The sequence below is a fragment of the Emydura macquarii genome, unplaced genomic scaffold (assembly GCF_026122565.2).
Source record: "Emydura macquarii macquarii isolate MOO-44397 ecotype Brisbane River unplaced genomic scaffold, CSIRO-AGI_Emac_v2 contig_1876, whole genome shotgun sequence".
Classification (NCBI taxonomy): domain Eukaryota; kingdom Metazoa; phylum Chordata; order Testudines; family Chelidae; genus Emydura; species Emydura macquarii.
Genome location: NW_027132013.1, coordinates 11,271,093 through 11,415,271, shown reverse-complemented (window position 1 = coordinate 11,415,271; position 144,179 = coordinate 11,271,093). Strand labels below are relative to the sequence as shown.

Sequence of the window (144,179 nt, the reverse complement as noted above, 5' to 3'; positions counted from 1 at the left end):
AGAATTCTAACTCCATGGCTCTGAACAGAGTACAGATCATAAAAAACACAAATACCCTGAAGACAGTGCCCCTCACTTTAGCACACCCTTCCGCGGGGAGTCCTCAAGAGGCTTTTTGCATTCAGGTAAGTAGGGTCTTCCCTGCCACCTCAGGCTTCTGAAGCAGCTTCCCTCATCATGAGCTGGTGAAATCAGCCAGAGCCACTAAAAAAATCAGGTCTTGCACTCTGTAACAGTCCAGTCCCTCTGTCAGATAACTCCCACATCTACTGCTTCAGTCGATCGCAGTCCCTTACCACACAACGCTTCTCCTGGAGAGCAGCCAGCCTATTGTTTGGAGCAGTTCTTTTTCAGTGGGAGAACACGTCAGCCAATGACCCCCTATTGCTATAGCCCTTTGCCACCAGCCTTTGGACTTCCACTCCACTGTGGAGGTAACAGGACAACAGAGAAGATAGAGAGCCCCTCATCCAAAATGGAGTCTGAGGAAGATACATATAACGCAAAAAGGGGCCTCACCACTAGTCCACACCTTCCTACTGGTCATGGAAGAGCAGGATCTCTGTCTCTAGCCCCTCCAGCCAATAGTCATAGTCCTCTGGCCACATCAATTATAGTCTTCCCCTGCCAGGGTGATCCACCAACAAAATAATTTAAAGCCCTTATGTCAGGTCCCTCACCCTGCTTCTGGACCTAGTGGTTCTTACACACTTTGTTTCAGGGCTTCATAATCTCTCTAGCTTCCCTAGCACTATAATCTCCCCCAAAAAAAAAAAAAACAATCCTTTTTTCAAGGCAAGTACTTGCATTTCTCCCCCTTAGAGGCCTGCAACAATACCAAATGAAAATATTAACTTAAACCACTAATGTCCTCCTCAGGCAGGAACTTTCATTCCTCTTTAATTTCCCCTGGCTCTATTCCTCAGTTGACTATCTCCCTAGAGGTCCAAATTCTGTCCCCTTTATCAGGGCTCGCCTCTAGAGCCTGTGCTACATACTAGTAGTTTTTCTCTGTCTTTCATGGCCTCTTGCCAAAGTTTTCAACCCAGAAGAGAATCTCAAAGCTAACTCTCCCTAGGAAACTTCATTTTACCCCCCCTCTACAAGTTTCTCCATGCACTACTGTAAAAAGGACTGCAATAACCTTTTCCCCTCTCCCTAAAATACTGCCTTCTGTTACAGATTTCCTCTCTATATAGTAACCACCCACCTGGGACTCATCTTAAATTGGGCCTGGCCTTCCCTCCAGGTGCAAGTAGGTGCCCTAATTGAGCTTGCCAATTCCAGTGAACTCTTTCAGTGCTTGTGTGGGGCACACACCCCATCACAAGCCCCCCATATCAAACAGAATTCATAAGTTGTACATGCAGAGTCCCAAAATTTCACAGCCAGTCCCTATGATCTAGGTCTATATGTTTCCACAGGTTTGAGCAGACTCAGAATGAGCTGAGTGCTTGGACAGTTGATAAGTTTTGGGCCTTCTCTCCTGACAGACCCAATTCCTGAGTTCTTACAGTCCGGATCAGCCAGGCTTTCAGCATCCACACTCAGGGCCTGAGCTGGCATTCAGAAATGACCACATCTTATTATTTACATTTGTGCAAAGTGGATGTAAAATGCTCCCATATCAGAATGACTTTTCATGGGTATAAGTGACTCTGCAAAGCAGCTGAAGACTCCACATGATGCAAAAGCAGCAGAAAGTCAGGCTCTCAGGTTTTCAAGATTATGGTGCCCTGTGGCTGTCTAGACATTTTCCATAATATGCGATTCACAAATCTAATGATCTCTTAGATGTTCTCCAGCATCCTTGTGATGTGACTATGGGGGCAATATGACATGAAAATAGCAAAGAGTTTGTAAGGTTGGACATATATGTACAATATATGTATTTTTGGTCTGCTGTTCATCTAAAGTTTAATTGTAAGTTTGCTGGCAGTATCACAAGCAATATCTTGCCTTGACTTTTCTGGTTACAGGGGCATTCTTGTCCTGTTATTTTACCTGGAGTCTACAAATCATGGTTATGTCTGTCTGCCGATTGCTGCGAAGTGTAATAATGTGAATAGCTTGTATTTTTTATATGGGAATCTTCTTTAGCTGTAGCAGTATTGGGGCTTATGACATACAGGTGACAGATATTGCAACCCCATGCAATATCTTTGGGGACCACATTGTATTAAGTTTATGAAGCACTGTGGACCAGGGATTGTATGCAACTCCATAGGGGAGGGTTACTATAGCTCCTCCAGGAACCAAAATCAGTGAGGGGTGATTAAGGTGAATTACTTAGGTTGTAAACACATCCAGAGAGGTACCAACCAAGAGACAAAGAAAGGGCTTTTGGCATAAAAAGGCTACATTTAAATTGACTCGGCCTTCTTTCTGGTCCAGCAAGTGGACAGGACCTTCTGTGGAAGGGTTGGGAAGACTTTGGCCTAATAGGGCCCCATACAACTGATGGGTGACCCCTGCTATGTTTAGTGTGTGTTTAAATGGGTTTGTTGTTTTTATTATGTTTTCCCTGTAATGCTTTTACCAGAAGAATAAATGGCCTTGCTTAGAAAGAGCTATGTGGTAACTTGTAGCTGCTGGCAATGCACTGCTCTCAGTCCGTGGGGAGACACAGCAACACACTGGCGCTGGCCATCAGACAGTCTGGCTTGCTAGGGATATCATAGTGTAAGGCAGGGAGCTGTGCAGTCTTGAAACCTCCAAGTCAGAAGGAAGCGGGACAAGGATCCCTGCCCATAGACAGGGGATGGTTGGAAACCTAAGACCAGACTGGAAACTCTTGGACTGGACCAGGAAGTGGGGGGACACAGGCAGTTACCCTGAAACCATGACAACACCATTGAGCAGTTCTGATTCCATCCAACAGAGGACAGGGATAACAAATACTGTGGCCATTAAGTACAGAAAAGGACTTTCTTTCTACACTGTTTTGCAGGATGTGATCATGGGTTTGAGGTGCTTTATATACTCTATAGTGAGCATTAAAAAAGGTATTAGGAATAGCTATTTTATATTAAATGTTGACAGGGGAGAGATCCAAATAAAGGATAGAATGAACCCCAATATCTTAACTCTGGATTTACAAACATCATCTCTATTGTAAAAAACCCAGATAATTTCTGTATATGAAATTACAGAGGGGAAAAGAGGTCCATTAAAACACTCTAGAATCCAAGCTACCAAAAAAAAAAAAAATCCAAGAAAGAGAGAGGGTTTTATTTTAAATGAAGATTTTATTAAAATGTTGTCAGTTAAATAAAAAGAGACAATAAGTTAACCGTGCAGACAATAACTTTATATGCTCATGTAGAGGGCAGATATCATATGACACGAGAGGGAGTGGCATAGGATACATAGAATTCCCATATATACCTGAATCAGGGAGCACACTTGCTATAGAAGCTGGAGACTTTGATTCACAACTGAATTAATTTCCTTTTGATCGTAGCAAGGAAAGGAAGCAAAGTAGGAAAAGCATAATTTAGATATTCACAGAATAGGCTCTTCCCTTCGGAGTCATATGCTGATTCTCTCATCTGGTGCGTGGTATTTTTACTGTTAAGGAGAGAGAGACAATATTTAGTTTGCAATGCTATCTTATTGTGTGAACATTGGTTTCTGTGAACTGACCATGCTCGGTTTTACACTCAGGACATTTGTGCATCTCTCTACATTAGCTGATAGGTAGTCCCCCAAGCTGATGCACAAATCTGGCATGCAGAATTAGCATACTTTCCTCTCCATACATGTCCATAACTACCATTAACGTGAATGGATGTTACATAGGGACAGCAGAAATCCAAACCTTAGGCCTGGTCCACACTTGCAGCGCAATTCGGCGGCAGTTGATGGGAGATACGCAAGCTACGTAGAGTAGCTTGCATATCTCCCATCTACTTCCTAAATTCTAATTAGTGCGGCGTCCCCACTATGCTGCGCCGATGGGAAATGCCCTCCCGTCAACGCAGCGTTACTCTTTTTGCGGGGCTGGATTGATTGAGTCGACTTCTGGATCGATTGAGTAGGTCTCCACTGCTGCTCAATCGATCCCGAAGAATCGATCCAGTGGTGCCGACAGTGCCACCATCAGTGAAGACATACCCCGAGTGAGTAGTTAAGTGGTACTAAGAAAATGTTTTTTTGGGGGAATGAATTCAAGATTTTTACCTGGGGAGGGGGGGAGGGGGGGACGACGACGAATTATTGGTCAGAAATATTGCCAGTTATTATGTGACTTCTTTCCCAAGTCATCTGCCTCTCTCTGATTTTATCTGGTCCCTCTGAATTGTCTGCTTGTGAGCTGCAGGCATTACAGAGAAGCCACATTTTTATACATAATAATATGATTTATCTTTTGTAATAAAATATATAAGACAAACTGCATTGTTGCTGCTGTTATTTAACGTATATTTTTGATCCATGAGCCTCTCAGCTGGGCTAAATCATTTAAATACAATCTTCATTAGGAGGGCTACAGTCTTAAGGGGATATCTTCAAGAGCACTCTCCATTGTCCTAACTCTACTCCCACTGAGGTCAATGAAGCGAGTTTTACCAACTGATTCCAATGGGAGCAGAGTTAGGCCAACACCTAGTGCTTTTGAAAATCCTGCCCTTAGACAATATATTAGGCAAACTTGATCCAAATTTTACTTAAAAATCATCTGTGATCTTTTGTGGCAAAGTTCAGAGGATCATACTCCAGTGGGCACAAGTTTTATTCAGCTCATAAAAAAAGATTTGCAATTGCATATATCTGAGAGATGATTCAAACTGTAGAGTCTGGGAACCACACCACATTGATGACCTTGTTAATGTTAGTGCATGTGCCCCATCTACTGAGATTAGTTACAGAATCATAACAAGACTGATCTGTTATATCAGCAAAGCAAGATGAGGGATGATGGTAAAGCTAAAACACTTTTGATTTTACATTGTTTGCATCTGATTCTCTGTCATTTTTCCTGGGCTAGGGCTTAGACCTACCAGAGGTGTAGGAGGCCTTGAAGCCAGTGGCTGCACCAGTGCGACCACGGACAAACTCCACAAGCATAGTTTTACCAGAAGATGTTACAGTTGGGGGTCTCTTTGTCCCACAAGTCTTGTTCAGTAGAACCTCAGAAAACTGGCTGACCCCATCATAAATTTTAACATAGTCAGTGTTACAGGCTGTGGAGGACTGCAGATCAAAGGCATCAAACTGCAGAGAAATCTGAAATGGAAGAGGAAACAAACCTTTTTATACTCAGACTGATTCATTTTAGGCAGATTCCTTTAGAACTGAATGAGTCTAAACTAGATATGAGCTAGGATTGGAACTATTTATTCAGCCTCTCCTCCCATGTACTGAACTTTCAGGGTTCAGATAAAATGGAATCTGAATGTGGATGGCTCCTTCCATTGGTTTTGCAAAAGTAAGGTCCAACCACTGAAGTTTTCCAGAATTATAACTACTCCCATCTTTTCCCATCCTTAGTTTAAGCATGTGAATATGAATATTAGAAATTAGAGACGGAAAATGCCTATTATGTTAGCTGCATATACCAAGAAAGGAACTTAATTTGAAATCCGTATCATGTCTTTATCTGGCAACTGGAGTGTAGTAAGCAAAGCAAAATGCATAACCAGACAGACATCAATTCACTTATATGTAAAAGCTATCAGATCCCTGTAATTACCTGTTTCGATGGGATTCGGATGAGCCAAAAACAGGTGGCATTGCCTGTGTATTTTGACGGGTAGTTGTCAGAGCTCAGTGACCCAGATGGTCTATCAAGGATGGTGCTGCAGCGATCTGACAGAAAAACAATGTTCCAGAATCAGATTTAGAGACCCTTTTACATTCAAGTCAGGTACAGTTGTGCTCTGTTTCGAATGAAATGTTCTCCATATTCTCATCTGCCAACATTAATTTCAAGGTCTCTGCAAATCTGTGATCGTTAATATTCAGTTCACTAAATGAAGAAATGTGTAATTCTAATTTTCAGATCATTCATAAATGTCTATATTGAAATGGAAGGTACAGTAGCACAAGGGAAAAGCATCAGCTTTTATAGATAAAGTCCAGAACAGAACAAAGGGCCATAAGTTTAAGGGTTTTTTTTGTATATGTCAGAAGAATGTGAGAAGATTTAATTTTGCTGATAGAGTGACAAATAGGCTGAATGAGTTTCCAAGCTATATTAGTATAGTTAAACAAAAATGAGATGACATTATAGTATTTAAGTTAAAGGAGTATTAATCAGTTTTGTGCTTGGAAGAAGTCAACAGACTTTCCTCTTGTCAGGAGGAAATTTTCTATTCATCGTGGCTTTCCCCTTATATTTAGTTTTTTGTATTTTCCATGGGAGGGATTTTGCCTTCTCTGGTACAAAAAGTTAAAATTAAAGAGTTAAGTATTAAAGATTTTTAAAATGTTATTTAAAACTTAAGTGTTTAAAAATATGTAGGTTAGAGATGGATGAGTTGTCAGTACATTTTTCCAGAATTGAGAGGCTGATGGCTGGTTCTGGTCCTATTCAACGCTGACATTACCTAGGTCTGTAGTCACGGACTAGTGTGATACCAGACTCTTTGAGGTTCTTTTTTTTAGTTGTTTTTTGAGTTCTACGGAATCCAAATGACTAAAAGAAAGCACACAATGGAAAGACTAAGGGTATGTCTACAGTGCCAGCTCCTTGGGGATCAGTGCAGCAGGATCGATTGAGCAGACCATGGAGACCCACTTCATCGATCCCGGAAGTGCTCTACGGTTGACACCATTAATCCATCTCCCCGAAAGAAGTAAGGCTGCATCAACCAGAGGGTGTCTTCCGTCGATGCAGTGCAGTGAAGATGCCGCAGTATGGCAACGTAAGTAAGTCAAAAGGAAATACACAAGCTACATTATGTAGCTCGCATACCTCCCATTGACCACTGGCAGCAGTGTAGACCAGACCTAAGTGGGCCAAATTCAGTGCACTTCCATGGAATTGCACCTGCTTACACCAGGGTTGAACTGGTCCAACAGAGTTGGAAACAAATCATGTACTGTGTAATCTAGATGTGTCGCAATCTTCATCTTTGGTTTCCAGGGTTCATCCTCTGCATGCCAGGTGTTCTTAGTGTGTCCAACCACCGGTTTAGTGTAGCAGTTTCAGGATGTTCCAGATGCAGTATCTCTCTGCAGGGCTCTCCTAATACCTCTGTGAAGGCTTTGAATAGAAGATGAGAGGATGGATAGGAAGCACTTACTGCAGTTATAGAGCTTGTTGATTTTGGCCACATCCAAGTTACTCAGTCCATATCTCTGTCCAACCGGTACAGATGCATCAGGAATTGGTACAATAGTTGCTTTCCCAGGGGTGTTAGAGAAAGTGTTTCTGCAGAAACAGGAAGAATCGTGTTTTCTAAATCAAATTACTTTTTACAGTATTTAATTGTGTAATCCGTATGATGTACAGGGGTAATAATGCCTGTACTTAAATTACTCCCATCCCACATAACAACTGTACAATTCTTCTCACCAATCATTTCATATGGAACAGTAATGCATACTGCATACGTGGTATTCTTTGCATGTTCTGCTAGTGTGAAATTCATCCCTATGTAAAGGACCAGCACAAGCTTGGCCTATGCACCACTTGAGGCACACTTAAGCCTTATGGTTATAATGGGCCAAATTCATGGAGTTACCTTGAGGATGAATTTGGGCCAATAATAATACTTTAAAGTACCCTTTAGCTTAAGTAATACATAGGTTTTGCTGAAGGAAAATAGTTTCCATTGTGTGTGGGGGGAGGGATGGGGGGAAGGGATGGAGGAGAAATCATTATGATATTTCTCTTAGTCTTAAAGTTTATTTTACAAAATCTAAATTTGAGGCCAAATTTGGGCAGACAGTGGCTTTTTAGACTACCTGCAGAAATGATGTGTCCCTTTAAGGCCACCATACTGGACCTGGAGAACCCCAGTACTGCTGAGGGTTTAACACAGAGACCAATTCGAAGTCGATGTCCTGATTTTCAAAGCCTTGCATGGAACTGGTCCTAGATATCTGGGAAGCTGCACTTCCCTCCATGATCATGATCTCCCATGAGATCTGTGTTCCATGGGAACAACAAAAATAAAAGGAAAGGATAGAGGATCATGACCATGGAAGAGAGAAGCTTCACAGGAGCCACTCTTAAGACTATGGAACACACAACCACATGATATTAGAATGACCACTAACATCATCACATGGAGAGCTAAATGTAAAACCCACCTTTTCAGTCAAACTTTCCATTGCTCTTGGAGGTTCACATAAAACAAACTAATCACCCCCACCTTCCCTGAAAAAGCCCTCTAAGTCTGCCTCTTGGTGGCTGGGAAGGAATAGAGAAAGAGAGCACTGTTGTCATATTTAACTTGTTGGTGGTGCTCAGATACTCTGGGGAGTATCTGTAGAGATAGTCTAGTGCACATGGTATTGGAGTGCAGTGAAGACGTGTGTAGTACTGCTAATAACAGAGCATTAGCCCCCTACCTATGTGTGTGCCTGGAGTCACTTTCACAACACACTGCACTCACCAATAGATAGTATATACACCTATCTATAGTTGAGGCTTAGTAATCAATGTCCGCAGCTGTCCATCCCTTTTCGCTCAGCGACGAGTGAGGAGCTGTACTCTGAAGCTGCTGCCTTGAGACTTTCCGATATAAGATCAAACAACAGTGCTGGCAAAAAAATATTTTGTATAAATTTGATCTGGATGTCATGTAAGGAGTGCAAATCCTTACCTCACTTTCAAATGACTTTTTAATGGGGGAGATAAAGGAGAATAAACTTATCTTGCAGAAAGGATCTGTTTGAATTGAATCTCAACCATTCATATTTTCCTCAGGAAAAATTTAAAGCCCATAATTATGAAGAGTAATTATGTCTCCTAAGTTTCAACAAAAGATTTGAGCTCTATGTGCCTTCAAGAAAAGAAATCCCAGATTCCAACTTACGTGCCATAATGCATCACTGAGGAATAGTCGTATTGAAGGCCCAGATTGTTGGAGTTATCAGATTTCTTAAAGTTGCCTTTATTAGCTGTAATATACAATATCATATTTAGAAGATGTATCAATTTCTACCTCTTTTCCAGGAACAAGGAGCAGCTAGGAACAATAAGACATTAATTAAACCAATATCTGTGCTGAAGAAGAGTTCAAGTGTACGTACCTGAACTAATGTACTCCCACATGATCTTTACATGACTGTCTCTGTCACTTCGAGCATGTTCATGTAGAAAGCCCAGCGCATGGTTCAGCTCATGCTGAATTATTCCTTTCCACATGCAGCCTCGCTTCATCACAGACACAATCTGGCCACCTCCAACTTTTCCATAGTGGGACCAGCAACTGAGAATGACATTAAACACCAAAAGAGAGGAAGAGCCATATAAAGTTTGATATCAACCAGCCTTGGGGACTATACAGAGAATTTCCAAACACAATTGTATTAAAGGAGTCAATTGCCACACTCTTCCGTCTACTGTGATATTAGGGGCACAGAGTAGGGTGAAACTCACCCTGTGCAGAGGGCCAGTGCAAGACCAAGGCAACACTGAAGCGCTACATAAGTGTGCAGAGGCCTCTGTGTTCTGGCCTCGTGCACAGGGTGAATTTCACTCACTGGTCCTGAGAAACATTAATTTTCTAAAACTACTGTAAAGTTTATCTTGGGGCTTCTTTTAGAGAAGGAGCAAACTTGAAGGCACTTTGAATCACAGGGATACTGGACAGTCCTCCCCTAGGCTGGATTTTTGGCCTTGACAACCTACTATCCCCCTGACTCAGAGGACCAATTCTTCCATACTGTATTAGAATTGATACTTTCTGATACAAATTTAGAATCGTGACAGCTTGCCATGTATTGTGCTGAAGCATGTGTTCCAATGCCCAGGCACAGCAGCGTGAGTTGGGGTTGCAGTTTCAAACTTAATGCTCCTTTTCCTGGTTTTGTGAATTGTTTTAAGTCAACATTTGGTGAACTCCTGATGTTGCACCTTGTTGCTTAACACTGAACATGATACTTCGCACACTCAAATGGCATGAAGTTTCTCAAATAAATCCAGTTCACTTTCCTCTCCGAATACTCTCAAGATTAAAGAAGCAAAGACATGAAAAGTGGGATAGAATAAAGCTTTTAATAAAAGTCAGCGCCAGAGGAACTTACCCTTTACCTGACTTAATATTTAGATAGTCAGATTCCGTTGTGCGATTCACAAAAGCAATACAAGTTAGAGTTTCAAACTCTGCCATGGCTTCTCTAATCCACCGTATGTTCGCTTCATCTGGGGAAAAAAGGGTTAAATTACATGTTACACAAGAACAATTGTTTGACGCATAAAAGTTAATGTATGCTCAAAATAGGGTTTATGAGGGGATATAAGTGGCAGATCAGTCTTATGCTAGCCATCTGCACAGGACTGAATTTCACCCTACCTGCTACAATGGCCTAGTGCAAAGCCCTTCTCTGTATTCAGAACTTGGCCTGAGAAGAGTTTGGACAGCAGGCTGGTTTCTGAGTTTCTTGTCTTAGATTAAGGGGGTGGGGGTTGATTCATCTGGGGGTGGTCTAGCTGCTGTCTATTATGGGCAACAATTCTGCTACGCAGTGTGTGAGTCAAAACATAATGAATGCATGCATCCAATGTCTTAGAAAGTGACATATAATAATACCTCATTATAGAGAAGTGTCAGTACAGTCTACAAGAGAATAGAATATCCAGCAGGATGGGAGCAATCACCTTGAGACGATTTGCTGCCTTTTCCCACTTACATCATTGTAATGTACAGCTTGTCTATGTATGTGTGTCATAAGTGAATTAGTGGCATGCGTTGCATCAAATATTTGTCTATGGCTAAGTTTGCATTTGGAAGTCAATTAAAATTTCAATGACAATTAACCAAAAAAAATTATTATAGAAATTCAAATCACCATAATCAGGGGAGAAGACGTAGGGGACACGGACTCTGCCATCGCTGGACTGGGGCCAAAGACATGAGTTATCTGAACAGCCAATAGCGCTTCGGCTCCTTGTCATAACAATGTCACCTTCACGCAAATGCTGGGTGCTACCTGTGCAGAGAGAAAGAGAGGAATGTAATATGGAAACACGAGAGGATTGTTTGCGTTGATAGGAAGTTCTGGCTCAGGTAGGGGTTAGGTAGGGAGGGGTGATGGGAACTGACAGAGGCTTATGCTACCTTAAAAATATTGGAATATTCAAAAGAGAGCAAAAAGGAAGTAGGAATGGTCTCGGATGCAGGAATGGATAGAGAGAAGCGTGTATGGAGAGGGATACATGAGAGACATTGAGAGACTATTTCTATGTGCTAGGGTAAAGTCATTTAAAGAAACTGCTAGAGGGGAAAACGGGAGGAAACAGAGAACAGAGGGAGAAGCAAGCTAGCAGAATAGGTCCAAAAAGATCTAGAAGACTCAAAAAAGGAGTTAGAATGGGGTCAGAGTGGGTCAGATCAGCCACCAAATATCCCATCTACGAGCACATATTCTGAGGCCTTATCGGGACTACTCAAAAGGTGTTTGCATTCCAGACATTTAAATAATGTGACTTAAAAATATTCAAAGATCTTTTTCTAAATCCACAGAAGTACAAAGACATCCAAAATTACAGCTAACGCCATTATTAGCCTGCCTCCATAGTTCAGATGTCACTAGAATATGTATAATCTTCAATACCAGTTGTGTCTGGATTGGGAATGTCTTTGCAGATTTAAAGACCAATTAGAAAAAAGTTGTCTATGTGGCTTGTCTCTAAGTTTGTCTAGAGTGTTTCATGTTCAAAAGACTGGAGAAATATTCTGGCCAATTGCTATAACAGGCAGCAGAGAAAAGAGACTCTGAAAACACACAAGATACTTATGTAGCTTTGAAGTCATTACCTGCATTAGCTTTCAAAATTTTGTTAAAAACAATGTCTTCCTGTGTGTCTGTCTCTGTAGTCAGCTCAGCTTCTGCACAGAAATGCAAAGGGGTCAGTTTGTCCTTCTCAACTCATATACAAGTCCTGATCTTCACACTCGTGTTACTCCATTGATTTCATTGGATGCACTCCTGATTTACACCCAGCATGTGAAATCAGAACTAGGCCCATAATGAGCTGGCTTGGCATAAAGCCACATATTTATTTTGCTCAGAAGTGCAAAATCTTGAAACCCCACAAGGGCTGTGATTAGTTTATGGTTAACACAATCTCATGAATAAATCTCTATTTTTTTACCACTACCCTTTAAGGACTAGATCTTTGGCTCTCCTGAGTCTGGTTTGCACCGCTCAGGCCAAATGGATTGACATGACTGGAGGTTACGCAAACATAGGGAGAACAGAATAGACCCATGTCCTCTTACTTAATGCATAATTAAAAGCCATCATAAAAATTCCTATTACAGGCAATGAATTCCAAAGAAACTTTGGATCTGATTCTCCACTCTCTTACTCCAGTTTTATACCAGTGTAATTCCACTGAAATCAAATTCAACTTTAGTAAAGTTCAGTCAATTCTGATCCATTGAACCTGAAAGTTCTGTACAAATTCTGAAGAATTCTTCAGTGGCAATACATTTTAAGGATGGCTTGAACGGGTTCAGAAACATATGAAAAAATCACTAAACATTGGGGTACCTAGTCAAAGTCAAGTGCCTAACTCATTTAGGGGCTTTTGAAAATCCCACTAGCCACCTATTTGCATCTTTAGGCACCTAAACACCTTTGTAAATCTGGCCCTAGATCTTGAACTCCTGACCAAGTGCCAGATTGCTTCCTCTAGTCTTATCATAAACAGAGCCCTGGCAGAGCAGGTCTGGGGCATTCAAAGGGTGCAGAGCCCTCTGCCAAGGCTTTTAGCTACCTGCCTCCATTGCACAATGGGGCTGCCATGGTTCCGCTGCCAGCTGAGAGGAGGAACACAGTGTGAACAGTAGAAAATACGGAAGAGTGGTCAAGATTTTACACTAAAATGTATCTATTGTATAGAGACCTTTTGTTTAAATGTGGCAAACATACATTTGAAACTTGGATATCTAAACAAGTTGACCACATTTTGTATTTGTACCCCTGTGTTGGCATTTCAATGCCAATGTTAGGTGCCTACATGCTGAACTGAGTTTGAAGTCCTATTTAGGTGTCCTGGCTTGAAAATTAGATACACAGGACACAGCTTTTACATGGCATTAGTGGGTACCTTTTTTCGTAGCCTTATTGAGCTTGGGATAGATAGATGGAAAACTAGATCTTATTTTGTATTGTTTCATTTTTAAATTGTTTACATTGCTTGGCCTGTAAAATGCTAGTAAAGCCAAGCCCTTCATTTTCTGTCTACACAGCGGAGTTGTAGCCTGTAGAAGGAACCAAGGGTGTTAAATCTTCCTGAGTTCTTACTCAGGGGTCTGGAGAATGGGGAGTATGATAATAGAGCATGTAGTTCCAAATCAGTTCCAACCTTGCTGCATTTCCTTCCTTGGGATTTGCATTGCCTTATCTTATCTCTATATTTTTAGCATGAGTGAATTTATAAGAGACAGACATATTAACCATGAGAGGACTGGAAGTTACTGGGCCCATGTTTTTACATCGTTTACCTTGAGTGGACTGTGAAATGTCACTAGAAGGGGTCACTTCACTCATCATAGGATAACCAGTAAAATCTACAAGAGGAAACATGGATGTTAAGGCTTTAGCAAGGTAAACTGCCAAATCCCTATAACTTCACCCCTGAGCTGAAGGCCTTCATGACACTTCAGAGGGGCACTTGCTATGTGCTTGTCTGTCTATGTTTTTATGCTGTGTTCATCATCATCACTGTCATATCTGAGTGCCTTTTGGGAGAAGAAGGTGGTGCACCACTCAGGACAAGCACGAAGCCTTGACTGATGCTTGTTTGGTGTTCACTGGTAAGCTCCATCCCTCCCAGACATGCTTCCATCTGGGACTGTTCGTACAATCTGACCTCAGACTCCCAAAGGTTACCAGCCAAGGGTTGCTTGCCCCCTGAATGTGTGTGCTGAGTAGAAGGAAAGATTCCTTGCATCCTCTTTCTCATTTCCAAGCTGCCATAATTTGGCCTTAAAGTATGAGGGTGTCTGCAGGTAGGAAGTCCCAGAATGCATCTGCCACATGCCTGATTGCATGGTCTTTGGGTATCAGGGATGGCCCAGAATGATGCAGTCCAAAGTTTCCTTAGTGACACCATAAATACCAGAAGATTTCACAGAAGAGATAAAATTTGCAACAAAGGTCAATTAAAACTTCTTCTATGCATTGTGAAATTCAGTCACACCACAATATTTGTATCAATGACCCTCTGCAGCTGTGAGATCCAATGGTTGACTATTGTCTAATCAATGGAGTGTGTCCCCCAGTTGGCTCCAAATTTACTGACCTCTACTTATACTGAATGTCCCTTTGTTCTCACATTATGAAACAGGGAACAAAGGGGGGAATGGTCAGTTTTCCTTAACCATTTAATAGTTCTGAATATCTCAGGCAAATCCCTTTTAACGCTTCTTCCTTTGGGATAAATCATCACAGCCTTTGCAATTTCTCATTGCACTTATGTCCCACTTAGATTTCTAATTATTTCCATTGCACTTTTCTAGAGCTTTTCAATAGCTTCCCTCTACTTCTTGTAATGAAACAATTAAAACTGAATGCCCTAGATGAGCCTTTATGGTTGCTTGTTTTATGTCTCTGAATGGTCCAGTGGTTAGGGCCTAGGATTTGGGAGACCTGGGTTCCATTCCCTTCTCTGCTACAGGCTTCCTGTGTGACCTCGGTCAAGTCCCTTAGCCTCTCTGTGGCTCAATTCCCTACTTCCTTACCTCACAGGATTGCTGTGTGGATGAATACATTTAGAAAAAGATTGTGAAGCGCTTTGAGATCTATTGATGAAAAGTGCTTGCTCTCTCTCTCTCTCTCTGTATATACACACACACACACAAACTGTACAACATTACCCATTTGCAACTGCCTCCACTCTACCTCTACTAAAAGTTTTGCCTTCATCTCCTCTCCCAGGACTTTTGCAATTCATTTCTTTATGGCCTCTCTACCTTTCAACTCTCCAGCCTTCAGCATGTCCAGTTTGCTGCTGTCTGCCTTCAGACCTGTACAATAATATGCATATATATCCATATGGACACATAATCCTCAAACAACTGCTGGCTCACCACCCATTCCAGGATCTAGTGTGAAATTGCCTTTTGTTTATAAAACTTAGGACTTTCTCTAGTTGATATCAGCTCTCTATTTCTCTTCCACTCACCTATTCGTGCAGCATTGACCTTCTTTCTTAAAATTCCCCTGATCTATATTCATTCTTCTGTGCAGCTCCTGCCACCTGAACAGTGCTACTGTATCTCCTTGCCTTTGTGACTCTCTCTTTTCACATTTCAACTGAAAACATCTTTACTCCTTTGCCTGTACCTCTTAATTTCTCATTCCTTCTGCTGTTACTTATTATTTAACTCAGCAAAGTGTTTTGAGGAATGTACAGTTTGTAAGAACAATGCTTTACAGAATAAAGTTTTATTGTTCTCTGACTGTTCATTTGTGTCTCTATGAAATAGATGGGAAATTGAGCAGAAAGCCAAAATCTCACTGAAAACCAAATAAGTGCAATTTAGTGGCACATTTATTCTTGGATAAGGAACTTACCAAGAGGAGGAACCTCAGCTGGCATAAGCGGGTGTAACTCTGTTGACTTCAATGAGGCTACACCAAATTACACCAGTTGAGGATCTGGCTACAAGATTCTTGTTTAATACAGTCTTATTCTGGTAAGTAGTCAGCAATGGCTTTACATTTTTGTATTTAAATTATTGTATAAATCCTACTTACTTGCACCAGCATACCCATTGTGCTCCTGCAAGAACAATACACTTAAGTTTTCACTTTTGCATGAGAATCAAAAATCCAACACCAACAATAAATTAAGAGAAAATGGAAGAAGTAATCTCATAGACATACAAAAACAACATTACAAATGAATACATTTCTTTTAAAAACACAGCTGGGAAATATGAAAAAGACAACTCAGCCATCAGATAAGCAGAGATCAGATACAAGAAACAGAAAGTTTGTGTGGAATCGCTCTCACCTGAATAGGGAAGCCGAGAGTTGAATAAAGGAAAGGTGCGATAAAGACTAGGAGCATCTTCAGGTCCATTCTCAAGTTCTGACAGTTTATCTGTGACTCTTACTATCTCCCCCAGCTCGGGAGCACTGCTGCTAGATATACTAGTGGAGCCTGCTCTACCAGGGCTGCAAAACTAGACAGCCAATGAGACACTCAGAAAACAGCAAACAGACAATTTTTTTTGTAGCCGGAGAGGTCAACTCACCCCTAATCATGTTCCAACGCTCTTCTATTGGCTGCCAGTTACAGCTATCTCTGTCTCTCACTTCCTGTGTGCCTCCAAACCTTCCCCTGTGTTGCCTTCAGACCCTCATTCATGCTGCTCCCAATGCTTGGAGCAGACCCCTCTATTGGTACCATGTGCCTTCTCTCTCATCTCATTAAACCCTTCCTCAAAACTCACTCCTTCTGTGAAGCCTTCTATGTGGATGTCGCCAGTGATGTCTCTGCATCTAAAACAGCTGTCCCATGTATGGTATTTTTTGGAGTTTAGATGGTAAGTTATTAGGGGTAGGGATTCTGTCTTCCTTTGTGTTAGGTGAAGCATCATGTACCTCCACGGTGCTCCCTGTCCAGTTATTTTGGAGCATGTAACTAATCACGGCTTAGAGGGGACATGTCCCTATCTCCTTTCTTCCTACCTATTTAGCCTACTAACCAAATCTCTTACCTCTCCTGCTTACTGACTTATAAATAGAATCTTTTGCTTCTTACCGTCTCAGCGTTTTCTGTCTTTTCTGGACCTCCAAAGCTTCTTTCTTAGTTGTCAGCCTTCCAGTGATTACGTGCCCCAGGAAGCTTTGTGGCCATCAGTCAGAGAAGAGAGGAAGATGCAACAGCAGGGAAAACATTTACTCAAAGCATTGTTCCAACTGTGACTAACAGGGGCGATACCTCATAGATCTCACTGAAGGCTGGTGGAAGGAAGTGGATATAGGAGGGTTGGGTGCAGAGATGGCAAGAGTAGCTGGTGGTAGAGGATGAAACACAGCTAAGGCTGGAAAGAAATACCAAAAAGAGAACTCACCATTCAGCAAGAGAATTGTAACCTGTTCAACTAATCAAACATTACCCAGTGACTGAGTTGCTGCAGAGCTGTGCTCTCTATGATCTATGGCTATTTCATGCGTGCAAGTGTCCATTTTCCCTGCATATGACCATCACCATAGAGAAGGAAAACAAAGATACATCAAAAGAGAGAAAACAAAGAGGAACAACATACATTCTCTTTAGATTGTGACAAATGGTTGGACAACCTCAGGGTAAATGTAAAAACCGAAACACAGCAGCCTACATTCTCCTTCATGTCTTATCACGTCAGGAGATCTGAAAGTGCTTTACAATAATCTTGACATTAGAAGCAATTCCATTCTAGTGAGTTGGATAGCTCAAGGGAGCAGTAATGGCCTACACAACTTTTCACCCACAGGTCATTAGTTGAAACACAGACCAGGTACACAGTGGTAGTGAAATGCAACATGAAACAGCTATATATGAAATGAGGTGCTGGGTGTCAGTCGCTAGTGCTTAATAATGGACAAAAGTCCACACCATCACAATGAGAGACCATGGACTGAGTGGGCTATGGAGATGAATTCCGCCCCCCCTTAGCCCTGTAGGAGGCAGTGTAAGGAAAGCTTACCTGTGCTGTCTCTGTTCTGTGGGTAAACAGAGGTCGCTACACAGTGTTATAGAACAATGTGAGATGACTGGTTGGGCTACATCCCCTTCAAGCACTTTAGCAAGAAAGAGATGTTCCAATTTACTTTCCAGTGTCTGATGTATTTCAGGGTCCAATGCTACCCTGTAAAGAACTGGGATCAGGCTAGGCACTTCAGTAGGGTAGTCCCTACTTCAAAGTGTAAAGGCAAATTGACAGTGTGTATAATACATGAGGAGAATTCACTGGGGCTTAGCTGGAGAAACTTAACTAGAATCTAAAACTCACAGAAAAGTTAGAGATAGAAAAGACCTATTACATCTTTCAGTCCACCACCCAGGGTCAGTTCACTGTTGTTCCCGTACAAGGGAGGGAGGGGAAAGGAAACTGTGCTACAGGAGAATATATGCCATTATGAAAGAGTTTGCCCTGGTGCTCTGCCCCCATTTTCTATTTCTTAGTTTCATCCCACTAATTCCAGCTACTGTACAGCCCCAGGTATCACACTGAATGATACCTATCTCTCTTTGGTATTTATACTGTTCAGATACTATTAATAGAATGATAGAAGTGTAGGACTGGAAGGGATCTTGAGAGGTCTTCTATTTCAGTCCCCTGCACTCAGCATCCCCCCACCCCCCACTTAGTCATTTCTGAGCCAGCCTAGACATATTTAGATCCTTTGGCCTTGCCTATAATTCACTTCCTTCTGGATCTTGGCTCATTTTGTTGCCTTCCAAATTGTCAATAACTTTTTGGAAATGCAGTGCCCAGAAAGGAATGCAGTGAGATAAATTCATCCAAGGTCTATCTTGGCTTTTGCTGGTGAAGACCATTTCTGAGGACCCAAGCAGCTTCTGAGGGGATCACAAGTAGCCAACACAAACTCTAAACTCTTGTATAGACTAGGATTTAAAGATATGATGTTAGCATGTGTTAGCTAATCTGGTCTGCCTAGCACATTTGAAAAGTCTATGTAGACAAGGCAGTGTGTATTATAAGGTGTGCTATACTGGTCTTGTTAAAGTTCCTCCCTACACTTTCACTCAGCCATTTTAACACATATTAAAAGCAGCCTGCACTGTCTACACTAGACTTTTCAGAGGTGTTAGCTAATACATACTAATATCACATCTTTAAATGCTCATCTAGGATCTCAGCTGAGGAAGGTTGTGAATATGACAGCAGAGGGTGCACTGAGTCAGCAAATTACTGCACCACCTCCACCAGCAGGGATCCCACACAGCCTCTGGTGTACCATAAAGCTGCCCTCCCAAAGCAGTGTCTCTGAGGAAGGACAGCGGTGGAGGCATCACCCTGTGGATGAATCAACTTGAGGTGCAGCATGCCAGGCTGAGAAGTTGCAATTACTAAGGGAATGATATTTCAGACCTGGTTGCACCAAAAACGTACAGAGAGGGACTATTCCCCTCCCCACTTAGAGATGCGAAGACTCTGGTTATGCAGATCCCAAATTGCACTGGTCTTTTCACAGCCATATTGCATTGCAAAGTTCACACTTATTTTCTGCCTACTCTCCCCCTTTGAGTCTACATCAGCAGTTCATGCTCCTTGGGTTCCTCTCTGCCACTGAAGATCTTGGTTTTAGCCTGCTTTTCCTCAGGTGGATTAGCTTCATTTCCCCATATTGAGTCTTATGTTATTTCGTGCCCATTTTTCCAATTTCTTTAGGCCTTCTTGGATTCTCCTTCTCACCTCTCTGGTGCTCACAGCTCTTCCCTGTTTAGTATTGTCTATATAATTCATTTATTCACATGGTCATATCATTAACGACCATCCATAACCCTGATTCCTGGCACCAATGGGACACCTCTCCCATACCTGGTACCCTGCCCTTTATCATGATCTTTCATTTACAGTTTCTTAGCTAGTTTTCCCACCCATATGACAGTGGCAGTGAACTAAATCATGTAACCTGGTGCTAAGGAGAGTGGGGTGGGAATGGTTTTCCTGTCTTAGGAAAAAAAATTTAAAAATTAAAAAAGTTGTTCATTCTGCACTGAGACAAAGCCAAGACTGTTCAATTTTTTTTTTACAGACATCAGAGAGAGAGACACCACCATGTCAATGGCTATTGGCCATTCTGTGGTGCTGCTCTCTCAGTTTCTCCTGTTGGAGCTGTTTCCCTGTATACATAATCAACTGTTCATTGGGCCAGAGAGAGTGATTTTGTAGCCCCGTGGTTAGGGCACTCATCAAGCCTGCTGGAGGGGCAGGCTCCAGTGCCTCCTCTGCTTGATTCAGAGCAGGGATCTGAACCTGAGTCTCCTATATCCACTGGGTTATTCAGGGGCCTGTCACCTTTTGAGCAGAAGTCCAACCTGGACCCAAAAAACAGTCCCAATGAAAGTTGCATTGAAACCGACCCTCTCCCATGAAAAGTTTCAATTTTATCAACCCCCTCATCCCCCAAAGAAAACACTTGGTAAAAATTCCCCAAACCAGCTGTAGGGCTAAGCCCTGCCAAGGAGACATGAGGAGGTAATGAACTTCTAATTGTCTTGATCTTTTCCTGAAAGAAAGGCCAAATTCCTCACCGATATCAGGAGAAGTCATCTGATGTGTCTGCAGCCCTTAGGAGAAAAAAGATCAATCAAAGGTTTTAAACAATGTATTTGGCCCTCAGGACAATGCTGAGTTTAGCTGTCTGCAAAGGAATCCATGTGACAGGCTAAACTGAGAGTGGCTAGAGTAGGTGCCTGAGGTTGTGTTTGGTTTCCTGGCCTCCTAATGGAGACCTGTCATCATATCACACTGCTAGTCCTACCACGTGTATAATAGCAGGGAGATCTCTCATCTGCACCTTCCTGCTGACATTTCATTCAATGCCACCCAGTTACCCTGCATGCTCTCCTTTTCCTGGAACATGGGTTTCTCCGTCCTGGCTGGTATGAGTGCACTGATTGTATCAGAGATACTAACCACACTGACAGTTCTTTTTATTTCTTCAGGATGAGGGCTGAAAGACGGCTACATGCTTGCTCTCTAGGGAAGGAGCATCAGAGCTGGTTGCGTGTGTCCTGAGTTAACTGCACCAGCCACTGGCATTAGTATACAAAGACCTTCACAACCTAGCCCCTAGGCATCTGAATGAAGGTTGGATTTGAGGCCCAGCTACAGTCAGGCCTGTGCTAGGGAGTGCTTTCTTGGTTGGAGGTCTGCAGCTGTGGCACTCTTCTCCCTTAGCATGAGGGGAACAAACTAGATGACTTCTCAAGGTCCTTTCAAGCCCTACATTTCTATGATATCTATGAAGCAGAACCTTCATGTACATGCTAAGGCAGGATTAAGTATATGTAGAGACTTAAACCATCCCTGTCTAACCTGTTCTTGAAACCTCCAATGGAAGTGATTACACAACTTCCCTTGGTAACCTATTTAAGTGCTAACTGTCCTTATAAGTAGAAAGATATTCCCTAATATCTAACTTAAAAATCCCTTACTGCTACTAAGCCGATTACTTCTTGTCCTACCCAGACTAGACATGGACAACAATTGGTAACTGTCGTCTTTATAACAACATTTTACATATTGGAAGACTGTTATCAAGTTTCCCCTCAGTCTTCTCTTCTCTAGAGTAAACTTGCCCAGGTCTTTCAATCTTTCCTCATAGGTCAGGTTTTCTAAACCTCTTAGCATTTTTGTTGCTGCCTTTCTGGAATCTCTCCAGTTTGTCCACATCTTTCTTAATGTGTGGTGCCCCAAACCAGACACAGTACTATTGCTTAGGCTTTACCGGTGCTGAGTAGAGAGGAACAATTATCTCCCATGTCTTACATATGACTCTCTTATTAGTACCTCTGAGAGTTACATTTACCTTTTTCTCATCTGCATCACATTGCTGACACCTATTCAATTTGTGATCCACTCTAGCCCCCACAACCTTTTCTGAAGCACTGCTGCTTAGCCAGTTATTCCCATTTTGTAGTTGTACATTTTATTTTTCCTTCTTAAGTGTAGCACTTGGCACTTTTCTTTACTGAATTTCATCCCATTGTTTTCTGACCAATATTTCAATTTATCAAGATCATTTTGAATGCTAATCTTGTCATCTAAAGTGCTTGCAACCCCTCCCAGCTTCGTGTCATCTGTAAATTTTATGAGTGTACTTTGCACTACATCATCCATGTCATTAATGAAAATATTGAATAGTAACAGACTCAAGAGAGACTCCCGTAGGATCCCACATGCTACAGCCTTCCAGTTTGACAATGAACCATTGATAACTACTCTTGGGTACAGTTTTTCAGCAAGTTGTGCACCCACCTTATAGTAATTTCAATGTATTTTCTGAGTTTGCTTATGAGAATGTCATGTGGGACTGTATCAAAAGCAGTGCTAAAGTTAAGATATATCATGTCTATTGATTCCCACCACCCATCCACTTGGATGTTTAACCTGTCAAAGAAGGAAATAAGATTGATTTGGCAGAATTTCTTCTTGACAAATCCGTATTGGCTATTGTTTATCACTTTATTATACTCTAGGTGCTTGCAAATTGATTGTTCAATCATTTGTTCCTGTATCTTTCCAGGTATGGTAATTAGGCAGACTAGTCTATAATTTTCTGGGTCCTCCTTATTTCCTTTTTAAAGATCGATTCTATGTTTGCCCTTCTCCAGTACTCGGGGACCTCACCCACCCTTCATGAGTTCTCAAATAAAATCACTAATGATTCCAAGATTGCTTCTTCTAATTCTATGAGTATTCTAGTGGAATTTCATCAGATCCTGTTGACTTGAATACATTTAATTTATCTAAATGGGCCTTGACCTGTTCTTTGTTGACCTATTCTGGCCAGTGTTCCTTTCCCCTTGTTGTTTGAATTAATTGTGTTAAACATATGGTCACAATTAACCTTTTTAGTGAAGACTAAAGCAAAAAAGGCATTAAACACTTCAGCTTTCTCTGTATCATAACTTATTTGCTCTTCTTTCACATTAAGTAATAGACTTATATTTTCTTTCATCTTTCTCTTGCTTCTAATCATAGAATCATGCAATCACAGGACTGGAAGGGACCTTGAGAGGTCTTCTAGTCCAGTCCCCCGCACTCAAGGCAGGACTAAAGACCATCCCAGACTGGTGTTTGTCTAACCTGCTCTTAAAAATCTCCAGTGATGGAGATTCCACAACCTCTGTAGGCAATTTATTTCAGTGCTTAACCACTCTGACAATTTGGAATTTTTTCCTAATGTTCAACCTAAAACTGCCCTTGCTGCAATTTAAGCCCATTACTTTTTGTCCTATCCTCAGAGTTTAAAGACTACAATTTTTCTCCCTTTTATCGCAACCTTTTATGTACTTGAAAACTGTTATGTTCCCCCTCAGTCTTCTCTTCTCCAGACTAAACAAAGCCATGTTTTTCAATCTTCCCTCATAGGTCATGTTTCCTAAACCTTTAATCATTTTTGTTGTTCTTCTCTGGACTTTCTCCAGTTTGTCCACATCTTTCCTGAAATGTGGAATCCAGAACTGGACACAATACTCTAGTTGAGGACTAATCAGCGTGGAGTAGAGCAGAAGAATTACTTCTCGTGTCTTGCTTACAACACACCTGCTAATACATCCCAGAATTATAGTTGCTTTTTTTGTAACAGTGTGACACTGTTGACTTATATTGACCTTGTGATCCACTATAATCCCCAGATCCCTTTCCACAGTACCCTTTCCTAGGCAGTCATTTCCCATTTTGTATGTGTGCAGCTGATTGTTCCTTCTTAAGTGGAGTACTTTGCATTTTTCTGTATCGAATGTCATCCTATTTACTTCAGACCATTTCTCCAGTTTGTCTAGATCATTTTCAGTTTTAATCCTATCCTCCAAAGCACTTGCATCCCCTCCCAGCTTGGTTTTATCCATAAACTTTATACTCTCTATGCCAGTATGAATTTATATAATCTCTTTGTGATTCTAAAAACTCCCCTGTGCTAGTTGGCACACGTTTGTTATGACATATACCAAAAAGATGGCATGAGATATATAACTGGAAAATTAATAAGTCACTGATCATTAATATTTTTGCATGACGTATGTATGGTAAATCTATGAAGGACTTTATAGATACATGCTGGAAATATGTTCTTAAAATATATTTGGCAAGCAGTGCCTAAGCCCCGCCTATTTCAGACAAAGGAATGTGGTTTCAACTGTTTGGATGTGTTTCTGATGTAAAGTAAGCAAGCTGTGACCAAAGACAAAGAAAAGCATATGTATATGGAAGATAAACAAAGCCTTCAGAAGAGGAAGTGAGGAAAGATGGCCACTTAACACTCTCCATGGTGGATGGAGATTGCACCCCCTGGAAGCCTTCCTGATTCCTGCCTCTTGAAGCAGGGTCAATGAACTTTGGGAAGATATAAGTAGAAAGGAAAAAACATTTTGGCATCCTTCACCTGAGGAGACATAGGAACCAAGCACTGTGAGCTCTGTGCAGGGTCCTGGCTGGCCAGCAGGGCCCCCACATGGTGGGGGGGGGAAAGGGTACACTTTACTGGGGCCTGGCCCAGGCTACAAGCCCCATTACCATGAGAAAAACATTTTTCATGGCTCATGAGATTGTATGTATGGTATGAGGGATTGTGGTATGTGTGTGGGAGGGGGCCCGTGTTACAAGTTTGTACTGGGCCCAAAAACATTATGCTTTGGCCCTGCTGGCCAGAGAGTCTGGTCAACCATCTGGATAAGAGATGTGGTATGAAACACTTCTTTGAACAAGAGACTCAAGTTTGTTAAATTAGATTTTAGTCTTAGAAGTGTATTTTTACTTTTGTTTTCTTGTAACCCTTTCTATCTTTATTCCTTATACTTGGTACCACTCATATCTTTAAGGAAGCAATGAACTTAATAAGTTCTGTAAATGTTCAGTGAGAGAGAGGGCTGGACACTACAGGGCAGATGCTCTGGGGGAAATTCAGAGCTGTGAGGGTGTTGGGGGTCAAACAGCAATTGGTAGTGGAAGCCAGGGTGTTACCCGCGTGTTTGTAAGCTGGCTGTTGGTATCAAGGCTGTGAGCCACATCAGCAGAGCATTTAAAGCATCCAGAGTTGCAGGGCAGGTGGTGACACAACCTCTTACTGGTCTGGTCGAATTCCAAAGCATCACACTCTTTGTATTGCCTTTTATGTTCTGTTCTAGTTGTAATTCATTTTGTGCTAAATTTGTCCCTACAAGTTTGTGCTATTTCTTTACACTCATCCTTACAAATTTGTCCTTGTTTCTACTTTTTGTAGGATTTCTTTTTGATTTTCAAGTCATAAGAAAGATCTGGATGGTCTATTACTATGCTTCCTTTCTTTCCTCCACACTGGGATAATTTGCTGTTACGTCTTTAACATTGTCTCCCTTAGAAACTGCCAGCTCTCCTGAACTCTTTTTTTTGCCTTAGATTTCCTTCCCATGGAACCTTACCTACCAGTTGTCTGCAGAGCTGGATTAAACTTTTGTGGGCCTGGTGCCAAACATATTTGTGGGCCCCCAGGGGGGCAATGGGGCATGGTGTGGGAGGTCAGGGGGGTTGGTTCCCAGTGTGAGGGACTAGCAAGGGGCAAAGGGACGCAGTGCGGGAGGAGGTTGTAGCTGATGTGCTTGCACATGGGAACTGTCATCTCCTGGCAGACAGACACTTTGGAGGTGGTGGGCATGTGCAGGGGGAGCCACAGCAGGACCATCAGGCTCAGGAGCCCTCCGCCAGGGCCAAACATCTTGCGGACAGTGCGTCCAGCCCTGCCGGGCAGAGACGGCACTGACCACGGCTGTCCCAGGGCAGCAGGCACAGCCAGCAGCTGGGAGCAGGGCTCCCTCCCCTGGAATTGTGGAATCTTTCCCCAGTGCCTGTTGCCTGCAGGGATCCTGGGTCTGGTGTGACCTCTGCTCCAGCCGCTCCCTAGGCTGTTTGCTGGGTCTGGGTGGCACTCGGCTCCCGGTGCCAGGAGAAATTTGGCAGCTGTCTCTGCACTGCGCCCAGCACCTGGGGCATGGCCCACCCATGAGGAGGCGGCTCAGCATTCAGCCCCGGCCAGCCCACTGCCCCCACATGCCAGGCCCCATGGCTGTGGACAGCCACCTCTAGAAAAGGGGGGAGGGGAGCGCTATCCTGGCCACTGTGATCTGGATGGGTGGGTAGGGCATCAGGTTGCTGACCCCGCCGCTCCCCGGATGTGCTCTGCCGCCCTCGGGCTCCAGCCCTGGCACTCACTGCAGCCACAGCCGCCCCTACGCTGGCATGGATGGAGGGGGCCTGCACTCACAAGAAACCCAAGTAGCTGGGGCTCCACTCTGCTGTGGTGTGGAGCCCCAGCTACTTGGACCCCTTCCAAGTGTGGGCCCGGCCCGATGGTGCCATTGGCGCCATAGTAACCCTGGGAATGGTTCCCCGAGTTAGTTGAAGTCTGCTTTTTAGAAATCCATTGTCTTTACTCTGGTGCTTTCACTCCTTCTTTTCCCTAGAATCACAAACGCCATCATTTAGTGATCTGTCTGCCTGAGTGCTCTCTGGCTTCCCAGATCCATTAGCTCTGATAGGCGCTTCACTTTGATTTTAGTATTTTGTATTGATTTTGGTGTATGATAGTCAGATGCTGATTCACAAGCACCTCATAAAAGCATGAAATGAATAAAGGAGTAGTCCATCACACTCCCACCTAGCAAACCTCTGCTCTCTGGATTTTGTTTCTTCCACCTCCTTCTGAGAAGCTTGGAAGGTTGTGTGTCACAATTAAACACTTCCTCTGAACTGGTGTTTGCTAGCCCAGGTAACTTTGAGTCATGGTTGGTTTTCACAATGTCCCTACTTCCAACTGATATACTTCATTGCACAGCATCTTGCTCTATGTACCCTTTCAAGGAGAGTGACATCTCTGCCTGTCACAGGCAGGCTGGCCCTTAAGGCTTCAGTTTGTGAGGGATCAGCTAATTCCCTTTCCTCAACAGCTGTTCCTGACTGGCTGGAGATCAAATGGCTCAATTTGGTTATCAGTTCCAGCTGGGGAAAAGTTGGGGATTTTCATGAAGAGCTGCATAAGCCCTGTTGGAGAAGGGGAGACTCAGAGGAGAGAGGGTGAGCAGTATGATTCTGTGCACATGTGTTCTCTTATGAAAGCTGCTGGAAAGAAGGCTGAGAAGCAGAATGGGGAGATGAGCAGACAGGCTACTTCCAGGAGCTGGAAGCCCGACCAGAGGCAGGAACCCTGATGAGTTGCAGCCTGCCTGAACCTCTGAGTGAGGGGAGGAGTGTACCAGCCTTTGGACAGTGGAGTTGATGGAAGCCCAGAAGTCTGGGTCAAGGTGTGGGGAAAAGACTATGGCAGCTGAAGCGTGCCTGTGAGGAAGAGGTGGCCTGCTGAGCCTCAGTGGGCTAAATCTTTTATTTCATTTATGTTTCTGTTAGACTTTGCTAAAAGACAGGCTCTGTAAGGAGCTGGATTCTCTAACGTGGTCTGGATGGAGGGCCAGGTTACTCCTATGGTTGGAGTAGGCCAAAAGAAGATGGGGGAGATGGAGACAAATGGTGCTGCAATGCCACATCCAGTCAGGAAGGGATGTGTTGGGACAGAAACTTTGCTGTCCTGATATATCCCTTACATGAGACCTTCAGTATTCTTCCAAAGCATTGACTCCAAAACTGATTCTGAGCTAGTTTTGTGTTCTGTCCTAATCCACACACTGCCTTTTTTGATGCAAATAACATTTTCTAGTGTAGGCCTGTTATCTGCACTGGTCGCATTTGTACTGTTAACACAAATTAGTCATTTTCAGTGCTGTGGGCCCTCTTCAGTCTCTGCTGGATTTTTCTCTAGCTTTATAACTGTGTTATACCTCAAGAGACAAATTCTGCTTGCCTTACTCACTCAGCTGGTCTCAGTGAAGGTCCTGAGATTATTCACCCATGCAAGGTGAATAGGATTTGGTCCTTGCTGGCTCTGGATTTCCAAATCCATACAGGTGCCCCAGCATGATGGCTTCTGTGATTTCCAATATTCAGTTACCCCATTTTTGAGACCCACTTCAATGTGATTTTTCTAGAACACTGGTCCCATACAAATGGGAGATGCCTGGTTTGCCCTGAAGTAAGTTAAGAATTCTGTATGTACACGGATCGGTCTGGCCATTCCCAGGATTTTTTTAATCTCTGTATCCTCCCAATTTCCTCAAGTTCTCCCAGCTAAGACTCTGTGACACCACTTCCTATCAATCTTATTCTTCATTAACTTCTGGGACATCTGTACTTTCCCTTGTCAACTTAATACGCAGTTATTTCTCAGAGGGAACCTCTTCCTGCTCTCCTGACATATCTTGTGGTATGTCATTTCCATTCTGTACTCTTGGCAGTAGCCATGGAATCATACTGAATCCTGGAATTTGAACACTTCTGACTCTTAATCCAAACTTTCCAGTCCAGTCTTGAGTGTAGTCGATAGCCCGTCCTCCCGAGATGTCAGCTCACTCTACTTGCAAGATATTTCAACACTATTTTTTTTATTTGCCTTCTAATTCTCACTCTGTTGTCCATCATGATAGCTATTGTCACATACTTTCTGGAATTTATCCTCCCCAAGACAGCCAGCTTTCTCTGTGCATCTGTACCTTGAACTGCTCTATCAAAAGTTAATTGACTTACAGATCATGACTTCTGTAAAATGCCTTTCCCCCCACATTTTCAGCAGTTTTGCAATTAGTTCCTAGATACATGTTTGGTTTAAGTTTTGGCTTTGCCTTTGGACAGATAAGTTCCTTTTTGTTGGTGATTGGGTGAATACCGTCACCTCTGGTAACAGATCTCATATTGGGGATCTTGGCGAGGTTCCTGACATTTCTTTGTGGTGGACCTGCTGTGATATTCTGTCTGGAGTTCTCGTAGTGATGCATCCCTGGCCCGCCCCTCACATACTGGCTTCCTCACTATCCTCACCATGAGATTTCACAATATTTCAGTGGGGACCTTATGCTGACAAGAGGTTTTTAGTCTTACTGCATTTCACTGCTGGCAGCTTATGTCAGTGATGTGAGCATCATGGTGATTTATGTCAATTTACTGGGTTAGCACGCTGTTCTGCTTCCTATTCTCAGAAAGTAATTTGCAGTTTCCTTTATGCCTTCAGGGAAAGCAGCTTGGACAGTTCTTTCTTCTGCTTCTGACCTCAGTTGAGTCTCCACAAAATTCTCTTGGGTGTTTCTACAGCAGGGTTTATATCACAATAGCTCCTTCTCATCTTTCTCACACATATATCCCTAGGCAAAGTGATGTATCAGATACTAAATGCAGCAATAGATGGCAAAAAGAGTCCAGGACAAAACCATGCAGCCAACTCTGGGGAATTTCAGGTTGAGATCTGCATCCAAAGTTGAACTTCATACCTATCTCTAGTCTTCATTGGACAGCTACAGTCCAGAGCCTTAGCTGGTAACAACCAAGAGGTTGACATAAGAAAGTTTGGCTGATCTTGGCCTAGTAAATTTCAAATTAGTGTCTGTCTAGCATTTTCTGGGTCTGCGAAGAACTCAATTAAAAAAGTCACCTACCTAGAGAGAACATACCACTAACAGATCTGTGTGTGGTCGGGATGCTTTTGACCATAACTAACAGACTTTAGATTCCTGGAACTGACATAGAACAGGCTGTAAATTGGTTTCCATTTAGTGGCAATTGATAGAAGATTAGCAAAAACTACTTAGGAGACATCTAGCTTTGGAGTATTAGGGGTGTAATGGGTCAGGCCTGAGGGCCAGCAGCAGAGCTGTGTGTGTAGAGTCCAGAACAGGAACAGCAGAGGTTGCTACCAGTTGGGACTGAGGTCCATCAGCAGAGGTCTGGGAGCAGACATATAACTGGAATAGCAGGTTTGCTGTAAATTGACTGTGGAGCATTAGCAGAGCTGTAGTGTGGAGGGCCTGGGGGACAGGACTAGAAGAGCAAGGAAGGTGAAGGTCAACATTGCAATGTGTTGGCAGAGCAGTGTGAGGGAAGCTTGCACAACTCTAGCCTATACTGTGCCTGATGCAGGCCAATGTTATCGGTCCCTTGTTGTTGAAGTACAATATTAATACACACACAAAAAACAACAACAACAATAATAAATCATCAAACATAATCCACAACCCCAAACTCCCCAAATATAATAATTTAGAATAATTTTAGAATAATATTTTGTATGAAAACCTCTTCACCTTTATTTGCTTATTGGGGACCAACAACTCTTCAAGAAACAAAAAAATGCCTCCTGTTGTTATGATCTATTCACTTATATGGCTTCTGCTATCACAGTTTCTGAATCCCTCCACGATTTAAGCATTCATCCTCCCAACACCTCACTCTGACAGAGAAATATTATTATCCCCCTTTTACAGAAGTGGAACCAAGCAAAGAAAAACTAGGTGACTTGCCCAAGGTCACACAGGAAGTCTATCTTGGGCTGTTTCAAGAAACCATTAATTAGGCACCATTTTCAGATAAATTCCACACACACTCCTGCACGTACTCACTACCAGTCACCTTCAGGAGTTAGGAAACAAGTATCAGAATGCTGAAGTAGGGATGTCCCTCTACTAAAAAAACTGGAAAAGAGAAACCCTAGCACACAAACCCCCAAAGGCTGATACTTATACAGGATGGCTTTTGAGACTCAAAAATCCTACATTCATTTCTAAAAATGCTCCCCTTGCTAGCCAGCCCTGATGAGCCAGAGAGGAGTGGAGACACCATTTGGGCTTGGAGGGAAGGTGTGGAGGGGCATGTGAAGAGCATTTTCAAGCAGAAGCAGCCTCAGGAAGTGTCCCAAATATTCCCTTTCCTTTCTTCTCCTCTCCCTTGCCGTCAGTATGTGGGGGCTGCTTCTTCTCCCTTCTTTGTGCTGTGGGACATGGGGAAGAAGGGGTCACATGCTGCATCTGGGCCCAGGGTCTGGGACCTGTCTTGCCCACTGCTGCTGCCATTGGGGAATGGAACTGGGTGATTGACTCCCATGTGGTGGTGGTGGAGCATGAGCCGAGTTAATATAGTTTATTGCCTGGACAGGGTAGCCATTGTGGGCTCCCTGATTTGCACCCTTCCCATCTTTAATGTAGTTGCTGGATCTCTGGTGATGCTGGGGTCTTGGCTGATCACCAATTTGGGGATCAGGAAGGGGCTTTTCCCACATGGCAGAAATGGCTAGCTGTCATGTGGGGCGCTTCACCTTCCACCTGTCATCTATGAGGTCTGGTTGGGGGGGGGTATTAAATTACAATTGTTGCTACTCTGGTAGGTTCCAGTGTGATTGGTAAATTACAAATGGGTCCAACTGAAGTCTCAGTACCCATTAGGGTGCATGGGCATTTGATCTTGGGCATGACATTGCACGGTAGGGGGGTTTGCCTCTATGTCTCATGCAACCTGTGGCTCCCCTCCTCTCGCCTCTCCTACCTGAAGCATGGAGATCTTTGGAGGGTGAGAGGAGCAGGATTTTAGCTTCCAGTCAGGGTTCATTGGTAGGCCAGAGTGTAGTGGGGGCACCTCATGTTTACAATCCACTAGAGCCATTGGTGCCTGTTGAGATCTGCACTGGAACACCCTTGCTGGAAAGTTTGGCGTGGTTATCCCAGCTAGGTCATAGAATCATAGGACTGGAAGGGACCTTGAGAGGCCTTCTAATCTAGTCCTCTGCACTCAAGGCAGGACTAAGTATTATCTAGACCATCTCAGACAGGTGTTTGTCTAACCTGTTCTTGAAAATCTCTAGTGACAGAGATTCCATAACCTCCCTAGGTAATTTATCACAGTGCTCAACCACTCTGACAATTTAGAAGTTTTTCCAACCTAAACTGCCTTTGCGTCAATTTAAGCCCATTGCTTCTTGTCCTATCCTCAGAGGTTAAAGATAACAGTTTTTCTCCCTCTTCCTTGTAACAACCTTTTATGTACTTGAAAACTGGTTTCATGTCCCCCCTCAGTCTTCTTTTCCCCAGACTAAACAAACCTAATTTTTTCAATCTTCCCTCATAGGTCAGGTTTTCTAGACCTTGAATCATTTTTGTTGCTCTTTTCTGGGCTTCCTCCAGTTTGTCCACATTTTTCCACAGTACTCCACAATACTCCAGTTGAGGCCTAGTCAGTACGGAGTAGAGCAGAAGAATGACTTCTCGTGTCTTGCTTACAACACTCCTGCTAATGCATCCCAGAATGATGTTAGCTTTTTTTTTGGCAACGGTGTTACACTGTTGACTCATATTTAGCTTGTGCTCCACTATGACGCCAAGATTCCTTTCTGCAGTACTCTTTCTTTGGGAGTCATTTCCCATTTTGTATGTGTGCAACTGATTGTTCCTTCTTAACTGGAGTACTTTGCATTTGTTGAATTTCATTCTGTTTACTTCAGTCCATTTCTCCAGATCATTTTGAATTTTAATCCTATCCTCCAAAGTACTTGCAACCCCTAGCAGCTTGGTATTGTCCACAAACTGTATAAGTGTATTCACTATGCCATTATCTAAATCATTGATGAAGATATTGAGCAGAACTAGACCCAGGCCAGAACAGATCCCTGTGGACCCCATTTGATATGCCTTTCCAGCTTGACTGTGAACCACCGATAACTACTCTCTGGGAACGGTTTTCCAACCAGTTATGTACTCACCTTATAGTAGCTCCATCTATGTTGTTTTTCCCTAGTTTGTTTACAAGAAGGTCATGCGAGACAATATCAAAAGCCTTATTAAAGTCAAGATACACCACATCTACTGATTCCCCTGATCCACAAGGCTTGTTACCTTGTCAAAGAAAGCCATTAGATTGGTTTGACATAATTTATTTTTGACAAATCCATGCTATTACTTAGCACCTTATTATCTTCTAGTTGTCTGCAAATTGATTACTTAATTATTTGCTCCATTATCTTTCCAAATACTGAAGTTAAGATGGCTGGTCTGTAATTCCCTGGGTTATCCTTATTTCTCCTTTTTACAGATTGACACTATATTTGCCCTTTTCCAGTCCTCTGAAATCTGTCTTCCATGACTTTTTGAAATAAATAAACAAACTTTAAATAAAGTTTTGGCCTCTGCATTTAGCCATATGATAGTATTTGTGACTCACTGATGCTGTGTCCATTTTAGTGCAAAGTTAGCAAAACGATGGAAGTGAAGTTCTAGACAACAATTACTTATATTCACCCTGTCATGCACAGAGAAAAACACCTTTTCCTTAAGGTTACGCAACTGTTCCTGTTTTACAGACAGGTGGTGAACTTTCCCTTTTATATTCTGGGTACTCAGTGTCTCAACTTTGAACAGCATTTCTGACACACAATTCACAGATTTTGACACAATTTGGGTGAAAGGTTAGACTTTAAGTCTCTGTCAGAGCAAAAAACCTTTTCCTCCTAAAACATAAATTTAGAGTTCAGTTTTCATATATTGGCCTATCTATTTTCCTCACAACTTTCAGCTTGATATGCTCATGAAATGGCCTGAGTGGAACAAGCACTTCACTGAAGTTTTGCAGTATGGGCAGGAAGAAAAGATTGGAATCTGGAAATGTTGCGGAAGAAGCAGCAATGGGATTTTTTACATGACCTGGATACGTAGGGTAGAGAGAGGGATGAGTCAAAGATGACCCCAGTGTATGGGCTTGAGTGACAAGGATGAGTGGCAACAGGAGTTCAGTTTTGTCCATATTAAGTTGATGTTGAGATGTTCAGGAGATGTCAGAGCAATAACCCAAGACACAGGACTGGAGAGAGGGAGAATAGTCATAAGTGGAGATGCAGATTTATGAGTTATGACCTTGAAGGTGTTAGCTGGAATTGTAAGAGTGGATGAGACCACCCAGAGAGAGGGTGTAGAGGAAAAAGGGGAGGGAAACCTGTGGACCTCCATAGAGTGTGGGAGAGGGGAAGAGGAGGGCACACAAAAGTAACATCTAGAGTGGGTAGAAGACCCAGGGCAGGACAAAGTTATGAAAGCAGAGGGAGAACAGAATTAAAAAAGAAGAATGTCACTGGCAGTGTCAATAGCCATAGGGACATTAAGGAGTATAAGGATGGAATAGATGCCATGAGATTTGAGCAAGATAAGCAAAGCAGTTTCAGGAGATTGGAGTTAGTACAGGAAAGAATCCAAGATGGAGTAAAAATAGACGACCTTGAAATAATGGTTTTAAACTATACCCATGGCTGCTCCATAACTAGCTGTTGGGGAGCATTCTCTCACTCGCTCTCTCTCCCCACATTGTGAATGTTTTTAGCTGAAAGACCATTTACCCAGGATCTGTGTGAGGGACCAGAATTTGGCCCTAAAGTCTGGTCCACAGTTAAAATTTAGGTCGATCTAGCTACATTGCTACATAAATTTTTTAATGCCCCTCAGCACCATAGTTAAGCTGACCTAACTCCCAGTGTAGACACAGCTAGGTCGATAGAAGAATTTTTCTGTCTACCTAGCTACCACCACTCAGGGATATGAATTACCTACATAGATGGGAAAACACTTTAGGATTGTCTACACTATGGCACTTCAGTGGCATAGGTGCAGCACTGCAACTGCAGCACTTGTCGTGTAGACATAGCCTAAGATAGTGTTTCCCAACCGGTGTGCCCTGACATACTGGTGGGCCATTAGGCCCGAACAGGGGTGCAGCGGAATTTTTTGAAAAAATACATGTGATAACAAGGGGAGGGAGCTGCCTTCTGATTGGCTGATTGCCTCACTGCTGCACCGTCTCCAGGGGCAGAGCAACCAATCAGAGTTTAATCTCCCTCTTTTCCCTCCTCCCCTGCTGTGTGGCTCCTCTGCCCCTCCACTCCCCTCCTGCAGCCACCGGCTGGGGTTGGGGAGAAGAGCCCCTGGAACTTGAGGTGTGCCGCGGCAGAGAAAAGGTTCGGCACCATTGGCTTAAGACCTCGGTAAGTGACAAGGCTGCAGGGAAGAGAGGGGAGCACACTAGAGCAATGGAGATTGTTTTTTTTAACTCCAGATCAAATGTGAAGTGTGATTCAAGGTGTGGGTTCAATTGTGAGAAGCATTGGAAACTGTTCCCCTTAGGGCTACATGGGTAATATCTACACATAAGTTTGGTTTGACTGGGATGTCCAAGGCTAATGGGAGGGGTACATTTTGGAGGCCTCTTTTAAACTGAATGTATCCTTATGAATTTCATGTTAGGGAAAGGTGCTGTATTGACAGATATGGAGACTGAAGTGCCATGGAGACTAAAGTCCAATCAACACTGAAGAAATACACCCTGGATACTTCAGTCCTAGCCAAACTTGCCATTCCTGAGCAAGATCACAGAGAAGCAAGCCAAAGAACAACAACAGGATCATCTAACTGAAGCCATAATTCTAGACTTGGCACAATTTGGATTTAGGCCAGGACATAAAACTGAAACTGTATGAGTGGCACTGAGAGATAATCTCCTCCTGACAATGGATAGAGGACATTCTCACCCTCCTGGACACCTCTGCAATGTTCAACACTGTTGAACATGAGATACAGCTGTCTCACCTAAGAGAGGTGGCAGGGATCCTGAGTAATGTGCTATAATGATTTGAGTTCTTCCTGGAGATATGCATCCAAAGAGTAGTGATGGGAAACAGCACTTCCACCACTAGACCCCTCACTGGTGGGGTTGCACAAGGATCAGTTCTTTCTCTGGTCCTTTTCAACATCTACATGAAACCGCTAGGTGAACTGGTCCGACGGCAAGGACTCAAGTGCCAGCAATATGCAGATGATACAGTGCTCTACCCTCCACCACATCTGACCACACCACTATCACCAAGATGGCCCAGTGCCTCTATGAGATCAACTAATAGATGAAGAACAGCGGACTAAAGCTGAACCCAACCAAAATAGAGGTGTTACTAGTGGGCAGGGGAAAGTAGCTGGAGGAGTTTGCAGCTACAGTAGTCTCCTTTGTTTGATGGTTCACACTCACAATGAGTCAATTTAGTCCATAGTGTAGGAATACTCAGATTCCTTGCTGATGCTGATATCTTGCATTGCAAAGTTCATGAGTAATGCATTCTACCATCTCTGGTTGGCTACAAATGTCCTTCCCATCCTGGCAGATGAAGACTTGGCCTCCATTCATTCATGCCTTTGTTACCTCTCAGATGGATTACAGCAATGTGATATACTTGGGCACGAAACCTTAAGCATTTAGGAAATTCCAAATAATAAAAAATGCTGAAGAGTATCTCTTCAGCAACACAGGCTACTGTGAGCATCTGACACCTGTCCTCTTCTCTCTACCCTGGCCTCTCATAGAATTTCTAATCAAGTTCAAGGTCTCAGTCTTTACCTTCAAAGGTCTCCATGGCCTGCACCCAGGAGAGCTAAAAGACCATCTAAAGCTCTATGACAAAAGCGATGAGCTACAACTTTGCTCTTCTGGCACAATGGAACTCTCAACAATAAGAGTAAAGCTTGTCTTTGTGGGAGACAGGGGGCAGTCTGAGACTACGGAATTAGAGACTCCCGCAGGCACTAAGGACTAATCAGAAACCTCATCACTTTCCACTCCAAGTGCAAGGCACATTTCTTTGACTTTGCCTTCTCCAATATAAGCACATAGCCACAGGTATATTTAACAAAAACAAAAAAACAAAAAACAAAACCCCCACAGCCCTACCAAAACAAGACACTCAACTCCCCATGCTTCTCCCTTTGGGGAGACGATGAGAGAACAAATAACACATGACATGTGTAGTCACATTGTGAAATGGACTACTGGAAGATTCTCAGATACTGAGGTGATGAGTGTGATTTAAAAATCTACATAGACTAGAGTATAGAATAGACCTGTTTCTCTACAGAACAGGTACAGCATAGGACAGCATCCGGACAAACTCCCCATATATACCTAATTCCCACCTGCGTGCCTAAACCATGATGCCGAGGGGACTACTAGGACCACTGAGGGCATGTCCACACTACAAAATTAAGTCAACTTAAGTTGACATGCCACAGTAAATACATTGCTTGTGCGTGTCTACACTTTGCTTCTTGTGTCAGTGGTGCATGTCCTCACTGGGAGTGCTTGCATTGATTGAACTATCAGTGTGGGGCATTGTGGGAAAGCCAGCAACAGTCAATGTAAGCAATGCAGGGTCTACACTGACACTGCGTCGACTTAACTATGTTGATATTGACTCTACACCTCTCATGGAGGTGGAGTTACTAAATCGGTGTAGTGGGCGAGTTGCATCAGTGGGAGCGAAATTTCAATGTAGACACTTACAGAGTTAGGTCAAAGTAAGCTGCCTTGCATCAGCCTAACTCTGCAGTCTAGGGCTCGGTCTTTGGCCTCTCTGCTGAGGCTGCCAATAGGGGTCCCAGCTATGTAGTTAAGTGTTTTATGACATGGACACCTGTGAACTCAGGAACTGCACTGAAACGCGCCAACTCACTTCCCACAGACCACCAAACAGTCATCTCACAGTAACAACTATGTGTCAGACTTGGCTTGGAACAGATTTGAACTATGACCTAGATGTGAAAGGCTAAAGATAATGTGTATTTATTTCTGTAGTTAATGGAACAAATTCCTGGTCTGGATTACTCCAGTGCAGCTCTGCTGAGATCAATAGCATTGCATTGGACTGACGGGGAAGACAGAACTAATAGTGGACCCATTGCCATCATCCTTTACATGTCATCTTTATTATCACAGGTGAATCAGAGTGTGGAGAAGAGCCTATTCCAGAGGTGATGATTACTAAGGAGCCTCTTTTCATGGAATAGTGTTTGTATTGCCTGTGTATCTCCTTCTGACTGGAATGTCTGTGTACGTGATCGTATGTATAAGCTTTTTTTTATTGGAATGTGTGTGCTGTGTCTGTGCAGTACAGAACATTGCAAACATTCCAATAGTAGAAGCAGCCTTACAGGTCAAACAGAAATTATTACAAGGGAACAAAAATAGCAAGGACATTTCTGAACCCACATGACACTAGAAAGTTCTGGGTCCTCTTCCTTCAGTCATACGTCCTACTTCCCTTCCTCAGGCAAGTGAGGGATTAATACTCCAATGATGGATGCTCTATCAATACCTAAGATAAATATAGAAACTAGATATAAATCTCACCAGAACAATTTCCTGGCAGAATCTTTCCAAGGCAGAGAGGTCTTGTATCAATGGAAGAGCATGATCAAGATTCAGGAGAAGTGAGGAAAAAGCCTAAAGAGCATTACACAGAGATGTCAACCCAAAAACAACATTTCCTGACAAGATGCCAACTTCTTATATAGGCAGCTTTGCACCTACAAAATAAGGGACTAATGTTTGTACAGTGCCTGGCATATTGAAACCATGATCCTGATCTGAGGTCTTTAGATGGCACTGGAATATAAATAATAAATCCTAAAAATATTTTAAACAGAACAAACTAAAAATCTCATTTATTCTCCACTCTTTATATTGCTTGTTTCCTTAATGCATTTCACTCAGCTCAGATATTGAAACTACTCTAGTCATTTTCACGAATGTTTTTTATCAGTGTCACATAAAGCTTCTCAGGCATTGGCAGGATACCCTGTGGCACCTGCATTTATAGGTACCTGCTTCAGTTTTGCTGTTTCTGCCTTAATTAAAAAGCATGATTCACCCATGGAGTGGGGGAAGTGATGAAGGCAGCCTAGTAGAGGCTGGGGCCAAACTGCATTCATATGGGAGTGCTGTCCATGCCTGCCCAAAGTGTAGCTGCAGAGAGGGTTAGCAAGGAGGTATAGGCTGAGATGGAGCCAGCTTGCATCTCCATCATGACAAGCTCAGCCAGAGCAGAGCAAATCACCTATTGCCTAGATCAGGGTTTCTCAACCTCTGGGTCACGACCCAAAATTGAGCTGCCAGAATGTGTCAAAGGGTTGCATGGGAGGCCCTTGCAGGGGAAGAGGGTCAGGTCCTGCCGCTAGGAGTGGGAGGCCCTGAGTGGGGGGTGTTGCAGAGCCTGTCCTGCACTCACCCTGCATCGACGATTTCTGTGGCTCCAGTCCCGTGTGGCTGGCTGGGCTTGGCTCCCCACTCCAGGCATCGTTGCAGCCTGCTCAGGTTTGACCCAGCCAATCCTCTGACATGGTGACAGTGGGCCGGCTGGGCCAAATTTGAGAGAGTGGCATTGCGTCCCCATGCACTAGGTTGTGCTGTTACTCGCTACACATTTGGCCAGGCTAGCTTCCCATGGGGGGTGGGGTGGGCCCCAACTGAGCAGTGCTGAAACCCTGGAGCAGTCGGGAGCAGGGAGCCAAGTGGAGCCAGCACTCCAGGATTGGCGCCCAGGAGCTGCTGCTATGGTATGCACGTGTATTTAGTCCTTATTACATTAGTGTGTGGATCATATACTGGGGGTAAGAAATATTTAATAAGCCAGATATTTTTTTGCGCTAATGCTATTTACTGGGTCACAACAGCCCATGGAGGTTTACAAAGAGGTCCTGAGCCCAAAAAGGTTGAGAACTACTGGCCTAGATGATCTTGAGCTTTGGATGAGAACTGGCTGTGGTTTAATCTAGACAAGATAGAGATAACACTGTTGGGCGGGGGGTGGGGTGGGGTGGGGTGGGGGGGAAGGGGCCTTAGCCAGAAGAATTAGTGGAACTTAGATCAGTAGCTCTCATTTATGTAATGCCAAATTCCATTATGTAGTTGTATTTGGGAATGTTATTGGCGAAGTTGCCAGCACTGCCTATAGTTAAGCTTGCCCAAGTCTTGGGCTTAAAAGATCCTGTTTTTCAGCTGTGTAGCACGAGGTCCAGTCCGGCCCTGCGGTTGTGGCCCTTCTTCGGGCCCCGGCTCGGAGGAAGGCCACCGCACCTTCCTACAAGGGGAACGTTAGTGTCTGTGATGTGTCTGGTGCCCCGGCCCTGAGACAGGGCGGGCGAGCAAGCAGTCTGTCGCCCTGGCCCTCAGGCTGGGTAGACGAGCAAGCAGTGTCCTCTGGTCAGTAGAGCAGAGGACGGTACTCACTTTCTGGGTGGCAAGGATAAAGGTGAGGGGGAGGGGGACGCAGGCCCATCCAACTCCACTGCATCCCAGCCCAGGGCCCTAGCAGTGGCAAAGGCGTTGCCACTGAGTTGGCAGGGATCCCGCCACAACACGCCGACAAGGCTTGCCCCTGTCTCAGCCATGGCTATGGCTGTTCCTGGGCCACTTCCTCCCTGTATCCCCAGGTACCTGTATCAGTGGGATCCTCGGTGTCACTGGGGTACACAGCCTGCGGCAGACCAGCCAGTCCCTCCTCGTCCACGGGTGGCAAAGTGGGGAGCTCCTCTGCGAAGGGCAGCTCCTCCAGGTCACAGGGCTCAGGGTAGGGTTCGGCCTTGGGCAGCTCCTCCAGGTCCGGTCCCGTCTCTGGGGGCTTGGCATCCAGCAGTTCTTCCAGGTCAGGTCCAACCTCGGGAGGGTCTCCCAGTCCTCAGGCTCAGGGGACTCGGTCCAGTCCTGGGGGCCTGTAGGCCTAGGCCAGTCTAGGGGACCCGGGGGCCCTATCCAACCCTTAGTGGTTGGTCGCTGGGGCCACTCCCAGGGTCCTCACTCCAGGAGGTGCTCATGTGGGGCAGTGGCCTGGCCCGGTTCAGGCCTTTGCTGCAGCCGGCAGGGCAGCATGTCTGCCTCCAGCAGCAGCTTCCTCGCTTCTGAGCTGTGGGGCCTGCTTTTTGTACTCTCAGCCCTGGCTGAGGCCCTGCCCCTCTGGTGCTGGATTGGGCGGCCGGCTGGACCTATCACTAGCTGGCCTCCCGATTGCTAGGCAGACTGGGCGGCCAGCCCTTTTACTGTCCCACTCCGTGGTTGTGGGCCTTCTTTGGGCCCCGGCTGGAGGAAGGCCACCGCATCTTCCTACAAGCTGCTTATAGCTTTGCCTTCTGTAACTGTTTGGACTGAAATTTTCCATGATGGGTGTCTGCCTCTGGCTGACTTGTTTTATTTTATTTGTTTAAAAAGATTTCCAGAAAAATATTTCAGCCAATTCTGGGAATGAGAAAAGGCAAAGATATGTTACCTATGTTACAAACACACTTACACTCATTTACTGGAGAAACTCTATCACCTCTGTGTTTTGGAGCAAAGACTTGATACTTGGCATGGTGGGGGGGGGGGGGGGTGTGGAGTGGAATGGGGTGAAGTGGAGGGATTGCCCTGATGTCAGGGATGTGCCTTTTGCTGTCCTGGTGAAAATATGTCCAAAATTGGCCAGTACATGAGCCTTCTGGGGAAAAAAATCTCAGTTTAAACATGTTCAGTAGAGGCTTGTTATGGTTTGACAGCTAAATTCTCCAGAGGTTCCATCTGCACTGAGCATGCTCCCATCCAGGACAATGCATGGCTAAGAGTATGAGGATTTTCCCTGAAATTGCTCTTCCTGACTGCTGGGGGCTGCTGAGGTACTGGGCCCTGAAACTGAGAGCAGGAAAAAGGGTCTCTCCTAAGCTCTTCATGTTCCCCTTGCTGACGCCTAGGCTGAGAGAGGAGGAGGAGAAGGAAACAACCTGACACAAATGCAAAGATCACAAATGCTGGATCTTGGCGGGGAGGGGAGAGAGTAGAGACTAGATTGGGACAAGAGCCAGAGGGACCGGAGGGAACAATACTAGAACTGGGTATGGACAGTAGAGCGAGGAGAAGAGGACAGGAAGTGGCGAAATTGGGACTGGCTGGGCCAGGACATTGGGACAAGGACCTTGGGTTGTGTGCGAGGGGGGGGATTGAGATGAGGAGGCCAGGGAGGGATACTGCACAGTATTCAAACCCTGCTCTGAATACAGAATTATTAATTTCCCTATTGGCTTTTCTGTGGTGATTCACAAATTCATTTTCTCAACACCCCTATGAGATGAGGGGTGTTATTATCATCCCCATTTTACAGATGGGAAAGTGAGGCCCAGAAGAATAAAGGTAACAAACATCCACTAATTTTGGGTGTTCAAACTTAGACATCTAGGACCTCATTTTTTCAGAATACATAACATTATAAAACATGTATGTGGAAAGCACAGCTCCCATTGACTTCAGTTATAGCTGTGAGGACTCAGCACTTCTGTAAGTCAGGTCCCAGTTCTCAAGATAGGCATTCAAAAAATGAGGACCACGTCATGGCCACCAGTGAAAAGTATGACTTTAGTGATTTGCCTAACATCACACAGGTACTCTATGGTAGAGGTAGGGATAGAATCCAGTTCTCCAGAGCAGAATTCAACTGTTTTAGTCATGAAACCATCCTTTCTCTTCCCGCAATTCCCTGTCTCATTCGCTACACACCTTCTAACTTCTGTAACAAATGGGGCTGGGGTCCTACTGTCAACAGTCTTCTTCACTGCACAACACAGATTCATCCATAAAGCAGGTCCATTCTATACACTGAACAAGGCAGGGATCCTGTGGAAAACATTGTATGTGAACTTGTAATGAATGAATGTATCATAATACATATTCACCAGGGGGCTGAATTAAGATTTCACAGGTAATCTTACATTCTGGAATGCCTAACTCTGGAGTGTGACTTTTTAACCTTAACATTCTTTTAATATCTTTTTGGATGTAATTTTATATAAGCACATCTAGTTTTTTCATGTTCTTAGATATTTGTCTGTACAGTACCATGTACACCTGTAGCATTGTTGTATACATAATAATATTCATCAAGTCAACTATTAGTATAAGCTGTACAAAAAATACTGTTTGTCACCTCTGGGTGGCAGTATCTTATAGCTGATACACTCTACAAGTGCTACAGTATCAGACATGGATATTTCAGTAGGTTTTCAGGTTTTTAAATGTAGTGTGATTTTAAAAAGTTAAAGGAGAAAATAAATAAACTCTAAGAAACCAGATTGTTACTAATCTGAGACATATTTTCCAAGAAGCCTCAGCCTTTTTTCCATTTCTGGTTTTAAGGTGAAAATCATATGCATATGTTATTTTTACACATTCGGTTATACACATGAACAGTAGGATTTATACGCACAAAACCTTTATGGTCAGTTTGCTCAAACAAATTATTTGTATAAATTTGATCAGCAATGTTTTATTTTCCTGCCCATATTTTTGGCTGGGAAACTAAATTGTATCTTTTAATCATATTTTGCTAATAACAAAATGCCTTTTACTTACTGTAAGTGATCATGTTCAAACTTAAAACCGTTTTGTTATTTTTGAGTGTTATCTGCGATCTGGGCATGCAAAATATTCACAACAAAATGGACTATATTCCCAAGGTGACCTTTTTGTTTTTATTAGGAATGCCAATGTTGAAAAAAAAAATCTGTAGAAAACAAATCTCATTTCAGTTATTTTCCCACTTGAAAAAGGGATCTTTTGTACAAAAACAAATTTTAAAAATTCCAGGAGAAAGGGGCTTATTCTCAAGTGAAATTGGATATTTGGCAGTAAAAATTAGTTCTTTTTGAATAAAGGTATTGGTGACTTTAGAGAAACAACAAACAACATTCAAACACTTGCTTTTCCCCAGGTTTCCAATGCAGAAATACCAATTTAGCAGAATTTGGTGGAAAAGCAAAATATCTGTGGTGCCCAAGTGCCCACAATGAAATGAGCCCCAGTTCAGGAAAATTACATGCTTAACTTTAATAGCTACCCTGAACTAGGATGGATTTAAGCACTTGCTGAACTGCTTTCCTGAAAAGGGGACAGGAGAAGCCTTTTCAACAAACGTGTTTTCCCCACTTTCCTTCCACTCTGTCCTGAGCCCTGGGTGACTTGTCTTTTGGGGGCTCCTTACACTGCAGAATTTGCCTCATGAAGCAGCTCTTATGAAGTGTGGGAGTTACTTTCTTGCTGTACCCTTATGTTGTGAAGCAACCTTAATCTATAGCATGGCTGACTTCTTCTGTGCAAACACAGATGACTCTTGTTGCCCTCAATAGAACTGTGATTTTAAAAAAAATCTGCCTTACATATTAATGCTTTTATAACATCCCACAGGGATCCTGTGGAAACATCAAACAGCTGACTTTACCACACACTGGATTGGGGCTTGGATTCATGTAATCCCCAATGGCTACAATCATAACTGCAGAAGTAGTCTCCACACCTGACACACAAATCACATCATTCCTAGTTTATGGAATCTGCTCACCAACAGAATGGCTCTGAACCCACAATTCACAGATCAATTGCCTCTGGGGGAAAATGTGAGACCTTACAGGTAGTCTTAGGGGGGATGAACAGTGCCATGACAGGTGGCAGCAGCAAGAAACCAGGCTGTTTATTTTGTTTTAAATATGGGAATAAGATGGCTGACGAGATCAGTGAGACCTTTGAGAGTGGGGGTGGGGGAGAGGGAGAGGAGGAAGGGATTGAAGAAACTGCCTCTACCCAGGAAATTCTCATGTGTTCCCTAACAATATAGAAGAGCAGCACTGCAGTCACATTTGCAGCAATTTCAGAAAACGAATCACATGACCTCTCCCCGAAACAGGCATATACTATGAATTTTTTTCTGAGATTCTCCAAGCCTGGGAGACCCTGGTCTGAGGAAAGGCTAATTTAAAAGTTGTATTTAGATAAAATAAGCCCTACATCATTTGCATATATCTAACTCTCTCTCTTCACACACTAAATCTTTTTCACCACAACAGAGTATATAAAGACAAAGGGCCAGATACTCAGTTCATGTAGATCAGTGCAGCTCCATAGGTTTCAACGGCGCTACACCATTTTACATCAGTGGGAGAATCAGTCTCAAAGGATCTACATGGCTTTCTGCATAACCCTGAAGCTCTTTTTTTCCTTGGAATTGATCGTTGTGGTTTTATTAGTCTTTGAAGATCAATATTTGCTTCTCCCTTAAATCTGTTCATTTTACCTGATTTATATCTCAGTGCACGAACAGTGATCCTGACAAAGATTAGGGGGCAGAACTCACTTTCCTTGCACACCCAAATCTCCCTTTGGCTCAACAGCAGTGTGCAGAAACTGCAGAATTGGTCCCTCCATCTTCACAATATTCCAAAGACGTTTCAATAAATTGTTGTATTCTAGTTGTGCTCACAATGCATTAGGCACTGTTTACACTCACACGTAGGTAAATACAGTCCCTGTCCCAAAGAGTTTCTAGTCTCGGAAGACAAACAGAAGGATGCACTCACCATAAACACAAGTCTATTTTGTACACTTGTTCCTTTGATATTTTGTTTGGTGTTAAAGAAATGCAGAGCAGCTATACCTTCTTGTCCTTCAACTTTAAATTTCTCTATCATTAGCTGGACAATTTCTTGTAGGCCTCATGAAAGACGTGAGTGTTAGGGCAGCCAATAATTTGCAGGTAAGAATTCGTTACTTGCCAGCCTATCAATAACAACACTCCTCAGATACTTTCCTTCTACTTCTGGACTGAAAGCCACAGTGTCTGTCCTTTAACTGGTAACAAGAGGACACAGCGGTGCTGATGGTCTTGGCTGCGCCCGGGGAGTTCAAGGCCGGCGTGTCCCGGCAGCGGCAGACCTGTGAGGGTGCCCTGCTGGCCTACACCCTAGGTGTCAAGCAGCTGCTGCTCTGAGTCAACAAGATGGACCTGACCAAGTCACCCTACAGCCAGCGGCACTTCGAGGAGGTGGTGCGCAACGTCATCCTCTACCTGCACAGGATTACTACAAGGCTACTGCCTGGCCGTGGTGCCCTGCGTACCCAGCTCTGGCTGGGCTGGGGAGAATGTCACCCTGCCCAGCCCCAAGATGCCGTGGTTCAAAGGCTAGAAGGTCAAACAGAAGGAAGGCTTTGGGAAGGGGCGGATGCTCCTGGAAGTGCTGGATTCTCTCCGGCCGCCTGTACGGCCCAGTATCAAACCCCTGAGGGTGCCTCTGCAGGGTGTCTACAAGATCGGAGGAACTGGCACTGTACCAGTGGGGAGGACAGAGACAGGGCATCCTCAGACCAGGCATGAACATCTCCTTCGCCCCTGCAAACCTGTCAGCAGAGGTCAGAACCACTGAAATGTGCCACAAGCCACCACAGGTGGCTTTTCCTGGTTACAATGTGGGCTTCAACATAAAGAACATTGTGGTCAAGAACCTGAGGTGGAGCCATGTAGCTGGCAACTTCAGGAGCGACCCCTCAGCAGCAGCCTATTTCACTGCTCAGGTGATCATCCTGACCCACACTGGCTTTATCAAGGCTGGCTACTCCCCAGTCACCTGCCATTTGCTGAGCTCTTTGAGAAGACTGACTGTCGATCGGGGGAGAAGTTGGAGGACAATCCCTCCATGCTGAAGTCTGGAGACTCTGCTACTGTCAGGCTTGTACCTAAGAAGCCTCTGTGTGTGGAAAGGTTTTTTGACTATCCGCCTTTAGGCAGCTTTGCAGCTTGGGACTTGAAGCAGACTGTTGCGGTTGGAGACATCAAATCAGTAGAAAAGAAGCCTGCAGGTGTCACTAGAAAACAGGTGCAGAAAGCTCTGCTGATCAAGTGACGGGTAGCTGGGTCTATTTTTGTTTAAAGTCAATTTAATTGAAAGGTAGCTTTAATGTAATAAGTTTAACTTGAGATGGGCTCTTCTTTTGTTTAATCCCTAATTGGGATGGTTTCATAGTTAATGTTGCTGGCTTTGAAGTATCTGAACAATAAGAGCCTCTTCATCTCAAAAAAAACCCAACAACACAACAACAACACCACATTCACATGCAACCCAAAAATCCCATACACATAAGGTATTATTAGTTGCTGTAGAGCAATTAGACTTGCAAGAGCCCATGCTTAATACGTAAACGCGATGCATTATGAAGAAGCAGGACTTCGTAATGCCAAAACTGAAAGATGCTTAATGCTCTTCTCCCTAAATAGTAAAGTCTTGAACAACATAAAAAAGCTGGGCATGTTTAGTTTTTAGAAAAGAAGAGAGAGGGGGTACCTAATAACAGTCTGCAAATATGCTAAGGGCTGTTCTAAAGAGGACAGTGATCAATTGTTCTCCATGTCCACTGAGGGTAGGACAAGAAGTTATGGGCTTAATCTGCTACAAGGGAGAGTTAGGTCAGATATGAGGAAAAACATCCTAACTAGAAGGGTAGTTAATTCTGGAATAGCCTTCCAAGAGAGGTTGCGGAATCTCCATCACAGGAGGTTTTTAAGACCAGGTTGGACAAACACCTGCCAGGGATGGTCTAGGTATACATGATCCTGCCTTAGTGCAGGGGACCAGACTAGATAGCCTCTTGAGGTCCCATCCATTTCTGTAATTCTATTCCTAGCCCCTGGCACGTGTATAACCGACACAGTTTCCTGGGAATACCTCATTACGAAATAGCCTCTGTGTAAAATAATGGGGAGCAGGGGGAAGGTGCATCAGAAATTGACATTTTGTATGAGTAACGATTCAAAGACATTGTGCATTGCACCTTTAACCAGGATCCTTTTCTGACTTATCCCCTTTCTGGGATTTGGCTTCATTGGTAACTCAATAGCAAGGCAACAAAAACAAACCTTAGCTTAAATATTCTCCCCAAGTTGACTGTTGCAAGGGTTTTCCCAAAGAGACTTCTTTTCCCCAGACTTTACCTTACCCTTCCTTCTGTTTGAAGGGCCAGTCCCACCTCCACCTGCCACACTGGTTCAGCATCCCCCCTGCAGTGTTCCAACCCCTGCTAATGAAGTGAGCCAACAGAACAAACTTTCTACCCTGTTGCACAAAGGCTTAAATGAAATCTTCATCTTTTTCTTTTTTGCTAGTGAGGGACTTTGATAGCTTACTTGGTGACCGATAGTGGCAATGTTAATGCTCCCAAGTTCCTGAGCCACTTGTTCGTTGGCAATTGCAGTAAGTGTCTTTTCTGAAAGGGCACCAACCACAACCAGTGCAATGCAGTTACTTACAAATCATATGAAAACTGTCTAATATTTTGTCTCTATTGGACCAGCAATTATTTCCTTTAATTCAGAGAAGGGCCCTGCTACAACGACACATGGCATGATGGGCAGAAAGTCTCAAAATGGCACTGGAAAAGCTTGAAGCACCAGCATAGAGATTTGTAGCATCAAATGCTGTCCAGAGTCTATGTTTTGTCTTTTACCAAGTGTTATCCATATGGGCACGTCTGAGGTGACATGAGCTTAAGTGAGATCCAGGCTAAGGAGATGCTTAGCTTGTAGGATGCATTCCCTCTTGGATTTGGTGGCCTCTCAACAGTAAAGCAGGACTTGCTTCCCTTGCTGTCTCTGTTTTGCTTATCACTTTTTAATCTTATACCTATACAGGCAACTCTCCAAACCTACATGGTGCATGACTGATTTCTTAGGAGGCGGAGGAAGCTAAGAGATGGACTATTCACGGCCCTTCTGTATCTATGCTATTGCTACATAAGTCTGTGCCCATTTATAGCATACAGCTCTTCTTCTGAATTAGCTGCTGTTTTCTGTGGGGTTTCCTGGGTCTTACTCATGGCCCTGTCCCTTTCAACATCCCTAAGATGCCTCTTGGCAGGCCTGTTGAGGTCAGGGCATGGTTTTCATGCTGAACAGACTTGGATTTACCTCTCTGTTCTGGTGGGGTCTCTTCTCCCTGTTTGGCTCTGTCTGGAGCTCAAGACTGATGATACAGGAACATCTGAAAATTAATGCTAAACTGATGGAACTTCTATTGATTGCCCCTTATAACCTTTCAACTGTCTTTTGCTTTTACATCATTCCTTCTGATGGCTTCACTTTGACCCTCAACAGCTGTTGTTAGAAACCTTTGCATTGCTTTTGCTTTAAGGTTGTCATTCCAAAAGAAGATCAATCTCATTATCTACCAATCCTATTTTTAGTGCAGACCTATATTAATGTACCATTATGCACAGACCCTGGATTGGGATTGAAATATTGTAGTTCACAGCCAACTGGCCTCTCATTTGTCCCTGTACATAGTCTTCAGTCATAACCCTCCCACCCCCCCAAACCATCAGTGGTTAGTGTTATAACAACAACAACAAAGTCATCAACCACATGACACAAGTCCACATTATATGGACCTTGTGAACTATCCCTCCCTCTTCCCTGAACTCTGCCTTGTGGCTGGGTATCCTAATGCTGTGTTACTATCCTACTTCCCTTCTCAGGCTGCTAAGGACTCTGAGACAGGCTCTCTTGCTTCCTTGTAGCTGGTTTATTACAAAAACATAGGTCAAATAATCCATAACAAAATTTCCAATGCATAGTCTATTTGTCACCCATAGCACATATAATCCTTACATTCCATGACATCTAGTCCATCAACATAGCACAGACGCACTCCAGCATCATCCACCACACATGGGCTCTTCTTTGCTCCTCTCCCATTTTTCTGCCAGGATGGCCACCGTAGTTCTTCCAGCTGAAGTGCAACCCTGCTCTTCCCAGCAGGAACACTCCCAAGCCTCTCGGCTGGAAGTTCATCCTCACCAAGGGAGTATCAAACACACTTCCTTCCACCCCTTTTATGTTAACTTCTTCTCTCAGACAAATCAGCAGCTAGACCCTTCCACTATTGCCCTGGCCCTCAGCCCTCCAACTCCAGCTTTCCAGCATGGAAACATTAGGAGGTTAGCCCCTTCACTGCTACCCTTCCTTCAGCCTTCAGCTCTGGCTCTCCAATTTGGAAATCAGCAAGCAACTCCCTTTGCTGTCTTTAGCCCTCTTCAGCCTTCCCTAGAAATCATATACAGCTTCTTTCAGGGGCTTCATCCTTCTCCACTTCTCCTTCAACCTATGTAGCCCTAGGTGCTGCCACACCCTCTTAACTGGCCAAACTGGGAGCACCTGTACTGCCACAGGAGAGCTGGACCTGCTTCATTTACAGGGGCCAGTGAGCCTGTGACAACCTCCATTAGCTTCCAGTGCAGAAAGGTGACCCCTATTCTGTATAGTCGTGGAGTGCCATTAATAGAATTTCTCTTCTCAGATGAGGTTTGCAGAGTGTTAATCTGCTTTTTAAGGAAACCATGTCTGTTTCACTCTGTCTGACAAAGAGATACAAATCACTGCCTAGGTCTGTGCTGACTCCTGCCTTCTCAGAGATCTTCAATGGTGCAGGAAAGTCTACTCAGGCAAAGAAGTTGTAATAATGGAAAGCTGCCATAAATTGCCATTTGCCAGCATCCTCTAGGGGAGGACTTGAAGCCAAAAATTGTGTGGCACTGGCTGCAGAGGGTTCACAATCAAGGTAGCGGGGAGATGTGTTTTAGGGCTTGAGGCTCCTCGGAAAAGTCTTGATTTAAAGAGCAGACATTCAGCTGAAACATTTTCAATTTCACTTGGCCTTGGTGATCTTCTTTCCAAAGGTGGCCAACTTGCTGAAAAACGATATCATTTTGGATGTCAGTAATGGGCGTGCCCATTGTCATGGACAACAAGCCAGTTGCTATCCTGTTTTACTGTTGTTTTAACAACAAAACAATTTTCCTGTTTCAGATCAAAACAAACAGTTGATGTGTGTGCAACTGCTGCAATTAAATTATGTATCTCCATTCTTGGTGTACACCATTGTGCAATTCTGGAACCTTTGGCCACAGTCCCTTATATGGGTTCATATGCTGCTGGTGTCCAGTTTTTTGTAAGACTTTTTTTTTCAGCAGAAGGCTGCTGAATGACAATTTCAATAAAAAATGTTATCTTGTCCATGTCACAGTATGTACAAGATGTGGCAAGAAACTTTGTTCTGACCATGTGACCTTCTAGAAAACATTGAAGAAAAGTACAGTATCAAAGTACCACATGGAAAACTGATTTTTTTTTCAGCCTCGCTTCCCTAGTTGATTGTTAACTGCTTTGTAAGGTTCTCAGTGGTACATGTATGAAAGGTGTTAAAAAACTACAACTGGCTAATGGGCAGAACTAAATTTCCATTTCAAATTCCTTTTCATTCAGTTCTGTCTGTGTTGGTATCCCACATTACTTCTCTGCTTGTGGATTTGAAGACTGGTTCCCAATCACTTAGGCCTTTGATTTGACAGTTGCAGTTTTGTTTAGGACCGTTGGAAGAAGTAAAAGAAAACAGAACCACCTGTTGTTTACCCTCTGCCAGTCTCCCTGCTCATGGTCTCCCATCTTCATGGAGCAGCCCCAGGAATCACAGGAATCTTCACACATTCTTTAATATGTATAAACAATGAGTGTTCTGTGGCACTTTAAAGACTAACAAATTTAATATTTGCAGACATAAGCTTTCGAGAGACTTCAGCTCTCTTCTTCAGATGCAGTAATACAGAAAATAGGTAACACAGAGGAGAGCTGAAGTCTCTCGAAAGCTTATGTCTGCAAATATTAAATCTGTTAGTCTTTAAAGTGCCACAGAACTCTCGTTGTTTTTGCTGTATACAGACTAACACGGCTACCCCTCTGGAACTATTTAATATGTATGTGAGACAGTGAAATGAGATCAAAAAGAAAACTGCAAGGATCCATCAGAATTAGGCTTGGCAGAATTTTATTTTTATTTTTTTGTAATTTTGATGGCCAACTTTGATCTTGGTCCAGTCCCTCCGGGGATAGGTGTCCACATTACCAAAAACACCCTAAGAGGTGAACTGATTTTCCTTCTTTATGGCAGTCTCAGCGGAGAGAGCAAGGACTGAATGGGCGATTGAAAATTAATTGCCCTATCATCCCAAGAGGGGATGCTTCCAAGGCAGGGATGTGGAATGCTGGCAGAGCAGCAAAGGAAAGCATAACCTGCTGCTGCTCAAGTTCTAGTCTATTCTTTTCTGCTCTGTTCAGATTTGTGTGTCACACTTGTCACTGCAGTATCAGAGATCCTTTCAGGAGTGCATTAAGCAATGTGACTGCACATCTGTCACATGTTGTTTGTTCTCTTATCCTCTCCTCAGAGGGAGAAGTATGTGCCATGAAGTGTCTTGTTTTGGTAGGGATTTTATATATATATATATATATATATACATGCATATCGGTGTGTTTATGTTAGAGAAGGCAAATCAAACAAATGCACCTTGCACTTGCTGAGGAAGGTGCTGAGGTTTGTGAAGGACCTTGGTTTCTGGGGTAGTTCATTCCACAGTCTTGGGCTGCCTGCTGAGAAAGTTCTGTTTCCTGCACAAACAAGCTTTGCCCTTATTGTAGAGAGTTCATTATGCCAGTCTCCAGGTCTGTCAGGCTGGCACCTTTCATCAACCACTACTTTAACTTAGATTAAAAAAAAAAAAAAAAAACCCCAACCCAATTCCCCTAAAGAATTAAAAACCCAGCCCTCTCAAATCCTGCTAAAGAGCTGAACCAACATTTGGATGCACTCTCTGTGGGTTAGCCAACAGGGCCCACCTCCTTCTGCTGACGTCTTCCCTCTATCACACATCAGACTTTTCCCAGTGGAGCTGGAGAACAAGATTCAATGAAAACTGCCTGCTTGTGGCTTTAAAGGGATTGCAGGCACCACAGCCACTACTTCTTTTGCTTTCCCTGCCTGGCCAGGAGCATAAACCAGAAACTCCATCAGCAGGTTGGAGAGGTTGTCTCATTGCCTAGCAAAGCTGGGATAATTTATTTCTCTCTTCAGAGAGTCATTTCTTTTCCCTGCTACTATAGAGGATCTTTTTTCACACTTCAAAGAGAATGAAACCAGGCTAAACTCTGAAAGGGAATGAATGAAATGCATACTGCTTGAGAAGAAGAATTGCGTGATTCTTGTATAATATCTCTGCAGCCTGAGACAATGGTTTTGTCTGTCCCAGTTATAGCTCTGGGTGCCACCTTGGGGACTGCAACTAGCATCCTTGCCCTCTGCGGTCTCACCTGCTTGTGCAAATGCAGGCGACCCAGGAAAGGACTCTCAGGAAAGGACCAAGACATGGACACTGAAAATGCTAAGCCCAGTATGCTCCAGCCAGTCCAGCAGGTAAACCACCTTCTCTAATTTACTCTGCCACTTGTTCCATAAGTGTAGAGAGCAGGGATGCAAATTCCATGCCAGACTGTGGTGGGTGATTTATGACATCCTATTTGTTTGCGGGATTCAGGATGTAGCAATATTTCACTGGGGGAAGGGAGACTCAGGTGACCTGCAAAATGCACAAAGCAACAGTCAGCTGTCATTTTAACAAAGAAAAAGCTGCTGGTGGCAAAAATACAGAAAAGAAGATTTGAAATTCAACTGGAATTGTCAGGCTAGATCACAAGGGAAATCATTTGGCAAGAATTGAAACCTGTTGTCTAATAAGATATAGTAAGAATACAGTAGCATGCAGAGTAAGAGCAGAATATCAATAGGGTCAGAATTTTTTATAATCTCTCTCTGTCTCTGCACACACAAACACCTATGGGTACTGCAATATAGTGGAAAGGCTCCTGTGTAAACAGCCGGTTTATTTATGAAAACAATCCTCCTCCACATGTGAAACAAATTAAGTTTTAGGAAAGTTAAGGCGTGAGGTTAAAATAAAGTTTATAATGTAAATCTAGTAACAACCTTAACTGCGGCGATGCTACTATCTCACCAGACCTACTCTGACCTGCTTTTTCTTTTCCTTTACATTTGCTATAACAGTGGTTTTGAAATGCTGCAGATTCCAGACATCCCTGGTGATCTTACTTAATTGCTCAAAGGAGTCAATCAAAATAGGTGCATAGGATTGGCCAGCTGGGACAGACTGATGGTCCATTTACTCCTGTGTCCTGTCAGCGGGCAGTGCCAAGTGCAACAGCAGTAAAGCGAAACACTTCCCCCAATGCACCTAATTATGAAATACTGTACCTTGAGGAGAATTGGTTTTAGAATTTTTTTCCCCTGGCTGATTATGACCTCAGGTCTGAAACATAAAGCCTGATGGTCACTGAAAGTTTTACCCTAGCTCATGTTACTGTCAATGCTATTCTCATTTATACGTGGCTTATTCTTACTAAGCCTTAATAATATACTACATTAGCTAGTACCAAAAGCTGACAATACATTGTATAACAAAGTCTTTATTTATTTGCATTTAAATTACATGGACTGCTCTGTTATTTTTATATTATTGAAAACTGCAATAGGAGTCCTAACTGGCTATCTCTGTGCCATTCATTAGTGCATATTCAGTCCCTCTATAATGGACACTCTTTTTCTTTAAAGTGAATAGTCCTAGTCTCACCATATTTCTGCTGCAGTTGTTTTGAGACAAGATGGCCAAAGCTGATTATCTGCAGTGTTGTTGTAGCTTTATTAGACAAGCAGGATATTAGACAAGGTGGGTGAGATAATATTTTTTAATATTTTTTATTGGACTGACTTCTATTGGTGAAAGAGACAAGCTTTTACCATTGGACCTGAACAAGAGCTCTGTGTAGCTCAAAAGCCTGTCTCTTTCACCAATGGAAGTTGATCCAGTAAAAGATATTATCTCATCCACCTTGTCTCTCAAAGCTGATTATAATGTTTGTGGTGCACACATGTAACGTCACCAGAAGAGTTTCTATATTATTCTATATAATTCTTGATTCTTTTGGGCTGCCACTGGGTATTGAATATATGCCCTTACGAAGCCTAGATCTTTCCCCTAAGACATTACAGCTATTTCTGAACTCTTCAGTGTGTAGGGTAAAGTGTGTTTTACAATGGAGATTTGCCTGTACTTATTTTGAATTTCACCTGCTAATGTGTTGCCCAGTTTCCTATTCTACTAGGTCCTCCTCTGGTTTCTCGTTAGCTTTGGCTAATCTAATAGATTGCTGTCTGGTGATTTTTCCATCTTACTCTTTGATACAATACTGTGCAATAAGGCTGAGATTTTCAAAGTGTATGAATGGGAATTAGGTGCCCAGGCCCCAAGGCTGTTTTGAAAAATTTCATTCAAAACCTTTATTCTTCATCACTTTTCACCTGTTTTCCAGATTGTTAATATATGGAGCCCCATTACCCACAGAGCACTCCATTATCATCAACCTCTTCTTTCCACAAAGACAATTTCTTTTCTAACTCTACTTTTTATTTTTTTTTTAGCTCTGAACCAATCTTTAATCCTTGATATGACTTCACCCTTGAAGTAACCAACTTTCCTGAATAGCCTCTTGAGAAAGACTTTATCAAAAGCCTTTGGAAAGTGTATTTACATTTCTGCAGCTTCTCACTTAGGGCCCCCTCCTGCAAGTTGCTAACCATTCTGAGCTATCACTGAAGTCAAGCTGAGTTCGAGATGCTCAGAACATCATAAGTTTAGGCTCTCATAATATTTATTAATTCAACAAAGCTTGCAATATTTTGAATATAGTATGTGACCAATATCTGGTTAAATTATTTACCCAGCTTTTAATACATCATTAGTCTCCTCCTAGAGCTCCAGGGTAATAGTGTTTTGATCATGAATTAGTTATTATGGTTAGTACTTTAGGCCTGCTGCATTCGAAGTAGCTAACATATTTTTTTTTTTTGTTGCAACAATTCCAGAAAGGTTATGTCTACAATATGAACAGAGCGTTCTGTCACAGAAGGTGCAAAATGTCTCTAGTTCCCATATTCCATATGTTTGCTAGTTCTTTCCAAATTAAAAGGAACCTATTGCCAGGAACATGCACTCCCTAAAATGTCTCTGATTTAAAAGTACTCCATATTCATTTTAAAGATTAATTTCAAATCTATTTTATGTCTGTGAAGTGCTGTACATCATCTGTGTTTGTTATTATCAATGGTTCTATCTTTTTTCATTTGTCCACTGATGGAAAGCTTTAATACATTATATCCTAGCCAGTGCTTGGAACACTTAATTATTGAGGCTTGTCAATATCAGAGGATTCTGATACACAAGAGATAACAGAGAGATAGGAAGCTAGACTATATTGGATCCATTGTTGTGTTGTTTTCTTTAACACTGATCTAACATTATTTGAAATGGGGCTACATCAAAATGAACTAGATACCTCTTAGGGTGCGCCAGCAGGGTCTGCGTGGAGTGTAAGAGCACAACATGTTAGAGCGCTCTACAGATCACCGCCTCCCCCTCCCCCCACTAATGTGCTTTGCTAGTGCTGTCAGACAAGCCTTATGTTTGCTATATAGAAAAGCCCTGAAAGGCACCTATAGATAGGATTGTGTCTGTCCAAACATAAAGATATATCTACAGAACAAGTAAAACTATGTGGCTTTTGTATTGTCACTTTGCAAAAGCCTCAGAGCATGGGACACAGTAACAACCACAAGCTTGTATTGGTTGTGAGTCTGACAGAAGATCAGCCAAGGAAATAATCTAGTCCAGTGTTTTAATGATGTCAGGGAGGGACCCAGAAGGGTCAGGAGCAGCGTCCTATCTAATTTGCTCTTTCTCATTTCATGCATTTTACATAGAACTAATTGAGCTTTCTTGTTCTTCACTTTATTTAAGACTTTGCTGCTGTAGTTTGATTTGTAAAACGGACCTTCCAGGGGCAATGCTAAATAACAGCATCAGCTGTCAGCACTTGCGAAACAGAGCTGACAGCATGCACAATAAACAGAGGCAGATGCAGTTGGATAAGGGGGAGGATTGGTCCCCACTGGTTTGCATATGTCTCACATTTCTGATTTTGCAGAGCAGACAGACTAACATATTATGTAAGCCCAGCGAAGCTCTTAGTTGTTGTGTGCTGATGGATTTCCTGACTAAGTGTCTGACTTTTAGCACACAGAGGAAGTGATAGTAATATCAATACTTCACATTCGTATAGCATCTTTTATCGCTAAAGATCCTCAACTACCTCATGCGGTATAGACATACACCATTGAAATGCAGCCACCTCTGGTATAGAATGCAGCCGCCAGGTGGATAGCTATTGCAGAGCACCCTTTGTATAAGATTGAAGGGAGAGGAGGTGTTGGTCATAAACCCCAGAGCAAAGGATATTTACTGTCCATGCAGAGCAATCAGGACCTTGTTTTTCAAGATATTGTCCAAAGACTCCTACCTACTGCACAGAACACACTTTATTTACTTTAGAAAGATGGAAGTCTGAATTTGACCATGCTGGGATTTGAATCTGTTATTTCAAGGAGTTTAAATATTTCAGAACTGATGTTTAAATCTCTAAGGTGAAATCCCATGCCCTCCTTTTTGTCAACACGAGGTTTATTCACTGTGTAAGTCTCACTTATGGCCAAGGCTGGCCCTCAGCATAGGGATGAATTTCTCTCTAGATTATAGACCAGAGCTCATAAAACTAGAGTGGAGAAAGCGCTAGATCAGCAGTTCCCAAACTGTGGGTCGTGACCCCAAGTGAGGTAGCTTCATCAGCAGATGGGGTCACAGCAATCCCAAGCATGCAGAAGATGCCATTTTACAAAATGGTCTCCTCCACACAGTGTGACCTCACACGCACCGTATGTATGTGAGATTATGCTGTCCAGAGGATGCTATTTTGTAAAGCAAAATGGCACCCTCCTTGTGGTGTGACCTTGCATGTACAGTCACACTGCAGCGAGGACATCATTTTTAAACTGCAACTTCCATGGTGTCTGGAGTAGTGGGAAACAACACATCTGAAAATGGGGTCATGCAGGGAAAATGTTTGGGAACTGCTGCACTAGATGTTGAACTACAGTGAACAAGCCTGCACTGGCTACCTTGGGGAGATGGAGTCCATGACCTAAAAGGTCTATTCCATTGCTAATGGCTATGAAACTATGGTTCTGTAGGCAGAGCATGGAGAGTGTGGCTAAAAACCAAAATACAAGATTATTCTTTTTGCTCTATTGTGCTGCTCCTTGAGGAATGGGAATATTCCCTAAAGACATGGAATCTGGGAGCAAAAGGCCCTGACTCAAAAGATTGCTTCTCTCCATGGCACGATCAACATTCATTATTAATATGAATCAAAGTAACGAATGAAAAAACATTAGTTACAATTAAGAGTATTGTCTTGCTCTCTCTCTCTGTCTAAATATAAAATGAAATAGGTTGGCAGTTAATGGAACAAAAGATCCTTCCACCACAGCATGATCACAATAAAACAGTATTTTCCACTTCTCCAGCACCCTTTACACAAGGTTCTCTAAATGCTTTAGAACCACTAATGCAAATTGATCAGAGCTGTGGTAGCTCCTACTCAGTCTTTGTTCTTTCCTGTGGGCAAATCCAAATGTATGTTTACACAGAGCGATTTAAATCCCATATAGTTGGGATTTACATTTAGAACGTAGGTGGGGGTGGAATGCAATGTCCCATTGACAGATTTTTCACCTGCCTCTCCTTCTTAATGAAGGATCCTGTGTTGTGTGAGCTATGGCAACAATCCCACAGTTCTGTGTTCATTGTTGTGCTTTTTGCATTACCCTTCTATACTCTGTGTTGATTCTTGTGAACCAGCATGGGACTGAAACTATAAAACAAACTCTGACCTATCAGACCAAAATGTCATTCTGTCTAATCAAGGATATATACAGGACACACTTTATTTATTTTAGCAAGATGAAAGTCTGAACTAACAATTACATTAATTTGTTGATGCTGTCATCTTGTTTGTTCCCTGGAAAATGCTCAGACACTATGGTGCTGGGTGAGGTATAAGAACCAGAATCAGTATCCAATGCCTGATGATTCAAAGGGAAGTGGAAAAAAACCCATTATATATAGGATAGTATTGATAATATTTTCCCATGAAGCTTTGAGACAGAGGCATGCCCTGTTGTTCTAAATGAGAGATGGAGCTGACCTCACTCCAAATGTTGCAACTGGCCCCTCTCTGTATAATCAGCAAAACAAAAAAACAAGATCCAAACAGTCCTGAAACCTAGACCTGAACTTCGTGACTCAGGCCTGTTTCAAGTTCAGAATCCTTACTGCCAGACTTTGGCAAACTGTTATTACTTATATTACAATTATACCTGCAGACCCCAGTCAAGATCATGGCCCCATTGTGCTAGACACAACAAATGCATAGTAAGAGACATTACCTGATCTAAAGAGCTTACAGTCTAAATAGACAAAGGATGGGAGAGGGAACAGATGCTCAAAGAGGAGATCTTATTTGCCCAAGGTTATACAGTCGGTTAGTGGCAGAGATGAGAATACAATCTAGGCTTTCTGGATCTTAGTCTAGTGTGCTATCCATTAGACTACACTGCCTCTCATTAAGACACTGCATTTTTGCACCAGGGACTCTAGGTATTTTCAAAGCTACTGCAGTTTACTTATTGACAGTCCACAGGATCACCATTCCCCAAGTTTGTCCATAGTTTAGGTAGCTGGCTGTAGATGGGACAGGAAAGATGTTTTTTCATCAGTGTCCTGAACCCAGAGAGGATGAGATTCAATATTTGCAGAGCATGTTGGTGAAAGAACAAAGGGCAACAGTTTTAGACTCACAGGACTGGCCTTGTGAGGATGCAATTGAGCCATCCCACTTCTAGGGGCAGTCACAGTCCTAGTCGTGTTCCCTGAGCCAATGATGGGATAAGTAACACAGCACTGGACATCCCAAAGCATGTGGGGAGGTGTGACTGTCAGGCTGTGACTGGCAAACATGTGGAAAATGCATACTACATTTCCAAAGAGGTAGCGCAAGCTCTACTCCAAGTACCAAAACTATTCTGCTTCATTGTGTGATCCAAAGGAAGCCACGCATCAGTCACAGTGCGGACCCAGCTCCCTTCACACACAGCCTCTGAGCCTGGTAAGGAACTGGCATAGACATATAAAGTAGGGGTTTATTGCTACTGTGAAGGGGGAATAATCAACAAATAGGAAAGTTTCCCTTTTCTGTTGCAAACAAACATCTGTTGAGGGGTGAGTCTGAAGAGGTCACAGACTGATCAACTGGGCAACAGGTTAAGCAAGGAGATCTCTTTACTGGTTGATGCAGGGAGTTCAATTAGCCAAATAACAATGGCATTAGGAATGATTGAATGGATCACGTTTTCCCTTAGTCCAGGCTCAGATGGCTTCAGGGGAGTTGATAGCATTAGTCTAATTTATAAAGAATAATGAACAGGATCTTTATTTCAGTTCAGTGTTAAGAAGACAACTGAACCCATCCAACCTCGGACCCTCCTGAAGTTTCCCAACATCTATGGTCCAAAGCCAGTAGTAACTGCCCCAGAAATTGTTAACTACACGGATTATGCCTTGAAGACAACTGACGAGCCAACTAGAGGAAAACATGCCATTCTGGATCAGAACAGAATGAAGATACAAGTCAATGAGGAGTTATTTGTTCTCCCTCAAAATGGTAGGAGCATTTCCAAGTCCAATGGAACCATTTCTTCTTCAGACTGGTGCCCACTGCTCTGGTGCCCAGGTGTCTGATAAGCAACATAGGACTTGTACACAGGGTTGAAGTTCAGTTATAATGATGTAAAAATGACCATTTGGTGCCTCTCTCTCAATGATTCCAGCACAAATGTGCTCAGTTTACAAATCACCTGTGGCTTGCTCTGTCCATCATTACTTAAATGTGAGTGGCTAAGATAAAGTAGAGATGGAGCCCATCCTGGGGTTCAATTAGTGAAACTGGGACACGCACCAGTGCCCTGAATAGTTTTAAATCCAAACTCCTCTGACCTTAGGGAGTCCAATTAACTGTTTGCATCTGGCAGCATTTCCTGCTTGTGATGGTTCTGTGCCCATATTGATTTTACCTCCTGAGCTGCTTTTTTAACAGCACAATTGACCTGGGTGGCTATAACATTAATACAGTCTTCCTGGGGATTTTCCAGTGGGCACAATGCACTATGTGCATGGTTTATATAGAGATTTATTTTTAACTTGAAAATCACTTGGCAGTACTTGATAGTTTCTCTGTCTCTTTCTCGGCACAGGGCCACTATCCCATCTCTCCTCACTAGGAAAGAAGGAGGAGGCGAGCATTTAAGCATCAGCCTGCCCTAAAGTGTCAGAAGGAAGGCAATAGCACTGGGCTGCTAGAGCAATTTGGCGGCACATAGGCTGGCACCAGAGCTTGATGTGTGTGTATCAGTGCATTAATCTCTGTGCATTACCAACTCCACAAGTGCTCTGACTTTCTGCTGTGCCTGATTTCATAGACCAAGTGTTATTAAAATAAAACAAGAACTGTATGCTTTCTTCTCTGCGTACCATAGAATCATAGGGTCAGAAGGGACCTCAGGAGGTCATCTAGTCCAATCCCCTGCTCAAAGCAGGACCAACCCCAACTAAATCATCCCAACCAGGGCTTTGTCAAGCTGGGCCTTAAAAACCTCTAAGGAAGGAGATTCCACCACTTCCCTAGGTAACCCATTCCAGTGCTTCACCACCCTCCTAGTGAAAAACTTGTTCTAATATCCAACCAAGTCCTCCTTCACTTCGACATGAGACCATTGCTCCTTGTTCTGTCATCTGCCACCACTGAGAAAAGCCTAGCTCTATCCTTTCTGGACACCCGTTCCAGATAGTTAAAGGCTGCTATCAAATCCCCCCTCACTCTTCTCTTCTGCAGACTAAACAAGCCTAGTTCCCTCAGCCTTGCCTCATAAGTCATCTGCTCCAGTCCCCCTAAGCATTTTTGTTGTCCTCCGCTGGACTCTCCAATTTGTCCACATCCTTCTGTAGTGGGGGACCCAAAACTCCAAATGTGGCCTCACCAATGCTAAATGGAGGGGAATAATCACTTCCCTCGATCTGCTGGCACACTGTATGTCACACTTATTTTGATTCTGACTGGTATTTGCTTGGGGAACTAAGTTTCAGCCCCCTACCATTTCTGCCCTTCTGGCACCTTATCCAAACTGGTAACTGCAGATACCAGTATCTGACAATAAAATATTGTGGTTTCCTTTTCAGTCCTGCCTGTTGCTTTACTAGGCTATTAGGTAATTAACCTAATATATACCCCAATCCAAAATCTTACAAGAAGAAACGGCCTCATAACCTTCCAGCCTCACCATTTTCTTTCTAGCCAGGCACTGTGGGAATTAAGGTAACAGTGGCCTTCTGTGTGGGAAAGAATATCTCCTAAAAAGGATTGAATTCATTCCAATAGCTTTAATAAAATGTGTTAGCATTATAAGTGGGCTGGATCAGAGTCAGCTCTGAAGTCCTTACCCACAAAAACTTACAGTCTAATTCAGGGAATATGTTAAAAAGCAGTCCAAAAGCAAGAACATGTGTAGTCCCCATCGATGGGTAATGAGGCGAGAGATCCACATATGGCTGGCTTCCTAAAGTCCAGCCAGCACACAGAAAGTGGAAGTCTGTCCACATCTGGAAGGATGTGGAAAGTGAAAAGGGAAAGCAGTGCTACAGAGCAGAGTCAGTGAAGCCAGGTGGTGAATTTGGGTTGATGAGGAATGAAACCTTGCTAAAAGGGTTACTTCAGTTCCAGGTGCAGTAAAGGATGTGTGTGTCACAGAGCATCTGAACCCTGAGAAAGCAGCCAGCTGTAACCAGGCCCCTGAACTCTGCTATTCCCTCGGGTATGATCGACAGAAAGCTGAGCTCTGTGTGGCCTTTCTTGAAGGTAAGTGGCTCCCCACCCTGTATACTTTATATTAACAACCCTTTATCTGAAAGAAGGCAGGTATCTTTTGACTCTAAACGTATTTCATCTCCCACATAAAAATCAACGTCCCCACAGAACTGAGGGAGATTTTATTGGCAATAAGGCTTTCAAACTGGAATTGCCAAGAGATTTCACTGCTTGAAAAGAATGCACCATGGCTTAGCAATGGGATCAGCAACTTGTATGGTTCATGAGGAAATCAGAAGGTGTCTGTCCCATTCTATCCGTTTTAGAAGTGGGCAGCTAAGGATCCTCTCTTACTGTTGCTTTGAGGAGATGCTGCCAGTGAAGTGACAGGCTCAACATCTCCTTCCTCCTCCTCCCGACAAACATTTTTTTGTTTATTTGTTTAGCCCTTCTGTCTGGTCCTGTAAAGCAAATCCAGCGGAAGGAGAAACCAGCACATGGATTTAGGATTCACGTAAATGACAGGAAAATGTACAGAGCTTCCCACAGCTCCACTATCAAAAGAAAGGTCTAACACTACATATGACAACCCTCTTGCTCAGGCCAAGTTGGAGGAAGAGATGTTTAAATCATATTCCTCTTACATACCCTGTGGATGAGATAACTCCCTCCAGCTGAGCTTAGCCAGGGGGCAGGGCTCTCCAGCAATCTCCAAACTAAGGGCAGGCAGCTGGGGTAGCCTCACTGCTCAGAGATTGAACACTATTAACCCTCTCCTTGCTAGTCACAGTCCTCCTGGGAGTGTGAAGCGGAGCTGAGTGAGTAATTCACAGACAGTATGAATTCCCCCCAAATCCAGCCCAGCTATCAGCTTCGCATGCAAGGACTGAAGGGGTGCTAAACTGCAGCCACCATTCTGGGCATGCTGCCAGCAACAAGCCCACAGCCCTGAGTTTCTTTCTGAGATGCATGTTCAGCGAGCGCTCATATATGCATGTTGTACTCTCCCTGTCAGCGCAGCAGAAGCTCTACTCTCTTAAGGAGACAGAGGATTCTCCTGGGTGTCAAAGACTTGGCAGCCCACAGCTGCTAAGCCAATGGGCAGAATGGCAACTCTCCACTGACAGACGTGCACGCTGACTTTCGCAGTCACACAGAGGCCTTGTTGCTGGATTACCCAGCTGAGGAACAGAGACACTGCAGCCCTTGGTCTGGAGGGTGATAGATTCATTTGTCACTGTTCCTGGAACATGCAAAATGATATTTTATGTACAGTTTTCATTTTAGACCTTTCAGCCTATGGATGAAACAAAGAGTAGGAAAATTTGGGGCTGAATATCAGGGGGGAAATCCTAACATTGAAAGCAATTAGACTGTGGAATGAATGGTCTCCCAAAGAAGCCATTTCAAAAAGACTGGACAAAACGGTTGGGAATGGACCTTAGGGACATACTGCGCTGGTCCTGGAGAGGGCGGGGGGCAGATATGCTAAGCAGCTTTGTACACCTCTAACTTCTGGGACGGGCCAAGTCTCTTTAATGCATTTTTTAGGAGACTTTCTTTCTGATCCCGTGTAAAGGTAAATTAAAATCCCTCCCCTCCCTCGAATATCTTATGTGTTTTCTCAGGCTACTGCTTCAGTGCCCTTGAGCAGTGCATGTTTGCTTGATTGTGATGCAAAATCTCCCAAACAATAACAATATTCTGGTGTAGTTGCTGAAGGGCAAGGACAATAATATTTTTGCACATGTTGAAGGAAAGTCAATAACGCTGGGCTCTGGGCTTTTGGTCTCTCCAGTGCTAGTTGGAAGGAGCAGCAGGTTTTAGCAACATCTTGGATGTCTGTGCAGCCCGTTTCATTTTATGACTACAGTGAGACAGGCAAAGGCCCCAAAGCCTTCTGCCTTTGCATACCTTGCCCTTGCGATAGGATGTTTCTTTTAATGGAACCTTCCCTTTCCTTGTCCTCCAGCTATGCAGGGACGAATGATAGGGGACCAGGAGGCTGGCTGTGACTGCTACATCCTGGGAACCTTGGTGAGCAAGTCTGGCACCACAGAGTCCCAGACAGTGTTGAAGAAGAAAGCACACCACATCGTTTGGGAGGAAGCTCTGCTGTTCCCGTTAGCCGAGGAGGAGGTGCCAGAAGGAACACTGACTCTCACCTTGAGGAACTGCGACAGGTTCTCTAGGCACCACATTGTTGGGGAAATTAAACTGAGTCTGGCTAATGTGGGAGAACCCTTCAAAACGTCCCTGTGGGAGAAGCTGAAGACTCCTGAGAAGGTATCATGTCAATACCTAGCAGTACCTCAGGCAATATAACAAGAGTTGCTAGTTTCCAAGGTTAGAGAAACTTATTTCAAAGGGCATGTAATAACCAGGTCTGCATTTACACTGGGCCAGATCCTGAGTGGTGATGAGCCTCCACAACTCCAATAACTTCAAAAGGTCATGAGCACCGGTCAAGATCTGACCAGTTCAGCAAGTGATCAAAGTGCCTAACCGTACAGCTCACAGCACCTACATGTAACATAACCCTTCTTTCTCCTTTCCTTTCATGATAATCAGTGACTGAACTACAACAATCAGTGTCAATGTTTTGAGGCTGTTGCAGAGATGAACTGAGGTTCACTGGTTGAGCTGTGTAGGGGCTCAGAACTGGAATAGCTAAAGGTGGTGTAGGTCAAGACTGACCTACCGCATACTGGCTGAACTACAAAGGAGTATGCAGGCGTCAGGATGGAGATGCATTGCAGAGATGTGGGGCAAGCAGTGAAACCACAGAGAGTGCTGTAAGATAGGTCTGAAATGCATCAGCAGAGCTGCGTGTTGGAAACCTCTCCCTTGCATTATTCTAGGCAGTGCTATTAATTCTTAGTTTCTGTGAGCGCTGAATGAATTTTGAGCACTTAATAATTTTTAAAAATGTAACCCCTGAGTACCAGGATCAAATGGAGACACGATTATGATAGTACCCAGGTAGTTAGAACCAGGGTTCTGGGCAGAGCAGATAACGTAGGAAGGGAGAAGCATTACTGACAACATTGTTGCACGCTGAAATAAGTAATCATCTGGCCTTGTAATGCCTGAGGACTACCCAGTGACTTTGCTTGAATCATAGAACTCTACATCACCAGTTTCCAATAATGCTAATTTACCTGGAGAGTACTCGGATACTACAGTGATGAGCACTATAGAAAACCCTGAGATAGACCAATGGATAGTTGGAATAAATGGATGGCTTGAATCAGTTTAACAGATGGTGTTTATGGCCTTGGCTACCGGGGAAAGTTTCACCAATTACACTGGTATAACCCCCATGTGGACACACTTGTTCCAGTATAAGAGTTTTTGTCAGTTTTTTGGTTTAACTTAGCTCCTCTCCCAGGGACATAAGCTAACCCCTTTGCCTCCCTCCCAAAGCCACTTTTCTACTGGCAGAAGAATGTTTACACAGGGGATTATATGAGTATAACTGTATTAGTGTAAATTCACACCTTAGGCTACACTGAAAAATCTTTTCCATATAGACAAGGCCAAAATCTGCTCCAGTAGCATTATACAAAGGGTGCCAAGAAGCTCTCTGTATATATAAAGATTAGCAGCCATCAATACATCTACAAGCTGACAGGGCCCTGGACATATTGTCCCCTCTGCCATGATCCATCTTTAATAAGGCAAGGCCGATTCCTTTTCTAACCCGAGAGGAGTAGGTTAATGTTAAAAGTGGCTACAAACAGTGCCCCAGTTTGAGCTGAAAGATGTGCAGTGAAAGCTGCATTTGCGTCATCAGGGACCTGGGCGAACCAATCATTATACAGACAGTTTAAATACAAGTCATGAATCTTTAATTGAGAGCCAGGGTGGGAGGGAATGAGGGAACAAGAGAGAGATAATCAGAAATTGATAGGAGCTATTTTTGTCAGTGTACATCCAGGAGCAAGGTAGCTGGGATTTGTTTAAAGATTGATATTTCCTTGGAAAAGCCATGAGTTGCAAAAATGTCAAACACACCCTGTCTGTAATTCTCCTACACAAATACATGAATGATGAGGGGAGCTCACTAGCTGGCCAGGTAATGTCATTGCTCTTCAGAAATGTGTGGAGTGCTGCCATGGGCTCAGAGCAATGTTCACCACATTATGAAAGCTGCAGATGCTAGGCTGGTACCGCTAGTCATGTCCTTCTCCCCCCCCACTGGTTTAATACTCCTTACTTCCATAGCACCTTCCATTTCAAGATCTCAAAATGCTTCACACACATTATGAACTGATTAGATCTATGATGCACTGGTGTGGGAGGTAGTTGTTATTAGAGCTGGGCAACTAAATGATTTTTTAAATTTTCTGTCAGTTTTGAAAAATTGGAAAACAAAAATTGGGTCTACCTGAATCAAATTAAAAAATTCAGAAGAATTTTGATTAATCAAAAAAGTCAACACAAATTTCATTTCCAATTGAACAAAATATTTCATTCAACCTGAAACAAAACTGTTTCATTTAATTTCCAGGTACTTCGTAACATAAAAAGCAAAGGAAATGGAGAACTAGATTCATAAAACTGCCAGAGGACGTATCATTGAAGCATTTCATTGGGGAAATTGGGTCTCCCATGTTTCAGGAGACAGCCCTAATCACTGGGCTGGTGGTTATTCTGAGGCTTTCTCAATCTCTTCTGTCAAAACTCTTCTATTTTGTATAAAATACTTGGATAGCCAAATAGTCAGTCTCCAAGTCTGAAGAGCAAGTCATTGGCTATGTCTTTACTGGGGAGAAAAAGTGTGTGTGTTACATTGAGATAGTTAACCTGAGATAGCTCTCTGGATGTGAAATCCAAGTGGAGACAAGTCACAGCAGTTTTTCCTAGATGTAGCTAGTGGAGGTGCCTCCTACTATGTGTGCTGAGGTGAAAGTTACCTGTGCCTTATCTCCACTGGGTTTTACAACAGTGGAGAACTTTACAACTGAAAGAACTATCTTCATGTATAAACAAATTTTTTTTCAGTGAAGACGTGTCTATTGTCAACTCCTAGATTAGGCTCCCTGGCTACTGCCTCTCTTTAAATTAGGTTAGATTTAGGACAGGGTTTTTGGAAGGTTGATGAGCACAAAGTATACAGTGCTGCCTGTGCACCTTGCCTGAGTTCATGAAAAAGGTTTACATTGGCTCTTTAAAAGACTTTACTTATTTGAGTTTGGAGTTTCCCTGGTAATGACTTCTTGGCTGGTTTGTGCCTGAGTCATTCCAATCAGACAGTGATGACAGCAACAGTTTCAACAAATCTGTTGTTAATGAATGTCTGTTCGCACCCACAGCGGCCAGCAAGGGGAAAACTTAATCTGAAATATTTCTAGCCTACTTAGAACTGAGAGAGGAAGGCACAAAAAAGTCCTGGATAAGAGGTCTCTCTCCTAAAGATTTTAGACTTTGGTGGGAAGTCCAAGGGGAATCCACTCAAATGAACACTGGTTTTCAATGACCCTTCTGGACCATTAATCTCACATTAAAATGGGATTTCTGTGTCAAACTGGTGCTAATTGAGTGAATAATTACTTCCCCTTTGCTCCCTTCTTTCATTTCTCTGTGCACACACACATTCTCTCTCTCTCACTCTTCTGACTCCCCACCAGAAAATGATATCATTTTGAAAGGAAAGATCTGTTGTCAGTGTGATTATTTTCCTCTTGTTCTGCCTACAGGGATACATGTCTGGGTGCGGGGGAAGGCCAGAAGGCAAAGAAACTAATCACTAATGCCAGGAAAGGAATAAAGAAAAGAACTATGGCCCTGTAAAGTGAAAAATTGATCATTCAGATCATCTACCTTAAAGAAATTTTAAGAGCTTGGGGAAATAGAGGGAATCACTCACAGAGTTGGGAGAAGACATGCCAAGAAGGCAAAACAAATAGCACAAGTGCTGATTTTGTGTATTTTTTTAAAATACCAAGCTGAAGTGACTAGCTCTGGTTCATTAAGAGTATCAGTGTATATTAGTGTTGTGGCATTTTCTTCTTTCCCTGAGGAACCCATATCTGGATTCCATAGGGCCAGGACTTAAATTTAAACAGAAATGCCTCACACAAAGGGTGGCAGATATAAGGAAATAATCAAAGCAAGAGACATGAATCAGCAGGAGAGGCAACGGTAGGATAATCTGTCAGAAAAAGGATAGAGGCTAAGGATGCAGCTAAATTTCTCTGTTTAAAGCTTTCTGGTGCTGCCCAGCATACTATATCTGTTACATCCTGATGCTCCATTCTTTAGAATAAATGTCCCACGGAATGCTGCTGTTAGGAAACAGTTATTTTCCTGCAGCAATGAATGGGTTAACCCACCTAGTCAGTTGATCAGTGAGTAGAGCATTATTGTGAACTTCCTTTCAGCTAAGTTCTGTCCAAGCGCTCACTCTCTGCTTTGCTCCATCAGACCTCAACGAGTCTAACTGGGGAGCCTCCTGCAATAGGGCTGGGAGTCAGACACAATGTGACGTGCTGCATTTGAGATGTTATCATTGATCTTTGGCCCCACATTGCTCAGTTTGCTCAATGGTATGGGCAAGAGTGGATGATGAATTTGCCTTTCTTTCATGTTTCTCTTCTCACCTTCTAGGAGCCAGATGCAGGCTGTGGGGAGATACTCCTCTCTATCAGTTATCTGCCAGCAGCAAACCGCCTGCTTGTGGTACTCATAAAAGCCAAGAACCTCCATTCCAAACAGCTGAAAGATCTCCTGGGAAAGGGTGAGTGAGGAATAAGGGAACTAGGCAAATTTCTATAGAACACAGTGGGACCAGGGTGGTCTGATTTACTGTGAGTCAGTACAGTCATAATCTAATCTAATTTAATGCCCCTCATCCCTGTACCTAAAAACTCTGAACACCATAAGGTAATATCATATTTATCAGGTACACAGCACATAGTCCTATATTCACCTGCCTACTCATTCTAACTGGACCATACCATGACCATTAATGGTCCAATTACAGATAGAAACCAATGGTAGCAAAGACTGCATTTTGTGGTGTGGTTTCAGGACAGGCCAGGACAGGGTGGAGCAGAAAGAGCCATCAGCCCTGCTACCATATTGCTAAAGCACCATACCACAGTTTCAGACCACTTGGCCACACTCTTCTGTGAAGGGGGAGGGTCTTCGGCTTATGCATAATGATTCTTTCTTGCCTCTGACCATCTGAAGGCCTTCAAGGAGTAGGGTAGTGAAAGGGAGCCAGTTATGTTCTCCCAAGACTTCCCTCCAACCTGCAACCCTGAGGCTGCATTAACTTGCACTGCTTCTTCCTCTGCACCTCAGAACTTACCAGCACATCCCCTTGTAGGGAGAACAGGAGAGTCTCTGAAAGCATGCACCTCCAAGACCTGTACAGCCAGGTGGTAGAAGGGAGGCAAAGTTCATCACTGTGAATCCTTCTTACCTCCTGCAATCTCATGGGATCCATAGGTTGAGGAAGGAATCCATAGGATTCTTCCAACATGGGACGAGCCATGTCCACTCTGGCAAAAGAATTCATATTGAAATTCAGCAGTTTCCTCTTCCCTTTGCAGATTATTTCCATGAAGGAAAAGTGGGACCCATTGCTTTTGTGGATGGAAACCCCAAACATTGGAGGTATTCAAAATCCAGCCCCAGATCTGTGTCCCAAATTCCACCACTGGCCTTCAGCACTATCACAGGGTACAAAAAAGCCTTCAATCCAAACTTCCCTGAACTCCAAGGGAGTGTTCTAGATCCAGATGCTGATCTTAACCTGAACAGATTGTTACACCTGATATTTTATAACATCTGCCTGGGCTCCTTATCCTTAAAAATGGGGTCAAAAAAAGCAAAAATTATTAAAATAATTCTTAAGAAGAGAAAAAACAAACAAGCTGCTCATGTGCTTTTCCTCTGGTCCTTAGTCATTGGTTCAGATTCTCTTTTAATAATGGTCTGCCTGTCCTGTACTCATCACTATGGTGTCTTTCTTCCCTTCATTTCCCATGTAGATGTATCTGTCAAGGTGACACTGAAGCACCAGTCTCTGAAACTGAAAAAGAAGCAGACAAAGCGCGCTAAACACAAGATCAACCCAGTCTGGAATGAGATGATCATGTTTGAGGTGCCCCATGAGCTGCTACGTGCCTCCAGCGTGGAGCTAGAAATGCTAAGCCAGGACGGCCTTGGGCAAAGCCAATCACTTGGCAAGTGCAGCCTGGGCCTGCATGCCACAGGCATGGAGAGGAACCACTGGGAGGAGATGCTGAGGAACCCCAGGAGGCAGATAGCCATGTGGCACCAACTTCATATGTAGCCATGTAATCACTGTCATGACCAGCCAACTGCCTTTCATTATGGGAGGTCTCTGAGTCAGGAGAGTGAGCCAAGTTGTACTTCATCTTGAGGAACATGAATCACACCCATCCACAAAATGACCAATCACAGCACTCAGTTATGGACACTGCCTTTTTCGGGTTTCCTGCCACAAGAACTCTTTCAAACTAGACCAGGCTGGAACATACATGGTAGGGGACAGTCCTGAACATCTCCTGGGGATGACACCACCAGACCTCTAACTTCTACAAGGACAAGACTCTGACACTGAAAAGCCACTGGTGAAAACAAATGGGGATTGCCTTTGTATGTGTTGTATGTGTTGTAGTTAAAGGTGAGCTGAAAAGGGAAAAAGTGGCTTGTGTTTTACAGTTTTATGATGGATAAAGGAGGCCTGATTTTTTTATTTTTTTTAAAAATTTTCTGCTTATTTTTTATGTTATATGTTCAGGTCTTATCTACCCTGTTTTAAGTGGAAGACTCTACAGATGATTGGAGAGCTAGCAGGCATACAGCATGCTATAGAAGTGAAACCTGATTAAGTAAGAGGGGAAATGACTTGTTCACAGTGTTCAAATAATTTTTTGTTTTTTTCATTAAAAAAATTTAAAATCAAACACTTGACAAACAGTTTAGAAGAAAAGCTCTTTCTTAATGGTGGAGAGATCTTTCAGTCCATGTCTAGCTCTGTTACAGAGACTTCCAGCAAAACAGGGAAGAGCAGATTGACATTTCTAAGGTTAATACATACAACATTTTTTTTTCTATTACTAAAAAATACAAAAATGGCACAACCTCTCTGTTTTTTGTTTTGTTTTGTTTTTGCCCCCTTAAGTCTTAACTCCTAAACACAGGATTTCTGAGTTCCTCTTGGGAATGTAGAGTTCAGCCTCAAAACTCAGGCCTTCTGCCATCTCAGAATGTGATAGCTATGCTTCTCTAGAGGAACAGCTGGGCTATCTATCTAGTTTGACCTCAAAGAATTATATATGCTAGCACACACACTATCATTTTTCCCTGGTATATATATATATAAAATTAAAATCTGTTCCTATGGAAAAAAAACAAGTAATGGAAATAGATGGGCCAAAAAGGTTATCACTCAGCCCCAGGTTTCTGACATGACAACAAACCAGTCTCACCAAAGCCCCTGTTGGGGTGGTGATCTCTGCACTAGCAAACTGGCTGTGTCCACTTTGCCAGTCAACGTTTTCCATATTGCTTTACATGATCATAAGGAACAAAGATCACCAAAATAAACTGACTCCTAAGATAGACTAAATGGATATATGAAAAAAAGAAAAGCTAGTTGAAGATGGAAAACATGGAAAAAGAGAGTAGAAGGACACAGAGAAAAACAGAGACAAAGAAATAGAGAGAGAGTAGATTATATAAAGAGAGAGAGAGGGGGGAAAGAAGCAGAGCTATTTTCCTGAGTATTTACTGTATGTATCCAGCCTTTGAAATGAGCACTGTCAAACCCTGTGTATGGATTCCTTCTTGTTTCTCCATTGCCTGGAGTCTTTGATATCTTAGATCTAGGGTTGCTAAAAGCCATTGAAAACATGAAAGCTTCATGATTCTAAATCTATATCTGCAGGTATTGTATTCCTCTTTCTCCCAGGGTTCCTGGAGGAACTCTCTTCTCTGTCTCTTCCATGAAGGTCATTGACACAATGCAGAAAATGACTGATGGTGTTCTGTCCAGTTATGCCCATGACTTCCACAAATCCTTCCGCTTCTTTCTGTTTCTTCCTGTTTAGAAATAGGCTAATTTCTGAAGTAGGCAGGTGATGAATATTCTGATTATGTTCTGGAAGCAGATGAGCCTGAGTAAATTATAGGATTGTTTCACCAGCAGTTGACAGTCTGGGTTTATTGCTGAAGTGCCATACTGAAACCCTCTTAATTACCATCATTGCTAGAAAAGCAGCCCAGAAGGCTGCCAAGGTACAACATCAGCTCAGGATTGAATTACTTTCTCTTCACTGCCCCTCTAACTCACCATCACTTACTAATTTCTCTTGTGCATTTGAGATTTGGCATGGCTTAAGTGTAATTGTATACTCTCCTTTTGGTGTCTTGGGATATTGGGTGTCTTTGACAGGGATATTGCTATGTCCCTATGAGTTCACTGCTTGTCCTGCCACTCCTTTGCAAATAGTAGGCTCACCTTTAGGAGACATGCATGGGGACCTGGCATTCAAAGGGCTAAAGATATAATCATGCTGTCCATAGCTCAGAACTACTGAAGAATAGGACACATGAAACTAAAATGACAGTGCTTTCCACTTAATTCTAGCAGTGATCAAGCTGATCCACCATTACATTTGAGTAAAACTACTCAAACCAAAGCATTTATATTAGCAATTACCCAATCTTCACTTCATTAAAGTGATCAGATCTTATTAAAACAAATATTACTGACCATTTGTTCCCTTACCTATAGAAGACAGCTTCTTAATTAATAAGCAAGAGCCAAAATTCTGAGCAAGACAGAGGAAAAGCCCACACAAGACCAATGGAAATGATAAAAGATGGACTACAACTAAAAGTTGTGTTAGTCACACATTGCTATTGATATTTTTGGCATTATGCTGTATAAACTGGAATGCACAACAGGCTGGCTATCAGTATAATAAGACTGAACATTTGTTTCAATCAAAGTATTAAGTATAGACATGATTGAAATAAGAGGCTGCATATTGATGAATCTTACCCCATACATCTAAGTCTCTGATCATCTCTCGGCCAATACATGATTCTTTCACCATCTGAAAATTACACAAACAATAGTAAAGTTAGAGGGGCAAAATCAGCCCTGGGATCACTCCATTGGCTTCTGTGGAGTTACATCATAGAGAAATTTGGCCCACTATTTTACATTTTTTAAAATGATAAACCTGTAATACACCATGAATTAACTGACTATAATAGTGTTAACTTAGAGTAATAATAAAATAATCATGCTAAGTATCAGTCAGCATGTTTGAACCCAACCTCATGCAGCTTAGACTTAACAAAGGTTCCAGATCTATAGTTTGTTTTGTTTTAACTGTGCAAACTTATTTTAACATTGCCTAGTCTGTAGTTTCCTCTGAGTGCTGTTAATCTTCCTTATTTTTTATGATAAATTATTACTTCATGGTGTTATGATACTTGGCTGGCACTGGAGACCTGAAAGGGCAGATATTTCTATGACCAGAAATCCAGGTCATTAAGTTAGAGATCACAATTCAAGAGTGGTTGTACTAATTAAACTGGTTATTATGGTCCATTATAGTTCAGAGGGGAGTGAAACTGTGGAAATGGTGGGGGTAGCATGGAGGGGAAATGTAACTACTTGGTTATTACCCCTGCTATTGGCTGTACATGGAGAAGAAGGTACTGCATTGGAAATGCAGCTCCCTAATTCCGTATGTACCGTTTGTCACATGTATTTTCCATCTGTTGATTTTCTACATGAAAAGGGTATTGGGGAACTATAATACCTGACTTGTATGTAATCAGACAGTTATTCTGTTACAATATGCACTGTACTGTATCCCAGCTGTGTGGATAGTTCCATTCTCCTAGTTAGCACTGAATCAATGTACCAGTGTGGTAGTAAGGGAGGATAGTTGTAAAACTGAGGATCATTGGTGGTTATTGAAGTTTCTGTGCTGTGTTTTGTAAGAATCAGTGTTATATTTGGTCCCTAGCCCAGTTCTAATGATGTTCCAGTTACATCCTGACCTCCTTAAATTGCCCCTGCAACTTCAATTGGGTACAATTTTTTTCCTTCCTTTCTGTCCTAAATTGTTCAGCTGTGTGGCTGCTTGCTGTGAAACAAATGCTGTGTCTGATATGCAAAGGGGTTGTATTTCAGTGCTGAATGAAGTGATCACTATATAGCCTCACTAGGGTCAGTGTGAGGCTCAGTAAATTGATGGACTCAGTTATGCTTTCACTCACTGCAGTGCAACTCCATTAAAGTCAATAGACTTGCACCAGTATAAACAAGAGGAGAAACTTGCCCAGTTATTTGGAAAGACTCAAAGGAAAGGAACTAGAGAAGTGTCTGATATTATCGCCCATCATCAGGGAGCTGGAACCAGATACAACCTTTTTTTCCCCAAGATGGAGGAGGCTGTAGTTTGACTCCATTAGAGAGATAAACCCAAGACCTGAAGGGCCTGAATCCAAGTTTTCCCCATGTTTGCCTGGGATTTGGATCTGAGATTCCAGATGGAGCCCCTCTTTTATCATTAAATGATACACGGGAAATTCAGTTATCTTACAATTGCAACCAGCAGTACTTGATTCCTGTTATGTCCAGCTAAACTACATACTGGACTCACTTCTAATTACCTCCACTTCACCATGTAAAGAGTCACTGGCTCTCTGTTATGTCCTGTATAGTGCAAGTTGTCCATTGTTATTCACCAGCAAATGCATGCATTCATATGTGATTCAATAATGAGGTGGAAAGTAGGATACAGTCCACACCAGTAACAGAGGCTAGAGTTCAACACAATGGCATTTGCTAGAACTAAGGCAAAGTTACCAAAGGCACTGAACTGATGCACCTATGGCCTCATTTCTTGCACCTTTGGGAAGGTCAGTTTAAGTCTGATTATATGTCATTACAAAACTGGGATGGAACATGTTACATGTTTTAAAGTTTAGCTCACTCACAACTGACTTTTGTTCTCATAAAGAAAGTTAAAGTGACGAGCTGTAGGAAATAATACTTAGCTCTCATATAGTTCTTTTCATTGGTAAGTCTCAAGAGTAAAGAAGAATAGTGAACACAGCAAAGAAAAATCGTGATATGTGGCCTTCCAACATGAATGACCAAGCTTTTCTGGTTACTCAGCCCTTTTACTGATGTTTTTATTGCACAGAATCAGCTTTTGGATTGTCTACATTGTACTCACAGTCTAAAACACAAAAGGCACGCATGAGACTTATCAGTCATGTGTCTGATGTTATAGCACAAATGTAAATCTTCAGTAGCAAATAAATAATTCCAAACTGTGATCATTTTGTCTGTTTTATTTGTGGTTGGATAAGTCTCCTATGCATCTAACTCGCAAATCAGACATGTACCATTTTTGTAGTGGGTCAATGGAAATCTGAGGAAGACTTTTTGAGCCATACCATTTAGTACACAGATGTGATGTGAGACGGAGTTCAGTGTCGCATATTTGCCAAGCACAAGAAGATTCCAGACTTGCTTTTCAGCAAGAAAATGTAAAAGCGGTGCTGGAGAGGCTTTTGTGCAGCTGTGAAGATAAGAACATAAGAATGGCCATACTGGGTCACACCAATTTTCCATCTAGCCCAGTATCCTGTCTTCCGACAATGGCCAGTGCCAAATGCTTCAGAGGACAGAACAGGGCATTATTGAGTGATCTATCCTGTCAGCCAGTCCTAATTTCTGGCAGTCAGAGGTTTAGGGACACCCAGAACATGGCGTTGCATCCACGACCATCTTGTCTAATAACTACTGATGGACCTATCCTCCATGAATTTATCTAATTCTTTTTTGAACTCAGTTATACTTTTGGCTTTCACAGCATCCCCTGGTAAGGAGTTCCACTGGTTGGCTGTGCATTGGGTGAAGAACTACTTTCTTACATTTGTTTTAAACCTGCTGCCTGTTAGTTTCATTGGGTGACCCCTCATTCTTGTGTTATGAGAATAACACTTCCCTATTCACTTTCTCCACACCCTTCATGACTTTATAGACCTCTATCATATCTCCCCCCTCATCATCTCTTTTTTAAAATGGACAGGCCTAGTCTTCTTTCATTTCTCCTCATATGGCAGCTGTTCCATACCCTTCATCATTTATATTGCCCTCCTCTGTATCTTTTCCAATTCTAATATATCTTTTTTGAGATGGGCTGAACAGCATTGCATGCAGTATTCAAGCTATCTTGGATTTATATAGTTGCATTTTGATATTTTCTGTCTTATTCTCTCTCTCTTTCCTAATAGTTCCTAACATTCTGTTAGCTTTTTTGGCTGCCATTGCACATTGAACAGATGTTTTTCAGAGAAATATCCACAATGACACCACTCAAGATCTTGGAAACAGCTAATGTAGACCCCATCATTTTGTATGTCTAGATGGGATTATGTTTTCCAACGTGCATTACTTTGCACTTAAAGATGAGAAGGGCTGAGTGAGATGAGTGGATAAGATTTAGAGATTAGGCCTCTTATGGTATTTGGATCTGACTGAATCAAAACTGTGAAGGTGAGTTAGGATCTGGGAATTCCAATCTGAATACTTTAAATGGTGCATGGGATTAGGGGAGCTGCATTTCCAACGTATCTTCTTCTTCAAGGACAACCAACGGTGGTGTGGATTTGAGGTCCTGGTTTGGGCCTGTCCCCAGTTTTAATCCCTTCAGTACTGGCTTCCTCTCAAACATTGGCACCTCAGTGAAATACCAAGTGCATACAAGCACAGGAGATGTCCTTTGTGTCTCAGATGGAGAGAGCAGAAACAAGAGAGATGGAAGACAAATGGATTGGAGACTGACACGCAGAAGACTGAACTCTGAGTCATCCTCTCAGAACTGATGTTCAAGGTTGTAACTAGCATGAGTTTTTACAGAAGGAAAAGAACAAAAGGGCCAAGCAATTAGTTTGGGGATGCTGCATAGCAGAGAGAAGGTGGGGGAAGCTGTACAGCTTGACTGATAGAGACATAATTCTGATTGTTAAAATAATTTTAAAACGTGGTGGGGAAATGGTATAGTGTGTCTGGCGAGGTCCCCCACAGTGCTGGGGTTACAAAGGAGGTCAGCAAAATGTTGCCACCTGCAGATGGCAACTATGACAAACAGCCAATTCTACTTAACACTTGTTTTTGTACAGGAGGCAGATGAGAGGTTCTGATGATACCCTTACTTCCAAACAAGATTGGGGCAATTTGCCATTCTGAGTTCCTTCTCACCTATTTGGTTACATCTGGATTAGTCAGTATTACTCAGGCCCAGTGTATTTGATAGCAGCAGAATTTGCCTTAGACCCCTCTCTTGCTGTAGTACTGGTTGTCCTATCAAATTTATTGGAAGCTTCCTTTTAAAAAAAATTAAAATTAAGCTGCCATGGAAGTTCCAATCTGCTGCAGCAGAATGTAATACAATCCAGGGATCTTGCCATAGATATTGGGACCAGTTTGCCTCAGACTATGTGGGGATTTGAAGACTCCTCCTTCCTCCTCACCCAACCCCTAGGAAATTTTTCCCAGACTACTTTACATTTTCTCATTTAAATCTTGGTCGTTATGAAAATTAAAGACAGATAGCACTGCCCAGAGCCAGACAGGGGCTGTGAAATGTCTCTCCAACGCTCTTGAATCTATATGGGCCTAGTACACCACAGCCCAGACCTGCAGCCTACCTGTTACTCCAATCGTGGGGCTTTCCAGCATAGCTCTGCTGAGGCACCTCACTACTGTCCCTGCAGCAACTGCTGCTATTTCAGCCCTTCACCATCTTCAACAGCTCTGTCGATGCATCCATGGCCAATGCAGGACCCCGTGCATCTCAATTAACCTGAACCGCATCCTGCCTTAGCATGCCTACCCCCTCATGCACACAGCTCTGCTCCTGGCTTGCCCCATCAATCCTGATCTCCAGCACTCCATGTGATTCCAAGTCCTGGATCACTTCAGTCTCAACCCGTAGCACTCTCCCTCTCCACCAGCTCTACTGAGTGTCCCAATCACTTAGAAACGTGAGGCAGCTGTAAGGAATACGGACAACCATCCATCTGAGGCCAGCAAACTTACTTGTTTTCACTTGGACTAAAATGGGCTTCAGACCCAGGGCTTCATAATGATGAAAAAGTCTAGTGAGTCACCACATTCTGTTCTACAGCATCCTGGTGCCTTTGATTTTCTGTCAGATATTTGCTATTTTTAGATTCCTTTGTAAATGAATTGCAGCACAATTCATGTGGCAACTGTTCTGTCTGCAAAAACTGACATCTGCTCCCTTTTGCCCACGGCTCAGTATAAGGAGCCAGGCACACGGCACAGCCCGTAGAGGCTGCAGCACTCTTGCAATTTAATACCCTTGGCGACAGATCTGTGTATTGAGCCCTCCGAGGACAGGTCAGTGCATAGAGATGTGTGTTGGGCAGGGTGTGTGCCTGCTGGCAAAACCTCAGCTTCAGCCACCGCTTGCCTGAGATACCTGTGGAGGGGGAGGGGAAGATGGAGACTGATAGGAGAGCAAGGCATCTCCATAGAAACCAATCTGCTTCATTAATAGGAAAGTCACACCATGGTTCCTTCCCTTTCAGCCTCAGCTGTTAACTCATTGAATCAGATACATCACTGCAGACTTAGTTTCCTCCTACAGCCTGTCCTGAGGTGCCTTGCTGAATTTGAGGAAACTTAGAGAATTCTAGTCACATCAAAAGGAAATGAACAAGTGAGCTGACTAGGGAAATCTAAGTTTAATAAAGGAAGGAAGAGCTGAGAGAAAAGTGTTAACACATGAACTACCTCTCTCCCACATAAGCGCATGCTGCTCCCTTCGTTTCACCTACTGCATGAAAAGAGGCAGTTCATGCTAGACCCAGAGAAGTGCTGACAGCCTCCCATGGCTCAGTTGAAAAGCAAGCTGACCCCTTGCCGTCAGTATGGCATTGCAGCAGGCCTCGTGGGCATGTGTAATATTCTTCACCAGCAAGAAACTGCATGTTTGTTTTTCTGAATCCAGTTTTCAACCCTAGACGCCAGCCTTGCAGAGCCTCTTACCAGCAGCAGCCATCTTGATGGAGTGTGATAATGAACGACACCAGCAGAGACAGGAGACAGACCGTTTGCCAGTAGCTTCAGTCCTCACAGACCTGTCACAAACAATTGTTTCCTCTTTTTCCCCTTTCACTGCTTTCATGTAAATGTGGTGCTTGTTAAAGGCATTAAAATCAGCAGCCCTGGAGACTGAAGTTACCTTTATTCACAAAGCAGGTAACCAGCTGTGCGAGCTTCCCTTTCCCATACTGCCTCATTACCTGTACTCTGCTTCCATGGCCCACTCAGTCCTTAGCCTGAGCTCCCAGGATGGAATCCAACTCCAGCTAACGGTAGTGGTGATCTTACATGCCATGGACACTTGGCTGCTAGGAACTAAACTGAGACTCACCAGTTTATTTCACATGCTGTACTTGTATTTCACCCATTGGTTTATCAGCTTCGGTTGAGATGGAGCATTGCACTGGTTCTGCCACCACTTCCACAGTAAGAAAAGAACTCAGGAGACTGGGGTTCTATTACTGCCCCTGCCACTGCCCACTCATCTAACCTTGGGCAACTCACTTAGCCTCTCCGTGTCTTCATTTTCCCATTTGTAAAATGGAGATAGTACTTACCTACGGCAGAAGGGTTAGGTTAATGTTTTTTTAAAATCCTTTGAGATGTCAGGATGAAAGCCTCCAGAGAAAGGCAAATTAATGTAAAACTTGGATTGCTTCATGGCTTTGAATAAGTCACTTATACCAAAATATTCTAAAGCAGCCATTGATTTTGGGTGTTTCTGTTTCTGGGTGCCCAGCTTGAGCCACTGTTGGCCCAGATTTCCAGAGGTGCTCAGAAGCAGCAGCTTCCCCTGACTTCAATTAGAACTGGGAATGGGGGGACCTGGTCACTTCTGAAAATCAGGCTTCAGAGTGTCTCAGGTTGAACACCCCAAAACTGAAGCACCCAAAATCAGCAGCCACTTTTGAAAATTTTGCATTTATTTAGGTAGGTATTTGTATTTGGAAAGCTCTAGGTAAGTATAACAGGAAAGCTACTGACCTGTCATAATGCTATCACCAGGGAAACAGTATTACAAGATTCTTGCTTCTTCGTGTGAAATTGGTGGGATTGCCTCTCAAAGAATGTTGACCCCCTGATGCCCGCAGTTGTGGGGCAGAGTATGATCCAGGCCTGCTCTGGATATAAAACCTGCCCTTTGGAAGTTCTAGTCAGTTCCTTCCACTATGCAGGACATGACGCTCCCAGGATGACAGGAAATTCAAAATGATTAACTAGGACTACAACAAGAAACGAAAAACAAACAAGGGGAAAAAAGCAAGGTGCAAGCACTGACACTTTAAAAGAAGATAATCCCCAAACTCTGAGGGAAGGTGAGTATCCATTTGGAATGATATCATCACTGAGGCAATGTTACAGATAAATAACTTTCCTTTCTCTAGAGAAAACCATCCACCAGGATGCTGACTTACAGCGAGTAAGAAATTAAGTTTGTTCTACACTTAAAAGTTAAGTTGACAAAACGATGTCAGTCAGGTGTATGAAAAACTACCCCTGATTGACTGATTGGCTATACTAACCTAATCTCCAGTGTAGACAGTATGTCAACAGAAGAATGTTTCCACCAATGTAGCTAACTTTGTTCATGGAGGTGTTCCTACACTGACGGAAGAAACCCCTTCGGTGTAGGCTGTATCTATACTACAGGGTTATGTCAGCATAGCTACATCAACATAGCAATGCCAGTATAGTCTCTGAGGGTAGACACAGCCTTAGGCAGATATTCATAAAGAAAACAGGTGCAGACTAAGGGTATGTCTTCACTGACGGCGGCAAATTTGCCGCCATCAGATCAATCTATCTGGATCGATTGAGCAGCAGTGAAGACCCGCTCAATGGATCCGGAAGTCAGTTCAATTAAACCATCTCCTCAAAAGGCGTAGCGCTGCGTTAACAGGTACACAGTTCCTGTTGGCACAGCATAGTGGAGACGGCACGCAGCAGAGGATTTAGGAAGTCGATGTAAATTCTGCATAGCTTGCGTATCTCCCGTCGACTGCTGCCCAACTTCCCCTTAAGTACAGATGAGGCCTAAATCAGGCCAGCAGTCCATCTAGTCTAGGATCTGGCAGTTGTGTAAGAAAGTGTCTCCTTTCAGTAGTTTTACATTTGCTGTCCATTGTTTCCATTTGTGTCCCTTTTTCCCCTGTATTATTAGAAGGGATAAATACAAGTGCATGAATTACCTGCTCCATACAATTATTTTTATATGATCGTTATTTGTTGCTCACTAAAATAAACAGTTCCAATCTTTTCAATTTCTCCTTGTACAGAAATCCATGCAGACCACTGATATTGTTCATCTGTGGCCTCTTTCAGCTATACCCTGAGACAGGGTGACCAGAACAGAATATAGTATTCTGGATGAGGGTGTATCACTGATTTATACAATGGCATTATAATTTCTAACTCGTTCTTTATACATCCTTTTTGCTGCCTATTTTGTTAAACTCTTCCCAATGATGCCTACGTCTTTTTACTTGTCCCTGGTCTACATTACAGAGTTAGGTTGACATAAGGCAGCTCTGTAAGCGCCTACACCAAAATGTAGCTCCCACCGATGTAACTCACCCACTACACTGACTTAGTAACTCCACCTCTGTGAGAGGCATTGTGCTTAAGTCGATGTAGTTAGGTTGACGCAGTGTCAATGTAGACACTGCGCTGCTTACATCGACAGTTGCTGCCTTTCAGAAACCATCCCACAATGCCCCACACTGGCAATTAAATTGGTGCAAGCACGCCTGGTGAGGATGTGCACCACCAACACAAGTAGCTTAGGGTGAATGTGTAAAACCAATTCAATTACAGTGGTGGCTGTATGTCAACGTAACTTAGTGTAGCATTGCCTTGAGTTGTTACAGCTCAAGTATGTTACATGCATAAGTAGTTGTAATTATTTCCTTCAATGTGCATTACCATGCACTTAGTTTAAAAAGTGATTTAAGTTAAACCATTACAAATCCCTTTGTGGAAGCACCTTTCTCAGTTTAAAAAGTTGACCAGTTGTTTTAAGAGTATCCACACACAAAGTTGCTCTGGTTTAACTGAACTAGTTTAAAATCATAACTTTGGTTAACCAAGTGCAGCTTTGTGTGTAGAGTAGGCCTTAACAAATACTTGATGCAAAAAAGACACCCACTTAAAAGAAGGAACATCCTGAAATAAAACAAAACTTCTTTTGGGGGTGGGAGAGTCCAGTCTCCCCTACCGTGGAAGCATGGAGAGTCCAAAATAGGATTCTGTCCTGGAGCCAAATCCAACCAACATTTTGTGAATGTGTGCAGACATCTGAGATGGGTACTGTAGCACTAAGAAAAAGCACCAGTGTGACTGAGGCAAAGGTCTCATAATTTAGGCAACTGAAGCAGATGAATTGGAAGGCAGGGATATCCATATAAGGGATACATAGAGACTGTGTTATAGTGATGCAGAGGCATAAGGGAGCATCTTTGCTGACCATCCTCAAGCAACTGACTGGATGCAAATTATTGCTGCCCTCAGATACCCTAGCAAGTTACCGAAATGGGCCTATTTTGGGGCGTTTAGGTGTCCCTCCCTTTAGGAAATTAAGTTCTATGAGCCTTAAATAATAAAATAAAGGGAGACTAACCCAACCTGATAAATTTAAATGTTTTTATTAACAATCATCTTACATTACAAGGATAATATGACAAAAGGAAAGTTCTCGTGTACATACTATGATATATCAACATAGCTCTATTCGTATCCAGTGTCCTAGGTCCTTTCACACAGGTACTATAAAGCATAGTCTGCAAAGTAATAACATTTTAACATTCTCCGAAAGTGTGATATTAACATATTAATACATATGTAATAATAGACTTCTAGATATTTTCTCTCTCATTTTGTGTGTGTGTGGTTGAAACAAACAGTTCAGCAGGGCTGTGCTTAGATGGGGGAGGCGGGGGGAATAGAGACTTTGATTTCTGCAGGAAGTTTAAAAAAAATTGTATTATGTAAAACGGTTTATGAGTCTCTGAGGCTGCCTGAATGGTAGGAACCCTGATAGCCCTCCAAACACAATCTAATCCAGCATATGGGACGTGGCTGTACCACGTAGCCCAGTGAGCAGTCTGTACATGAGGTGCAGTGCATAAAGGATTCCGATGACGGGCAGGTAATACGTGATTGGCAGCATGTGCACTGGGGGTTGGTTTGTGAGCTGAGTTTAATGTCAGTGGCATTTTAAGGAGAAGGTGGGGGTGGGGTATCCATGAGGTTCCTGAGGAACTGGTACTAGGGAGCGTTTGTCTCTGCTGTGTGTGTTTACTGGGTGCCATTCAGTACAATTGGCAGTCATCGTTCAGAGAGACTCAGGGAAGGCAGGTTTCTGACTGAGGTGTATTAGCAGAGTTTTGTGGAGACAGGCCTGGCACAGCAGGTGGTTGAGGTTGCATGGGGGAAGCCTGCACAGCATCTGCTAATGCAGTACCAGCGTCACTAGTCACTCAATGGTCAGAATTAAAATGCACAGACCTCTCCCTCCTCCCATAAGAAATTAAAAATTTAACCAAACATAACCAGTGAAATGGTTGCTAGGCTGACTCTGTGAAGTCATAAGGCCGAGCTGTGAAGCCAGATCTCCATTCCCCTCCTTTGAAATTACAACAGCTCCCTCTTGGGCAGGAGCAGCAGCAGTGAATCCATTACACTTGGTAGCTTTGAAAGGAAAGCTGCTCTGGTCACCCCACCCTGCCTCACACATCAAAAGCATCACCATGGAGGTAGGCCAGGGTAAAACGTACAGCTCTGTCCACCGCAGGGAATGATGTGTGGAAAGAGGAAGAGGGGACAGAGGTGGCAGTCCATTGTGCAGACATCAGCATACACCGCATAAATGACACTCCATGGAAGCTGTGGCCTGGATCCAACAAGAAGTCCTCAAGCTGGAACTGCCATTTATATACAAATATTTATCTTAGTTTTCTTTTCAAGGGAGGGGGTGGGTTGATCCCTGCTGAATGCCTCAACTCAGCAATGTCAACACACCTTGTCTGTTGGCTTAAGTGTCCATCATGCACCATTTACAGTGTCCTTCACTTTGCCAAGTAATTCCCTTCTCCACCAAGAAAGCCATCTAAATCATCAGCCAGGCTAGTTAACAAGTGAGAAGTAGCTGCCCTGGACAAAAACCTGATGAAAGACACTGAGGAACATCAGTGCAGTTGCACTCATTTGGGTCCACTGTGAGGGAAGTGGCATAAAGGCTCAATTTAGGGGAGCTGCAGGTGTGATTTCTAATTCAGTATGAACACACACATCTTTATGACTCCTAACTCACGGCCCATTTTCTTTTGTTCTACTCCCCTTCCATACATCATTCCTCCCCTCTCTGACCGTACAAGAGCAACAGCATCAACTCTGTAGAGCGTTTTCTCTCTCGTTTTATTCTAACCCCATATCTAAAACATTGGCTGATAATGTGTGCAAAATATACTACATAGAAACAAATTCTATTGTACTGCGCTGTACTAGCTATTGCAGAGTACTAGTTCCTGCTCACTGCATGTCCGTGGCCACCAAAGAATGCCAACCAGGTGAAGCAGAAAGCTAAATCTTCACTGCATTCAGACCCCATGTCATCGAACCTGTCCATGAAGACAGAGAAAAGTGCATAAAGGGGTGAGATATGTATCAGCCCAAGTGTGAATACACAGGAGCTATGGCAGGCTTATCCAAAAGATGATAAGGGCGTTCACCTTTTTCTGTCACCAAGACGCTCTCTCAATCCTACTGCTCCACAAGCCTTTTTTAGCACCTTATTTAACATACGAGTAAAGAACCCCCGTGTCCTAACCACAGCAATATCCCTATATACACAAATGTAGACCCCTCAGCATCAGGTTAAAGCAGTAGTGAAGTCCTCAGTGTTCTGTGTTACAAACCTCTCACTAGAACACAGGACCAGGTTTACACAAGGGCAAGTGATTCTATATCTATATTATATCTTTATATCTATTGAAAACATAGAAATATATAAATATATAGGATTTTATTTATAGATATATAGGCATGTGATTTTTATTTCTTATGCTGTGTGTAAATGTACTGGGATGTGCATATATACAATATATAGACTGTATGCATAGGTACTGTATACATACACTAGCTTACATGCACACACATTATACATGTCTCCAAAGGAGACAGGAATTGCATAGGCATTACTGGATTGACAGTACAATGGTTGGGGGAATCAACGTACCATTTCTTTACTTTTACGACCTCTTTTTATGGGGTTGAGAGAGGAATCTGGCTAAAGCAGAGGATGTTACTGCATGTTTGCAAGCTAACTTTTTAGGTTGTTTCACTCATTGGCCAAGCAAATAGCAATATTAACAAGTTAAGAAAGAAATGTAACTTCAAAGAATCCCAGTGGCAAACTAGTTGAGTTTGCATTGTGGGATAGAAACATTTTTAGAGCCTGAATAGCATCTGAGAACCCATACCAGCAAACATGCAAGGAGCACACCTGCATACCACAGAGATCAATTCAAGATTCAATGCAAAGAACATTCCAGGACAATGCCTTCTTAAGGACACTCTTGCATATGTGGTGCATGGTCCTTGCAGCATGCATGTGCAACCCTTGCAGTTTTGCTTGTACAGAAAGAGCTTTGGTTTCCTGTGCCTTGAGGATTGTCCCTGTTGTGTTCAGCTTAGTGGCCAGGAGGCCTAGACTTCATGCAGCCACTGGCAAGCTCTGCAGAAGGAAACAACTGTGTGTGCTTAGTGGGCATCTGCCAACTAGCAGGATAAAGGAGTAGAGAATCCTGAGGAAAAAAAAGGGTAGGATTTCAGCAACCAAAAAACCCAGGGACTAGATATACAAAATCAATAGTCCGGAGGAGTGAATGTTATTCACAGTCAGCTGCCTTAAAGAAAAAGGAAAAGAAAATAGGCAAAGCTCATTCGAGGAATAACAAACTCACTATTTCTTTGCTCTTGAAGACGTTCACGATACCATGAACACCACATTCAAATCAATCGCCTCTTGATTCGAAGTAGGAGGAGGGGAATAATTTAAATCTGAACCCATTAATCTCCCCACCTCAGGAGGAATCTGTCCAAGATGTCTACATCTGTCCCCTCAGATTTATGAACAGAAGTACAGTACATGATGCTGCCGCTGTTGCTGCTGCTACACTGGACCCCAACCAATGTTGTGAAGTGGCACCCTCTGCTGTCCCTCAGTCATCACTACAGCCCAGCACCTTTCAGATTATTTTGCTTGGCCTGTGTAAGAAACTGGCTAGTTGACAGTTAAAAAGATGATAATGAAATAAATCTCCATAAGTGTGGTTCAGCTGGTTATCGGACTGAACGCACATTTCTTTTCACAGCTAAATACTAGGCATCTCTTGCCTTTCCAGTTGACAGAAATCAGCAGCTCCAGCCACTGGGCCTCACTCATTTCACTGACACACAGGTGGGGCATTTTTTTTTGGAAGAGAAGCCCTCACTGCTTTGCAGACAGCCTGGAGAGAAAGCAACCATATACACATTTCATTCTATTGTTGAGAACTTGTCGCAAGAAATGTCACCAATGATAAATACAAAAAGGTGACTGTCACAAGAGTCATTCTTGAGCCAGTCTCCAGTGGTACCCACCTTACTAGCTTTTTGCAACGTTAGAAAATAAGGACACTCAAGGTCGAGGTTGTAAACAGGCTTTTTTGTGGCTTTAACACTGGTTTGAACAAGTATCAGGTGAGCTCTGCTATTTAAAAACTTCTTTGGGGATGGACCATGAGCATCCCTTTCCAGAAAGATGGCCATGGGGTTTGCAGCTTCAGGTTGAAAAAGGGCCATGTGCCAAATAACTTATTCTACTGCAAATAGAATACACAGATTTTTCCTGGCGAGGAGTGAGGAGCACTCAGATCTTCCAAGTTCTTGTGAATTATTGATTTCTGAGCAAAAAAGGGGGAGAGGGGAAGCTGTCCCTCACACTCAGAGCAGTTTATATCAAGTGCCTTTTCTACTGTTACCATTCACTTTGCTGCAGATTTCCTAGATATCTGTGTGCCATAAGAAAGAGAAATTCCCTCAGGTATGCCCAGCGTCCTCCTGCAGTAACATCCCACTTCACATTGTCTGGCTATAGCTCAGAATTCAGGAGTGGCGCAATGGTTCTTTTGGGGACTTCCATTTTTTATCTTCTCAAATTTTAATTAAGGAAGATGGCAGAACAGTCTCCAAAGGGAAAATGATCTGATGGTATTGTGACAGAGCAATGAGCAGTTTTTTACTTCCCAGGCCAGCAGGGCCTGGGAACACCTTGGGTCTCTAGCTAGAGCTTCCCCTCTTGTGGCTAAAGAATGAGCTGTTTGAGTCTGCACAATTCCACTGAACATCTGGTTTAGAGCTCGCCTCATTTGGCAGGGTAGGTCATCCTGATGCAAGGCTTTGTTGGGAGTGAAAGGGAGCTCAGCAGTTTATTTATTCACTGGCCAAGTATTACATTGCCTTCCCCTTTGCTGATATGGAACAGTGTCATGACATGACTCACGTGTGGATTTCTAAGGGGATTCCAGGGGGAAACATTCCAGTTCCTAGTTCTTAATGGTGGTTTGGATTTATGCTAGACATTGCCTATCAATCTCACTCTAGCACATATGCATTAGCACACTCATTCTACATACTGTAGGGGAACAGTGGGGGCAAAGAGGAAGGAGTTAAGTGCTGCAAACTGTATTGCATCCCTCCCATTTGAATGCAGATGCTCTATGGCCTATTGTAACTCTTTCAAAAGTGACCAGCTAAATATCCTTGCTATATAGTATGTGTGGCAGGATTAGGGTAAGGGACATAGGGAGTCATCACAATTAGTGCTTCAAACAGTATCCAACTCCCCTCCTCACCACATGCTGTAAGGGGTAACATATGGATAGGCAGGATGCACTTTCAAACCTATCTGACAAACAAGTTCTGCCATTTCCCAGGGGCTTAGGAGTTGAGTCGGAATGCAGTGGCTCAACCCCATGTTTCCACCTGCCTTCACAGACAAATCTGGAGGGTGCGGTGAGATCCAGGCAGAGGTGTGTGTTTTGTTGGGGAAGACAGTGAACGAATCCTGGCAGTGGAAGTGACTCCAAGAGAGATCAATTTAAAACATGCTACATCACCATTGAAAACAAAAAAAGTTTTAAAAATAAAATAATTATATATATATATATATTTATATATATATTTATATAAATGAAAAGCTATCAACTAGCAGCAACGGTTCTAGAGATATCTTAGCACCAAGACCAAGGGTGGGGGGTAGCGGTAGAAAGGAAAGGTTCAGTGTTGTTGACACCACCATCATGTTTCCAGACAACACAGCTTGGCACAAGACTTGTCCCTCTGGGAATTGGGAACATGCCAGTCTGGTTCTTCTGGACAACACGGTCTCAACTCCTGTGATGCTCTGGTCAGATTGGTGCTGCCCATGTCACATCAGCAAGGCAAGGCACTAGCATCTGGGGAGCTTTTGCACCTTTTTCTTCTTCTTTTCTAACCTGAAGCGATATTGTGTGAACGTGTGGTTCTGTTAAAAAAAAAAATCTCATTTGTGATTCAAGGTGAAAGTCCTACTTCCATATTTCTGCTAGATTTTGCGCCCTTTCAAGGAAGGCCAATATATTTCACAGGAAGAAGTACAGTATTCCTTCTTCCTTTTGTCACCATTCTGCCATGCTGTGAAACATGTTACCTTGGTCACAAGAGAATACATGAATCTTTAAAAAGACATCATCACACAATTATAACCCAAGATAGATCTTGCATTGATATTCCCTGCCACAGAACTATAGCAGGTGTTTTTTCACTCATTCAAAAAAAAATTTAAAAAAATAAAACCAAAACCAAAACCACAACAATCTATGATTATAAAGACAGAGTATAAATAGTGTAAATTAGAATATATTTTTTAAGCCCTAAAATTTCTACCCTCTGATGGGTATTGACTCATTGGCTGTCTCACTTCCACCACAGCCCTGGTTCTGAATGAACAATTGTATAATTTTTTTTTTTAAATCTCCTACAATATAAAAATATAAATGCAAAAAACTCCCCATGCCTTCTCCATTATCCTATCTTACAGTCTGCAAATGATATTGTTAGAATATGTGACTGCTAATGGGGTTAACACAAGGGGAGCAGAAAGCTTTGCCTTACTCTACAGCCCACCAGTGGGGAAGATTGAGAAAGGGTCATCACAGTTTAACTGAGACATTTGTTTTTAAAATAGGGGGGAAAAAATCCAACACCCTGCATAAGTATATAAAGCTTCCACTTCTAAACAAGAAAACAAGGTGAAGTTGGGGAGGGAACCCAACACACATGCAAAAATCACTCTGTTGGAAATCGACAGTCATCAATGAAGGGCTCAAGTGGCTCAATAACTAAACTAAACAAGGAAAAGAAAGGCTGGGGGCATGCCCCCACCACATACACACACACAAGGAAAACAACTGTGAGGAGGAGGTTGACAGAGACCAGTCATCTAGCTTATAGATTGATTGTTAGGTTTGAACATGTAGGGTATGGCCCCAGCATATGCTTCTGACAAATGAAATGTTGCCACCTACGCTGCAGCTGCCATGTTTGGAGACATCTGTAAATTTCAAACATTGTCTCTCTTAAAATTCCACTTAGCTTCTATCAGACGCACATCGCGTTAACTTTAATTTTCAGTGTGGGTTTTTTATATATATATATATAATATATATATATTTTATATAATATATCAAAGTTTAGAGTATAGACTAAAAAAATTATTCAACAGCTTTCGGAATTTGAGGCATTCCTTCCTAAATATCAGGGTAAAATTCAGAGCCGTGGTCCATGCTCTGCAACATCGGCTTCTGATCAAGGGAGGACATCCTGCTCAGCATTTCTGCTGACAGTGCATAACTATTGCCTGACTTTTCCTCAAACCAACTATCTAGTGCTCTCTTGGCATCGAAGTTGGCAATGGGTGGCCCATTAACGGCGATCGTCAAAAGATCACTGAGCTGTTCCAGAGTGAGACGAGAGCGGTTGTTTTTGCGCACTTTCTGCAGGGCATTGCGCCCCTTCTCACAGCAGGCTGTTGAGGTGGGGAGGACTTTGAGGATCTGAACTATCTTATTTAAGAGTGGGAATCTTTGTTTGTATTTACAAATGTGACTGATTAAGTCTTTAAAACCATTTTTGGTATAATAATCCACCTTGAGTTCTCTCCATTCCATCAGCAAACTCCCTCTGGTGTCCATCCCCTCTCTGCAAACTTCTCTGGAAAATGATGGAACAGCTTCCAGATGTTCAAATATTTGTACCATATCCTCCTTTCCATAGTTCATAAGCTCCTCAGTGTTTCTGGGCCAAGTTGAAAGATCAAACACCTGACACGCTTTCACAAAAGTCCGGCTACGAGAATCGAACCTTTGGGCCAGGATTACCTGGGTCTTCTGGCAGATCTTTTCTCTGATTGACTGGAATTTGGCTTCAGCCACCCGCAGGTTTTTCACAGCAACGCCGTTAAAGCTTTCACGGAAGTTCTCTTCAAATTCCTGCAAGTACTCTCCAGGTGAGTCTGCCAGCCTACTGATCTCCTGGATAGCTTCCTCTATTTTGTCATCCACTTGTGACACCAGGAGATATTCACCTTGGAATATGTAGGCAAGGCGTGAAAGCACAGCAATCACATCCAGCAAGAAGTAGATCAGTTTAATTGACTGGTAGTCCATAAGGAACTGCAAGAGAGCCAAGGCAATGGCAGAAGCATCCGCCCTTTGGGTCTGACCACTGACATCTTTGAGATGGGCCACGACTTCAAGGTAATCCTTGATCAGCGCATTGAGGACATTCTGCTCCCCTATGATCCACTTCACTGCTCGGATGTCTCCCAAGAACTCTGTCTCTTCACAAAGAGTGGCAGCAGTGACTCTCAGTTCACACATCAGCCTGGGAGAGTAACGATAAAAGCTAAGCAATTGCTTCAAATTGTTTTCTAGCTCTTCCAGACATGGAAGCTCTTTCCCACTGATGGCATCCAAAATTTCCAAGTGGGGCCTGTGTACCATAAAGGGCAAGCAAAGCAACCAAGGCAAAGTCTTTCTGATTGTCATGAACAAATTGGCTCTCAGGCTGGCAGTAATGTTAGCACCATCTACTCCCAAGCCGATAGTTGGTTTCTCATCCTGCAATCTTATTCCCAAACTGGAAAAAGCCCTGTCTAATGCTTGGAGGTAACTATCTGTTGTACAAAAGCCCAACTCTTGAAGAGACAGGAATTCAGTTGCTGGAGGTCCATCGCTGCTTGTGTACTGAACATAAACGGCTACTGTGTCGGCAAGCAAGTCATCACTCTGCCCATCCAGAATGATGCTGAGAAAGGGAGACTGCCTGATACGTTCTACCAGATCCTCCCGAAGAGCTCGGGCGATATGATGGATTAAGATTTGGCAGTCTCCCTCATTCATGTACTGATCCACCACTTTGAGTTCACATTTTCTCAGTAGTTCTGCAAGAGGCCTAAAGTCAAAGTAGGGTCTGCCTTCCAAAGCCAAGTGGTAGGCTGTGTTGAAGAGCAGGGTCATATTTCGGCACATCTCTTCTGTCTTCTCTGGATGCATCCTGAGCTTGTAGAGCTGCAGGCACTTCTTGTGGAGGTTGCTCTGGCTGTGAAGCTTTATAGTGTGTATCTTGAACTGCTTAGAGCCAATGATGAAGGCTGAAGTCCGAGAGGATTGCACTGTATACTGCCTGCAGACGTGGCACCACATTTCATTCAATGTAGGGGAGTACCGCAGAAACCAAAACTTTTTAAGCCACTCTTGCTTGAAGCGTCGAATCCTCCTGCCTGTTGCAGAAGACATCTTTGAAGGCTCATCTGTAGCAGCTATCATGTCATTGGAAACGGATTCATCAGCAGAGTCTACCTCCTGGTCATCATCCTCCATTATTGTGGGAACAGAGATGATACTTTCAGAAGCTTAAAAGAAAAAGAAAAAAAATATTTACAAAGATCAGAGATGCTGCAAACATTCAGAAGATTACACAGAATATTGTCTAAACAACTGGCCCAAATTCTACCCATCATTGGTTGCACACGAGTAGAATGTGGTCCACTGAATACACTTTTTGAAAGAAAAAACAACATAATTCTCATATTAATCTTACACATCAGACCACCTTGCAGAAAAAGAAATGGAATGCCATTTTGGCCACTAGCACAACATACATCAACATACTGATTTGGGAGAGAAAATTACTAAATTCCTGGAAGAAATTAAACACATCTTCAGAAAGGGACACATGCTTGCATAAAGACAATAGAGTGAACAATGGGTGCTTCCAGAGGCGAGAAAGAATTCATTAGACTTTACATGCATGCAGTGAGCTGGTATGTTTCAGACTCAGCATTTCAAGTCATTCAGACTTTCAAGCAGAGCTTCTTGGTAGCATTTAAAACATCATGCCGGTGCTTCTGCTGAAAAAAAGAATGTGTCAAGAATACAGCAAACAAACCAGCTGCAATGGAATTCCTTTTTTATTGAGAGTGTATTGATTACAATGGAAACAAATAGAGCATATCATCATTACAGAATCTTCCCCAAACCATGTTTTCCCATTCTACTCACAGCAACTGTTTCCTTCCCCTGCAAAACCTAATCACCAGGCTTCCATAAAACAAGGCCTTCCTCAGAATATTCAGGGTAAAAAATGTTTAGACATACACTGCAGACAGTAACTTCATTACTCTCCTTAAGCAGGGTTGGAAGAACATTCTAATTCTGCATGACTTACCTGTGGGGTCAGACAACTCTTGGAACTCAGGTACCTGAGGTGTTATAAGAGGTGGCTCAGATAATTTGCCAGATCTCAACATGTTTAACTCAGCCTGCAGCTCACGGATCTTCTTCTTCAATCTTATGCAGTTGGGACAGAAGGAAGTTGTGGGGATTTCATGTGAGTTGCCTTGAGTCAATGCTAAAGATGGTTCACTCGGGCTGTCTGCCTTGAGTGACAGAGGCTCTTCTTCTTCATCTTCCAGGAGGCCCATCTCTTTGGCCGCACTGTAAGAGGAACCACGAGGAACCTTCCATTCACCTTCACTTCGGTTTCTGCTGAAGTTTGGGGAGCTATGCCGAATGGCAGCTCCACATCTTTCAAAGACGTCTTCGGCCTGGTATTTGGATGCCTTTCTAATGGAAAGGGGTGTGCTTGTTGTTAGCTGGTGCTCTTGCAGCTTTGCTGACTCAAGGGAAGCCTCCAGGACATCTTTGAAGATGAGATCTATTTTCTTTTTCTTCATCTGGGTGTGGGATTCCCCTTCATCACAGCCGCGCTTGTAGGGGCTCTTCCCTTGCTTTAACGTGGTTAGCTGAAGGGGGCCTCTCATATCCTCTTGATTTTCCGCATTTTTTTCTGACTTTTCCCTCTGTAATTTTTTTTCTCCTAGAAAGGAAAATGAGGGGTGGGGATCATCAAAGAGAACTATACAATATTCCTCAATCCAAAACTAAAAAGAAAAGAAAAAAGCAGGTCAAATCCCTGCATATTTGTATGCTGCATTACAAATAAGGGAACTGATAGAATTCAGTGGAAACCAAGACTCAGGAAAAGAGGAGCTCTACTAACGGGCAAGCCTTCAAAAAGGAGAGACAGTGTCTAGGTAGCCTTACAGGAGTAGGACCCGTACATTTTTAAGAGAAGAAAAACTATAGGCAGGTTGCTGAACATAACAGGTATAACCAAACTGTGCTGGAATGAGACTGCACAATGAATTACTGATCACAGTGGAACCCAGGGCCCTGTGCCCAAATGCCTAGAGCCCTTCTGGAAGAACAGTGACTGCTTTGACTTGGTAAAAGGTATCAGGTGAACAACACATGAAGCCTGAGATTCAGAGTTTTCCATGAGAACCCCCGAGTCTGCCCATTTCACAACAGAAAGCTTGGAAGCCTTTTCATTCTGTTTTAGTTTGGTGGCTCTTCCAGAGATGATAGCACAAAGGGATCAAAGACTTGCAGTCTTAATCCCTTGGTACATGTTGCCAACTCAGCTAGAACTGGTGAATGCCCTCCAAGGTTGGGACAGGTATCTTGTCCCAAAGGATTCTAACAGTGTGGCCATTATTAAAAATTAACAAATAAAAGCAACATTATACAAATTATTAATTGCTTAAAACAAAGGGAATAGCCAGATTTCCTTACCTGGACATTCAAAGGATGATAAGTTTGGTTCAATTTCCATCCTTCTTCTATCTTGTAAATAACTTCAAGCATTGGTGGCTTCCCAAACAAGACGTTGCTTTATGCTGATTTTTTGTTTTTAAAACATATTCATGCTTTTGTAAGTTACAGTGTAAGAGTTACTAGGGTCTCTCTGAACAGCAATGCTAACAATGCAGAAAAGATGCAAGACTCAAAACACTCAGGGTATGCCATTATGTGGAGGGCTGGACTGGACAATTGATTTCATGCTGGGTTGTTAGGTTAGGGTTGGATCCCCGCTTGCCTTCTTGTATGAACCAAAACAACAGCCTGTGTTTCAAAACATTTCACCAGTGTGTTTCTAAGGTCCAAGCTTGAATTTTTTACCTTATAAATTATCCCCCTAAAGCTAGTATATAATACAGTTATTAATATACTTGTTAATGGAATAAGTGCATATTCACCAAATATTAATAGATCATACTTCCAATGCATAAAAACCGGAGAGTGACAGAACAAACACATCTTCTAGGAGGCCCTGTCCTACCCATGTTTTAACAGAAGACACCTTTTACCAAGTCAAGGCAGCAGCTGTGCAATAATACACACAGGGTTTTTAATTACAAAATTATATTTAGTTTGGCTGCCTCTCAAAGGCCCTGCCATTCTGTGGCTGGGCTTGCAAAGAAAATCCCTAGATCCTCTTTGTAACAGAGCATTGTACAGACAATCAGGTGCATTACAGTTTTTTTGGTTTTTCACTAAATCTCCCTTTATTGGCAACTGAACGCTGGCCCAAAGGACCAGTGGCTTTGTTCCAGTGTGGCTATTCCTGTGATAAGACGACAATACTAGTCCAAGGAAAAATCAATCTGACTCCGCTGCCAATTACGAAGCCTGCCATATGCTTTACAAGCCATGTAAAGCTATATGTCTGATGCCAATGCAGTGATATTCCCAAATTAACCCATTGAAGAAAGAGAGAAATTCTGTCAGGAAATCAGACATACACAAAACACACCAAGGAAACATCCCTTTCACATGCATAGAAAGCCATTCAAATACTAGATCACAATAGTCCCTTCTGGTCTTAGACTCTATGGTCGTCCATGGAGCCATCAGCTCACCAGCTTTCAGAAGAGAGAGCCTTGTAGAGGGGAAGTGCCAATATCCCTGTGGTTTTTTTTAAACACATATATCTATCCCATGGAACCCGGCAGGAGGGACTCTGCACTCAGTGGGCTTTGGTTACCGAAATTCAGAACTCCGTGTACAGACTGAGTATTATTTATTTATATTATGCTTTTGATCGAAAACACTTGGTGCACAAAGCTTCATTGCAGAAAGAGGAAAAAGGGATGATGGGAAGGAAGGAACTCACCTCTTGTGAGGTTTCTGTTGATGGTCTCCTGGGACATACTATGCAACCGCTTCATGTAATCTTCACTGTACCAGACTCTCAACCTCTCCCCAGGCCGGATGTCCCGACAGGTTCGGAAGTAAATTCTCTCACTGTGCTGAAAGGCCATCAGGTTCTGCTCCCTCTCCTCTCGGGATATGACTACATACCTGAGGGTGTGGATAAGGCAGACTTGAATCACAAACTTCAATGAGAGTGTGTGCCCTACCTTTCTTAAACAAAGTCAGTTGAGCCACAATCACAGTCATGTCAGAATGATCTTCACAGACAGCCACAGAAACTGCAAGACTGAATAGCATAGAATTACGGATAATGATATGCCAATTTATAGATACAAAAATATGAACACGAACACTTAAGAAATATTAAATAGGTTCTTGGGTCTGTGGTCGCTGTTTCTGCCTGGGAAGGGAGGTTACTACTTCTATTACTATAACAAAACATATCCCATCTAAGAGGCCATCGGTGCCAGTGCTCGTGCTGCACTCACTCACCTTCAACAGTTTTCTTGCCTAAAATGTGTTAACCGGAATTGGTGATTTCCTGGACTCTGCTCCACCCTGTTCCATCCCAGGAGTCCCCCTTGTTCCTGGAAAGGACAGAACCTTCTGGCTTCCCATCAGCCCATCTGACAACTTCTCAAACACCATCTGACCCTTCAAAAGAAGCTATATGACTTTGCCCCTCCCTTGCTGATTAAGCAGCAACTGGGTACTCTAAAGGGTGGCTGGATCATGGTGGCTGATAATGAGTGCAGAAGCCAAAAATTTTGGATTGCAGTCAAGGAAACTGAGGGATCATCTACCCTGGCGGCTTTTGCACTGGTGCAGTTTCATTGGTATTTAGGAGAAAAAAATGCAGTGTAGACAAACTCGAAATGTTTGAAATCCAATAACACCCACTAATGACCTTCTAATGACTTCTGATGGAAAAGATTGAAGTTCAACAGTGAGATTTTTTTGCCCTGTTCTCAAGAAGCCAAATTTCACCTCAGTGGGAACATGAAAATTAATCTTGCCAGTCAGTCAATCCTCTACATGCATCTTGATAACATATAGATTTAGAGGCAGACATATAATATTCAGGCAAGCGCCTCCTTTTCTTCTTGTTCGAGGAGGAAAGAAAGGCATCCTGTAAGCCATAAAGGTCCTAACTGTTGCTGCGTAACCACCTTTTCATAGTCACATTGGACTAGAAGCAGGGTCCTAATACTAAGCATATAAAACTGGTCTATTTGCTATTTGAAAAAAACATATATATATATATATATATATATATATTATTATTTAAACATCTCCCTTTTTACTCCTCTTCTCTTCAGCTTTAAAGGCTCCATGTCACAGTGACCCCAATGTCAGCAAGGGAGAGCAGGATATGCCTCCTTCTGCAGTCTCCTACTGTTGTGCCTTGTATGAGTCATTGTTAATTCAAAGCACAGACTTCTCTCTGGATAGAGAAATGTGTGTATTTTTACTTGAATTCACATTTTCTCTCTCTTACACACAGCCCCCCCCCCCCCCAATCCCCCAGGAAGGAGTATTGCAGAAAAGGATCTGGGGGTTATAGTGGATCACAAACTAAATGAGACTCAACAATGTAACTCTTGCAAAAAACAGACAAACAAACAAAAACCCAAACCACACATCATTCTGGGATGTATTAGCTAAGTATTGAAAACAAGGCATGAGAAGTAATTCTTCCATTCTATTCAGCACTGAAAAGGGCTCAATTGGAGTACTGTGTCCAGTTCTGGGCATCACACTTTAGGCAAGATGTGGACAATTTGAAAAAAGTTCAGAGGAGAGCAACAAAAATGATTACAGATCTAGGAAACAGGACCTATGAGGGAAGATTGAAAAAACTGGGTTTGTTTCATCGGGAGAAGAGCCATGATAAGATTCAAGTACATAAAAGGTTATTATAAAGAGGAAGGTGATAAATTGTTCTCCTTATCCACTGAGGATAGGACAAGAAGCAATACGCTTATGTTGCAGCAAGGGAGATTTAGGTTGGACATTAGGAAAAAACTTCCTAACTCTCAGGATAGTTAAGCACAGGAACAAATTACCTAGGGAGGTTGTGGAATCTCCATCATTGCAGGTTTTGGAGAACGAGTTAGACAAACAACTGTCAGGAATGATCTAGATAATACTTAATTCTGCCTCAGTGCAGGGGACTGAGCTAGATAACCTCTCGAGGTCTCTTCCGTTCCCACATTTCTATGATCAGAGAATTCCTGGCTGGGAAGAAAGGCCAGATGGTTCTGCATTCTCCCAGCAGACCTTACCCAAGCCAATCTCCCAGTAGTCAAAAGCCTTCCCTGCTCCTGTGTAGACTGCTCTCTAGTGACCCCTGCCAATTCCAGAACATGGCTAGTTCCCAGCTGATCAACACCGAGCAATTAGCCAGCATCTTGAGCTTGGTCCACACACACACATACACACACACACACACTCTCTCTCTCTCTCTACGGTTGTAATTTAACTTGTTTAGGAACAGGTATAGTTAAGATCAGTACAGTCCCTTTGTGTAAGCATTTCTGAATCTGTTTAAGAGTACCTTTTAACAGTATTGAATCATCTTAAAACTGATGTTAGGCTGCGTCTACACTGCAGCAGAACAGCTATGGTGCTGCAGCTGTAGCATTGTAGTGGAAAGGGTTGCAGCAATTTAACTATATCAGTTTCAAAACAAATGATTTCAGCCAGCTACACTACTCTAAAAAGTTAGGTTGACCTACCTACATTGCTCAAGGGTGTGAAAAATCCATACCCGTGTGCGACATAGTTAAGCCAACCTAACCCCTGGTATCAATCTAGCTAGCACCTCTACAGCGATGGGGGAACCCCTGTTTTCACGATAGTGAGTATCTACACTGAAGTGCTATGGCGGAGCAGCAGTAGTGCTGCAGCATTTCTCATGAAGACATAGCCTTAGTTACACTGGTACAACTTCTGTGTTTAGACAAGACCGTAAGTCTGTTTCCCAACAATATTCCCAACTGACACACAGTTCCAGAAGGAGAGACACATTGGTGACCATGGACATGCAATTCAATCTCAACCACCCATCTGTAGATAGTTTCAGTTTGTGAAGAGGTACCTGCAGATTACGGAGTAAAGTGAAAATAATGAATTTTAGCTCCTACACTGGGGATAAAGTCTCCCAACTGTCCCATTTCCTGGGACAGAGAGGCCAATGTGTAAAGTCATAGCAAACCCTTTTTCTAATGCTGAGAAGGACCTTGCCCAGTCTATTCAGGCCCAGCTAAATGCCAGGTCTCAGATCAATGGCAGCGACATACTGCACTGTTCTGATACGTGGGAGCCTGTTGCTCTTGCTGGTGTTTATTGACTTGAATTGATTCCTTAGCTATTGAGAGGCAAGCAGGCAGCAGCAGCAATACTAGCTACACAGAAGCTGGCCCTGCAGTACATGCTTTCCATTTACTGGCTGAATGCCGTTCTGTATTCCCTTTACCCTGCTTCTTTCTCACAGCTGACTTGGGACACCCAGCTGCCAAGTTCTGTAGAGGTCCACATCTGCATTTCTTGATGGTGAGAAAAAGAAGTTCTCCAGGGAGGTGGGGGGCGGCTGGTGTAGGGACGCATGACCCTATTTCTCACATACTTCAGAAGCAAAGGGGTTTTGGAGGGAAAAATGGGGACCCAGTGGAGACTCAAGTATTGGAGAGAGCTCAAGCCGCTGCGGTATGTGTGTGTGTTGTGGGGCAGTTGGGAAGTCCAAAGGTTTGTTGTGGGGGAGCCTCCGTAATTCTGTCCTCTTTGTCTCTCCCCATTTATCCCCACTACCTCCTTCTTGGGAGCTCCATGCTGGTCTGGTGCCAGTAGAAGCTGAGGAGAGAGAACAGAAAAGACACCTGGCTGCCTGAAGCCAGGTGTCACTGCAGATCCAGCAGAATAGAAAGAACAACTGCAGCTTGCTGCCCCCATTCTAGCTGACCACAGGAGATGTCTGTCTGCAGCCCAGCCACAAGTGACAGGGCTGCCAAAGGCTTGTATGTCACTCCAGGTTTATGACACTTGGCAGCCCTGGGATGTCTGGGAATGTCAGAGAGCAAGTGGATGTGGCTGCAGAGGCCACTGTGTGCACTAGATCTTTAACTTTAGCTCCATGGCACAAATTTAGGCAAAGATGGAGTGAAAAGCACAAATGACTCAACAAACATGTATGTTAAAAGTGTTATATATTTATTGTAATCTTAACAAAAATACTTTTAAAGAAATATTTTTCCAGCATATACAAGAAATGGAAATACTGGAGTAAGCACAGCAGTATGCTTCAACATGGCACTTTGTCAGGCTTCAGTAACCAGTTAATGTGATTTGCACAGAATCTACACAGGGCAGACAATTATCCCCGGGGGAACCAGGCCCCATCTCTAATACCCCACAGAGGAAATACAGGGATACATACTATAAATCTAATGATTAGGTTAAGTTGTGATCCTTTCTCTTCACCAGTCCCCCATGCCCTGATATTTCAGGAGTTTGCTCTTTAGGCTGTCCTGTTAGCATAACAGACAATAGGATCATCAGTGGTGGCACTAGCCATAAGCAGACTAAGCAAATGCTTAGGGACCAAGCTGCTCAAGGGATCCCTGATTTAGTATTACCTCCAAAATACCATTTGTCTTATTTAATGTGGAGATTTTAACAAGTATATTAGTATGTGTTGTCTTGGTATATTTTTTGGTTTGCAAAAATAATGCAGTTAGCATTTTTTAGGGAATTGGGTGAGAGATAAGAGAGGGCCCCTAAAATATTCTTGCTTAGGGCCCTCAGTGGACCAGCACCATATCTGAGGGTCACCACCCTAAGTGCTTCTGTACATTAAGGGCTTAAACTTAAGAATACCCATAACTACCATAAGAGTCATTGGAAACTGTGGGTGCTTACCAGCTGCAGAGGTTAGGCCTCTACTGTCTAGCTCTGAGAGTTCCCATGGCAACTCCCCAAGGACAACATAATCAGGGGAGCTAATCTTGCAGTTATATCAACAGCATGGACATCAGCATGGACCAAATATTATAATAAATATAAGCTAAGAATATTACTAATAATATTCAGCAGTAGCACCATATTTACTCATACAAGCTTTAAAACATTTGCCATTTCTCAGCTTCTCCTTAAGCCACATTAGATAAGTTTATCCAACCTTGCCAAGATCAAATACATTCCCCCACAATAAAAACCAAAAGGACTATTTTTCTACAGAATGCAAATATTGCAACCAAAGCAAAACGACAGACTTAATAGAAAGGAAAGCAAACACTGCTCTGCTCTGGCTTTAATGCTCTGGAGTAATTCCTCTGTGGGAATCCAAAGTGGATTAATTCCTGGATAGAAAAGAGATTTTCTCCTCATAAGACTTGGGCTTTCTTGAACTAGAGCCCTTTTTCACGTGATTAAAAATTAACCTATTTGTATTAGAACAGTCAAATGAAAATATACATACCCGGAATGGCTCAAACACTGCAGTAACAACTGAACTGCAGTGTTTTAGACAATTACCACAGTAAATTTCACAAGGGAAATGGCAAATGAGAAAGAAAATACTCTTAAGAGCTTAAGAATAATGAAGCAGGTCTCACATATTGTGCTTTCTGAGTTCACTGTCCACTAAGGCTCTGCCTACACAACTTTTAGCTGAATTTGCTAAAATTCACCTGTGACAAGAGGGGCCCTAACTAGGACTTGTGTTCACATACACAACATGGTTAGTACTTGGTTAGTAACTGTGACAGTTAACCTTGTGTCACCATTTCAAGAGATCTAGGATGACACATGCTGTCTTTGTGCAACCAGATAGCAACACTCGTGTGTAGATGTGACCCCTCCTCCCCCCACCTGTGTTTGTGTCTCCAGTTTGGCTAATCTCACTGCTACCCAGCTCTATGTACAGTAGGACATCCTAGAAAGCACTGGCTCACAAGCTGCTGGTGCTGCTCGGTGTGAATGTCCTCTAGGCACTATGAGATAACTGCCCAGATTTTTCTAGGGTTAGAGGTGGCATCATAGAGGAGGATAGGCAAACCAGGCCAACATCCAGTTGTGTTATGAAAAAGTTAATGTGTGGATTCAACTCAACAATGTGTGTTGTAGCTAAGTTAGATGAATGTACTAAAACTTAGTTTCAAAATGACGATTGTATATGTAAAGGCAGATGGAGCCTATGGTCTTGACTATCCAATAACAACAAAGTTTAAAATGCTGAAACATAGCTCTCATGTCTGGACAGAAATGAGGTGTTTGAGGTTTTAGCTTAGATATCTATCAGGAAATTTGGATTGCAAGCTCTTCGAGGCAGAGACCATGCCACAAATTCTGCCCTAAGTTACCCCAGGGTAAATGAAGAATAACTCCACTGAAGTCAATAGAATTACACTGATGTAAAACTAATGTACGTGACATCAAAATCAGGCACTGTGTCTTTACGTGGTTCAGCAGAGTACTGAGCACATTTTTAGGTATATAAAAACAAGAGAGGTTATAACACGCCAGAAAAGAACATGGTACAACCCTGTTTGGCCACAATCATATTACAAAAAACTAGCCATGTTTTACCACGACTGTGAAGTGCAGACAGAGCCTCAGATACACGCAAGGTAATAGATGGATTAAGCCACAGCTTTGAGGGTTTTATAGAATCACAGAAATATAGGGTAGAAGGGACGATGAGAGGTCATTCTAGTCCATCCCCCCATGATAAGAAAGGATTAAGTAACCCTAGACCATCCTGGACAGGTGTTCGTCCAACCTTTTCTTAAAAACCTCCAGTGACTAGGATTCCACTACCTCCCTTGGAAGCCTGTTCAAGTGCCTAACTATCCTTATAGTTAGGAAAAACTTCTTACTATCTAACCTAAATTTCCTCTGCTGCAAACTAAAATGGTTACTTCTTGTCCTCCTCTCAGTGGACATGGAGAACCATCCTCTGTGCTCAACAGTCTTTTTGAAGTTGCTGTGGGTGGGAGGGTCTCTCTGCATCTACTTTCTCCCCATCTCTGCATTTGCACTTTTATATCCCCATTCCCAAAGCTGCTGGTAATGACGGCAGTAAGCCCTGGTCTCTCATTATTGCAGAGCACAAGATGAACTAATGAGCAATTACAGCCTTTAGAGTTATAATGATGCATCGCTTAGTTAAGAGTCTGCACAGCACACATGCCAATTTGCAGGATAATGGCGGGAGGACAGAGGCTGTGGTATTCTGTGGTTTGGATTTTTAAAGAATTTGGAAATATGGTAGCCTAGCGATGTTTCACAGGCATTAGAGATCAAAGAAATTAATCTAAGTGCATGTCTCAGCCTCTAGAGTACTTAAGCACAGGGGGTCCTGATGGCTTAAAATAGCTACAGGACAAAAGGAGTGAAGGTTTAACTGACCTGCATTCCAGGTTCTAAAAGACTTGAGACCCCTGTTTGTCAGGCCATTGTGCCTGGCCTACTACTCAGCTGGCTGCCATAACTCATATCGCTTTACAGATAAGGGGGGCCTGCTGCTTCTCCACATGTAATACTGACCCTTCGGTAGAGGCCCTGTGAATTTGCAACAGCTCATGATGGGCCTCCCTTCTTTTATTTAACATTAAGCAAATTAAAAATGGTGTTTTCTCTTCTGGGACCTCGTAGTCCGTGCAGGAGGAGTCTGCTTTGGGGGGCTTTGGTTGGACTCTGCATTGGGCTCACATAGGTTCCTTGAGCAGGGTGCCTGCAGGAGAGTCCTCGGAGTGGCATTAGGACCAAGCACCCTATGAAAAGCCTGGACCCCATCACGGATTTCTGTCAGGGTCTGGCACATCTGGCCAACTTGCCCAGTCAGGTCAGCCATCCTCTGGCCAATCACATGCATGCTGTCCGCCATGTCTCTGTGGATAGCCACCAGCTCCTGGCAGAACTGCCTGAACAGGTCTGTCTGCTGGGTGTGGGAATGGAGTAGCTGTCGATCAAAGCTAGAAAGGGGTGGGCTCCTGCTGCGTGGGCGAGGGGGTTTATAGGATGACTGGGCATGTGGGGACAGGTGCTGCGCTTCCTGCCTTTGGTTGGTAGCTTCAGATTGATCAGATGAAGAAGAAGTGCGGAGGAGAGAAGGCCCAGACAGCTGGCTGGCTTCCTCACCATCCCTCTGCAGTGATGAGAAGTGGTGCTCCTGTGAGGGGCCTGGCATTTCCTCATCTTCTTCAGCTTCAAACAGAACAAGAAGTGCAAATTATTATGGCAAAACTTTCTGTCCAACGACTTGTTTCAAGACATCTTAGAGTAGCTGGAAAGCTTTCTCTTCACTATCCTGGCATAAGAGAGAAGCCTCCAGCTACAGGTTTTGGTGATAACTTAAACATGCTTGCCCGTGTAAAGCAAATATTAGTACCTGAGCACCAAATGTTGCGATTCAGGCAGTGAGAGGGAAGGAACCCAAATCAGTTGGGGAGGGATCCAACCTGACAGGATATCGAGTCAAGATTTGTTACCAGAAACTAAAATAATTTTAAACAATAGTGATGACCTACCTTCCCCAAAAGCATGGCTAAGTAAGAAACTTGCATGTTCTGGGTAAATGAAGGCAGCTAGCCTTTAGGCTAGCATCTGAGAACTCACCAGAAATGTGCAGATACCTGGTGACATACACCTGGTTATGTACTATTGCTTACATTATATTTTATATAGACAGCTATATAATGGCACCTGGTGCTTGCCAAATTTAAATAGCACTGCAGTATTTTTGGTTTGGTGCCACCAAGTGATATAACTGGGTAATGCTGCTTTAAAGCAACAGGACCCCATGTTAACTAGGTCTGTAAGACTGATGCAGGGGAAAAAAACCCCAAAACCACACACATACCTACATACACACAAAGAAAACCCACTTCAATTCAATGCCACTGATTGCAACAAAAATCTAGTGATAATCCTGTTCATGGGCATACATACGTGAAATATAAGTAGCTATATTTCTAGCTACTTACTGAAATCCTCACAGATGTATTAACTATTTCGAAAAAGGCTATCAAGTTCAGAAGAGAGTCTCTGGATAATAAAGGCTAGAAACCCCATATAAATGTGCACATTAACCTTGTGACTCTGAAAGATACATTACTAGTTCCCAAAGGTAGGCGCAAGGAGTTGTCTAAGAGTATGTTTACATTGCAAAAAACAAAAAAACAAAAACCCACCAAGATCAGCCCCCTTCGCCAAGTTTCGGAGCCTGGGCTCCAGTCCAAACGGGAATGTCTAAACTGCTATTTTTAGCCCTGCAGCCTGAGCCCCTGCAAACCAGAGTCACTTGACCCAGGCTCTGAGACTCAGCGTCACAGGTTTTTCTTTGCAGTGTAGACATATCCTAGCTGAGCCCCATTTTGCCAGCCCAGTGCTAGTAGAATTCTGTCACTGCATTTCTGTTAACAACATTAATTGGTAGAGCACTAAGGGAAGAGACAAAACATGGTGGGAGAACACCAGGAATGAAACTATACTTAATCCACTTTCCACAATAACCGATATCCCCTCCTTTCCTACTTCATATCCCCAAAGGCTTATAGCAAAGGAAATTCTATATCCACAGAGAAAAATTCGTAAGAAAAAGGCCAAAAAACAAAAACAAAACACAAAGTAGAAAGGAGCTTAGGCCTGGAGGGAGTTAGTGAGTTTCACCAGAAGAAGTGCAACTAAAAAGCAGAGCCAATCTTCTGTTTCAATTAAGAAAAAAAAATCAACAACATGCCCTTTCTTGCACTGAACACTCAAACTACCAGGTAAGAAGCTGGCAGTGGCCTGAAAACAAGCATCAGTGGTCACCATAAAAAGAGGGCCTCATGGAAGCTGGTTACAGGGCAATGGATCCATTAGTGATGGGACTTGGTGCAAAGCTTGTCCAAGTCTCCTCCCTACTGGGATGCATGTTTGGGAACACCTCCCCTCCGCCCCCCAAGTCCTTTCCACTGCCTTTCCACTGATTGGAAGTAGTTGCATCCAGCTTCCCCAATCTAGTTGGCTTGGGTAATGCTTTGAAAGCCCCTGTCCACCCCTTAAAAAGGCAGAACCTTATCACTATCCACTCAAAGGAAGGGGGAGAGACAATAAGGCAAGAAGCTGGGAGATGCAGATGCATAAGAAAATGTTAATTTGGGATGGGAGAAACTTGCTTCCATCTCACTTCACCATGATCAACAGAGAAGACCTATTAGTGACCAACACCACAGTGGGCAGGACGGCAGCACAGCACGTTGTCTCATACACAAATGACACTTTTGTGTCTAAACTGAGATATGTGAGCATAAAACAGAGAGGTTAATCTAGTGATACTTACAGCTTGTTGATGGGCTGTCAACCACGTCCAGATCCGCTCTCCGGAAGCCGTGCATCTGGCGTGACGAATGCAGCGTCGACTCGATGGCTCTCTCGTGGGCGGTCAGGACGATGGCCGAGGGCCGCCCCGTGCTGCCAGGGCTGGAGAGGGACCTCTGCATGAATGCCAGTTTGTCCTTGGTCCTTCTCTTCATGTCGTCCCATCTGTGCTTAATGTCTTTTACAGACCTGGGGACCTGGCTGACTGATGTGATTTTCCTGGCTATGCCTTCCCAGATCTTGTCCCTGTCAGCATGGGATAGACGCATTGTCTCCCTCCCAAACAGCATGGCTTCGTTCCGGGTCACTTCAGTGACCAGAATGTCCAGCTCTTCCTTGGAAAACTTGGGCTTCCTCTTTCGTTCAGTCATATTCCTTAGGTTGAACATCCCACAAAGCACAATTGGGTAAAAAGAAATCAACGCCAAGTACCACACCCTACCACCCGCATCCAACCACATGGCCAGTGTTGCACTGGGGCTGATCTCCAGTAAGAGGAGTTGGTGGGGAGTAATTCCGCCCACACCCACAAACTTTCAGTATTCCTCAGTCCACACAGAAAAGGGCAGCCATTTTGTTTTTAAAAGGTAACTTTCAAGATTGAAACTGGGACTATTATGGAGGTGCTAGTTTGAGCTCCACAATTAAGGTTGAGTCGACTTCAAAGCTGGGATTCAAAGCCTTCATTATGCATGAACATTTCAGCATCTCCTCGCCAAAATGATAGCACCTACTCTGAGTAGTGGATAAATTTTGTGAGAATTTAGAAGAGAGTCCATTAATTAGCTCATGAAGCAACAATTTAAAAATGGAATCTTTAAAAAAACAAAAAAAAAAACAAAAAAACAAACAAACTGAGAACCCTGTGTCAGACCTTATTTGTGTATTCTAAATTATTTTAATAAGGGACCATAATGCAGACAATTTCCCTTACAGTTAAAACTCACTGAAATCTTATGCATATGCTGCCATATGAATACTTCATTTTTTTAAAGAACTGTGTTTAATGATAATTTTTTTAACTTATAATCTTCCCTGACAATTTGTTCTTCAGTGTGGTTAATAAATACTATTCTCCAAAGAATTCCAACAAACAGACATACAGCACACTCACTGAGTGGTGCCCGGTTGATAGGCCACTCACCCAAATTTGGCTCAGCGGCTCCTCTGCCATGGTGAGTAATGACCTGAGCAGCAATACAATGAACAACTGGTCCTGGTGGATCCACAACACAGCCAGCCCGGCCATGGTGAGTGTATTTTATGGTTGTTTGTTATTCATGTGACGATAGGGGTCCAGAAGTATATGTTTGTGTAGGGCCCAGTGATGGGTTAATCCAGCCCTGGAGGGTGCAGGAGAATGTGGAAGACTGGAAGGGCAGGGGAAACAGGTGTGCATTCTGAGAATGCAAAGCACCTGTAAAGCCAGCTTAACTAACCAGTATGCTCAGGCTGTTTTGTGCTATTCCAGAGTGAAGTGAGGTAGCCAGAACACACAGGTGACTCTGACTTCAAAATTTCAAATAAAACATGATTTAAGGTAGATACTACATATTTTCCGATCATTAAAGATATCACATGGTAATGATCGCTTTGGGTTTCTGGTTTAACATTTCTGTATGAAGTTTTTGATCATTTATAAAAGGAAATTCTCACACAAAATCTACATCAAGATGGAGGTAAGTTTGAGAGCATATATCAGTAATTTAAGGTTAAAAACCTTACCTTAAGGATGTAATTAAAGGTAAAAACCTTACCAATGATGATGTGATTAACACAAACCAACAATTACAAATACCAGGAAATTCAGATTTATGGTTAAACTTAAAAGAAAAAGAAACGTATTAAGTATGGAAATGCACAATTATAGCATCCAAATCACCTTAACTCTGCCCCATATTGACTCCATGGTGGCAGTGGGAAAATGGGGGGGTGAAGGGGGGGGAAATCTAACATGCTTTTAAAACTCAGTTTAATCTAATCTGGGACCACATAGTAAAATGTCTTAGTTATAACTATATTGCTACTGCATGGTGTCTGACATGTTTAAATCCTGGCTGAGTTAACACAGACCTTCATCTTTCCAGAAAAGTTATAGTTAGTGTCATGCAGTTTACTGTGTGTGGTGGTCAGCAGAAGGAGGTCTTAAACACAAGGTTCTATCTGCCCTGCATGGACATTAAAGATCCCAAGATACTTTTTAAAGGGTAAGTAATATGACCAGTGTACTGACCAGTTTCCCACCATATCACAAAAATGGGACAACACTAATTATCAGGACATGAAAGGCACTAGACAAATGTAAGCTATGACAAAAACTTATGGGAAAAGTAAGTGGACTCCTTTCAGGTGTATTTGTTGGTTTTCCCTAATGCTGTTACGCTGAGGGTTGGCTGAAACCTCATTGAAGTTAGTAGGCATAACACCACCTTTGTTCAGGATCCATGTACAAAGCAGTTAAGTTCCTTTATGGAACAGATAGCTGAAACAATAGGAGCCACTGTCCAAAACACAGGCCACATAAAAGGCTGGTCAGGAGCTAAGCTATGTGGGGGGAGGGGTTTCATTAGAGACTGAATGCAAATACTAACAGAGGTGTAATGTTCTGGTGTAGTTGCGTGTGTGCCTGCGTGTGTGTGCGTGCGCACACAGATGCATCCAGAAACATCTCAGAAGCATTCAGAAAAGGCAGCAGAAAGACAAGCACAGCAAGAGATGCACGTGTAGCATGACCCTGAAAGAAAGGTAAGGGCCCTTTTTGGGTAGAATGCTGGCTGGAAAAAAAGGATTGGAATATTTGCAAGTAAACTGTCTTCTGAACGATACCCTACTGTCTTCAGGGAAACAGGACTTTATGCATATTCTTTGTAAATAAGCAGAAATGCATCAAATACCTGATGACATCATCAATTTCTCCTCCTAACTGAAGCAACCTGCAAGATTTCCAGTACTGGCTAACTGTTCTGGTCAAAAGGAACAGCATGACAATCTCCTTTTAAAGAGAAAGCAGGTGAGATTTCAACAGAGAACTCGCTTGGGAGTTGCTTGAGCAAGGTAAGTTGATAGTGTTAACAAGATTGAGCCCTGTCTACATTATTGCTTCCATGGCTTCTATCATTGCTGGAGCTGCACCAGTGGTGAGTTATGACTCCCAATTTTGCCATGGTGGCTAATCCCATACAGGGAATTGCACAGCTGTACTTAGTGGCAGTTTCATGTCCTATGGGCTCATACCAATCTTTCCTTCCGAGTCTGCGCATCAGAGTGGAATTTTCCTCTGAGTTTGAGATTCGAAAGACTGTAAACACCAAAAAGCAGAACTACCAAAACACTGGTGAGTCTGGCCTGATTTTAAGACAAAACCTTGCAAAGCCAACAAATGTCAGGTTTCCAGCAGACATGGTTTGCACAGGCTTGTAAAAAACTAGTGATAGTTACCAGGAGCCTGGATGAGTTTTGGGTCTATATTAAAACCTAGTCTTCTGCCAGTTAGAGATTGTTCAGGCCTCTAGCTTTGGCACCTATTATATGAATGCCAAGGAGAATGCTTTAACTTTCAAGTATTGTGGCCCATGCAGAATGAAACGTAGGCTGTTGCCAGGCCCTCTACAGGAGTCATAAACAGGCCATCCATAGCTCTGAATTCTCTTCTCATCTCAGAAGGAGCACGTCCCCAGTGATAGCTTAAAGCTTTACAAGCTTCACTTTCAGTTGCAAAGGAGTATTTAAGAATTGCTAATATGCAATATACAGAACCTTTCTGCACGCAAGGCCACCTACACTCTACACTGCTTCTGAAGAGCAAATGCAATAAATGCACAATGTCCTCAGAGTGCTGTTTGCAGGCAGCTTGTGGCTCTATCAGAGTTTTAGAGTGATACTGCTATATTACTCCTTCAAAACAATTCACTGAAACAGGCAGACCCATAAGAACTCTCAGGCCCTACATGCCAAGAACTAACAAAATGAGTGTATGCAACCCAACTAAATTAAATGAGCATGGGAACCGAAACCAGGCATCCATTCCCGGCCATCCCCAAAGGGCAGAAGAAAAAAACATAGTGCTATTACAAACCCATCTGGACTGTGTGCATATGAAGCCATCATAAGCCTGGTAGAAAAATGTTCCCAAAGAGTTGCAGCAACAGTGCAAAACTTGAAAGGACCTAATAAAAAAGCAAACACACAGACATCTCCATGCACAAGTGTGCACGTGGTGAGATAAATTAAGACTTTCCTACCCTGAGGGTGGGGGAGGATTTGGACCAAGTTTTTGAGAATTTGAGTGCTCTTTTTAAGCAACTGCTTGGAGATTGTAACCTGCCACAGGAATTCTAGGACTCTCATATGAGAGACACCACACTGTGATAATCTCCTTGGACACTGCCACAACTCCATATACTTCCCTTCACCATCTTCCAATGAGGACAATGATGAATCACCCAGAAGAGTGCCCTAAGAACTCCATGCACCATTTCAAAGGCAGTTCCATTTTCCAGAAGCATCCCCTGCCTCATCCCTTATGACAAAAGGTCATTAAGAGCTGTCTGAAGTGTCTCAGCCACGTCCCAAAAGTAACCAATACAATAAGGCTAGTTCTGGGTTTTGTGTTAGCCCTTGTAAGATTCAGGATCGGGATAGATTCATGATTTTGCATTAAGGCTGGAGGCAACACAGCGATTTTGACCTAGGTTTGCTTTGAGTCAGGTCACGTGTTCAAAGCCAGCCCCTGTGTGAAGTGAGACTGAGGAAAAGGTTCACACAAATCCCTGCAAACAAAACCACCAAGTTCCGCACACTATTAGAGCCAACAACCCTTTATGCTAAGAGGAGACTCTCATAGTGACTTGTTCTTGGATCAGTGGCCATCTCAAGAGAACCTGCAGCCCAGCTCCAAGAGCTTCTCAGAGATGAAGTAGAAGGAGAAGGAAAAATGCAACATTGTATGTTTCAGCTGACAGCTGTTTGTCACCTGTCCTGTCATGTGTTCTTCCTTTCCTCCTATCCACTGTCATAGTTAAAGAGGATCTGGACTCCCCAAAGAGTAAATACTGGAAGGTGCCAAATTCCCCCGTCACGAATACAAAGACGATCTCTGATTTGGTGGGTCAAACACATAAAATGATACGCAATACAATGGTGAATCAGCTAAGGCTGCTGTCCACGAACTATCCCATCCCAGTGAAGAGATCCACTCTGCCAGCCAAGCATTACCTCTGGGAACAATGGCAAGGAGACAGCCACTCTTTTTTCAGATGCTGCTACAGTATTCTTAGAAGTACAACTTTTGAGGATAATATCCAGGAGAGGTTAGGTGCTAAGGCAGGATACTGAATGTCAACACTATCTGAAAGTTTCTGAACACACAAAAACATTCCCAGTCAATCCTTTCTTGTTACATCATGTTAGTTAGCATGAACACAGTCATATTCCACACACTATCACCATGGGAAGCACTTTTTCCAGCTGGAGGTAGAAGAATCAGAAAGATTTCATTCCGTGGAGTTCAATCAGACCTTTCTGCATGCATGACCTGTCTGGGGTCCCCTGATGAACAATCCCTAAAGGAGTCTGGTGACCTTGTTGCACCTTATCTCCATTGTTGTTCCTATCCTTTCCACCCAACCTTTATAATATACTCACTCTACCAGACTGAGCAGAAGGGTTTGGCCATATTCCATCAGACATAACCAAGACAAATGCTGGTTTATGAAAAGGTTCATATGAGGTCATTCTGTCTTATGGTACTGTGCTAGTAAGTAACTGCTCCTGGATAGGACCAACACAAAATTGGTAGCGGTAGGGCCATACAACTCAAATCCAGGAGGAAGATATAATTGTTTTCTCTACTCCCACTTTTGTCCATGATTACAAGAAGAGATAACAATAGCAGAAAAATCTCTCCACAGCTTCTGACCTTGGAAAGCACTATTATGGCTTCTGAACTCTGAAACCTCTGCTGTAAGAGCCACATCCAAATATCCATCCACTTATGGTTCCTCTCCCTGCCTCTTCTCCTCCCCATGAATTACATAACTCCAGACTAGAGACCAGCCCTACTGGAGTAAAGGTTTCTCACACACAGAAGACCATATGACATATTAAGAACTCCAGCCTTCTTTGTCTCATTGGTTGAGCATCCCGGATACAAGTGTCAGGACACCCTCCACTCATGCAAGCAGCCAAAAAGGAAGAGCAATGCCAGACTATAGGATGGATTAGCTGCCTTTGTAGTGTCTCCACAGGAGTTCCACACTATACCTCTTCCCTTGGTGAAGTTAACATGGGAACTGTTCATTTGGGCCAACAATCCAGTTATTAAAATAACTTTGGGGTTCTTTTCTGGAATGCGCTCCGGATGACAACTCACTCACTCTTCAAAAATTCACTACTGAAAGCAGTGTTATGGTTTGGTAAGAACACAAAAGTAGCAAGAAACCCACAAATTCTCGTGCCCTCTGTTAGCTCTGCCTCTGATGCATCCCGTGGCCTTGGGCAAGTCACTTCATTTCTTTGTAGTAGCTTCCCCATTTGTAAAAGGTAAATACTACCTGCTTATAATGCCACGGGTGGGCTGCAAAGATTACATCAATATTTGTAAAGACTCGGAAACTAAAGAGCACTGTGTAAATGCTAAAAATCTTCATTTCTCACTGTTCTATTCAAGAATAAGAACCAGCACCACTTTTTGTCCAGGACCTACACTGCTCTGTGTTCTGATGCTATGAAGCCACTCAGCCAGTAAAGTTCAGTAACAAGTGCTGTACTTATATAATCAATCATACTAGTGACAAAAACAAGGAAGCAAATAGAAGAGTGCCATAGCAGATTTTGCTCCATTAGAAACACAAGGAAAAAGTGTGCGTCTCTCTCTCTCAATGTCTGGAAAATGGGTAAGGATAAAATTAATAAGGAATATTTTCTTCAGGATTAAGGGCAGCACTTCGCAAACACTGGAAAGTAAAACGAGGGAGGAAAAAATCAAAGAAAACTGGAGTGAGACTCGTTAATGATTATAAAAAGGGGGAAATGTATATCTGCTCACTGATTTGACTATGCTTGCTCATCACAAAGAACAGCCATTCTCTGCATACACCTCCCTCTGTTAGATCCGACCATTCAATCTGAGAGCAGAATGTCTCACAAGAGCACATAATAGAAGAACACAAGAGAGTTGAACCCTTTAAGAAAGAGCCTCTTTTGTAACTCACACAGAAGGATGAGAAGCATATCCTGGCCCTTTATCTGGATCATAAATCCCTTCAAGAAAAGTCAGAAGAGAGCTGGACTCACCTCATCCAATTTGCTTTGGTTTCATCTGTCCCATCTATAGATTTGTAGCGGTTGTTCTTATCAACAATCTGTAGAATAATAAAATAAAACTAACAGGAAGACTGGCTGACTCAGAGGGAATCAGAAAATACAGAACCTTTCACCTTTAGATCATATTTCCATTCTAGCCCAGGTCAGAGGAGAATGGGATATAAAGCCTTTCACCTCTAGGTCATGGTTTCAAATCTACCCCAAACCAGTAGGGCCTCTAGCTTGCTCCCACTGGATAGGTGTTTGGGTTCCCCTCTGTGAAATGAACTTGGTGCTATAGGTCCATTTCCCAGTGTACTGATATCCACATCACAAAACTACCATTGCAGCCGGCACTATTTGGTGAAATTGTTGACTAAGATGACAGAAACTGAATTCCTCTCCTCCTCTTAGCATTCAGGATTGAGACATATCCTCACTTTACAGATGGCTAGACTGAGGCACAGAGCTGAAGGTCTTGGTCATGGTCACAAAGCATATCAATAGGAGAACTGTGAGTAGAATTTGGGAGTCCTAGTTCCCAGTTCTGTGCTTTAACCACTTACAAGCAGCTCTCAAAACTTTTCACACCCACAACCTCAAATCCACCTTGTGGTTTCTTTTTGGATGCAAAGGATTGTGGGATAGGGGTAATAGCAAGATGGTTTTTAATGCTGAAGACTGTGTGGGGTAGTGGAGCTGTTCCCAGTGGATGACAGAGTTAGGGGGACTGTTGAATCCTGGTTGGTGAGCTTCTCCTTCCTTTGTATTTCCCACTGCTCTGCTTCAGAGGAGGAGGAAGTGCTGTTTCCAGAGGCCATGGAAACCACCTGTAAACTCTAGAAGTGATTCTCCCCAACCCTTAGAGTAGGGGAAGATACATTGAGGAGCTTCCTCAGGATTGGATGGAGGGCATGGCAGAAGGAACAGCAAGAGGCAGGGGAAAAGGAGTAAACTATTCATTAAGTCCTTCTAACTTATGGTAACTGTGGGACTTTGCTGCTTTCTCAGCTGGTGGACTTTGACCCAGAGGGCACCCTTTGCAGACCACTTGTAGTTCTTGCCCCATCAGTTGAGAAGTCCTGCACTAGACCACAGTCCCTCCCAGATCTGGGAATTAAATCCAGGAATCCTGACTCCTAGCCCCCTTCTCAAATCTGTATCCTTAAAATAATAATAATTACAGTAGGTACATCTGGAGCTGCTGCACATTTAAGTCAACAGAAAGGCACCCACTCTCTTAGCAGAGCTAGTACCACCACCCCATAACTCACTGCTCTAGGCTTTGTGCATGGATTGTCACATGATTAGGGAGGCAGCTTGGACACTCACCAGCCAAGAGAAGAATCCTGCTGACTTGTCCTGGCTGGAGATCTGTCCCTCATAGGGCCCGAAGACATGACCTTTGGGGATAACCTCGTTCACACAGCGTACGTCATTCTCCCCGCTGGGTTCTTTCACCACCTCCATGCCAGGGGGAATGGTAAGTGCTGCCCGGTCAGGGATCCCAACAGGCACTGGAGTGTCTGACACAAATACAGGGGGACCATGGTTTGGGCATTCATCCACGAAATACTCCTGGCAGGACTCACAAACTGGAGGAAACAGGAATTAGCTTGTGAAGTGAAAGTTCCACTGGCAGAAATGCCAACATCTGAAAGCAATTACTAGCTTATACAACCTATAACAGTGAGGACAGAACTCAGAGTCTCCTACTCCAAAAGCAAAGAAGCCTGCCTCTTGAGGCAAAGGAGAATCTTTCAGCAATACAGGGCCCATGACAGTCTAGCAGTCCTGCCTCCCATTCAGAAGGGGGCAGAAAGGTGTTCATATGTATGCATACACAGACAAAAAGCCAGTTCATTAAAAGAAGAACAAGACTTCCTTCTTCTTCTGCTGCTGCTCTGACTATGTCTCCCCACTGCCTCAAGCCTTTCACTGGCTTCCACTCACTTTCTATATCCAGTTAATCCTCCTTGCAGTCCAGGATGTATACAATTCTACTCCCACCTTCGTCACTTCCCATATCCTCTCTTATACACTTTCCCTTCCCAAGTTCCCACCCTTTTGTGGCTCCTTTCATGCCACAGCTTACACCTAGAACAGTTTGCCAAGCATTTTATCCTCTATGGCCTGTATCCCACATGGTATTCTGTTCTGTGCTGTCTCACTCCTTCAGACTACTAGCTCTTGGAGGCAGAACTCTCATTTGCTTGTTGGGTATATGACCCATTGTACACATCCAGTAAATACCCTTGTCCACATAATCCTACTGCCTTTGTCCTATGCCTCAGTGAAAGGCAGCGTCATATACTTGTCCTGTGGCAGGAAGGGACTGTGGCTTCCTGAGGAGGCCAGCCATACTCAGGGTGTGCAAGTGTAAGCTCTCTATTGGGTTGCTAGGCCAACTCCACTGTTACCCAATCCTTATGCTTCAGAGCCCCTAGCACACTTCCCATCATAGAGCCCCACTACAAATCCAGAACTTTGGAAACTGACTGTCACGAATCCCTGCCTGACAGCTTCATCACCGAGTATTTCAGTGTACTCAGGAGTTTAAATAAAGTGACGGGCTTACAGGTAAATTCTATCCCAGACCCTCCATTCTTGTCCAGGGGGAAGCAAATGGATTGAGGGAGGAGGAGAACTCTATCTAAGTGGAGGTGTCTATTCCCTCCAGTGATAAAGACACTTACACCAGAAATCCACTTGCTGAAAGCTCTTGGTCACAATCAAGTCACGTTTCCCTTTCAGTTTCTTAGGTTCCACTTCTATTGACTGAGAGTCAGCCCTCCCAGAGCTAGGGAGAGAAAAAAAGAGAATAAAGAACTTAAGAGTGTGACACGCTGGAGAAAGAAAGAATAGAAAGGAACAGACCGTGAGACAAAAGGTGTGTGGACAGCCATACCCTGCTTCCCAAACCTAAAGCGTCAAGCTTGATTCTGCCATTTAAACTGCAGATACATAGTGCCCCAGCCTATCCTGCCAGAACCTGGTGCTCCAATGGCATCATGTGGCTAATGCTTACATCACCTGGGTGCTTCAGTTGGAAAACCACCATGTCTGGCAGAAATCACAAAGATCCCTAAACCTAGTCCTGCTGGAGGTCAGGGAGGTTCAAGGGAAGCACCATCAATCAAACCCATCTTAAACCTATGGCTGAGATGGAGAAAAGATGAGGGAACACATTATGCAGAGGTATAGTCCCTTACCAGGGTTGCCCATACTCCTGATCCCGGTATGGAGAGCAGGCCTCTGTCTTTATTGTCACCATCTCCCCAAAGGAAGTTTGGGTCTGGATCAAACAGTCCTTCAGGTTTTCACTCATGGTCTGAAAGGGAATGAAAAAATAGTGATGAGGAGAGAAGTAAATGGTGGGAAAATCACAACATTCCCCCAGAATCAAATATCCAATCAGTCTCCCATTTAACAAGACCAGTCATTGCTGCTAGAAATGTCAACATCTGGGGCACAAACAAAAATCCCTTCTTGGACCAAGAGGCAATAGCAATTCTATCACAGGTCAGAACTAGGTGCAAAATACAGGGAGTAACATGAGGCACTGGGAATAACGTTGTAAGGCTGGAGGACTATGCTACGCAAAACAAGCAGAAAAAGAAAACTAATACAGGGCTACACACTGAGATCATTGGATGGAAGACATTATGGTAGTGCACAGTATGATTATATAACTAAAGACTTGTTTTTAAAGAATGCTGAGCAACAGAAGTTTATAGGTGGGCAATGAGCAGGATGGATAAAAATCAATGGTTTTTATTTTATTTTCTTAAAATCATCAATAAAATACTAAATTTCTCTCATTTAAAAAATAACAGTTACAATTAAATCTCATCACAAACATGCTAAACCTACACTTACAGTCTCAAAAATAAATTAATGGCTCTAGTCTGTCCAGCCTAACTACTAGCTCTTGCTTTTCTGGACTTTCAGTTTCTGTTTCAGTTTCTCAATAGACTAAAGTCACGTGCAAAGAAAGACACAGGCCAGATAGGATTGTTGTGGTTCTGTGCTTATGTGGTGGTGGAGCTGTGCCAAGCAAGGCAGAAGAGTTAGTTAAGACACTGTCTTAAAGACAGAGAGACAAACGACGGAGGCAGAGTAGAAAGGAACAGTGGAGTGGACTGGAAAGAAAAAGGGAAGACTTTATTCACTACACACACGGCTTCCTATAGACCCCCACACTTTTGCCACAGAAAAACTGTCATGGCTTCTGGGCCTAAGAGAGACCCTATCGGGGAATATTTTGAAGAAATTCCTTCCCTAGGTAAAAAAGGAAAACTTGTCAAGTGTAAGCAATGCAAGGAGATGCAGGGCCTAGTTGAAAGAATGAAACATCATAATGAAAACTGCTGATTGGGAGAAAATGATGTGGATGAAGATGTGGATATGTCTGAAGAACAATGTGGATCAACTGCTTAGTAACTGAAATAATTCACTTTGCAATGCATCATTCTTCAAGATTCTCTCTATGCCTTTTAGTATAAGTGTGATTTAACAAGGAAATTCCCAAGCTGTTCGCTATGTTGGATGTCACTAGAAAAAGTTTAGCTTAGTAATCCTTATGGCTTGTTTAATTAGTTAACTAGGTTTAGAATCTATCACCCAAGTATACGGTACAGAAAGCTGCAGTAAGAGAAATCTAGAGTTGCCAGTTGCCACTGGGTGTCATTTTCTTATTTTATATTACATAATACATGCCCCTTATTCTGGAACATCATGGCCACAGTCTCCAGACTATAATGGTAATGCCATAAATCTATTCCCTATTTTACTTCAGCATAACTCAGCTTTCCCAAGGGAACCCCCCATCCTATACTTGTGTTCTCAAAAAACAAAAGTGCCAGTGAGTTCTATGGGGCTTACTTCAAAATTAAGTGCACTCTAAGTGCAGTCAGTCTTAGATTTTTTGGTAATTTGGAATCAGAGCTGCAGCCTCGCTGAAAAAAAATGTAAATGATTAACTGAATAATAGAGTGAGAAGAAGGACTATTCAAAATCATTTTTGAATTTTGTTTCAGGATCCCATTTAAGCATTAGAGACTTTGACTGTGACTGTATCTGCAACAACTTCAGAGTCATCTGTTGGTACTTTTAGCAGCAGTGCTGCAGCAAAATGTATTTCAGACAAAGTATCAGTAGCAAACAAAAATTTTCAATCACCCAGTAAAACCAACACCATGGATGGGTTTGTAGTAAGGACCAGCAAATACCAACAAGATACCATAGATGAAAAGATTGCTCAGTAATAATTTATGCCACAAATTCTCCTTTTTGCACTGTTAACAATAAACACTTTATTGACATGGTTGAGTCCTTACGACCAGGCTACACTCCACCTGGTAGAGCAGACATTGAAGGAAAGTTGGCTAGATACAGTGTATGCGAAGGAACTTGAACAGTGTGCAAAAAATACTGAGGGGAAATTTGCCAGTTTAAGCCTTGATGGGTGGAGCAATGCACACAATGATCCAGTAATATGTGCCTGTGTGACAACACAAGATGGGATTGCATACTTTCAGAAACAACAGATACATCGGGAAACGCCCACACAACAGAATATTTAAAAAACTGGCAGTGAAAGCTGTAATAAGCTGTGAATAAAAATTCAACAGTCACATGCGCAGTTTTGTCACAGACAATGCTGCAAACGTGGCAAAGATTTGAAGATACTTAGAAGAAGAAACGGAAGGATGCTCCTTAACAACATATGGCTGCAGTGCCCATTTAATGCATCTTTTAGCCAAAGACTTAAGTACGTCTTCTCCAGGAAGAAAAGAAAATGTTGTTGAAGTCGCAAAATACATCTGTAACAGCCATTTTGCTTCAGCTTCACTGAAGAGAGCAGGAGGATTCAAACTAAATCTCCCTCAAGATGTTTGATGCAATTCTGGGGTTGATTGTTTTGAACAATTTATTATGAACTGGCCTATTCTCATAAAACTTTGTAAAGAAAACCATGATAAAATAGATTGAAGTATCTCATCCAAAGTATCTAACATTGGATTAAAGAGGAATGTAGAGGATATGCTCAGTATACTGAAGCCCACATCCATAGCCTTAAACAAACGTCAGAGAAATTGTTGCTGCATTGCTGATGCTGTCAAAATTTGGAAGGCACTTCAAGAGACATTGAAGAAAGAAATACCTCACCAGAAAGTTAAACTTCAGGCAATAAAGAAGCAAATAGATCCAGCACAAACTCCACCTCATTTTCTTGAGAACATTCTCAACCCCAGATATAAAGGTAGATGCCTAACTTCTGAAGAAGATGATGCTGCCATGGCATGGGCATCTCAAAATCACTCCTCAGTTATGCCAGTCATAATACATTTCAGGGCTGGAGCAGAACCATTTAAACAGTACATGTTTACTGATGATGTTTTGAACAAAGTCACTCCCCTGAATTGGTGGAAATCATTAGCCAGGCACCTTGAAACAGAGTTCCTTCAGTTGCTAAGCCAACTTTTCACAGCAGTAGCTTTCTCTGCAGGCACAGAGAGAATATTTTCATTGTTTGGTATTATTTACTCAAAGCTAAGAAAGCTAAGTTGAAAAAGCAGGAAAACTCGTATTTCTGTTTCAGTCTATGAATAAAAATGACAGTGGGAGTGGGGAAGATGAGAGCTAGTTGTAGAAGTTTAAGAACAGCGTACGTTTAGTGTTGTGATGACTTGTCTGTTAGAGTTAATAAAATTTGAAAATTAAAAAAAAAAGTGTTTAAGGATAGCCGTCAGCTGGCAACTCAGGAGATTACTGCAATTGAAAATGTGAAACATTTATATACCATTTGAAGATTTAGTTTAATAAAATATAAGTGCTATTGTGTTTGTGTGTACGATTTAGTTCTTATCATTCCTAATGTACAGCTGCTGCATCTGCAGCTTGACACAGGTAATGAGGATTATGTACTATTTCCTAAATCAATAAAAATCAAGTTATCTAAAAAATTACACAAAGTATACCCTCCGAGGTGTTGTAAAATGCTGTATTGAGTTGTAAATTAACATATTTTAGTGATCAGATTTGCACCCTTGTTTAAGAAATATGTGAAGTAGTATCAGTGGGAAACTTGATTTAAATAAGTAATTTTCTCTTGGCGATTTAAATCATGATTTAAACTACCTTGATTTAAATCAATCCACCCTGGCAATGAAGCATGACTTATCTAAGTGTATGGCTAGGTGTATGGTTGCACCATATCCTAGTGTGCCATAGAGGGTGGAGTGAGGATATGGGCTCATTGAAATCCTCATATGCTTCGGGCACTATGACACACAGTCATGTCCTCAATGCCCAAAGGCATGCAGGAATCCAATAGAACGGCATGCCTAGTAGTTGCTTATCTCTCCACCCTTTGTGATTAATGGGGATCAGTTTCACCATCCTTCCTGGAGGTATGTTGTTTTATTTATTATGCTCCCATCTCAGCAGAAGAAGGGAATATTCAATTCAATTAAAAGGTGGCTAATTCAAATGCTTTTTCGCATAGCTCATTGTCACAGGATCCCATTGAGGAAGATTCTAAAAGGGACTGGACATATATTTATTGTCAAGAAAATCCAGAGTTGTTATAATTAATGCTACGAAAAATTTTGAAAGGGGTATTAAACTCCATGCTTCAGGGCTGCAGACAATTTGTAACTATTAGGGATCAGGATACTAACTAACTTAGAGGGCCGGGGGGGGAGGAGAGGACGGGGGACGGGACACGGACGACACACACACACACGGACGACGACACGGACGACGGAAGGCAAATTACCCCATATAAGCTTACTGTGGGGTTCTTACACCTTCTTCTGAAGCATCTGGTGCTGTGCTGGCCACTATCAGAGAAAGGATACTGGACTAGACAGAACTCAGTTCTGATCCAGCATGGCAATTCTTTTACCTTACATATTGGTATCATCACACCCATGCCACACTCAGTTACATTGGATACGTGCATACAGAACATTCAACAGTCTATCAGAACCCTTCTTTCAGAAGTGCCCATGTAGGAGCAGATGTTTCAGCACAGCATCGGAATCAAGATTCCTAGGTTCTTTTCTAAATTAAGTTCTGGATTCTTAGATTGTAAACCTCATTGGGGCAGTTAGGGACAGTCTTATTCTTGTCCAGAACACAGCACAATGGGATTCTGGTCGAGGATTGGGGTCTGTGAGTGGTATTGCCACTTTGGGGAAGTCACAATCTTTCAGCTTCAAATTCTCACCTGTCAATCTAAAGTGGAGGAATCACTGATTCATATTGAGAATTCATCAGTACAGTACTCAAGGGATTTTGAAGGTGAAGCCACTATGTAAGTGCTATAATACACACATGCATCTCTAGGTACAGGCACTTTTGTTTCTTTATAAAATATTACCAATTCTAAACCAACAAAACAGAGAACTTCTTTCAAGACATCTGAGCTAATTGCAGGGAAAGCAAGACACTGCCCTCACTGGGCTTGGGTATTTCTTGGGGCTCGAGCTCTGTCTGCACATCCACACACAGAGAGAGGGGAAAGAATTTTAACAACCAATTCTAGGCACCTAGACAGGAGACAGAGTCTATCAAACTTCTCCAGAGAAAAAGAAAATACTTTGCCTGAAATGCTCACTTTAAAAATGCATCAGAGAAAAAAGAAAAAGCAGAACTAAAGGGGAGGAAGTAGAGGGCTGTGAGGAGCAATTTCCCACACAGCCTCCCTGAGGGAAGGCATGTGCTGATGTTGGCACTGGGGCAGACATTCAACTTAACTTTCCAGAGTTTGCATGCAAGAGGAAGCTCTGAGGACAGGGCTTTTAGAGGTTCAACACCTACAACTCCAAAGCCTTCCAGCAGGAAAAGCTTCAGACTGCCTGGTCTCATGCATAGAACAGACACATGGCTGTGTGAACAGACATTGGCTTGTCTTTTTTTCCCTTCAAGGAGGAATTTGAAGTTCTTTCTCAGATCCAGGATAATGATAAGACGATATGGCATGTAAATAGAGGAAGCCAGCTTTCTATTAACTGCAGTTCAACAGCCCTCAGTCACATGCTGTAGTCACTTGGATGCACTCAGCAGCACCCTCTTCATGATGCTTTCCAATGGGTTGTAATCAGATGGCACATCCACTTTGTGCCCAGCGGTGAATGATGGAATCGTTCCATTCCAAAGAGCATAGTCAGTAGCTGCTTTTCTATCTGGCAAGGTTCTACTAGCATCCATGCTGCTCCTAGGCCTCCTTCTGAGGCATCCCACTGTAGCTCTTGCTACTCTGCAGGGTTGTGGTTCTTTAGAACTAATGCTTTGCTTATGATTTTCTTTATCCTTTCAAATGCCTGTTCGTGGGTCTCTGACCATTCCCATTCTGCATCATTTTGTGTTAGCTGTCACAAGGGTCCACAGGCGTCAGCCAGGTATGCGCAGACTCTGGAAAGATAGTTGGCTATTCATGTAAGTCCCTGGACTCCCTTCATGTCCTTTAGTTGAGGCATTTGCTTAGTGGCTCTCAGTTTTTCAGGGGCTCACTGGAGACAGTTGAGAAGACTGAAGGCTGGGAAGGGTTTAAATCCAAAATAAGGTGCTTTAAGGGGGGAAGGCAGGAACAGAACTCAGGAGTCCTGACACCTGCTCTACCCACTGCACCAACACTCCATCCCTTTGGTGGTAGTCCTGGTATCAGAGTCAAAAACATTCTGCCAATTCCTCTTGTAGTTTCAACTGCATACAAGGTTCATCTTCACTGTCAGTCCTAAACAGTTATATATTGTGCTGTGCAGCTGAGCACCTGCCACATTCTACCATAGGACTAGATGTGGTTCATGGGGGATGAAATAATTCCCAAGTTCATTCTTAAGCACTCTCATTATACCCAGGGTAGTTTCTTGGTAGGGTTGCGTGTGGTATAAAATCCTACATCCTGGCTGACCTGCAGCATTTGCCTTCTATTCCTGGCAGAATATAGGCCCCTGCAAGCAGGATATTTATATGCATCTCACTTTTTAATGCATTATAGTGCAGCTTTTCTATGATAAGAGTTGAATCAGAACCCTACTGCGATGTTGTTTTAATTTAGATGGACTATATGGCGCAAAGAGTCAAAAGGTGTTAACATGAACCAGAGAATGTCTGACATGAAAAAATTTTAAGCAAGGTTTGGTATACAGAATCTTCAGACTTTTTAGTACCACAGCAAACACATTAGGAAATTCATGCCAAAGGTTAGAAATGTATTAACTGAAACACATAAAAGGAAAAGAATTAAAATAAGGCAAAAGCATTGAAATTGAAACTGTGTGATTAAACAAAACAAACCATTAAAATCAGGGTTTGGAGTTTGTTTGTTTGAGCTGGTAAATATTGATGTAAAATCTTATTCTGTTAAACTGTCCTTCTTCAGGAGGAAAACAGGTTTAGATGTGTTGTTTAATTTTGATTTGGGAATAATAATCACTTTCCTGCTTTTGACAAAGCAGACAGAAAAGAGAGAAGTGATGAAATAGTAAAAACAGGGGAAATATCACTTTTGTTGATGTTCTCAGGATACAGAGCAGCTGAGCAATCACGGACAGATGCTTTGGGCTGGCAAGCTGGCCATGACAGCTGTTGCTCTGGTCCCCGGCTTGCCTCCCCAGTCAGGGACATCATTTGGTTGGTTTGGTCAAGTCTTTCTTCTTTATTGGTCCTTTTTAGGCCAAGCAGAGCTGGATGGGCCATCTTATTCACTGTGCTGGTGCCATGCAGGGCAGCTGAAAAGCCAAGAGAAGAAGAGAGAGAGAGAGAACAGAGGAAGATAGTGGGGGATGGAAAGGAACACAGGAGGAAGGTGAAGACAGAGCAGGATCTCCTGTGTATTAGGCTGAGGTCATCACTGGTGCAGCGATGATAGTCAGGCGTTCCCACTGGAGCATTGATGTTTGATGTCACAGCCATAGTGATGGTAAAAGCTTCCTTCCCCCCATCCATATTTTTTTTTTTTTAAAAAGGGCACCCAAAAGAGGTAATGGGTGGAATGATTCATCTTATTATTATTTTGCCCACCACTAAGGCCTAGTTTTCAAAGCACCAATTTTGGTTGATTAATTTTCAAATCCCTACTTCTTTTGTTTACCAGTTATGGTTTTAATACAGTCCTTGGATAATATTAGAAAATCTTCCTTATGTAAATTAGTTTATTTTTTTGTCTCTTTGGATTTATTTTTTAAAACAACTTTATATAACAGGTTATTGCGTCAGTTCATGGACCTTTACCTACGTTCCACTGGTTAGGCTCACAGTTAAAGAAGGGCTGCTAGCCCTCAACTAGTGGAACAGCACATAGGGACGCAGACAAGCTAGAGCTCCAGCTGAACAGCCCTTTAAGGTGGTACCATTTTCTGTAGATAGAAAAGGGCTGCTTATTCCAGGCGATAAGACGAAGATTTAATCTTTTGGTCCTTCCAGTATTAAATGAATTAAAACCCAAAACTCACAAACTGGAAACTGTAGCACTTTGTACAGGGGAGGATGGAACACACACACAGATCTCATTAGTTTATTAAGCTATGAGTCACCTTATCTCAGAGGAGCACGCACTGTCCTTAGATAGCTTGGTCACACTACGGCTGAGTGCACTGTCCTGAGCACAGCTGCACACAGCTTTGTTTATCTGTAGGACCTGCATTACTCTATAGTGTCACTTCTAGTTTTACAAATTCCTGAAAAACAACATACCTCTCCCTTGCTCCTGCTACCACACACATTGCAGCCCCTGTAGATGGCAATATACACACAATTAAGCAAAGGGAAGTTATGCTTGGGGTCTGTAAGGGCCAGACTTTCAGAAGGGCTGACATCCAACATCCTCAGCTCTGTTTGAAAATCTGGCCCCACTAGTCTTCAATAATGCTGCCAACTGTGCCATATACCTCCTGAAAGGCTTGTCACTTTTAATCTTGGTGAGTGCAGGATTACTCACTCATAAAATTGAAGGTCTTCAAAATGGGTTTCACATTTTGGTTCTAAGCATAAAGTTTTTCCCAGCACCCCCCTCCAGAATAGCAATGAATCATTGTCAAGGCTCAAAGTTCCTTAGCATCAACAGCATTCTCATCTGTGGGGTCTGAGTTTGTTTGTTTTGGGAAGGCAGGGTGGGGTGGGGAGAGGTTGAGGCCAGAATCAAGGAATTCCTGGTACTGGTACCCTAAGCTAGAGTAATGGATTTCTCGTCTAGATTCTTACACTGACGTTGAGGGAAAAGGGAGGACACCTGAGTACCTTTAGAATTTTGTAACACACACATCAGTCCAAAAGGCTCCATCAGGTTTTGCTAACCTAGCTGTGAATCTGGGACTCTGCCACACCGAACATGTTATAGGCCAGGCTCAAACTGCTTTCCTGCCCCCCAAATGAAATCTCCAATGCATTTTCATGCAGGTTCTAAACACTCACTCAGTGTGCGCTTTTTTAGGCTAACCACTGAAATGTCCCTAGGTAAGTGACACCAGTTATTGATGTATTTCAACATCTACCCAAAAAGAAAGCGTGGGCAGGAAGCAGATCCCAGAGATGGTATTTTAAATAGCAGATGTGGCTACCCCAGCTGATAAGCTGCTATTTTAATTTCTTACCCACAGAGATGGGAAATGATTCATGAAAATCAACAGGAAAGAATTAGCTAAATGGCACACAGATAATTCATATGGCCCAACTGTCATGGACTGAAGTGCCAGCAGTCACAACACTGCTTGGCATCTCAGCCTCCAGGGCCCATCAGAAGTGCACCCAGCCAGTGATCAAAGTTTTATAAATATTTAGCCCCTATGGAGAGCATATCAGTCTTATGAAGAGATAGCCTTTCACTCTTCCCATTCTAGAAGTTCAAGCGATTAATTACTTTATCTGTAATATTTTCTTTTCCCTTACTTAGGTGAATGTTGAGTGCTGATGAAAGGATTGGACAGAGCACAGGTGAGAGACAGGTGAAACATTGGCAGGCTCCGTGCAAACTTCCCACATGGAGCTTGATCAATTCACTTCTATCCATCTTGCTGCTCTGACAATGCACTTCAGTGTAGTCTCCCTGGCTATTCCACTGCTGGGACCCCACACAACTCTGACAATGCATATGACAATGCAGTGTGACCCACACAATCTGACAATGCAGTGTGACCTATTTCTTCAGCCTTTGGCTTCTCCTAAGTAGATTGATGATCTTGTCGTACTGTCTAGTGATTTGCCACTTGGACAAATGTCCACTAGTGACTAAATAGAGATCACAAAACTCACTTTCATTTATGATCCAACCCAACATGTGAAATCAGGTCTCTAGAGTAGACTATATTATTTACCTATTGCAACCTCAAGCCCTTCATCTTAAAAAGGTGGGGAGTAGGAAGAGATCTCAGGTCATTTATGCAACTATCTACAGTTATAAAGTTAGTCATACCAATGGACACACAGATATAGAGAAGGGTAGTTCTCAAACACCCAAATCAAAAATGTACTGTAGGAAACAATTCTCGGATTTTAAATTCTTTGCAGAAGGGACCATTTCTACTTCTGTTCATACAGTGCCTCATACAGCAGGTTCCCAATCCAATTCAGGCTTCTGAGCACTACTGTAACATACATCCTGGCTCTAGAGAGATTGACTGGGTATGACCCAACAGAGCTTTTTCATCTATGACTTCTAGGATGATGATACTTAGTGGGCTCTTTATAGTTATTATATAGAAAAGCCACTATCTATATTATAGGATGTTACATATCATGTAGCTACCTTCTTTCCAGAGATTCTCCCATCAGCAGAGGTCATCCAACTCCCCAAGAGGTGGTAGTTAGATCGATGGAAGAATTCTTCCATCAAACTAGTGCCTTCTACATGGAAACTTAGGTCAGTTTAACTATACTGCTCAGAAGTGTGGATTCTCTTACACCCCTGACCTACATAGTTAAACCAACCTCATTTTCTAGTATAGACAAGGCCCTAGCTTCATTCTCCAAATGAATTGGGGAAGTGTAGCTTTAGGAAGAAAGGGGGTAAAAGTAACCGAAACTCCTGACATAACTGTCATGAATTTCTAAAATTCTAATAAACTGACTCAGCTCTTCAAAAGCATAACAATAGTACCAGTCATAACAAGAGCAAATAAACTGTTCTATAAAATACAATGGGAACCAAAGTAAGAGACATATTTGTTCCTCCTCATTTGTACCTTCTTGCAAGCCATTAGGAAGATAAGATCTCACAGTACAACAGACATTCAGAGCTGGTAAATCTGCCTGCAGGTTTGTGGGATTCATGTTACACAGCTTGCATTGGTGCTGCCTGAGTGTGGGTCATTGTGACTGCCTTTTCCCCAGCGTAGGCTGCAGTCCAGATACTCCCGGGATCAACTCTGCCAAGAAATCAGATATCCGTGTGCTGAATTCATCAACACCATCATTCTAGTTGCACATTCCCTTCTATACAGAGAGGGGGAAGTTTGGGCACTGCATTCCCTAACCCAGCTACTCTAACTGCACAGAGCCTCCCACAGACGCAGGGCACTTCTGATGTTATATTCCCTCATACATCTGTTCTGAGGGTGCATTCTATCCCCAAAGCAAGCAGTTTATGCAAGAATAGCTGCAGCTCCTTTATGGCATTTTAAGAACACACACTATTGCAAACAAGAAAAGACTCAAAAGGCTTAATCCAATTCATAGCAAAGTTAATGAAAAACCTTACAATACTGCAGAAGAACAAACTATCTCATTGACTACAGAAACCCACAAACTAGTCCAGAACATCCAGTAACTCCCAGCAAAGCCTCTCAAACACATGACCTCAGAATAATACTACTCACCAAGTACCAGCAAAGTCTACAAAACCAAAAAGGAAATATTAGCATCAATTTACTTGGGGCTAACTCTCAAAGCCAAGGAGAAAGATCCAATGTCGTTAAAGCCTCTGCATGTACAATGTTTACAGGATAAAGATAGCACAGCCCCTGCAATTGCTCCATATTGAGCAGACCCTACAGCACTGGAATTCTATCAGTTTCCCATCTGATACGTTTCCACAATATACAGAACAGAAAGAACAGAATTCTTATGGAACAAAGCAACACACCATGCAGGTAGGGAGATTTAAACATACACTAATGATGGTTCTGGAGAGTTAAACAATACGCAGGGCTTGAAGAATTCATAAAGTTCCCACTAGCCCAAGGACTTTGCCTACTAAGTCAGGACTATGAAAACTACTTGCACAGCCACACCTCCTTCCCTCCAAAACCTATAAGCAGCAGAAACCTGAGCACCATCAAAACTCAGGTCAACATCAGTGCATTGGGTTACATGCTGTTCACATTTGGAATGTGCTTTTTTATAATTGTAAGTGATAGAAACTCAATAGTTTTAAAACTGAAAGCTTAGATTCTGCAGAAGTTGATGGCATCTGTTCAGGGAAGCTTCCTACTTGCCTAGGCATGTTGCTTTTTCAAGCCCTGATGAGACAAGTACATGTGCAGTCTCTAATACATAATGAGAATGTATTATGGTGAATGAGTAGAATCAATCACCAATATTGATTTCTCCTGAGGTCAGTTTCCCAAGAGCATTGACAGACTTCAGTAATTGCTTCTTGAGGTGGGTAAAAGGCTGGTGGGTAACCACAGCCGTATCTAACACCAGGCTCGGTAGCTTCCAAGCAAAATGTCTCCTCTGTCAAAAAAAATAGCAGGCTACAAAAAGAAGACAGGAGCACAAAGTACTTTAGCAGATTCAGAATTAAAGGTTACAATCAGGAGACAGGCTGCACAGACTGGGTGTAAAAGAAAAGCCAGCAATCAGAGGAGCATTTTGGTAACCAGAGTGAAAGGTGCAAAGGATTTTAAGAAGTTTCATCCTTAAAACAATTGCAACTGAAAATGTATTTTCTCCCATGCATATTCCTCTTCATTCCTGTCTTATTAGCTATTATTTATTTGACTCTGCAGCTGTATTTAACTCAGTACAGCAGTTTAGGATACATACAGTATGTATGAAAGGTGTTCAAAACAAAGCTTCATTGTACTGAAAGAGAATGTGCTATACAATGTTTCAGCTGTTGCCTTAAATTGTCAGCATGGAAACTTTTGAAGTCTCTCAGCAATAATAGCTCCAATTACTGACCATGAGTGGGTAAACTTAGACATAGGACTTATCAGGAACTCGTAAAAATTTCAGGTCTGTAACACTCCTGTTTATTGTTAACAAGTGCGGGACTCCCAAACACATATCTGTGACCTGGCTCATGAATTCAGATAGGAATGAAAACAAATAGGTTCACTCTGCTTTATTCTAGTGTAATACATACAGAAATGTCTGTGGCTTTCAGTGGAACTTAAGAAAAATGCCTAAATATAAGTGTTTCATACCATCAGCTCATGCATTGTCACCAGTTTACACGCACGCATCACCCCAGTTACATACAAGAGCTTTCACTGGTCTTGCAAGAAATTTCCAGGCTTGTCCAAAGTCAGGATCCACAAAACTGCCTGTGCAGATTATTTTTGACTCACAGTACCCCCTCCTATATCAGTCTTGGGTTCCCTTCAGACACCTCGGAGGATGCCCCTAAGTAGTAACAAGTAGGCCTTTCTATTTTAGTTCTGCTCTTCAATCCATTCAAGACATCAGCACTTCATATGTGACATACCGATACATTAGCGAACACCCAAGTGGTCACAATATTGTGTCTACAAGGGCTAATCCAGTGATCAAGACCACTCTGAAGCGTCAGTTAATGCAGAACGTGGTTGTCCACTTGCTTAGCTGGGCATCTTGCCCAGAGGACTGCCATGTACTCTATGAACTATACCAGATTCCTATTAAATGTGAGGTGTAATTCAAACTGCTGGTTTAGCTGCTAATGCCTGTTACGATTTGGGTCCTGTGTATCATAGGGTGTGTCTACACAGCAATTGGATACCCGCAGATGGCCCGTGCCTCTTGACTCAGGTGAGCGAGGCTCGGGCTGCAGGACTGTTTCCCGGCTGTGTAGACATCTGAGCTCACGCTGGTGCCTGGACTCTAGGACTCTGCGAGGGTCCCAGAACTGGGGCTCCTGCCTGAGCCCAGAAGTCTACACAGCTGGGAAATAGCCCCCCAGACAGAGCCCCTACTGCCTGAGTCAAGAGACACAGGCCAGCCATGGGATTTTCTTTGCTATGCAGACATACCTTAAGATACCTGCCTCTCTCCATGTTATACAACGGCAGTTGATCAGCTGAGGTTTTGCAGAAGAAAGGGGACGGGGACAAGGAGAGGCTGTACTTGGCAGAGGACTTTGATTTTGGAATTTGCTTCCTATCTTGGTCCAACACAACTTCAATCCCTTGGCCTCCAAGGCAATCGATTGCAAGGCCTCAATTGTCTTTTACCAAGGCTTTTAATGAGGCAGATAAGATCTTCGCTCTGTAGGTTAACATTGCTCCAACTTTAATTTCTTTACTGATATGTTTTTATTAAGACTACAAATGCCTGAAACGTTTTTTTGTCATGCACACTGTATAAATTGACATTATAAATACCACCATAGAGGACATGCTGTAGTTTGCCTAATAACAGCAGCTGCAGAATGGCTGGGCTATGTTGCTGATGCAGGCAGACAACTGTAAAGCTGCCATCTAAGAAACAGCAGCATAGCTAGAGAGGAGTGGAGAAGCTAGTCCTTTTGGGTATGGCTACAAAACAGCTAGGAAGTATGGTTCCCAGCTCCGACAGACATACACGCTCTAGTTCAGCACAAGCTAGTGTGCTAAAAAAGCAGCAGCAAGCATGGAAGCTCAGGCTAGCTGTCCATGCATGCATCAAAGGGGTCAGGTGGGATTGTACTCAGGCAGCTAACCTGAGTCACCGGAGTCGGCGCCTGTGCTGCCACACAACACTGCTATTTTTAGCATGCTAGCGAGTCAGGCTAGCCTATGTCTACACAAGCCTCAAAGCACATCTACGAGCTGCTGTGTAGGCATGCCTTTTGCGTGAAGTGTGCTTAAATTAGATGTATTCACCTAGATACCCCGGCAATGGCCACATTATAAAAATGATAGCGATCAGTATCCTATGGGTTGCACTGAGATTGGTAGTTGCTTTACTGACATTTTGCTGGAGGCCATCAGTTTCTGAAGATTTTGACTTTCATTTTTAAAAAAATATATTTTCACCATCTGAATGCAAAGAAAATGTTTTGAATGTGAAACACTTGGAATGTTGTCTTCTGGAGGCTGAAGACACAAAGCTTTTAAGCAATAGTTCTGAGAAATGTGAAGTGTCAGACTGGCAGAGACCCTGCGGGGTTTTTGCCTTCCTCTGCAGCATGGGGCACGGGTCACTTGCAGGTTTAAACTAGTGTAAGGGGTGGATTCTCTGTAACTTGAAGTCTTTAAATCATGATTTGAGGACTTGAGTAACTCAGCCAGAAGTTATGGCTGCATTACAGGAGTGGGTGGGTGAGGTTCTGTGACCTGCAATGAGCATGAGGTCAGACTAGGTGATCATGATGGTCCCTTCTGGCCTTAACGTCTATGAATCCCATTCCTCTCAATGAGGTGTTGACTCTGAAGCCTAATGGTATCAGTTTAAGCATCACCATTCTGAACAGCCTCACTGTTTCAGCAAAAAGAATTTGGGATTATGGGAGAAGATCAAATACTTTTTCTTTCCCCCATACTGCCCCTTGCTGTTGCCTGAATCATTTAATGAATTTAGCAGTCTAAAGTGTGAAAACTGTGCATAGATCTATTTCCCTTAGTTCATGGTATACACAAAGTATTTTCAAATGACAAATATTTGCACATGCAGCGCCTCAGAATTACCATCTTTTCCTTTCCCATACTTTCACCTTCCCAATTTTTCCTATTATTAATACAGTGCTTAACATGTAATAGGCATTTTGCAGAACAAATAAAACATATGATCCCTGCCTTAGAGAGCTTTCTTCTCTTTCTCTGTTATTTTTTCATCCACCTCTCTATTCTCACCCTTTCCCACCAGAGGCCATTAAGAGCTTTTCTGTGTTCTTTATTTGACCTTTTCAGTCTGCAGTGTGATTGTTCTCTCAGTGTTCCCCTCTATTCTGAAGATTCTCCCAGTGTGTTCTCCTCTCTGGCTTTTCTTCTAGGCAGTGGAATCAAGTGACCAGCCCTCAACCTTCCCTCCATGAGCTCAATCAGCACGGTCTTTAAAACACAAACATTCCACTGGGCAGTTTTAAAAGGGCTTATAGGAATAGAAGGAACCTTTCTACCTTAAAAGCAAAAAAAAAAGCACCTTCAGCAGCAGAAAAGAGAAAAGAGCCACAGAGTGAAAATGGGGAGAGTCAAAGCCTATAAAGTGAGCAACCACTTGCCCCATTACTAGGGAAAAGGCCAGTGCTAAGGGAGACACTTCAACCTCCTACAGCTGTGCAGGAATCCTTGATCCATGAACCCTTACACCTCTCATTCCAAACACCAATGCTGTAATGGTGACCCTCTCATTTTTCAAGCTACAAATAATTATTGCCCCTTGTGGTGGAATGTATTGCAAATGTAAATACAATGAGAAGGAGGGAAGATTGGGATTAGGTGCAGAAAAGTTAAGGCACCTGCTCAAAGACAGCATAGCAGAGTACACACTGGAATGGGAATCAGGTAGCCTGGGTTCTATTTCCAGCTCTACCACAATTTACTTCACCTTTCTATGTCTCAGTTTCCCCTTCAAACCCTTATCTATCAAGTCAATTTAGCTTGTAAGCACTTTGGGGCAGACATGTTCTTTTACTTTGCATCTGCACAGAGCTTAACAAAATGGGGGGCACTAATGCAATAAATATTACCATGTAATAATGTTGCTGTGGTTTACCTAATAATGGCAGTTGCTGACTGCACAAACTATCTTACTAATGGACAAGGTGCCTTCGGAAGGTCAGAGCTTCTTGTGTACCTGGAATCAGAAGAACCTGTACTCAGTGCGCTTGACATTAACCAAAGGACAAGTATTTGAGACAAGAGAACTCCAACTTTGTGCTGGGAAAGCATGTGAATTACATCTAGAAAAATGGCAAATAGAATCTAAGGGACTACCAATTTCTTAAGATTCCAAAGAGCTGCACAACAAATTCAGCAAAATATCTTTGTGCTTATTTTTGCTTCTCTTGGTAAATGCAATAGATTTTCCTGTGTGTTAGGTACATGCACGTGATGCATATGAGACTGTGTTTAGCTTCTCCAGTCAAATCTTCTCATGTGTCCACACCACCAAATCAACATTGTAAGTATTAAATATGCTACTCTGAAATATCAAAGATATTAAAAAAAGAATTTGATTTTTGTTGTGTATTGGTAATATTTTAACTGAAAATACTTCAGGGGTAGACAAACTCCTGGATGGGCCTCCATCCAACAGCTAAAATGCAACTTAAAACTGGAAAGCACTGTGTGCTGTTGTATAAATCACGTGAGGTAAAAAATTGACAGTTCTGTTTCTGAAGATAAAGTAGCATGAAATAAAAGATATACAAGATCAAGAAAAGTTTCAGAAGGGGATAAAAAGAGCATTGTTCTTTATCCAGGGCCACAAGCCCTCTTGTCTGGGCTTGTTGTTTTCTCTTAGAGATATATACTTTGCTCCAATTCCTGACTTAGGAGGGCAGGTTAAAACTACAACAATGCCAGGTTCTACAGGAGCTCCCTTGCTTCCCCATCCTTCTCTGAGCTCTGTTCTGTATCTCAGACCCCATGCCATCGCACTTGTAAGTTTTAAAAGGGCTCATTGGAATAGAAGGAACCTTTCCACTTTAAAAAAAAAAAAAATCATTTTTCTCCCCATTTTAAGAAATTTCATCAATTTATTGCTGGGGATAACAAACAAACAAAAGTAAAACACCTAAAAAAAAACCCACCCTTGCATAACTACATTAAATGATAAGTGATAAAATAATTAACTGCAGGATATCAATTTTTCTTAAAACTAGTTTTTAGTGCAAAAGTCACAATCACCAAAATCCTTCCCACTGAACTGTCCAAAAAGCAAGTGATTGTTGCCAGCCTTAGAGCAACTAATGTGACTCAAAACCCATGAACTTAGAGAACATAAAACATTAGAGAACTTAAAAAATAGAGCCACTTCCCTCTCTGCTTCATTGCCTTGTAACATTTCACTCCATAACAAGATGGCATTTAGGGTCCAATTCTGTCAGGTGTGAAGTACTCAACTTCTACTGACTCTAGTGGGAGTTTAAGTTGTTCTTCACTTCCCAGGAGCTCCTTCAACTGTAAGCTTTTGGGGGGTATGGGCCTTTTTTTCTTTTATTTTTTTAAAACAAAGCACATTATACCTAATGTAAAATACTATATACACTCACCGTGCTAGAGGAACAACAATTTGCTGCGATCAGGTTTTTGGGTTTTTTTGTTTTTAAGTCAGTCCTTTATGTCTCTTTAATTTATATAAGTTCCTAGCCACTGAAAAGAGAAGGGAACACAGGGCCCAACAGTTTTGTGTGTAGGCTGAACCACAACTTTCCTAATTCAACAAGCCAGGGTTTGATGCAATTATCTCACTTCCCCAACTGGAATGCCTTGGGAAGCAAAGGAATTGATTTCCTCCCCACCTGAGAACCCATGTTCCTCACTTTTTGGGGGCTTCAGAAGGAAGCCCCAAGGATTTAATAACAAAAATGAAAGGAATTTCACCGCACATATTAAACAATATGCATTCAGCTCAAACAAAGAAGATGAAAGTTTTCCACATAGTAAATAACTACAGCAGCAAAACACTGAGACAACTTTTCCATTTCCACTGTGTGGGGGATCTAGGGTAGGGGAAAGAGTGTTTCTCAGTTTAAATTTTAAAACCAGACAATGTGAACCTTACTAGTGTTATTACTGGGTAAATGAATATGCAGAGACCAGCTTTGACTTAAAAAGGAAAATGCAGATCTTGTTCTTTTACGTAAGTAGATCCCTGGACAGTCCAAGTTTTAGTTCCTCCCAAGAATATGTACTCCGCATGGACTTAGCTCTTAGCAAACATATTACACACTGTATACACCTTGAGGGCTCATCTGTCCAGACAACAGCATAACTCCTAATTCTTGCAACAAGAGTCAGTTATTGGTTAACTTATTATGTATGGTGCTTAAATAATTTCAAAATACAATTGACATAAAAAACAATGTTACATTGCTCTATATAGCTCTTTGTCTTCTCTCATTCATTCTTACTTTAAGTGCTACCAGAAACCTTCTTAACCCTAAACAATATTTCACACCTTGAGGTTCTGACTTCAATCCACTCTTCTTTTTCCTGTATGCAACACAGGATCATCAAGTTCAGAGTTTTTAACCTTTTATTTTGGCCAACCCTCATTGTTTAAATGTCTTCTAAGTGGATTTGTTTTGATACATATATAGATCAGAATCCAACAGACCGAATTTGGAGCCAGGGATCTCCCAAGTACTAATTCTGGCTCTGGCACTGACTTACTGTGAGACTGGGGCTCATGACTTCACCTCTGAACCTTTGTTTCTCTTAGTAGGGGATAGTGCTTACTTACCTCTTGAGGGTACAAGGTGGTGAGGTTTACTTTGTAAAATGCTTTGAAAATGTAAATTATTTCTAAATGCTAAATCCAGGCACCACCTTAACAGGCATTATAAAAGCATCTAGCTATGCCTCCTTGAATTATTCCCTGCAACTATTTTGTTGTTGATTTCACACTTTTTCTGGCTTCAAATCATTCACAACCCAAATGTGATTTCTCCACATCTGTTATTTTGAAGTAACTGACCACTGACTTATGAGAACAAGTTTCAGCCTGGGGTGTTTGTGAGCAGCTAATCTGGGCTATGCATGATGTGTGGTTAATCACACAAGCCACGTGATATTGTCTGCTTCCTGAGTGGCAACAAACTGTTTCAGCAGAAATATAAATGAATGATCCATATCAAATAGTAATGCCAAGTGCTAGATGGATGATGATTTGTGAAAAGTTTGGGATTTGCTGACATTTTCACTACAGTGGCTGTCTGAATATTCATGAATAATACATATAATGCCACAAAAGCAAAAAACCAGTTTATTTATATTTGAGAATTCCTCGGTGTTATCTATTTGTAACACTGGTTATTTTGGGAATAAAGAAGAGATACACTACTCAAGCCGCACCTATAATCCCAAACCAGCCTAAAGTTTCTGATAAAACAATAAGCAATAATTATTGCTGACATTTAAACTGACCTTGTTAGGCTTCAGAGTCAACACCGCCTTTACACAAATGGGGCCATTTCAAACCTCTCAGAGTTTGCTACGTCTGTGTAGCTGCACTTGTAATGCTCAAGTTGGGAGGTTTGCTTCGCAGTGCTAGATATAATTATTTAATGAAATCTTAAATTCTGCAGACACTGGGGAGGCCAGCAGAGAAGTGCTAGCCAAGCATGACACTGCACAGTGGCGCATCCCAGATGGCAGGCTCAGCAGAGATAGGTCTTTAACAAGCAAGGAACATGCAGCGCTAACTCAGCAGTATCATTCTGAGTTATACCTTTAGCTCAAGAGGACTGGGGGAACGCTGTAAGAACCTAAACAGACATTAACCAGAGCACTTACAGGCTGCAGAGAGGGAGAGTGTAATACACCCCCTCATCAAACACACAGTCTCCACCCATCCCCAACGTATAACCATCACCCCAGCCCAGCATCCCCTCCATGACCCATTTCCCCATCCACACCCAAGAATCGCTGCCACAACCTCCCACTCCAACCCCCACCAAACCAACCAGCGCCTTGCCGTCTCCCCCCCCCTCACTACTCTACCACGCTCCCACCACCACCGAACGCTCGGCGGCCCCGCCCCCGCGTTCCAATCGCGAACGCTCGGCGGCCCTCCTCCGCCGCCCATTGGCCCGCTGCCGCGTCACTCACCGGATACAATGTAAGAAGAAGGGGGAGGAAGGGGCGGCGCCGGGGAAGGGGGGGGGGGAGGCAACAGCGGAGCGCGCGGGAGGGGAGGGGGCCGAGCCCAGCGCCCGCCCGCGGGAAGGGGAGGCACCTACCTGCCCGGCCCCCCGCCCGCGACCCCCGGGGCGGTGGGTGGGGGGAGCCCCCCTCCCGCACCGCGCCCCCTCCGCCGCAGGCCGCCCCAGCTGCCCGCCCCGCGCCGCTCCGGCCCCGCAGCTCGCCCCTCGCCGCCCCCGCGCGCCGCAGCCATTTTCGTGGCCACCTTGGCTACCAACGGGGCTGACTCACCTCGGCGCTGCGGGCTCGGGGGCCCCGCCTGGTTGTGGTGGTGATGGGGGTGCGGGGGAGCCGCTCCGCCCGGGCCCCCCCGGCTCGCTGCCTCCTCCCTCCTCGCCGGCCCGACCCGCTAGTCCCAGGCGAGGACGGTCACGGGTCCCGGGGCCGGCCCGGGCTCGGCGGCGGCTCCCTCCCTCCCGGCCGTGACCACCATCTTATTAGCACAGGAAATGACATGGAGAACGGAAGAGAGGGGCGTTCGGGGGCCGAGCCCGGGGACCCCCCGAACCGGGGGAGGGAATGGAGGGAGGCAGGCCGGCGCAGCCGGCCGGGCCCGGGACCTTCCGCTGCCCCTGCCCTCCGCCTTTCCCTCCAGATACTAGCCTCCTCCCCGGCAGCCCGCAGCACCGAACCTAATCGCCAACCCCCCTCCCCCGCTGATCCTGCACTTTCAGCAGAAAGCCAGCAGGAATGGGCTCCCAAAGTAGAAAAAAAGAAGACCCCCCCAAAAAAGGGGGGGGGTTAAAAGCACCTAAATTGTGTATGGGGGGGACAATTTTGGGGAAAGGGAAAAAAATTACAGTGCAAAGTTGTTGAGCCTTTTTCTGACTTGTTTCTCTCTTTCCTCTTCCCCCCTCCCCATTTACTCCCCTGATCTCGCTGCTGGTGCCTGCAGCCTTGCAAGCTCATCCCTTCCCACTCGACTTCTAAAAAATACAATCAGTTGTGATTTTTCTAAGACTTAGATCAGTCCTTTTTGAGTCTTAGCTCGGTGACAATTTGAAAAGCCTTGTCATCTGAAATAATTTGCAGAAACAGGTTTTTCCCCATTCCCTGCTCTTTATTGTTTTAGGTGCTGATCCTGTAATGCCTTACAATTGATGTGTTTTAGCTTTCTGCACTGAATGCTCCTTGAAGGCACTGGGAGTGTTCATGTGCATACAATTGTGTGTGTGTGTGTTTTTTAGGGTGACCAGTTGTCTTGATTTTATAGGGACAGTACTGCTATTTGGGGCTTTCTTATATAGGTGCCCATTACCCCCACCTGCTGTCCTGATTTTTCACACTTGCTAGCTGGTCACCCTAGTATGTTTGGAGGACTGAGGCCACTGATTTAAAAAGTAGATACCCTTACATGTGTAGTTATTTACATTCAAAAGCGTTAGGTCCTATTTAGTGCTGTTGAAGGAAGGTGGTGGGAATTCCATCACTGGACATTCTGAAATAAAACTGGACAAAGCACTAAGACATATCCTTTAGGACAGCATATGCTGACTGGTACTGAAGCTGTCAACATCACCTTCTTCAGATGGCTGGCTTAAGTGTCTAACTCAAACATGCAGGAAAATCCTTTGTCACCAAAAGGAAATATTTTTTTAAATGGCCTTAAGGTGAATCCAAAAGTGAGGAATCTTCCTCCAAGTAGCAAGAATCAACAAGTCGGATGACATGTACATATATTCCCTCACTAATTTCCATTAGTCTTTGGAATCTCATTCATCTTGGAAATACAAACTTTGCAGTGAAATTGCAATGTGTATTTGGTGTTCAAAGCTGATGACATTTCAAATTTTTTTTATATGGCCAGGAGCTTGGTGTACAAATTAAAGGACAATATGACAAAGGAAAAAGAACTAGGCATAATTTAATAATTGCATGAAGCATATTTCACCAAAAACATTCCAGCTAAAGCCATCTTCAGACATCAAATTTTCAACTAAACAATGCAGACTGCCCGGCTGCTATGGCGGAAGCGAGACACAGGGAGGATGATGGGAAGGATAGATGTCTGATTTCCAGTTCCTGGGATGACCGCAAGATTGTATGTGAACAAGGTTATGATGACAATACAAACACCAGTATACCTCCCTTTTTTGCTGTCATGATAAATGATTCTTTTCCATTATGGAATATCCCCAGAGGTGTTGGAAAAAGGATGGGCTGAGTTAAAGGAAAAAAAAGTGTGGGAAAAGGGAATAAAGAGGTATGTATTCTGACAAAACTAAAGGCCCAGTCCTGTACCCTTTGAACTGTGCTTATTTCAGTGGGAATTTAGGGTGTTCAAGGTTGGGGGAGTCAGGCCCCAATATGTTGCTCAAACATATAAAGGATCAGCTGTCTGACAATATCAGGAGGTAATCAACTGAGTTTCAAAAAGAGCTTAGTTTACAAAACAAGGCCCATGTGGATCAAATTGCTGTTGTGAGGTCCAAATATATATCACTTTGTCATCTCCCCAATTGTGGGTATGCTTTGTGTGCCCTATTTCCAGCCATTCAGGAATGTGCTCCTACATAGAGGATAATACTGCTGCGTAGTTTTATCCCTAGCCTCTGACCACAGTTAAATTTACTTCAAGGCAGTTGCATAAATAAGCATGGGAAAGAAATGCCATGAGCTGTCAGCATCTTGCAACTCTTCAGAAATAGAAGAGATCCCAGTATAGGCTGCCTCTGGTTTGCAATTTCTGTTTATGTGTTGAGGGATGTGAGTGTGTGAATACTATTTGCATCATATTCAATAATGGGCTTATAAATATGATTAACAAACCCTGCAGGGGCTGCACTTGTTGACTTTGAAGTTCCTTCCTGCCCTACATTTCTAGTAGATTAGCTGAAAGAAAAAGTAATAACTAAAAACTCCCTCCCAAAATCATGGAATTAATAAAGACTGCTGCTAAATGGGACTGCTCTTACTACCACATGCCTGCCTCCCTCCCCCCCCTTGCCTGTTCAGATTGTAAAATACTTGTGGCAAAGATCTTGTCTCCTTTCTTGTCTAGAAAGTAATTATAATAATCATTACAGAGGAACACAGTGGAAACTTGAGCAACACCTTCAAAAAGCTTTCCCTCCTTGTTGAAGAGAGAGTCCCCTCTTCCAATCCCATTTTTCCCTCACATTACTAAATCAGGTTAATTTTTTAAATGAATCCCTGGGCAGTCTCCCCCACCATCTCCGTGGATTCCCTAGGGTTCTGAAGTGCTGCACTATACCTCTAAGTGCCATTGTTTCTGCTGTGCTTTCAGAAAAGCTTTGCAAACAACAGTCCTGATTAGGGGCCAGGTAGCTAGAGCTGGAAAAGACCTTGCAGTATTAGATTATCAAATCCATTGCCCTGCAGGAACAGTCTCCCCACAGAGGATGTATTAGCTATTAAAGGGCTTTTATACTGGAACTTAGCTTTGGGCTGCAGAGAAAAACAATTTGCATACTAAAGCAAACACAGAAGAACCTAAGAACAATTATGTTGGAACAGCTTTTAGGGCCCTGCAGTGGGAGGTATGCTCAGCTCTGAATGAAGTCAGTAGGGGTTAAGGGCATTCAGTACATTCCACAAGCTACACAGCACCTGGAAGGCTCAAACTCTCAGAACACAAAGGAATAGAAGATCATGTTTTCACTGAAGTCAGTGGGAGCCCAATCAAGTACCAAATGGAAAATAGAGAGAAAAGCATCACAATTCTTTTATGAGTGCGTATGCATGGCAGTGTGCTTTCAAATAAGGTTTGTGGGCCTTAGCAACTTTGTGACATGCTTATCTACACTGATTATCCATTGCTCACAAAATTTCCAGAGAGACTATTTCAGATGTGATACATGATTCAGGAGCCGATTTAAAGATCTATGATGGTTGTAACCAGAGTACTAGTGCTAACCCCAAAAGAATCATGTCCAATTTTAATAAATACATTTGGCTGATTTAAAGATTATCCTGCAGAATTTCTCACACCTGCCCCTTCTGAGCTGTTGGAAAACACTGCTGTGAACTCTTCAAGTAAACAGTCCCCCCTAAAAATGGCTGCCCCTCAATGAAAGATGTGATCCCTCTGTATATAAAGGGACTAGTTTTGCTCCCACTGAACTCAGTAGTAGAACTCCCACTGACTTCAATGAAAACAGGTTCAGACATAAGGTTAACCTTCATTGATCCTTGGCTAACATGCCAATTATATGCATGATTGGGGATCAATGAAGTTGTTCTTCCTTCTAACAGCATTACTTGGGAGAATTGAAATAATTCAGGGTGCTGGTTATGGCTGGAGAGGTTTTTCACATCTAGGTCACCTGTGCAAATCAAGCACTAGCCTGATATTTACTGAAAGTTATTACCATTGTGATGGGCTATGTGAAATAAGCTGGGGTGAGGGGGTTTCAGGGGATGACTACACTATGGAGATTAAGCTGGTGGTAATGTCCAACAGAAGGGATTTTTCTGTCAGAGCAAGAGCACCACCTCCCTGAATGAGGAATTAGCTATGTTGACAGAAGCCCTCTTCCATTGATACAGCTGTGTCTATGTTGGGGGCTATTTCAGCATAACTGTCAGTCAGGGTGTGTTTTTTCATGCCCCTGACCAATGCCGATATAACTTTTCAGTGTAGTGTAGATCCAAGTGGATATATGTCCACAGCACAAACTTACACTATTAGCTCTACTGGGTGTTGCATTCATAAACAAGTAAAAAACATGATTTCCTGGAGGCTGAAACACCTTTCTCTCACAACAGTCTCTCTCAAGCTTATGGATGGGGAGGAAATTCTGTCATTATTACCTAGGCTATATCCAGTCTGGGTACAAAGAAAAGATTAAAATCTTCACAGCTGTCAAGTTGGCACTTCTCTATTAGCATGAAATTTATTAACAATAAGTCTCTGTGACTCTGACTTTCAGAAATACTTCAGTACTCTTAAAAGCAGCGACACGAAAACCCACCAAAAGCTCAGGTGAGGCATTTCTTTTCTGCCCTGAAAGTCTGTGGAGGAGAAAAAAATAACCAAACATCTACAACTTTCTCTTTGAAAATCTGACAGGATTCCCACTAAGAAATTGTAAGAATGGACCATCTCAGCATTAAGGAAAGGAAAATATAACAGGTACTTATCAGCTGAAAGAGAAAGATTCTGGGTGTTTCTCTTTCTCTACTAGTTTCAAATGGCTATAAAAGGGCAGGTGTTGCTTGACTCTGCCATATTTAAAGGTCCAGACTCAAAGGTATGCTGGGAAAAAGTTATTAGAAAAGGGCAACAAGGTATTAGGGACTGGAAAGATCTGCTTATTGTTATTATATAATAGACCAGAGTTCCAGTATTAGTGTATAGAAGGCCCTCATCAGTCCTATCTCCATTACTGAGTGTCTCTTTCTTTGTAAATGAGAGAAGAAGAATCCTTTAAAATTCTATATTCATAGTTTCCATGAAAGAGTTTTACAGATGCTACTGAATTAAGCCTAATAAATCGCTCCCTTAGGAAGTAAGTATTGCTACGTTCATTTGATTGGTGGAGGCATTAACTCACAGATGTTAAGGCCTGGATCAATAAAGGGACTTAGGCTGAAACTGAGCATTGCAATGCCTAACTGGTAGGTGCCTAGAAAATCACTGTGATCCATAAAGTGAAATTATGCACCTGGGCCACTATACAATGAATAAGGAGAGCTAGGTGCCTTGGAATGTGATCCACAAAAGCCAACATACTGGTGAGGAAGCCATCTACACTAGCCATGGGAGATGCTAATGAGATGGGTGTGTCCTACACCCCACCTCTCTCACTGAGATAGGCACCTAAATTCAGTCTGCAGAACAGCACCTATTTCACTTAGCAATCCACAAACAGGAACCTCTTTACTATAGTCAGGTGGCTTGGATGCCTAAGCTGCTTCTTGTGAGAATGAGTTAGGTGACTACTTCACTCCACACAAAACAGCTGCAGAAGAAGGTGGTACCCAGTTTAGAAATTTTATCTGCCCTGCACCCGGGCTTAGAGTACTCACCTGGTAGGTGGGAGACTAGGGTTCCATTTCCTCTTCTCGCTGACTGGGCCACAAGGATTCAGACAGAAGTTTCCCCATGTCTTAGAAGTATATGCTAACCACAGAGCTATGGGATATTCTGATTTGGGTTCTCCTCTTAAAGCTGTTCCACTATGTATAATTAATTAAAGAGACACTGGAGCAGAGGGACAGGACTCTAGGTCTCCCACCTCAAAGCTGGGTGTCTCATCCAAGCTGAGTGCTCTAACCATTGGCCTAAAAGTTATGAGATGGGTACTACCTCCTCCTCTACCAGACAGAAGTTGAATGGGACCCAACCTAGCAGGCAGCCTCTGAGCATGCTTAGTGGATTGGGTCCCATTGGTGAGATATATGTTCCTTGGCCTATCATTTCCTGCTTTGTAAATTGCTATGGGGCTTAGGCAGGAGATAGGCATCCAGACACCTAGAGGGAGAAAACAGTGCCCATGCTCAAAGGCAGAAACTTGGGCAGCTAGGGAACTTTTATTGCAAGAATTTGGGCACCAAGTGAGTTTAGGTGCCTAAGGGTTTGGTGGCAACCAAGCAGGGGTTTTGTGGGTTGCAATGAAACATACAGCTGGGATTTAGGTGCCTAAATAGCTT

The 144,179-nt window shown here is 42.9% G+C and overlaps 3 protein-coding genes and 1 pseudogene across 6 annotated transcripts; 2 read left to right on the top strand and 2 right to left on the bottom strand.

The window, feature by feature from the left end:
• Window positions 1-4,983: 4,983 nt before the first annotated feature.
• Window positions 4,984-16,213, bottom strand: LOC137159589 (astacin-like metalloendopeptidase). Its single transcript, XM_067558081.1, has 11 exons — window positions 16,145-16,213; window positions 15,886-15,910; window positions 13,629-13,694; window positions 11,934-12,005; window positions 10,966-11,106; window positions 10,201-10,318; window positions 9,205-9,383; window positions 8,988-9,072; window positions 7,248-7,375; window positions 5,693-5,808; window positions 4,984-5,226 (listed from the first exon to the last, which is right to left on the bottom strand). The coding sequence occupies exons 1-11, from the start codon at window positions 16,211-16,213 to the stop codon at window positions 4,984-4,986; spliced, it is 1,242 nt and encodes a 413-aa protein (XP_067414182.1).
• Window positions 16,214-45,342: 29,129 nt separating this feature from the next.
• On the top strand, window positions 45,343-46,258 carry LOC137159588 (elongation factor 1-alpha-like; annotated as a pseudogene).
• Window positions 46,259-52,465: 6,207 nt separating this feature from the next.
• On the top strand, window positions 52,466-75,465 carry SYT13 (synaptotagmin 13). Of its 2 annotated transcripts, none has more exons than XM_067557608.1 (6): window positions 52,466-52,648; window positions 59,697-59,919; window positions 62,032-62,166; window positions 64,088-64,401; window positions 68,728-68,857; window positions 70,119-75,465. In XM_067557608.1, the coding sequence occupies exons 1-6, from the start codon at window positions 52,466-52,468 to the stop codon at window positions 70,421-70,423; spliced, it is 1,290 nt and encodes a 429-aa protein (XP_067413709.1). In that variant the 3' UTR covers window positions 70,424-75,465. The 2 variants fall into 2 exon arrangements, with proteins under 2 accessions (XP_067413709.1, XP_067413707.1); XM_067557606.1 differs by having other exon boundaries at window positions 62,026-62,166.
• A 7,427-nt stretch (window positions 75,466-82,892) lies between these two features.
• PRDM11 (PR/SET domain 11) lies at window positions 82,893-138,326 on the bottom strand. 3 transcript variants are annotated; one of them, XM_067557605.1, is made up of 8 exons: window positions 137,796-138,326; window positions 116,781-116,899; window positions 116,265-116,368; window positions 114,901-115,163; window positions 113,560-113,627; window positions 95,864-96,051; window positions 93,074-93,724; window positions 82,893-92,258 (listed from the first exon to the last, which is right to left on the bottom strand). In XM_067557605.1, the coding sequence occupies exons 2-8, from the start codon at window positions 116,894-116,896 to the stop codon at window positions 90,094-90,096; spliced, it is 3,555 nt and encodes a 1,184-aa protein (XP_067413706.1). In that variant the 5' UTR covers window positions 116,897-116,899; window positions 137,796-138,326; the 3' UTR covers window positions 82,893-90,093. The 3 variants fall into 3 exon arrangements, with proteins under 3 accessions (XP_067413706.1, XP_067413704.1, XP_067413705.1); XM_067557603.1 differs by lacking the exon at window positions 93,074-93,724; XM_067557604.1 differs by lacking the exons at window positions 82,893-92,258; window positions 93,074-93,724; window positions 95,864-96,051 and adding exons at window positions 100,093-104,109; window positions 106,229-106,641.
• Between the last annotated feature and the right edge of the window lie 5,853 nt (window positions 138,327-144,179).

Excerpts from the sequence above, each read along its gene's own strand:
- LOC137159589 (XM_067558081.1), bottom strand. The coding sequence starts at position 16,213 with ATGGACCTGAAGATGCTCCTAGTCTTTATCGCACCTTTCCTTTATTCA. Across the intron at positions 15,911-16,144 it reads CTCTCGGCTTCCCTATTCAG|GAGCACAATGGGTATGCTGG; the intron begins GTGAGAGCGATT and ends TTGTTCTTGCAG. Across the intron at positions 10,319-10,965 it reads CGTCTTCTCCCCTGATTATG|ATGAAGCGAACATACGGTGG; the intron begins GTGATTTGAATT and ends TTTTTTCCCCAG.
- SYT13 (XM_067557606.1), top strand. The coding sequence starts at position 52,466 with ATGGTTTTGTCTGTCCCAGTTATAGCTCTGGGTGCCACCTTGGGGACT. Across the intron at positions 62,167-64,087 it reads CTGTGTGGCCTTTCTTGAAG|CTATGCAGGGACGAATGATA; the intron begins GTAAGTGGCTCC and ends CTTGTCCTCCAG. Across the intron at positions 68,858-70,118 it reads GAAAGATCTCCTGGGAAAGG|ATGTATCTGTCAAGGTGACA; the intron begins GTGAGTGAGGAA and ends TTTCCCATGTAG.
- PRDM11 (XM_067557605.1), bottom strand. The coding sequence starts at position 116,896 with ATGAGTGAAAACCTGAAGGACTGTTTGATCCAGACCCAAACTTCCTTT. Across the intron at positions 115,164-116,264 it reads TCAGCAAGTGGATTTCTGGT|TTTGTGAGTCCTGCCAGGAG; the intron begins GTAAGTGTCTTT and ends TGTTTCCTCCAG. Across the intron at positions 113,628-114,900 it reads CAGGATTCTTCTCTTGGCTG|ATTGTTGATAAGAACAACCG; the intron begins GTGAGTGTCCAA and ends ATTATTCTACAG.